The sequence below is a fragment of the Syzygium oleosum genome, unplaced genomic scaffold (assembly GCF_021117445.2).
Source record: "Syzygium oleosum isolate NSW1041296 unplaced genomic scaffold, Sole_v2.1 Sole_v2.12, whole genome shotgun sequence".
Taxonomy (NCBI): domain Eukaryota; kingdom Viridiplantae; phylum Streptophyta; class Magnoliopsida; order Myrtales; family Myrtaceae; genus Syzygium; species Syzygium oleosum.
The window spans coordinates 1,210-115,731 of record NW_026607496.1 but is presented as its reverse complement, the minus strand read 5'-3'; the positions used below and the strand labels follow the sequence as shown (position 1 = coordinate 115,731).

General features: G+C 40.0%; 12 protein-coding genes and 1 pseudogene across 14 annotated transcripts; 6 read left to right on the top strand and 7 right to left on the bottom strand.

Annotated features, from left to right (window-relative positions):
- The first annotated feature begins 17,540 nt into the window (after positions 1-17,540).
- On the top strand, positions 17,541-24,150 carry LOC115661761 (uncharacterized). Its single transcript, XM_056316618.1, has 7 exons — positions 17,541-17,554; positions 18,853-19,225; positions 19,304-20,390; positions 20,589-20,834; positions 20,926-21,087; positions 23,642-23,769; positions 23,944-24,150. Exons 1-7 carry the CDS (start codon positions 17,541-17,543, stop codon positions 24,148-24,150), a joined length of 2,217 nt encoding a protein of 738 aa, XP_056172593.1.
- Positions 24,151-24,934: 784 nt separating this feature from the next.
- Positions 24,935-27,431, bottom strand: LOC115661758 (sm-like protein LSM36B). 2 transcript variants are annotated; one of them, XM_056316738.1, is made up of 4 exons: positions 27,255-27,431; positions 26,772-26,910; positions 25,324-25,437; positions 24,935-25,241 (listed from the first exon to the last, which is right to left on the bottom strand). In XM_056316738.1, the coding sequence occupies exons 2-4, from the start codon at positions 26,887-26,889 to the stop codon at positions 25,195-25,197; spliced, it is 279 nt and encodes a 92-aa protein (XP_056172713.1). In that variant the 5' UTR covers positions 26,890-26,910; positions 27,255-27,431; the 3' UTR covers positions 24,935-25,194. The 2 variants fall into 2 exon arrangements, with proteins under 2 accessions (XP_056172713.1, XP_030439820.1); XM_030583960.2 differs by lacking the exon at positions 27,255-27,431 and having other exon boundaries at positions 24,937-25,241; positions 26,772-27,234.
- Positions 27,432-29,297: 1,866 nt separating this feature from the next.
- On the top strand, positions 29,298-31,804 carry LOC115661762 (BTB/POZ and TAZ domain-containing protein 4-like). Of its 2 annotated transcripts, none has more exons than XM_056316737.1 (3): positions 29,298-29,413; positions 30,416-30,727; positions 31,482-31,804. In XM_056316737.1, the coding sequence occupies exons 2-3, from the start codon at positions 30,477-30,479 to the stop codon at positions 31,609-31,611; spliced, it is 381 nt and encodes a 126-aa protein (XP_056172712.1). In that variant the 5' UTR covers positions 29,298-29,413; positions 30,416-30,476; the 3' UTR covers positions 31,612-31,804. The 2 variants fall into 2 exon arrangements, with proteins under 2 accessions (XP_056172712.1, XP_056172711.1); XM_056316736.1 differs by lacking the exon at positions 29,298-29,413 and adding an exon at positions 29,483-29,594.
- A 12,073-nt stretch (positions 31,805-43,877) lies between these two features.
- On the top strand, positions 43,878-47,569 carry LOC130139490 (uncharacterized). The gene is made up of 5 exons (XM_056316617.1): positions 43,878-44,234; positions 44,274-44,290; positions 44,351-45,897; positions 47,398-47,429; positions 47,516-47,569. Exons 1-5 carry the CDS (start codon positions 43,878-43,880, stop codon positions 47,567-47,569), a joined length of 2,007 nt encoding a protein of 668 aa, XP_056172592.1.
- Positions 47,570-51,159: 3,590 nt separating this feature from the next.
- Positions 51,160-58,697, top strand: LOC130139489 (acyl-coenzyme A thioesterase 2, chloroplastic-like; annotated as a pseudogene).
- Positions 58,698-64,559: 5,862 nt separating this feature from the next.
- LOC130139459 (aspartic proteinase CDR1-like) lies at positions 64,560-65,668 on the bottom strand. The gene is made up of 2 exons (XM_056316450.1): positions 65,624-65,668; positions 64,560-65,432 (listed from the first exon to the last, which is right to left on the bottom strand). Exons 1-2 carry the CDS (start codon positions 65,666-65,668, stop codon positions 64,560-64,562), a joined length of 918 nt encoding a protein of 305 aa, XP_056172425.1.
- A 5,422-nt stretch (positions 65,669-71,090) lies between these two features.
- Positions 71,091-73,469, bottom strand: LOC115689733 (sm-like protein LSM36B). Its single transcript, XM_056316602.1, has 4 exons — positions 73,381-73,469; positions 72,847-72,999; positions 71,464-71,577; positions 71,091-71,379 (listed from the first exon to the last, which is right to left on the bottom strand). Exons 2-4 carry the CDS (start codon positions 72,965-72,967, stop codon positions 71,333-71,335), a joined length of 282 nt encoding a protein of 93 aa, XP_056172577.1. The 5' UTR covers positions 72,968-72,999; positions 73,381-73,469; the 3' UTR covers positions 71,091-71,332.
- A 2,724-nt stretch (positions 73,470-76,193) lies between these two features.
- Positions 76,194-79,843, top strand: LOC115689727 (acyl-coenzyme A thioesterase 2, chloroplastic-like). Its single transcript, XM_056316336.1, has 6 exons — positions 76,194-76,676; positions 77,269-77,446; positions 77,893-78,362; positions 78,565-78,693; positions 79,059-79,586; positions 79,651-79,843. The coding sequence occupies exons 1-5, from the start codon at positions 76,212-76,214 to the stop codon at positions 79,206-79,208; spliced, it is 1,392 nt and encodes a 463-aa protein (XP_056172311.1). The 5' UTR covers positions 76,194-76,211; the 3' UTR covers positions 79,209-79,586; positions 79,651-79,843.
- Positions 79,844-80,835: 992 nt separating this feature from the next.
- Positions 80,836-84,738, bottom strand: LOC115689730 (histidinol-phosphate aminotransferase, chloroplastic-like). Its single transcript, XM_030615875.2, has 10 exons — positions 84,539-84,738; positions 84,207-84,446; positions 83,503-83,586; positions 83,085-83,239; positions 82,899-82,996; positions 82,621-82,729; positions 82,105-82,262; positions 81,850-81,992; positions 81,584-81,724; positions 80,836-81,277 (listed from the first exon to the last, which is right to left on the bottom strand). The coding sequence occupies exons 2-10, from the start codon at positions 84,432-84,434 to the stop codon at positions 81,143-81,145; spliced, it is 1,251 nt and encodes a 416-aa protein (XP_030471735.1). The 5' UTR covers positions 84,435-84,446; positions 84,539-84,738; the 3' UTR covers positions 80,836-81,142.
- A 1,879-nt stretch (positions 84,739-86,617) lies between these two features.
- Positions 86,618-91,569, top strand: LOC115689732 (uncharacterized). The gene is made up of 5 exons (XM_030615877.2): positions 86,618-86,857; positions 88,038-88,139; positions 89,707-89,848; positions 89,926-89,969; positions 90,952-91,569. The coding sequence occupies exons 1-5, from the start codon at positions 86,771-86,773 to the stop codon at positions 91,273-91,275; spliced, it is 699 nt and encodes a 232-aa protein (XP_030471737.1). The 5' UTR covers positions 86,618-86,770; the 3' UTR covers positions 91,276-91,569.
- An 854-nt stretch (positions 91,570-92,423) lies between these two features.
- LOC130139410 (mitogen-activated protein kinase homolog MMK1) lies at positions 92,424-100,754 on the bottom strand. Its single transcript, XM_056316307.1, has 6 exons — positions 100,406-100,754; positions 100,069-100,198; positions 97,982-98,119; positions 96,703-97,035; positions 96,220-96,400; positions 92,424-92,822 (listed from the first exon to the last, which is right to left on the bottom strand). The coding sequence occupies exons 1-6, from the start codon at positions 100,639-100,641 to the stop codon at positions 92,650-92,652; spliced, it is 1,191 nt and encodes a 396-aa protein (XP_056172282.1). The 5' UTR covers positions 100,642-100,754; the 3' UTR covers positions 92,424-92,649.
- A 3,925-nt stretch (positions 100,755-104,679) lies between these two features.
- LOC115689731 (uncharacterized) lies at positions 104,680-109,981 on the bottom strand. Its single transcript, XM_030615876.2, has 8 exons — positions 109,758-109,981; positions 108,506-108,575; positions 108,261-108,420; positions 107,551-107,632; positions 107,074-107,290; positions 106,502-106,566; positions 105,277-105,972; positions 104,680-104,895 (listed from the first exon to the last, which is right to left on the bottom strand). The coding sequence occupies exons 1-7, from the start codon at positions 109,854-109,856 to the stop codon at positions 105,718-105,720; spliced, it is 948 nt and encodes a 315-aa protein (XP_030471736.1). The 5' UTR covers positions 109,857-109,981; the 3' UTR covers positions 104,680-104,895; positions 105,277-105,717.
- Positions 109,982-111,019: 1,038 nt separating this feature from the next.
- On the bottom strand, positions 111,020-114,095 carry LOC115689760 (60S ribosomal protein L5). Its single transcript, XM_030615914.2, has 9 exons — positions 113,965-114,095; positions 113,274-113,343; positions 113,095-113,186; positions 112,731-112,857; positions 112,496-112,575; positions 112,301-112,417; positions 112,041-112,175; positions 111,769-111,938; positions 111,020-111,366 (listed from the first exon to the last, which is right to left on the bottom strand). Exons 1-9 carry the CDS (start codon positions 113,965-113,967, stop codon positions 111,255-111,257), a joined length of 906 nt encoding a protein of 301 aa, XP_030471774.1. The 5' UTR covers positions 113,968-114,095; the 3' UTR covers positions 111,020-111,254.
- Positions 114,096-114,522: the final 427 nt, after the last annotated feature.

Sequence of the window (114,522 nt, the reverse complement as noted above, 5' to 3'; positions counted from 1 at the left end):
AATTAACGAACCTTTCTCCACAGTTATGACTTATTCGATTACAAAATTCTACAGTAATTGGAAGTTCAAAGTATACAAGATAATTATATTAATATTTTTTTGGGTTGTTAAGTTTTTTTTTTAATTTGGGAACAATAGCCACCTAATCTTTTTCTTTGGCCAGAGAATAATATTCACTATTTTAAAAGTTGCAACTGAGTTTTTCATATATTTCTTTTTGTTTGAATATTATCACTTTGATTTGTTTCTTCGAATAAGACAAGAAAATCGACATCTTCTTATGGCTTTTTTTACATGGAAAATGCATTTTTATATATAAAATAGGAAAAGTGTTAACATTTCACCAGTCTCCCATTTTGAAGATGGAAAATGCTTGGCTGAGATTTGACCGTATCGTTTCCAAGCTAAGGACACCGTTAGCTAAGCATTATTCAAAAATCTTTGTATTTATAATTTAAGCAAATAGCTCAATGAGGAAATTTATAAAAAAAAATTTCTTTTTTTCTCTAATTTCCTTTTTTTATTGTCAGAGTCGGTCTATTTCTTGAGACCTAAATTTTGGTGATCCATTTAATTGTTCATTGTATAGAAAATCAGGAACCAACTTCAACCCCTAAACAATATTTTTAGGAGCATTCAGCATATTAATAAATTCATTGCATTTTAATCAGACTGGTGGTAAATGGTTTTGAACTTAAATGGATTGGACTGAGTCACAGGAGATGGCAATTTCATAGGATCACAATGGCCGCATTTCATAAAGCAGGAGGGACCTCATTGAGCTTAATTGAGTCTAATTCAGCCCATTAAAGTTTAATTGATAAAAGGCCGTATGTCATTAGAGCCCTCACTTTATTAAGGCCTAAATTTAGCCCGGCTAATTGGGAATAAATCTAGGTTTTCACTATATAAAGACATGAGGTCTCACAATTCAAGGGGTCGGCAATTCTCTTCGCACGGCCCATAATGATTGCGTCAAGATATCGAAGCGAAGCAAAGTTGTCAGGTCAGACAAGGTAGAGAAAATGATCATAATGGAGATGATAATGGAAATCAGGAGGAAGATGATAGAATAGGGGAAACACAACTGTTTTGATTGATTTTAACTGAATCAATTTCAATCATTGCCAGCTTCTTTCGGTTGTTGCCAAAAGCTTAGCTTCACTCTCCTTTTCATTCTAAGTATCTTGTTTTTATCAACAACTGGATTCATTGAATTTTACTAGACAACCAGTCAACTAATTATTCTTAACGGTGCAATATTAAAGCTTCTTTTATCAGCGAGTTACACAATTAAAATCTTATGATCCTCAAGAAAGTTGCTCAATTCACCATGGTAAAGCTAAACTACCGGAAAGGATCAATTTACCACGGCGTTATATATCATACAGTCGAAAAAAGTTACGTAGTTAAAGTCGAAATTGACAGAATATTTTTGTTTATCCTTGCCACGTCGCCCTGGACTTCACGCGTGCCATTGTTGTGCGGTACACATAAAACAATAAGCTTTAGGTTATTTGTCATTTCCATACTACTATTTCTTATTGAGTTTAAACCGGTAAAGAGAAAATATCTTCAAAAATACTCCTAAATTATGGAACTTATTTTTTTACCACTTATGTAACTTATATTGAAAAGAAAATTATGGCAATAAACTCAAGGACATCTAATAGATATTAATTAAATTAATATGAAAAGTAAAAACAGTGATATCATATCTAATTTATAAGTAGATCATTCATAATTTGCGTAGAGCTTACTTCATTGAATGAATAAATTACACTTAACCCTAAATAAATTTCAAAATTTTATATATTATGATAAAAAAAAATATTAAAAGTGTTTCTAATTTGAAGTATAGCTTATTTGATTAAGTAAGTAATGAATAACGTATAATCACGTTCTTAATGGAAAAAATTTGCCAATATAAAATTAAAAAATGTTAGACAGACATATATTATTTAATTAAAATGTAAAAAATAAATAAAGAATATATTGTTAATATAAAGTTATTTAAAATTTAAAGTATTTCTTATTTAAGTGAATAAATTGTACCTAATAAAGAAATTTACTTAGTTTTAATATAAAATAAAGCTGATAATTTTAAATATTTCGAAAATATATTTTACATTATGGTTTTTAGTTCATTTAGAATAACTTATGTATACTTTAAAGTAAAACTGACAAATTATGGCGTTCCTCAAAATAAAAAATTATGATGATTACATATAAGTAAATCCTGCTACTTTGAAATGGTCGAAGCAAAAAAGGCAACCTGGACTTCTTTGATTACCTACCCAATTGGGTAGATGATATTACTGTGTTTGTACATATCAAGAATCCTCATGGGGTTTATGGATGAGTAATAAGAGCAAATGAGTCCAATCAATATATATAGTTGAAACAAGTGGGGAAAGATTTGTGTTTTTTCTTTTGTGAAATCATCATTTCTAAAGAAGAATATTTCTATTTTGTAGATAAATGAAATTGTATAATTTCAAGTGTGGAATCATTTCCTTGATTTCTTATCAGTTGAAGGACCAAATGCCCAAAAAAAAGTGTTTAAATGTTTTTTGCGTGAGGCCGAACACCTACACGCACCCTTACACTTTAGAAACACTTACACAAATTCTTCAGTGATAGATAATTGTTAATGAATGAAAGTATTTTTCATTGGCTCATTTTCCTAAATAATAAGAACGGACAAAGTTAGAAAAATAGTTTCTAAATCACTAGTTTTCCATAGCCATCCCTAATCTCCAAAACTGTCTCCACTCTCTTCCTTGCCTACTAAACACCGCCATCGTTTGCTGCTAGCGTCATTGCTTCCTATTGCACCGCCATCTTGAAGAGGCTCCTTGCCTCTCAAGGAGGAGGTCACAGGACTTAGGAGAGAGAGAGAGAGAGAGAGAGAGAGAGAGAGAGAGAGGGGGGGGGGGGGGGGTGTGCGGGGTGGCGGGGTGGAGAGATGGGATGAACATAGCAGAGGGTGGTGTGGCGACGCCTGAAGTGGCAACGGATGGTGGCCGTCGGCAACTGTGCCTTGTTGACGGCGGTGCTGTCAGGACAGGGAAGAAGGAGAAGAAGGGAAAAAATAAAAAAACGGAAAATGAAAATAAGAAGAACGCATATTTGTGACATTCCGAATTTCGGCCCATAGTTGGGATTTATAAAACGTGTAATTCGTCAGTGTGCTTATAGTAAAATCTCGCCCGGGAACTGATCACTCTCGGTTATTGTTTTAAAATTGAGATTTCGCTAGAATCGCGCTCGATCGAATTTGGCCGTTATTTAGACCCCGAACTTGGCGATCGATTTTCGGGAGTTTCGAGACGAAATAAATTGGACGGTGTCAATATTATCGTAGCGCCGTTGAGATTGTCGGAATAATGGAAAAGGGGAGTTTTTGACCGGGTGCGAATTTGGACTAGTAGACCTCTCTCGCTATAGTTTGATTTAATTAATTCGGCCTTTGTCCATTTTTATATGCGAGGCTTATTTTGGATCGGTAGATCATTTTCGGTTTTGAATTTGGACCATCGGTTTGCAAATAATATTTGAATGTTCAAATTATTTCTTATTCTATTTCTCTCTCTCTCCTCCCCCTCTGCTGCGCACGATGGCCCCCTCCACGTGTCTCCTCACGCTCATTTGTTTCCTCATACCTTCTCTCTCTCCTCTCTCTTCTTCTCTCTCCTTTCCTTCTCCCTTCTTTCTTCTTCTTCCTCCTTCCTCCCGCATCACGTTACGCTCCTCCTGCTTCGCTCCATCTCCCGCTCGCCGACGCCGACCGCCCGAGCTCGCACAGCCGCCGCACGTCGCCGCCGTCGACAACTAGCTCGACCGCCGCGCCGTCGTCCGCGCGGTCGCCGCCCCAACCGGCTGGTCTCCCCCTCTGTTCCAGATCTCGTTTCCCGACCCTTCCGCGCGCGTGTCTTCCACCGCGCCGCCGTTCGCCGCCGCGCGCCTCACCGCACGTCTAGCCGGTGTTCCCGTCGACCCGGAGCCGCTGTTCGTGCCGCCGATCGTCCGAGCCGACCGTCCCCGTCACTCCTTTCTCTTCTCTCTCTCCCTCCGGCTTGGGCCGATCTGGCCGCTGGCCGGGCGTTGCTCGCCGCCGCGAGCCGCCCGCCAACCGTCGCCGCCTCAGCCGCCGACCGCCACCCCACAACCTCGGCCGACAACCCGACACCATCCCCTCCCCCTCGCTCGGGCCACCGCTCTCCTCCCCTCGTTCTGCCTTCACCGCCCCTGTTGCCGTCGCCGCCGCGTCACCGCCGCCGCTGGTCGCCGCCCCGACCAGCCAGCTAGCCCCGGCCGACCAGCTCGGACCGTGACCAAGCCGCGTGCCCACGCTCGCGCCCGTTGCCCACGCCCGCGCCCGCCGCCGCGCCGTTGCCGCCGCCGCCCGCGCCGTTGCCCGCGCCCGCGCCCGTGGCCGAGCCCGTGACCGAGCCCGTGACCGAGCCTTGTGCCCGTGGCCGAGGGCGTGCCCATGGCCGAGCGCCGTGGCCCGAGCCCCGCGCCCGTCGCGCCCTCGCCCGCGCCAAGTGAGACACTGTTCACTCGGGCCATTTTAGGCCCGAGCCGACTTTTCCCGGGCCAAAATCTAGTAAGTGGCTTCCTAAACCCTACCTAGTATTTTGGGTACTTTATTGACTTGTCTCGGGTTAGAACGGCTAGGGCGTGTTTTAATTTAATTATATTATGTTACAATTGCGCTATTTAAATTGGATTAAATGATATGCTTGACTCGGGTAATGGTGTGTGGCCGACTTGAACGTCGGGTTTGTGGACTGAGGTGGCGAATTGTGAATTGGACTGAGTTGTGAGTATGGGTTGTTTGATGCAATTGGCGTGAAATTGATTTAATTGATTGGCGTGTGCTTGCCTGTCGATTTTAAGCCCGGATTGATCGGAGGGCTACGGACTTGGGACGTGTTGACGGCGGTCCGTGTGAAGGCATGAATGGCCGATGTGCCAAATGGATTCGGGCTTGAGACGTGTTGACGGTGGCCCGTTAAAGGTGTGTTGGACCGGGACGTGTTTACGTCGGTCATTGGAATTTGAGCCCGGATTGATCTGAGGGCTACGGACTTGGGACGTGTTGACGGCGGTCCGTGAAAGGAAAGTGTGGCTTGGGACGTGTTGACGGCGGCCACTGGAATTGATTGAATGGTATGGCTTGGGACGTGTTGACGGCGGCCATTGGAATTGATCGAATTGTGAGGCTTGTGTGCCTGTGAGAATGAATTTGAGGCGCAGTGGCGCGAGTTGTGAGAAAGATGTTCGGACACGCATGTGATTTGAGTGTGATTGAATTGGCTGGTTGAGCGTGTGACCGAATTGGCTGGTTGAGCGTGTGACCCGATTTGGCTGGTTGAGCGTGTGATTTAATTGACCGAGTTGAACGTGTGGTTGCTTGGCTGGGCTGGTTGAATGCGAGTGAGATTGCGTGTGCCGGGTGACCGTGATATGATGATGAACTATTCTTGCATTATCTTGTTTGGACTAATATGCAGGGTTGGCTCGTGATTCGAGGGCAAGGTAAGTATAATGATGTGAACTCTATATGTTATGGGGTAGTTTGCATGTACGACTTGTCTGGGTACGCATTGGCCTACGTGGGGTATAGGGGGTTGCTTATTGAGACTCGTTCTCACGGTTATTATATAACCATTTCAGATCCGCGACCGTGAGTGATGGGAGACGCTGCAAGGGTATCTCGGAGATCGAGGACGGGTCGAGTGTCCCGTATTTTGAGTTTCCCCTTTTGTAGAGGAGTTAAGTTCGCGAACCATTGTCCCTTTTGATGAGTATTGTATGTATTTGCCAAGTGTAGGAATTACAGTTATTATTTTGTGCTATTGTTACCCCTTGTCATTATTAATTGTTCGGGTTGTTTCTATTTGCTTCCGCGCGTGCCTAATCTCTGATGTTTGGGTTGGGTCGGCGACGCGTCCTGGGACGTCGCGTTCAATGATTGACCATCGCGGGATAATCGCGCGCTCGTAGGGTGCGGGGCGTGACATCCCCGTTGATTTGGTATCAGAGCAAGGTCAGCTCGAACCAAGATGGTCGAAGCTTGGAGTGATAAGGAGCGATGACTTTGGGGTAGCTAGTTAGGGAGACTTGTTGGCCATGCGTTACCTAGACTGCTTGGTTGTGATTTCTGAGTGATATTATGCACTAATACGTGAAATGCAGGTGCGACAGGACTTGAGGTTAGTGCACGATCGCTGTTCTTTGTGATTGAGTGGTGTTGTGATTGACTGCCTGCTTAGTGAATTGTTGTGATTCACTGCCTAGGGCTTAGACTGGTATAGTTGGCCTATGTCTTTAATTCCCAAGAGGAATTATAGCAGGTAAGTGAGTGGTGTGAACCCTGTGTGTACGAGTAGCCGAGGTTGAGGTTGAGGTCGTGTAGGTCCGCAAGTTGGAGTTGTGGGGGATTCCAGATGGGACGAGATTTTGAGGGCACTTGAGAAAGTTGGAATTTTAATGCGAAGGCAATTTGAGGAGCGAAATGCTATTGTTGCTACTGATGTTGAGGCCACTATTGTCGTCGTCAATGGAAGTAACGGGAATCGTGGGCATAATGGAAATGTTGGGAATCAAGGTCAAGGGTAAGTTAATGCAGTCAGACAGATGCATCAGTTGGTTGGAATATTTTTTGAAATTTAAACTTGCGAGGTTCGATGGGAAGAGGTGACCTGGATGCTACATGACTTTGGACGGAGGGCTTTGAGGTATTCGGGTGCACTGATGAGGAGAAAGTGACCCTGGCTATATATCAACTCTAAGGAAATGCAAGTGATTGGTAAGAGGACCCCCCGATGTAGGATATTTCAGAGGGCATATTTCCAAGCTGGGGTGTCGTTATTGAGGCCTTCAATGGGAGGTACTTTTAGAGAGCACGTGAGGACAGAAAATGACAAAGTTTCTTCGGCTTCACTAAAATTGAATGTCAGTCGATCAGTACGAGGTAGAGTTGGTAAGGTTATTTAAGTACGCACCAAGGATAGTTAATGATCGTGTGGATAGGACAAGGAGGTTCCGGGATGGACTGAAACCGAACCTCCGCAGTCAGTTGATGTTAATGAACTTAAGGGATTGTAATGAGCTGTATGACAAGACTTAAACGGTTGAAAGGGATATGAATGAGAGGGTTACCGTATAGGGATTGCGGTACACGCCAGCTAGGGACAATAAGAACTTGGGAAGAAGTCTATGACAGAGAATATGAGACTTGTCCCTCCGGTAAGGAAGAACTCTCGAAAGCTGAACTATTGCTCCAACGCCGCATGTAGGAATGGCCATTGCCAAGGTAGAGGTGGAGCATGTTGTGGATGTGGATAGTAAGGTCACCAAGTGAGAAATTGTTGAACCGACAGGTTAGGTCACTAATGCAATCGCAGCGACCGCAGGTAGGACATTAAGCGAGAGCTGCCCCGCAGATTAATCAGAGTCGGCTAAGGACGTAAGGAAAAGTGTATGTTGTGGCTGAGAAGGAAGTGAGTGATGTGCCTTGAAAGTCTAGATGCGTTATGAGATGGTATTAGGTACAATAGGAGATGATTTTGAAGTTATCGCTTGAGTGGTCAGGTAAGACTTATAATCAATTTTATAGTAGATAGGCGCAATCGGCTTAAGGATTTCTAAATTACTGACGATATTCTTGGACGAGTTTGGAAGGATGAGTTATGCTTGGAAATTTCGGATTTTATAAAGAACATGGGCGATTTGTTTTGGGAGACTGTTGGATTGAAATTGGATGGATTGAGCTTGTCTTTGAGGTGTATAAAGATAATTATTTTGTGGTTGACTAGTTGGTTGAGGAACCAAGGCTAAAGGACATAGCCGAGGTGTGTAATCTTCCCGATGTCTTTCCTCGGGGATTGCCGGGATTGTCACCTGATCGAGAAGTGGAAATTGTAATCGAGTTAGCCATTGGGACGGAACCAATCTAGCGAGCACCCTTTTTGGATGTCGCTGTCAGAATTGAAGGAATTGGAGGTTCAAATGCAGGAGTTATTGGATAAAATTTTTATTCGTCCGAGTGTGTCTCCATGGGGAGTGCTAGTGTTGTTCGTGAGGAAAAAGGACTGGTCCTTGAGGTTGTGCATCGACTATAAATAGTTGAATCAGGTGACTATTAAGGATAAACGCCTGTTGCCAAGGGTAAATGACCTGTTCGACTAGTTATAAGGGACATCAATATTTTCTAAGATTGACTTGAGGACTGGTTTCTACCAATTGAGGATCAAGAAGGAGGACGTGCCGAAGTCGGCATTTAGGACGAGGTATGGACGCTATGAGTTTACGGTGATGCCGTTTGGACTGACGAATGCCCCTGCAGCCTTTATGGATTTAATGAATCGGGTATTTAAGGAATTTCTGGATCAGTTTGTAATTGTGTTTATAGATGATATCTTGGTATACTCGAAGAGTCCCGCTAAGCATGAGTTATATTTGGAAAAGAGTTCTACGGGCTTTAAGGGAACACGCACTCTACGCTAAGTTTAATAAGTGCGAATGCTGGCTTCATTGAGTGGCGTCCTTAGGACATGGGATACCCGGGGAAGGAATTGCAGTGGACCCAATGAAGATTGAGGCCATCATGACTTGGCCAAGACCGACAATGGTAATCGAGATTCGGAGCTTCTTGAGTCTGGCAGGCTATTATAGACGTTTCGTGAAAAGGTTTTTAACGTTAGCGACACCGTGGACGCGTTTGCTAAAGAAGGAAACGGAATTTGAATAGGCGGATGAGTGCAAAAGGAGTTTTCAGGAATTAAAACAGAGTTTGGCGACCGCGCCGGTGTTGACGGTCCTGTCAGGTCTAGAAGGATATGAAATCTACTGTGACGCGTCGCTAAAGGGACTACGACGCATTATTTAGAATTAGCCGCGATCATTTCGCCCTTAAGATTTGGAGGCATTACTTGTGAGGGAGGAGAAGTTTCAGGTTTATATGGACCACCAAAGTTGAGGGTATCTGTTTTCCCAAAAAGAACTTAACATGAGACAGCGTCATTGGATGGAACTCCTTAATGACTACGATTGCTATATTTTATATCACCCCGGAAAGGCTAACAGAGTAGCGGATGCACTGAGCCGGAAATAGAGCGTCGCGCATATGATGGTCAAGGAATGGACTCTGTTGGGGGGGAATTCGGGATTCGGAATTTAAGTTTGAGGTGAGTCGGGTCTCAAGTCTACTTGCCGCATTAAGGATTGAGCCGGAAATTCAGACTAAGATCAAGGCCTTACAGTCGACGGACCCAGAGATTCAAAAGATTCTGAGTATGGATATCACAAAAAGGAAACCGGACTTCCAAGCGTCCGAGGACGGAATTCTTAAGTTTCGAGGACGGTTGTGCGTGCCCGATAATTTGGAGCTTAAGGAAGAGATTTTATCGGAAGCTCATAGGAGCAATTATAGCATTCATCCGGGCAGCACGAAGATGTACCAGAACCTTCGACAGCATTATTGGTGGAATGGAATGAAGGTGGATGTAGCCAAGTATGTGGCCAAGTGTTTGACGTGCCAACAAGTGAAGGCACAGCATTGTAAACCTGGTGGGATGTTGCAACCGTTGGAAATCCCAGAATGGAAATGGGAGCATATTACGATGGATTTTGTAACGGGATTGCCAAGAAGCCAGAGGGGACACGACTCTATTTAGGTGATAGTGGGCAGATTGACCAAGTCAGCGCACTTCCTGGTAGTGCGAAAGGATTTTGAGCTAGAAAAATACGCAGATTTATATGTACGGCAGGTAGTCCGATTGCATGGAGTACCGGTATCGATCACTTCGGACCGTGATCCCCGGTTTACTGCGAATTTTTGGAAAAGTCTGCAATTGGCCATGAGGACTAAGTTGCAATTCAGTACGGCCTATCATCCTTAGACGGACGGCCAGTCTGAAAGGACGATTCAGACATTGGAAGACATGCTGCGAGCATGTGTTTTGGATTTTAAAGGTGGTTGGGAGGAACAGCTGCATTTAGTCGAATTCGCCTACAATAACAGCTTTCAGCAGAGTATTGGGATGGCGCCGTTTGAAGCACTTTATGGCAGAGCGTGTAGAACACCGTTGTGTTGGGATGAAGTGGGGGAAAGAAGTATAACGGGTCCAGAGTTGGTTCAACAGTCGGTAGAAACAGTAAAGATTATCCGGGAAAGGCTAAGAACAGCTCAGAGCCGTCAGAAAAGTTACGCAGACCGAAGGCGTAGACCGTTGGAGTTTCGAGTTGGCGACCATGTGTTTCTTAAGGTCTCGCCGATGAGAGGACTATCTCGGTTTGGCAAGAAAGGGAAACTAAGTCCAAGGTATATAGGCCCATTCGAGATTTTGGAAAGGATTGGGATGTTGGCATATCGTCTCGCCTTGCCGCCGAATTTGTCGCAAGTTCATAACGTCTTCCACGTGTCAATGTTAAGAAAGTATGAACCGGACCCGACCCACGTGCTGAACTACGAGGAAATAGACGTGGATGACAGAGTGTCGTATGTGGAAAAGCCAGTTCGGATCGAGGACAGAATGGAGCGAGTGTTGCGGAACAAGACAATTCCGATGGTTAAAGTGATTTGGGAACACCATGGAACCGAAGGTGCTACGTGGGAAAGTGAAGAGTTGATGCGACACCAGTACCCCCATTTGTTTGAATAGTTGGATTGGATTGTAAATTTCGAGGACGAAATTTTTGTAAGGGGGGAAGAGTTGTGACATTCCGAATTTCGGCCCATAGTTGGGATTTATAAAACGTGTAATTCGTCAGTGTGCTTATAGTAAAATCTCGCCCGGGAACTGATCACTCTCGGTTATTGTTTTAAAATTGAGATTTCGCTAGAATCGCGCTCGATCGAATTTGGCCGTTATTTAGACCCCGAACTTGGCAGTCGATTTTCGGGAGTTTCAGGACGAAATAAATTGGACGGTGTCAATATTATCGTAGCCAGCGTTGAGATTGTCAGGAATAATGGAAAAAGGGGAGTTTTTGACCGGGTGCGAATTTGGACTAGTAGACCTCTCTCGCTATAGTTTGATTTAATTAATTCGGCCTTTGTCCATTTTTATATGCGAGGCTTATTTTGGACCGGTAGATCATTTTCGGTTTTGAATTTGGACCATCGGTTTGCAAATAATATTTGAATGTTCAAATTATTTCTTATTCTATTTCTCTCTCTCTCTCTCTCCTCCCCCTCTGCTGCGCACGATGGCCCCCTCCACGTGTCTCCTCACGCTCATTTGTTTCCTCAGACCTTCTCTCTCTCCTCTCTCTTCTTCTCTCTCCTTTCCTTCTCCCTTCTTTCTTCTTCTTCCTCCTTCCTCCCGCATCACGTTCTGCTCCTGCTTCTGCTCCATCTCCCTGCTGCCGACGCCGACCGCCTGAGCTCGCCTGGCCGCCGCACGTCGCCGCCGTCGACAACTAGCTCGACCGCCGTGCCGTCGTCCGCCAGTCGCCGCCCCAATTTTTATGGATCTTGAATCCAAAGTCGATTGATATACTTCTCATCTCATGCAATTGTTGTGATCATAGGTGCAGATTTATGCAGGAATTTCCCCAAGTCCGCGGATGGGTCATCTCTTCGTTTCTTTCTTTTTTCTTTTGGTGGTGCTTTGTCACACTTGCCATAGACAAATCATTCACACCGCCATTAAAATTCATAAACATTATGCTTTTGACATATAGTCTTAGGTTTCACATTTTTTACGGATGACTTATGAGTAACTATAGCTTCCTAATGTAGACATTGGTCATTGTGCCTAGGGGTGTAAAAGAGAACCACAACCCGAATCCAAGCAAAAAATTTCGGCTCTTTTCAAGTCGGTTTCCTTTCTATTCTGGTAGTAAGTAAAACAACTCGGTTTTGACGGTCTGATCCAGGTCTAGTAAGGTTGGGTCATTGTTCTTTTTCTTTTTTTACACTAATTGCTTGATAGCTTACAGCAAGAACTTGTTTCCTTTAACTCTTTAATGTAAGTCTCTGTTATTTATGAAAAAGTACCTACTTCACTTTCTTCAAGAAGTTGTACATTGTGAACTTATATCTGTTAACGACATGTATACTGTATCCATATAAGAGACCTTTAGGGCAATCTAAATGATCTAAAGCCAATTTACTGCCCAGATAATTAGGGGTGAGCATGGTTTCAGGGTAAAATCTGGAACCTGAGAACCTGACCGCTGGGAACCTGTAGGTTCCAGGTTCCAAGGTATGCATGGTAGGTTCCAAGTTCCAAAAATTGGAGAACCCGTTTCGACGGGTAGGTTCTAGGTTCTAGTTAGGTGGAACCTAGAACCTAAACAAGTTTTTGTATTTTTTCTTGATCTATGTCTTCACGTGACCATACAATGTTTCATGGAATTAAATGATGAGTGTATAATCTGGAACCACTAATCACATTAAGGGTATAAAAAAAAGTGGGCCTTAATTACATGTCCCTATATTTTGTGCGGTCCCATTTACTATACTTTTTTTAAATAAAGAAAATATCATTTATTTATTGGATTTTAAAAATCGATTCAGCTAAAAGATATTGCATGTAGATATTGTAAGGACCCGGTTCGACCATGGTGGGAAAAATCAAATTGCACACCGAATAGGGAGAAAGCAATTCTAGGCCATATATGTAAGACTAAAATTAACTCAGAAAAGGCGTCTTTTGACATAACAACAACGCTTAACATTAGAAAGCACTAAACATACTCAGGTGAGTGCACTACTAGGATGAGCAACTTCCTAAGAAAGTACCTACCTATATGACAAAGCCGTAATGCTTGGTATAGGACAAGTCAAAGTGAATAATAACTTAAGTGAATTAATTTAGAATATTCACAAGGCATGTAAAGTCGGAAACTCCACACATTAGTTAGTATTTGTCCTCATTATGAATTAATTATCTCGATGGTTGTTGCTGATTTCGAGTAAATTAACGAGATTTAAAATTTGAGAAAAAGCACAACTGACCGTGACAATTGTGGCTAGCACGTGTCGCCCCCAGGGTTTACTCCCCGGCTGTCGGCCGTGCGGGGGTTCCCTGGGTTACCAAAAAAAAAAAAAAAAAAAAAAGACCGTGACAATGAATGTGTCCCGGGCGATTGGGTTAGAGTCTTTAGTCTTTGTCTATACCATTATTGTATGCTTCGATTTCTTTACAGACACAGTCCTTAAACAATTCATTTTGTCATTATATTCTTGGCTCTATTTTTTTTTGGCCAAAAAATGTAATGTCATCCACCAATCAAAAAGTTGATTTCGTTCAATTAGGAGACGATAGCATGTCACGTTCACACACATTAACAATCTCCTGTTGTCGCTATCTGTTGGCGAAGCACACTTTGTCCGAGAATCCGTCGTTATCCGACAAAGCACATACGATTCAAAGAGGTAGTTGTAGCTTAAACATGTGCTTGACTGCTATGACGAGCTGACACAGCCCTAGAGAAAGCCCAAACTCATCTTTAGTAAACTCCATAGTATTCATCCACACGATCAATCTCGAGCTAAACCGAAGCCAAATCAAGAAGATTTCTATCACAATCTCGCATTGTAATCTAAGTTGTTTGAGTTGTTTTCAGATTTTCTATATTAAAAAAACATGAGACTATTATATATATGCACATTTATCAATGAAACAATATCAATGGGAAAATTTGCAAATACTCTTCTATTATCATTTGTCTTTATGTTATTGGAGCCGTGAAAATGTATCAGGTTTGTAAGTTTACATGGTTTATTGATGATACGAGCATTAGTACCTGTGTCTAGATGTCATTCATCATCACGCAAATCAGAAATGTATAATACATTCAGAGCATGAGGAATGTCATCACTCTGATAATTCTTGTCAAATCTCCCAATCACATTCTCCAGATCTTCGTAATTCCCCCATTTCGTGTTTTGATACGTCTTTCCTATTTATCATTATGTATTTTGAGTTCATGATCACTACATATTTCACAATTAATGTCTTTAAAAAGACAAAGCATCTAAAAAATCTCCCATATCTAATTGACACGTGATTACGAGGACGATGAATAGTTTGGACTTAAACATTAATAATTAAAAATATATATATTGATGGATAATCTAAACAAAAGAAACCGGCTCGATTTACTATATCATTATATGCAAATGATCCCGTATTTATGTCGCTAATAAATAAGGTTTTACCTCTCGTTTTATATGATATATTAAGAGATATTACGATTTGATGAGTTGGAATTCATTTATTTGTAAGGAATCTTCTCAAAGAAAAGAAAAGGAATAAAACAACATATTGCGATACGAATAATGGCCAGGGAATATTTGAAGCAGAAGATAGATGTGACAATTTTTTTACGTAGATGCTGATGCGCACCAAATCCAATCATTTCTCACTTTTCCATCCGCCACAGAAATAAATAAGAAATCAACAATAATTTCAATAAAGATAAAAATAAAATGAAACCATCTCTCTCGGAAAAAATATCAGAAAAGTCCTAAACCTTTTAACATAGTGACAATTCAGCCATTCCGGTTAATTTTGACAGGATTTTGCTGTCGTGAATGCCGATCGGCCTACATGGCATCGTCGATGCTGACGTGGACAATTTTTAATAGTATTTCAATATTTTTTGATTTTTTTAATTATTTTTTCTGATTTTTCTTTCTTTCTTCCTCCCTTCCTCTTAGCCGATGACTGGCCACAGGCGATGGCTGGCCACCGGCTAGGCGAGGCCCATCTTGGCCTGGGTGAGGGTCGGCCTCGCCGGGGCTCGCCCTTGCCCAGGTCAGGGTCAGCCTCACCCATATCTAGCGAGGCTGAACCTCACCAGGGCTTGCCTGCCCTCGACCAGGCCAGGGTCGACCGGGCCTCACCTATGGCAGGCACGGCGGCTTAGTCCGGGCGACGGCGGCCTCGCCCAGGCGAGGTCAGGCGGCCGGTCATGGCCGGTGTCCGGTCACCAGCCAAAGGTAGAAGAAGAAGAAAAAGAAGAAAAAAAATTAGAAAAAATATTTAAAAATAAAAATATATATATTATTTAAAATTGTCTGCGTCAGCGCCGGCGGTGCCATGTAGGCCGATCGGCGTCCATATCAGTAAAATCCGGCTAAAATTAGCCGGAAGGACTAAATTGGCACAAAGACAAAAAGTTTAAAACTCAATTCGTATAAAAAAAGGGTTTATGACTGAATTGGCACCAATGTAATAGATTTATGATTTTTCTTACACTTTTCCTCATCTCTCTCTGCGAATTCTCATTTCATGGTTGTTGCAGCTAGAAATTCAATACAAGTGCGTGAAGAAAAATTTAGTCGGATGAATTTAATGCTAGTCGCATCAGATATAAAAATCCGTCATTAAAATAATTCAGCCCAAAAAAAATGATTTTTTTTAGTGATTTAATTTTAGTTGAGGAAGCTTCCATTTATTTTCAAGGGGTTGCATGTGTCTTGTATGGTTGGATGGAGCCAAATGTCATGAGCAAAAATTGACAGGGCACAACAACCGGTGTCTAAATTAGTAGGCTATAATTACTAAAGTCATTGCTAAGAAGTGTGAAACCTGAGACCATATTAAAATTTAAACCGGCCAAATTCCAAAGCCGTAAGACCAAAAAAAAAAAATTCCAAATCCGAGGTATTCAAAGTTTCATTTTGATGTACATGGGCCGTCTCCACGATCAGGAGAAGTCTTGGTCATTTGTTGTTTCTATGATGTCTCATCTTTAGTCCACAGTGAAAGAAGCGTCGACTGCGCAATTTTGCTGTCTTTGATTGACCAACAAATCTTCAACTAAAAGAGAAATGATCCTGAAAATAGGTAGTGGCTGTCCTTAATAAGCCAAAAATTCATAGGGACAACGACTCACTATCATCGCGAATACAAAAGCCCAAGGAGATTGAGATGTGCCATGTCACAAGTTAATCCCGATAGGCTTTTTAATTCATTCAGCTGAGCAAGACAACAGAACAAGCCCAAATGGAGCTCGAACATTACCTTTGCATTAAGTATCAACCATGTCAAAAGGGTAGATAGGTCTTTAGACATGGACAAGAATAAGTAATCATATAGTATGTTGGGAATCGAGGATTCAATTCATTTGTTGTCCAGCCCTAATCCCATTAAGGGTATAAAAAAAGGGGGGGGGGGGGGGTCTTAATTACATTTACCCACATTTTTGAATGGTCCCATTCAATATACTTTTTTAAAAATAAGAAAATACCATTTGCGTATTGAATTCTAAAAAATGATCGAGCTAAAAGATATTGCGTGTAGATTGGTTTGTATTTGTACTCATTATGAATCAATTATCTCGATGGTGGTTGTTGGTTTCGAGTAAATTAACAAGGTTTGGAATTTGAGAAAAAGCACAACTAGCCAAAACAATGCATGCGTCCCGTGATCCAAGATTCGGGCTTAAAGTCTTTAGTCTTTGTATATACTATTATTTTCTGCTTCCATTTCTTTACAAACACGGTTTGCGTGCACCTCGACTATTCCTCGGGGGAGACTAGCACAGCAACCCACCGCCATGGCCCCCCACTTAAATCACAAATGCTCAACTGGGAGTCGAACCTGGGACCAGTGCGCCTAACCATACAATCCCAAGTACGTCCCAACCAACTGAGCTATCCATAGGCTCTAAATTCATTTTTTCTATCAAAACATGTAATGTAATTCACCAATCAAAAACTTCATTTCGTTCAATTAAGAGGACCGAAAAGTAGGACCCTTTTTTGTAAATATTTCTCTAAGAGCACAAATTATTGAATTGCGAGCCAACTAATTGATTCGATTGCTCACTTTCACTATGAAATCCCGCGTTGAAATTTGACGATGTAATCGCCTTTTCACTTTTCATTATTATCCTCGGGAGACTAATTGGGATTGACAGCTCAAAGAGAGTTAAAAGACTTGAAGAGGACAATATCTTCCATGGACAAAGCTTTCAAAATTCCTCTCATAAGAGATGCAATCAACAACCCCCTTATTGGGTTTATGCTTGTCCGGTCTCTTTTATCTCTTATCAAAATGGAATATGACGTAATAAATGCACATGAGCTGATCCAATTTACAACCAACCTTGTACCTCACATTAATTCAAGCAAAAAGGAGTCATATTTATTGGACCAATACGTTCGGGACACTGTCGTCTCCCACAAAATGAATTATCGTGAACAGTTAAATTCAATCCAACAATAATTAAACCAACTCAAATTATATCTATCTTGAGCTCCATTTCATTTGCAAATAGTTGGTTCATGATTCTTTTATCTTTTCGGCTTTTGTATCGATATTGTCTTCTGATTAATAAGTTAGAAACCATATAAATATATATATTTACGCAATCTATTGTAACCGAAATTATGTAGACAAGAACGATGATATTTAAACTAAGTGAAAACATGGCATTTAGCTCCATTTTAGATTTGTAAAATAAATGGAACATTCGAGAGTTTGTCATACTGAACCTCTCACTTCAGGTCTCTTGAAGGTTTGGCTCCAAATATTTATGCTTTGGCTTGCATTTTAATTGAAAACATGGTATTAGTAAGGTATATGTAGACTCAGAGTATACCTATTTAAGGCATACCTTCTTGTGACAAGTTATTTAAATGTTAAGATGAATTTTTCGGAAGAATTTGGGAGATTTAATACTAAATAGTAATTATTTCTAATTTAAAGTGACTTTCAATAAGATTAAGTTGTCCAAGATAATACTACATTTATTTTTTTGAGGAAAAAAAAAGACTGATAGAGTTTTACACGACTTTTTAAGACTTTTTTTACAAATAGTAAAAAGATAGCATTTAGTTTATTTTGGCTCTATGAAACAAATGAATCATCCGAGATTTGATCGCACTGAGTCTCAAACTTCTAGTCTTTCTCTTTCGGTTTGCTCGCATTAGAAAGAAAATAGTGAACCACTGCATTGTTTTCCTCGTGCAGTTGACTCATTTAATGGCTACATGTTTCAAAAAAAAAAACAAAATGAATATCTTGTGCGATCATCATTTAATTTGCCATATACTAATATCATTAATCGATTTCATGAACAAACCATTTTTCCTACGTTACCTTTCCCATCAAGTCATTGTTTATAGATGAGAAGACGAGTTTAACATCATAGCCTCAATTTTACTACTGATCTCTTCTCAACAATGAATACCATGAACATCGTCAGAAACCGTTGCAACAATGAAGGATAGACTTAGGGTGCGCATGAATACCATTCTGTGCTTGGAAACTATTTCTGAACAGAAATGATTTTTTTTTTATTCTGTGCCGGAAATAATTTCTGAGTATTTGAAGGCATTTGATAAACTGTCCAAAATTTCTATTCCTAGAGTAGAAAAGAATAGAAATGCTTTTTGTAACTATACAAAATTTCTTTTTATTAATAATATTTTAATAATATTTTGAATTGTTTAATTTTTTTTTTCTTTCTACCCATTTTCTTCTTTGGCCATGGCCGGTTGCCGGCGACTGGCCACAGCCTAGGGCTGGCGAGGGCGTCAAGGCCCTCGCCGGCCGCCGGCGGAGGCGAGGGTCCTCCTTGCCGGCGAGGGCGAGGGCTGGACCCTCGTCGCCTGAGCGAGGCGGCTCGCCGTCGGTCATGGCGAGTTCGGCCTCGCCCAGATTGGGTGAGGCCGAGCCTCACCGTGGGTTGGGACGGCGAGGCTAGCCTCGCCAAATCTGGGCGAGGCTTAGCCTCGCCATGGGTCAGGCACCGATTTCTCGATGCATGTAAACCCTCTTGATGGATTGTTGAGAGGATAGTTTTCTTGTAACCGAAGTTTTATCAGTGAGGAGGGACAAAATTCAAATCAAGCAACAAAAAAAAAAAAAACAGGTCATTTAGCTCCATTTCAGTTCTGTGGAACAAATGGAACACCCGAGGTTTCGTCATTCTGAGCCTCTCGCTTCAGGTCTTTCTAGTTCTATTTGCACCCCTTAGAAAGAAAACACCAAACCGTCCCTTCATTTTCTCCTTGTGGTTGGCCTATTTGATGGCTGACTGGGTAGCTGCATTCACGATCGGGCTCATTTCTCACAATCAAGGCAATTCATCCACTCGTTCAACGGAAGTAGACGGAGCACTTCAGGCATTTTGGGCTTCATTCCTCTTGTTACATCTTGGCGGTCCGGACACCATCACTGCCTTCTCTTTGGAGGACAGTTTGCTTTGGCGTCGCCACCTCCTCAATCTCGTCTTCCAAGTTGGTGCTGCCATCTATGTTTTTGTGTAGTTATTTCCCAGCGAATGTTGGTGTTTTTTTCTAGCCGTCATAAAAAATGCTGAGAGGATACTGGTGCTTATTCTCTCAATCCTCCTGAGGCTCAGGGTATCGATGCTATCACCGCACAGATTGGTTGGAGAACTCGATGAAAGATGGGATAGAGGAGATAAATTTTTTGAAGAAGAACTCAATGTTCTAGGAAGTGGATATTCTGATACAGAATCAAAGCTAGCTGAGAGCATTGTAGTGAAGCATGCTTATTACTTTTTTCAAATCTTTAAGATCTTCCTTGGAGATTTTATATTCATGCGTCAAAATCGCAAAATAAGCCATGAATATTTTCACAAAGTTTCTGCGATGGATGGGTTGAGAGTGATATCAGTTGAGCTCAATTTCATTTATGAGGTGCTCCATACAAAAGCATTGGCAATACGTTCCAAGCAGAGCTACCTTTACCGCTTCGTAGCTTTAAGTAACGTTGTGATAGCTTTTGCAATGTTCAATCTCTTGAAGAAGCATCAAATTTCCATACTCGATATGAAAATTACATATATGCTTCTTTTCGGAGGGATTACTCTTGATATGATAGCTCTATTCATGCTCGTTTTCTTAGATTGGACTATTGCCAAAATCAAGTGCTATAGCACAGGATCATCCAAACTAGATTCACTTCTCTGCAATTTGGTAGCTGCCATGGATGACTTGAAAAAGCCTCGATTCGCCACATGTAAGGTAGAGGCTAACGCCGATGTTACTTACACGGTCTTATATACACCATTAATATTTCGAAGGTGGTCAGAATCCATCTTTGCTTGCAATTTTTTCTCCGAGTTCTTGAAGGGGAGTCCAAGAAAGATGTATACGTGCAATCGAGGCTGGGGCATCATCCCTTTTTCTAATATCTGCAGTTTTCCATTCCGCATGACTAAGAAGATCATCTCTTATTTCCATCAAGCTAGTGAGACAATTGCCAAAGCTTGGGGTGCAGGGTTTTGTAACTATTGGGGAATATCAATGATTCCAAATACGAAGTACGTGTCCAAGAATCCCTTTATTAAGAAGCTATGGATCTTTATCTTTAGGGAGGTGAGATGTAAATCTGAGAATGCAGATGATTTGGCAGAGGTGATGGAGATATTTGAGGCTAGAGGTGATCTGTTTCTCTAGTGTATATTGGAGGAGATCAATTGCGACAACCTTTTGCATTACGCCACGGTTAATTACGACTCCAGTATTATAATATGGCATCTTGCTACTGAAATCTGGTACAACAAAGAGAAATGCTCAGCCATAAATGACAAAAGGGAATTCAGCAAGATTCTCTCCAACTGCATGTTTTATCTTTTAGTTAGTCAGCCTAATGTGGTGTCCGCTGTGGTAGGCACTGCCCAATTGATATCAAGGGAGATGTTGTACGAGCTACAAAATTACATCCTTGATGCGTCCAGGGGTGTAGAGGGGCTATGCGAGCAATTGGGCGAGTTTGCTTCCGCCGTAAGGGAGACGTTGCTCCACGAGGGGATCGATTCGGCCCCAGAGATGAAAAGGCCCGAAACAAAGAAGGAAAAGCCCAAAATAGAGGTTGCTCCTCGAGGTAATCAATTTGGCTCGAGAGATGGAAAGTCTCGAGGAAAAGAAGTGGAAGGTGATGAGCGGAGTGTGGGTTGAGATACTTTCATATGCAGCGAGTCATATTAAGGGAGAGGCACATGTGCAGGTGCTGAGCAAAGGTGGAGAGCTTCTTACCTTTGTTTGGCTGTTGATGGCTCATTTCGGTTGTTTCTACAAACCTGGATGGGGCATCTATTATGATAGCAGGTTCTACATGTATCGACCAGCTAATAAGGGTAATCGCTTCCTAGCCTAGATTTGAGAACCAACCCTATGACTCCCAGTTTCAATTTTTTGAAACCGGGAACTAAACCGAGTTGTTTTGGAACCTCCAGTTCTTGAACCAACCAGTTCTGATCTAGTTCCTAGTTCCAATTTTTGTGTTGTCCAAAAAAATGAAATTTTTATAATAAAATAAAAATATTGCACCATTTTAGTGCAAAACATATGTTGGTCAAGTGGTTATATTGTTATTTGTTCATGTTGAAGACCATTATTCAATTCTCCATATTTGTAAACGGTTCTTTTGAAGACCGGTTCAACCTAGGAACTAGTTCCCGAGTAGACCGGCAATTCTTGCCTTGGAACCGGGATTGACCTGCTCTAGGTTCCTACAATCGGCCTTGAACCGGCCGGTTTGGTTGGGTTTTTGGATTGAACCGGATCTGGTGCTCACTCGTACTACCTAGGTAAATCAATAATTTTCCAAATCGCAAGCCTTCATTAGCAAATTTATAATTCGATCCGACACTATCAATTCAATTCATTCATATTTCTTGTACGTTTACATATGAAATGATGTATATTTTTGCTGTATTTTGCCATGGAAAAAATATATTTTTTGATAGCTATAGAATAATCAATACAAGATTTAGTACTTCATGCAATTTTGTTTATGTTTTACGTTACATGCAATCCCCGTGCTGATAAAAATATGGATGGCCTATCAGAATGCAAAGGATATTTACGTTGCATTATCGCCACCAAAAGCTAGTCGAGTCCCCTCCAAGTGATGAGTATCAAAGTCGGCTTTTCGATCATCAGCAACTCTTTTCGCCCTGAAGACCCCCTTTATCCATCTGATCCAACGCTCAGCCACAAGAGGGTATGATTTCCCATCGTAAGCGGGTGGATTCGCCTTTCTAAATTGGGCAAAGGTGCGTTGTTTTTCTTTTCCACTTAATTCCTTCACTTGACGACGTAAATCGATAACTACTTTACAAACTCTAGCTAAATCAATTTGGTGATAGGTTTGTGGGACTTATCCTTTGCTTCTTGTGACTCAGGACCTAAATCATGGTAATCCTCCTCTCCTTGTCGAACCCGCACCTAGAGATATTTGAGTCACATCTCTGGTGTCGGAGGTAATGAATCGCTTACGACTATTGTTTTTACATAGTAAAGCAAGCGTCTTTGAGTTAAGACTCATGATTACCTGGACCCGCAATATGCACTTGAGGACCTAACAAAAGATTAATGTCATAAAAAACTAACACAACCTCACAACATCCGATAAAATATAAATACAAAATCGTCGTAACTTGAGCTCTGATACTAACAAATATCACACCCCACCTCTACAAGTAGAGGGAAAATGACATGGTCATTCATCTACCCGAAGGACGTAGTGTCAAATACGCCATCAACATTAATCTGTTATAAAAAAATATAACCAACTATATGTCTGATAAAACAAGAAGCGGGTTACATATTCAAAGTTCAAAATTTCAATAAAAGGAATTCATACATTTCCAATAGATAACAAACTAAACACAACAGATATCATTTCAAACATATATACAACTATCTCAACAAATATTCAAAATCCAAATCTCAAAAACTCCCCACCGATAAAGCTCTCGTCCTATCTATCCAAGTGGAAGAACCTGAAAAAGAAATGTGATGAATGATATGAGCATAACACTACTTAGTGAGTAGTAATATCTGAACAGTTCAAGTATTCATTATGCATATTTATAAAACAATACCATAAACACATTTATTCGAATCTAGTGGATAATATATGTACAAAATAAAAGCAAAGCTTCATACGTATCAAAAACACTCGTTCAATCAAGAATTAACATCAATGGTCTAGTTTCAAAGGCGTGCATGTTTGTTTGAATTAAAGGAAAAGTAAAAACCCAAGATTTAAAATAGGCATAGGTGCACTAGAAGTCATGAAACTTGTCACGAAAGTGCAATTGAATCCTAAAATTTTTAAAAAGTGCAATCAAATCCCTCCATCCATTGTGGAAAATGATGACGTGTTTTTATTTATTACTTTCTTAATACACGTAATGTCGGTGTGTTACCCACCAAGCTCCACAACAGAAAAAATTAAAAAATAAAAATAGGATAAAACAGATAAAAAAAGAAAAAAAAGGATAAAATAAAAAAATGATAAGAATTAAAAATATAAAAAGCTAATAATTTAAAAAGAAGCCCATCAATAATACTGGATGATAAAGTGGACTGGATTTGCACAATGGTTCTTTCCCTCATCGATTACTGAGGATCAGACTGCTTTGATCATCTTTTGCGCATTTTTCGCTTGCTCTCTAAAATGGTTGGGCTGTCTGTATATTACCATCCTTATATTTTGAATAGAGGACATCATCATCTTCATACCTTTTTCGGCGCTATTGGGTTTGCCTTTCTTGCCGGAATTTCTGTCCCCAGACTCCATCAATTCCATCTCTAAAGTAACAGATGTCCGTTTCCGTCAATTTACACGTTTTTTTGTTGTGGCAGTTCATCCTCTAAAGTAACAGATGTCCGATAACGCAGATGATCAGATAGAGGCGGGGAAGATATTTGAGGCTAGAGGTGCTATATTTCTCGGTAGTATACTGAAGGGGATTGATTGCAGCAATCTTTTGGCGTATGTCACTAAGGCTAATTACCACTCTAGTGTTGTAATGTGACATATTGCTACTGAAATGTGATACAACAGAAAGGAACAGTAAATGAGCCCACAGCAAGAGATGAAAGGGAATTCAGCAAGATCTTCTCTCACTACATATTTTATCTTTTAGTTACTCAGCATAATGTGGTGTCTGCTGTGGCGGGCTTTGTCCAAGTAATATCAGGGAATATATATACTGCTCGAGTTACAGAACTACCTCCGCGTTGGCTGCAATGGTGTGAATGTTGGCTCCAACGATGTGAAGGGGCTATGCATAAGATTGTTTCAGGGCCACGTCAAACCCATCACTTCGAGGACGCTCGCCGAGGGGGTTAATTTGGCCCAAGGGATGGAAGGGCTCAAGGACATGAAGTGGAAGGTGATGAGCTGAGTGTAGGTTGAGATGCTATCGTATGCAGCAATTCAAAATAAGGGAAAAGCACATGTGCAGATACTGAGCAAAGGTGGCAAGCTTTTTCCCTTTGTTTGGCTGTTGATGACTCATTTCGGTTATTTCTACAAATCTGATTTGGGGACGTCTTATGAAGTCTGGGATTAGATATTTCATACGCATCGGCTGTCTTGTTTCCACAAACCTATTTTCCTTGGTTTGTGTATCTATTTGTCTATCTTTGTCACTGATGCTGCTACGTGATGGATTTTCATCCCTCATGGTAAGCCCTGCATGTATACTTTGTACTGCAGTTTATACTGATAATAATATAAAATGAATCTAATAAATTGGGTTTTCTTAAGGGGAAATGGCACAACGTAAATTTACATGGACTACTAATTTTCTCATAGACAGTATGTAAATTAAAAACTATCAAGATTTTGTATTCACATTTAAAGGCGCGGACGTTAAAGCATCCTATTATCAATGAGCAATTTGGACCGACTATTACACCAAGTTATTCTCGTAAAGGGCCAATTAATTAGCTATTCTTCCTATATTTTTTTTTACAAAACAATGAGTAATTGCTTTGTAGGAAATAGATTTGAAATGGAATAGCTATTTATTACAAACCAAAGGTTCACTTTTCATGCAAGGACATACATTTTCAGGTAATGGAATTTCACTCGATTAATTAAATAATCTAGTCTGATTCTCCCTGGTTGCGAGTGCAAAATATGACTTCATATATCGTGAGCTTAGAGTCGCCTTCTTCATAAACAGGACATCATTAAGCCAATTGACAATACACAAACAGAGAGTCAGATAAGTATGATGACATGCTAAATTGGGAAGAGCTAGGGCATTACCGGTGCTCGTCAAGAAATTTACAAACCAATTTCACGAGATGCAGGATTATCAGTAAGAATATGTTCACTTTCCCCCAGTTCTACAGCCACATTAACCCACAATCAAGAATGTACCCATCAAAAGTTATGACCACATAACTCCACAACGCCACATTGCACAGCACAATCAACGCTAAGCCCCATCCACCAGAGTCCGCTTTGAAGTGCTGATGTACAGAACTGCAATAAGTCATACCAATTAGGCACATTCCAAGTCAGCAAAGAAATGATTTAAGAAGCAGGATTCTGAATACATCATTACCATTATTTCCTCGAATAAAGGCATCTCCATACTTGTTCTTCAGCTGCCGATTGATGTATTCTTCCGTCTGTTCCATTGCTATGTTCATATATCCATCCAGGCAGGCCAGAATACCTGCATAAAACTCCAACCCATCAGAACATCTGAGAATACCACACAACTTCAGACAACACAAGATTGTGGTTCTAAACTAATCATAAGCATAGCCTCCATATAGCTTGGGATAAAGAACATGTTTATCAGGACCATTGCAGATCAAATAGTTCATTATCATCCAACTCACCTCTCCTCCAGGTCTCACGCCACAAGAACTAAGATTTGGAAAATTACTAGAAGTTGACACGAAAAGGGTTGGTCATAGGCACATAACCCACAAACATCAGCTTTTTCTCTATTAGGATTTACTACAAATAGTAAATTGAAAAAGTTCAATTGAGAAGCCCACATAAAGGGTATTTACCTACAATCCTCTCATTTTCATGATAAGGCCATCGGAATGGATTTAATAGCTTTCAAGAAACCAAATCTTAATTCCATATAAGTTCACGAATTTATCATCAAACACCCTGCTTCTCCCCTTCTCTTGCTCTGCGCTTATTCTCCTTCCCTCTCTCTCAAAACCCAAAAGAAAATCCATGAAGTTTGAAAGCCAGTTTTGTTTGTATATTCTCATGCCATTGCAGAAGGGTTTTCGGTATCCTGTAATTGAATAGCAGCATGTATGTGCAGGATTCTTGTTTCTACGGTTTTCCAAACAAATATGAATATCAAGTGTGGTCATCATTTGATTTGCCAGATATCCATAACAATAGCTGATTTCATGAACAAAACAGTTTCCTTACGCTAGCTTTCCCATCTAGCCATTGTTGATAGATGAGAAGACGAGTTTAACATCAGAGCCCCAATTTTACTATTGATCTCTTTTTAACAGTGAATACCATGGACATTGTTAGAGAAAGAGACGGTTATTATATTTAAAAGACTAGATGTAGCTTCCTTCCTGACGATGGAAAAGAAAATGCTTAGTGACTTACATCGAGACCACAATGTACATGGCAAGACCAACTTAACTGCCCATTCTTTGCAGCATGATGTAGGGTCACAAATGCCTTTGACAGTTTATGACAAAAGCAATATTCTTCTTCATTTACTTCAGTTTGATAGGTAAGGTTCATTTGGTTTACAATTCCGGTTGACTTAAGATTCTGCTTGAAGTTTGAGGTGAGCAAGTCGCCGCTTCGCTCATACGAGTTGCCAAGAACTCAACCCATAGATCATCCCTGACTAATTAAAGTTTGAGACGAGTAGTTGAAGGCACATAGGATTTAGTACAATCGGTAAATACGAGGACCAAAACAATCTCAAACTCCACACTATCGAGCTAGATTGGGAGAATTTTTTGTTGGAAGAATTCTCCTGACACACAGAGACCATGTTGAGAGAAGTACCTCGGTAATCGACACCAGAATTCAGTTTGACGACGACCGGCCTCCCCCGGATAGATTTCAGGAAATCCGCGGGGGTCTTCGTGGTGGCCGACCCTTTCTCTCCTCCTCCTCCGCTCATCCTCCTAATCCTCAACCGGTGCTTCCGCTATCCGAAACGGGAAGATTGATAATCGTAATTCAACCCAGTGGAAAGGAAACCAAAAATTGCCAACTAATTTACACAAACAAAAAGGCTCACGAGCAGACAAATCTATATTGCAAATCCCTTGTTCACCTCCACCTATAACCCCCGAAACATCAAACCGCAGACGACCCTCCTGTGCTCATCTCCTCCCTCGTTTTACAGCAACTTGAAGATACTTATAGAATGAACGATGCGCTAAAAAAAAATGCAGTGATTCAAGTGAACTTGCAGAGGGGAAACCAACACCAATCCACTAAAAGAACGAAAAGAAACAAACCCAAGACGGAGTGATGACTCACCGCGTGCTACTGCTCAGTACCAACATGATACGTGGAGGAGCAACATCGGAGAATTAGAAGGAAAAAAGGAGAAAAGTAGCGAGAAATTTCGAAGAGTAAGAGCTCAAGCCGAACTCTCTTCACCAGGGTTGCTCGTTCGATGCTCGGTGGAAGGGCGAGCCTTCAGTGCTAGTGCTCAAGCCAAGCATTAGCACTAGAGTGTCAAAATTGTGAATGATGGGGCTTTCAAGGGCTAAGATTTTGAAGGAGTAACTAGAGACATAACACCCACTAAATTATGTTTAGTAATTTCGTAATTTGTCAGAAAAGAAAATGCCTTTAACTGGACTTTGTTTCGCAAAAAAAAAAATTTGAAAAGCGTCTTCCTAAAAGTATTATTTAGAAAAGTTAATCAAGAGAAAGTGCCTTCACTCTCAATTATAACACATGTCAAAATTATTTCATATATAACGAAAGTAATTTTTATTTATTTATTCACTTTTATAAGGGCCACGAACAAATTTTTTTCGCATGAATATTCTCTATGTTTTTTTTATTTGTTGCTCGCTGAATATTCTCAGGAAAAGTGCCAAAAAAGTCTTAAATATTTTGTATTGGTACCAATTTAATCATAAATCTTTTTTTGTGTCAATTTAATCCTAAACCTTTTACATTAGTGTCAATTTAGTCCTAAACCTTTTGCCTTTGTGCCAATTTAGCCCTTATGGCCGGATTTTGCTGACGTGGATGCCAACCAGCTGACGGCTGGTCACCGGCGCTAATGTGGACAATTTTAATAATATTTTTAATATTTTTTTGAATTTTTATTTTATTTTTTATTTTTTTTCATTTCTTTTTTTTTTTCCCCTCCCCTCCCCTCCCCTCCTTCCTCCAGCCGGTCGCCGGACCGGCAACCGACCAGAGGCTAGAGGCCGACGCCGGTGAGGCTCGCCCTCGCGCTGGGCGAGGCCCGACCTCACTAGATCCGCTGAGGTCGTGCCTCGCCCAGTCGCCGGCGAGGCTCGACCTTGCCATGGCTGGGCGAGGCCTAACCTCACCGGATTTGGCGAGGTTGAGCCTCACCAGCAGCTGGGCGACGCCCGACCTTGCCAGGCTCGCCTTCGCCAATGCTGACGAAGGCGAGCCTCGCCGGCGGCTGGGTGAGGCCGCCCTCCCCAGATCCGGCGAGGGCGGCATCGCCAGTGGCCCGCGTGGGCGAGCCTTGCCGGCGCCGGGCTCTGGCCAATCGCCGGAGGGAGGAGAGGGAAAAAAAAAAGAAATAAAAGAAATAAAAATTCAATAAAATATTAAAATATTATTAAAGTTGTCCACGTCAATAAAATCCGACCAATTTGAATTGGCACAAAGACAAAAGGTTTAGGACTGAATTGGCACCAATGCAAAAGGTTTAGGATTAAATTGGCACAAAAAAAAAGGTTTAGAACTAAATTGGCACCAATGCAAAAGGTTTAGAATTGAATTGGCGCAAAAAAAAAGGTTTAGGACTAAATTGGTATAAATGCAAAAGGTTTAGAACTTTTTTAGCACTTTTCCCGAATATTCTCTAAAAAAATGGGTGAGGGTGGGGGCCCATATTTTGGTTTGTGTGCAGCTCGCGGGCCCCACTTTATTCTATATACGTATTGGTGGTATACTGATCCGTATCGATTTCCCCTTCTCTAAGTTTGCTTGAAACTCAATATCGTGGGATGTATCATTCATTCTAAGGGCCCTCTTTGTTTAAGAGTTATAAAAAAAAACAATCAAAGACTATTTTCCAGTCAGAATATGAAATATTATTTAGATTCCAAAAATATATATAATAATATTTTTATTTTTAAAAAGGTTCAGATGTTTCGAATTGGAAAAAGAAGTTAAATGCGTCGAATTGTTATAGAAGATGGGGATGAGGGGATGTTGGTTTTGATCTTTGATGACAAGTTAGGGAACTCATATGGAATTGAGATTTGCTTACTTGAGAGCCATTTAATCCTTCTGGTGAGCTTCGCGCCACCATTTTCCCACTCAATCTATAATTTGCAGAGAAATCCAGAAAGAGAAGCTGGTGTCGGTGGGTGTGCAGTTTGATCCTATATGACCGTACTTTTTCAGGTCGATTTTGTGAACCTTAGGGCTCGTGGCATGAGACCATCACCTGTTCTGTGAAATCCCTGGAGGAGGTGCTGATGCGTTTCGGATATTTCTTTTTCTTATGGGCCAACCTGCGGTGTATGGCATCATTGCACGGAGGGAGGTGATCTATATAGTCTTTTAAAAGACGAAGGCTTTCATGATAGGTTTAAAGAAAACCCAAACAACATGGGAATCATTTTGCATGTCTGATCTACTCATGGCATGATAGTAGGTTAATGAATGCTAGGTGCTTATGGATCATAATGTGCAACTCATGCGAATGTCATTACTACAATTACTTGGAGTTCGAATTGAGGATTATGAACTTGAAATAGTACAATCGTATTCACAGTGACATCTACTACTTGCAGTAAATGTTTTTGTTCTGCAGATAGCATGAGATACATAAGTAGCGGAACTAGTTATAACTTTGCAGATCTTTGGCTACTATGTTATTTGTATTGCAATGGACCTTGGTTCATGACAGATCTTTAGCTCCTGCTGCTGTCTTAGTAGTAAGACCTCCCACATAGATGGGGCAGGTCTCATCGGTTCTAGATCCATTTGAGGTTTCACTACTGATGTCTTCTATGTTATCATTTTCTCCCCTGATTTAGCTTCTCCCATAAAACCACCTTGAAAAATTTTCTCGAGATTGTTCTCAATTTTATGCTTGTGTTTCCTTCTTCAGATGCCTCAGAATTAAGAGATGCTTCAGCTCTATCTGAACTTCTTTTTACAATAGCATCAACATTTTGCTCTTGGCCTCTTCCAAGTCCTTCATAGCAAAGAATCATTGAATGTCTACATTCTTATCTTTTTGGTTACGTTATTCTTCTCATCAATTTCCTCTGGTTGCTATTGAACAAGGTTGTGATTTCACCTTTATCAACACGACAACCAGATTGATTCCTGGGAGATCTATCATTACTCCTCTCTTGCGAAAATAACTATGCATCATTCTCATACTGGTGGATTTGTTACTTTCATGATAAACTTGACTGTCGAGAATTTTTTGCATTGTGGTCCTATGACTACCGTTGTTGCAGAGGAAACAAGAGAGGCTGAGGAAGATGGAAGAGAGACATATACTTGCAACTTTACGAGGCCATGGAAGCCCTCCTTCACATATGCAGAGATGGTTGCCGGACGATTGGACCACACGACAAACTCCTCATAGTATCGCAGCCTGCCTGTGGATTCCCTGCTTGTAAAGGACTTGAGACCTTAGTATGCCATTTTTCGAGTTGCAAGGTCCACGTTCCTGGAGGATGTGTTCACTGCAAGCGCATGTGGCAGCTTCTTGAACTGCACTCTCGGATGTGTACTGAGCCTGATGATTGCAAGGTTCCTCTCTGTAGGTAAGTCAAAGAACTTCTATGTTTGTCACCTCAATTTTAACCTGGAGAAGTCTTAGATGGATGCAGGACGTGTCCAAATGTGACTGCCCATGATGTATGGGTTGTTTTTCATTCACGTAATTTCTCTCTCTCTCTCTCTCTCTCTCTCTCTCTCTCTCTCTCTCTCTCTCTCTCTCTCTCTCTCTCTCTCTCTCTCTCTCTCTCTCTTACTCTACCTTTTTGTTGAGGTGGGAGTTGAATTCCACACTTGAAACTAAACGTCCGCACCCCACCAACACTTGAAACTAACTGACTTTTACTCAGCCTCTTTGTAGAGGTGGGAATCGAACCCCACACTTGAAACTAAACGTCCCACCCCACCTCACCTTACCAAATTCCCTTACCATGGCCCAATGGGTTCATTCACCTAATTAATTAGGTCCTAAATAGCATTGAATATTGAGCAAAACTCGCTTCAGATGATTAAGTGAGAATTGCATTGCTGACTCATAAGTTTGCATTTCAAGTGTCTTGCACGGAAAAAAGTCCAACACTGATTTAAAGAAACTGGTTGATGAGTCAAAACTTTTAAAGGCAAGAGTGTTTTTCTGCCCAAATGATTCTTCAATGATTTAAAATTAAGTGATTATGCGAGATGCATATGGGGGCTGAATCATCTTATTGGGGTGTAGAATTGAAGAGCAGTACCTCCGTTGAACTGATTTGTATTTGTGAAATTGATGGCTCTACATTGCGTCTCTTTTGCTTTTGCCAGGCAATTTAGGGTGAAGATTCGGCACCAAAGCAAGAAAGATGATTTCAAGTGGAAAACGTTGGTCAACAAAGTGATTGCAGCTAAGAATGCATTGGGACCATTCTCCGCTCGGTGCTCTGGTTTATTGTGATACCTTTGTATCTTAAGAAGCCATGCTTGTCCACAAGTTTGATTCATCCCAATTCAAAAAGCATAAAAGTATTGCTGGGAACTTATAGTTTCTTTTTTATACTATATGTCTTTACTGTGACCTGTACATTAGTTAGCTGGATAGTGTAAATACATTACTTAACATTTGACTTTTAGCTTCTTCTTCTTTTTAATCAGGTTGCTTCGCTCCATCAATCACAACGCTTTATCTTTTGCAATTGTATCTTGAGTGCAACTAGTATTAGCAGAATTCTCGCCTAGATTGGGTCCGTAAACCCAATGAGATCAGAGGGATTGGATTTGGATCGGACCCGCATAATCAAAAGCGTTCTCTCAGGCTAGACAAGAAATTTGCTTCCGATTGTGCATAATCTCCATTAGATTTTAATGAGTCACGCTCTGTTAAATCAACTCTAATGGTGAAAAACACAACTCAAAAATTTGAAAGGCATAAATTATTGTCAGCTATGTAGCACCGACACGTTGGCCATTCCAATGTGTCGGTGTCCAACACCGACGGGTCCGACACGCAGTTAAACAGGCGTTGGATTTCCGATACGCGGTCAACGCGCCAAACACACCTCCGACACGCGAATCCGGAATCCTGACACGCGATTCCCACACGCACAGGGTCAATTTTATAAATTTTCAAAAAATTAAGGGTCAAAATATAAATTTATAAAAAAAAAGAGAAAAATAAAGGTGGAAGAAAAAGGGCTAAAACACGCTAGGTTTTTATTTTCTCCGTCTTCTTCACTCGACCGACAACCTCCCCATCTCAAATTCTCTTCTTTCTTCTTTCCGTTGACCACTGGTCCACCGCGAGGCTCTCTCAGTGCCGGTCACCACTCGTTGGTCACCGCTACATCCAGATAGCAAGTACACCTCTCTCGTTTCTGCCAAGTGCCTCGGTCACGGGCTTTGGTTTTTCTATCGTTTGTTTTGATGTCGGATTTGATGGTGTAATGGTAGCTCAATGAGGGAAGAAGTCGTGGTGGGTGGGAAGAAGGAAGAAGTTCCCGGGGGAGAATTGTAGATTTGAATTAAAAATGATAATTTATCATGTATATATAAAAATATATATTTAATATATGTGTCGGAATTCTCTATTTTTTGAGAAAATGACGTGTCACTTGTCGTGTCGTGTGTCGGTGTCGGTGCTACATAGATTATCAGGTATTTATAATAGTCGGTATTGATTAAGAACTTGCCAGCAATCTAAATATACACATTTAAAAAATTATCATCAAATTAATGGAATTTACCAAACTTTTGGATAGTTAATAGAGTTATTTAAATGGTATCTACTAATACATATGTACAATTATCAATGTGACATTAATATCAACCGACCTTTCATACTTTAGAAGTCATAATATATGAGTCGATGAATAACTTATCAGCACAAATCGAAATCAACAAGGTATTGTCCTTACTGTCCTCATGTGAACCTATGAGCATGTCGCGAAACGGTAAACTGTATTATACTAACTTTGCTAGAACATTCACCAACTCTGTTTTAAAGGTGTGCACGTTTGTTCGAATTTAAATAAAACTCAAAAGTACTTTTTTACTTTCCCGTCAAAACTTAAAAGATTACTAAAATTTCGGAAAATTATGAAGAAATAAAGTGCGAGTCTTTAAGCTAACATTTGAGTACTATGAAAGTTTCGAAAGTTTTGGATTTAAAAAAAGTTCGAAGTGCATGAACTGTAAGATTTAAATTAAGCAAAAAAGTAAAAAAAATAAAAGTCATTCCATACTAGCTAGTGATTAATAGAAAGTTATCAGTATAGATTGAGAACTTTTATTAGTTATCCGGGAGAATACACAAATATAAGCATCACTTTACAAAATTGAACAACAAACGATACACAGATTTATAGCATAAATGATGCCACAAACTTTAATTAGCTACTTTAACGAGTGAATCATTTTTAAATATTCAATAAAAATGTACAACCTCTTTTATAACTCGATTTCATATATTTCTAGCATTAATAAAAGAAGAGACACTACCAAATTAGTCCTTGAACTCTTAATCAATGTCCAATGATCTGTAAATTTTAATTTTGGTCAAATTGATATTTGTGTTCTATGAGTCGAATCAATTTGGTTTTTTTATATGATTTTGTTAACAAGGAATTAATCCTTCATAATATTTTATGACTGATCTGATTAAACAACACCAGTCCATTCTTTAGCAAATAATATGGTTTTTGTCAAATAGCATGGATTTCCAGTTTTTCGGCTCAATATACCATTATGAATGCCTGCAAACCACCGTATGTATCTGTATTAATTATATAGAATTGTATAAGACTTCACATCTAGAATGGTGAGCACAATCCTAACATTATTCCAAGTGAGAAACACTAGGATCCGAATATGATTCTATCGTATCTTCACCAAACGTACGTGTACCTATTTAGTCAATTCGTTGGGTATTGCATGATTTTATTAATTCTCGATTTGAATGTTCATATGATATTTTGTAGAACTATCAAAATCTTCGACTATGTTGACCTATCTTGGATTAATGTAAAATCACTAGACATATCAAAGAGAGTAATCCATGTATAGTTATAAATTTGAGCCATATTATTTGTTAGGCTTTTTATGCGCAAAAGAGATGAGGGGAAACTAGCGTGATTACCTCCTTTGACCGTAACTCATAGTTAATTATAAATTCAGTCTCTTAGGTTCTCAGTTTTAAGTTGATTTAAGAGCATTTTATTTTCCTGATATGGGGGATAAACATACTTTTGAAACCTAAATTTTTGCTAGTAGATCTTTATTGCATTGTCCAAAAATTAGGGATCGGATTCGCCGGTAATGGCACAATTCGACCCTTAAATACAAACAATGATTTTACATATCACACTCATGTTTCTAGCTGCATTTCTTCTGCATTTAGAAACTAGAGATATTGTAGTTAGTTAATACATAAGTTTCCATTCACATACGCTATTCATGAATTTAATAAGAATCAGGGATCGAATTCGCATCCCGAAAAAAACAGCGACTTTGCATAATCCTGCATCCATTTTTCTTGCTGTATTTCTTTTGCACTTAGAAACTAGAGGCATTGTAGTCTATAGATGCGTAAGTTTCCCCTCCCATAGAATACTAATGCATTTTATAAGAATTAGGGCTCGAATTTGCCTTGCTCTCGCGACCGTAGTTTAAGGACGAGGTACGGAAGCTTGCCTCGCTCTCATGGGCATTGCAAGCTCGTCACCTCGATCTATCGGTCCATTAGCTCGGCTCTGGTGTGTGTTTGTATAATTCCATCTTTGACGTTAATTATGTGTGTCTTTTTTTTTTCGCATTTTGTTTACTTGTTCTTCATTCTCTTATTATTTGGGTTCGGTTCGCTTTAGGGGCTTCTCGGTTCAGACTTGGGCTTGCTGAACCGTCGCTTGTATGGCATGTTTTATGGCTCTCGAGTGTTCATTTGACGTGTCCCGGGTTGGCTTCCGTCGACCCCGAGGGCCCGTAGGCGTGTCGGGATGTTTGCGTGTTTGTTTGGGGCCGTCTTGTGGGTGAGTAGACGTCCTAAACTTGCTGTCTAGACCGCCTAAGGGGCTGAACGACTAGCTTAGAGCTTCTATCCGGCCTTGCTAAGGGTCTTGAACGGGCTCGAGGCGTCCTCTTTACATGTTTACATCATTTACACGTCATAATCATATATTCGGATCGTATCATAGTTTAATTCCTAGCTTCGTATGTAGTTTATTATTTCTTAACATGCATTTAGTATAGTTTAGACTTTAAAACATGTTTATCGTGGATGGAAATAAAAAATACGAAAAAAATAAATAAAAATGGATGAAAAATCGGAGTGGCATTTGGCTAGGAATGGCATTTCTAGGGCTAAGTTTGACTTATGCTCGGTTGTCTTTCATTTTGTTTAATGCGACACCGTGGTCACCTAGCTTAGAAAATTTACATTCCTTAAACCAGGTTGATTGCATATTTAATTTTATGCATTAGCTGAAAAGATTCTTGTCCCGAGGCTTAATTAGCAAGGAGTTGTTCTATTTTTATTGATATGATTCGGGTTCTACTTACTGTACTATATTTGTGATTATATCATCGTAACTTGTTTGATTATCGCTTTGTTTAATTTTCGTCGTATGAGTTCTCCTTGCATGGTAACTTAGGTTTACGTGTTTTAAAAAATATATAAAATTGAATAAAAATGGCACAAAACGTTTTCCCGGTAGAAAGAGAAAAGGTACTAATCTTGAGCGTCAGACAATTTCTAGTGTAATCAAATCCCTATGTCCGAATCTCTGATTCACAGAAATAAAACGGACTCTCGCATTTTGCTCGGCCTCTAATTGGCCCATAATAGGTTAGTGGTGGCTTCTAAAGAAAAACAAAATGTCATAACTAAAATGAGAAAATCAAGTTGCAATCAAAAGCGAATGATAAGCACAAGTGCCACCCTACAAAAAAGGGTTATTTGCGCCTGCTCGGCAATCTGTCAAACTCCTTTAGGGTTCGCCTCGGAGGGTCGCGATACCTACTTATCCTATGAGGCACACTCATATAACTTGTTAGATAATATCTTATTCATCAATAATATAAGTGTCTTGTTAGATGTGGTATCACCAAACATTTCACTGAACTAATTATGGATATTGAAGTTTGATAGTTTGAAACTCTGATAGCTACATATAGATGTGCAACTAGCATTGAGATAAGACCGAATCGACGATAAAACATCAATCTCACATGAAGCAAAAAGCATCATTCACGCATAAGATATTTTTCTTCTATCATTTAATGCTTGAGATACCTGTAAATAAGTAATAATCAATAAGCAATAATCTTTAACGGAAATTTTCAAGTTTTTTAAACAATAAATCTACATATAAAGAGGGAAAAAGGTAAAAAAGAAAAAGAACAAGAATATTTTGCCCTACATGGACAAAAGGTAAAAGGGTGATGAAAGAGAAGAAAAGGAATATTTTGTACTTTATATAGACAAAGCTTATTGAGCCCATGCAATCTTAACTGACAAATTTTATATTTCTATAAATTTAAATTTTATGACATTAAATCCTGTGTAGTAAAAAAGGAAAGAAAGTAGGGAACAACTTCAAGTCGAAAAAATCAAAAATCGAGAAATAGAAAGAAAGATAAAGTGAGATTCCTGATTTGTGGAAAACCTATCGCCACTTGCTTTTGGTGGGAGATGCCTTCTTGGAGTGTCCCACTTATAGTAAACTCCAATTTGGCTTTGGCTTTGGCTTATATCAATCACCCACATGAAAGGGCAAGTTTTCTTTTTTCCATTTCTGTGGCTAAATTAAACTTTTTGGTGGAATTTTGTCATTGGTTGAATCAAGATCACAATTGAATGAAAGGACATTGTCATTATGTCGCCAAGTACATAATAAAGGATGGGTTTCACAATTAATAACCTAATGGCGTCTTCGGGACACATGACGGAATGTAAACATTTAATTTTACTCACTTGTGGTTCAACCAACTCGAGTTAGATCTATCTTGAGCTCCATTTTGTTGGAGTCCCGTCAAATCAACAAAGGTTTGCAAAACAATTGGTTTGATTAGTCACTTGAACTAAGTGTTTTTTTCAATGTCATCATTTCTTTAATTAGCATTAATGAAATCCGTTGATATGGACACTCATCTCATAAAATTAATGTCAGAAGGAGAAAAATCTTTCAATGAAGTTTCTTACGTGTAGTTATTCACTTGAACTGCAAAAACAAATCGCACGCAAACCATTTCTACACCTACTACCCACTTTGGATAGACATTTTTTTTTCTGTTCAATTACTTCAAACAGAATTTTCATTCACGTAACCCTAACTACTAAGAGCGGCTTTAGAAATAATTCCATTAAGACTCAAAAAAAGACAAGAAGAACAAAGGAAAGGCAATATTGAAATCTCTGCTTTTAACGAGATACGGAGAATTTACTTCATCCTTTCTTTCTTTATTTAACATGATCTCAAATGTAATGTAAGGAAGAAAGTGACATTGCTTAATATTTTTGCATGTTTATTTTCTCATGGCTCTCTTGCAATTTAAGAATTTTTTATGTTAAACATCTGAAATCTGCGAAAACATACTAGAATGTCCTATACATTTTCCATCCTTTTCCGAAGCTCAAAACACCTACTTGATTCCAAATTTTGCAAGGAAAATGGTAAATGATTTTAAGGTACAATCGCATAAGCTATTAATTTAATTATTCAATAAGTTTATTTTTGAATAAAGAGCCAAGAGTTGTGCATCAACTATTGGACACCAACGTAACTCACAAATTCCTGCCAAAATTTTTTAAAAGGAAAAAGCGTGACTCCCGAATCACGTATTCTCGTGCAAGTTAAGAGCATTGCGTGAAAATGGGAAAAGAAAGAACATAAATTGGTCTAAGTTAAAGAGAAAAAAAAAAACGAATTTAAATGGATCTAAGTTAAAGAAAAAAGGTTAAAAAGAGAAAAGAATATGAAGTGGGTCCAAGTTAAAGCAAAAGAGTCAGGCCAAGGATTGTAGCATCACTTTGTTGAAAGGCCAATTTTTGACACTACTAATTAACAAGCCTAATTCCATAAAAAACACTAAACTTTAAGTCTAATCCCAATTTAACCATTGGGGTTCGCCTCAGTGGTCACCCTTCCTACTTGGCAAGAGGGAGATAGGGAGTTTGATTCCCCACCTTCTCAGGTGGGGCTAGGGGTGGGAACATGTAATTTCAGATGTGGGTTTCGACTCTCACGCTCTGTAAGAGGTAGGGTAAATGTCTGAAAATGAGTTGAGAGTTAAAGTATGACAGACAAAAAAGAAGAAGTCTAATCCCAATTCTATCCCATATTTTTTTTTCTTAAAAAAATTTACCAACTTTCACCTTAGTGCAAATTTGCCCCCGTTAACCCTTTGTCCAAAAATCGCCACCAGTTTCTTCAATATTATCAATCTCAGGAGGCTACTGTTGTTTCATACGAAGATGAGAGTATTGATGAAGACGTATGTTTTGATAATGAACCTCTAACTAGCCCTAATATTGATAATTTTGAAGAAACGAGTGGCAATTTTGGACACATGGACAAATTTGGGACTAGAGTAAAATTTGGTGATTTTTTTTAGATAAAAAAAAGTTCGGGGCATATTAGGAATTTGACCTGAAGTTGGAGTTTTTTAGGGAATTAGACCCTCATTTTTATGACGTGAAAAAGACATATGATTGTAAGCGTATTCAGATTGAGTTTAAATGGACCAACTTTTTATCCACAATAAAAGCCATGTGCTTTGCTAATTGACCTTTTCAATCAGTCTAACAGGGTAAGACACGATTAGTTAAATGAGTTGACATGTTACCTGGGCCAATGTGATCTGGTTATATACATTTAGGCACTCTATTACTCGTTTAAATATATTTTTATAAGGTTTTATATCTTAAATGTATCATGTTGTGCGACTTGTTTAATAAAAGTGTCATGTTGGGTGTTTAAAGATACGATGCGATAAATAAACGAGTCGAATATGTATGAGTGATGTAGACAAGCACATATAGAAAAGCATATGCATAAGGGTTAACTACTAAAAAAGTCACAAGCCCATTTTACGGATGCTAATTTAATCATACATTTTTCAATTTGACCAATTTAATCCTAAAACTTTTAACGATTTGTTAGTCATTCCTGCTAATTTTGGCCAGAAATCATTAACGTGGGCATTGGCTATTTTACGTGGCATGGCCGGTGCTGGTTTGGACAATTTTTGCGATTGTTAAAAAAAAATTCTAAATTTTTTACAATTTTTTTTTATTTCTTATCTATTGCCAAGGCCCTGGCCACTTTCACCGGCCATAGTGAAAAAGAAAAGAAAAGAAATATAAAAATAATTCATTTTAAAATTGTAAAAATTGTTCATATTAGCTCTGGTCGTGCCAATTGCCACGTACGATGGTTAGCGTCTAGAGCAATGATTTCTTGTTAAAATTGGCCGAAAAGACTACATTGGCAAATTGTTAAAAGATTTAGGAATAAGTTGGCCAAATTGAAAAGTTTAGATTTGAATTAAAATCCGTGCAATATATTTAGGACATTTTTTTGGTAATTTTCCCAACGTTTATAGGGAAATGATGTTGAATATGGAGAAGGGTTCGAAGTAAATGCTCATGCAAAAGAGATTCACATGTAAATGAAATAAATTTGAAAATAGAGACAGCGATAGAGAAGACACCGAGTGGGCTCAATGCAACCCCAGTAACTTCCCCGGGATAAAGGTTTGCTTGCTCAATGAGAACAGTTGGCTGCTGATTGTTCTACTGGTTTTCCTTTTGGTGGTGGGAAGTTTTGACTGCCAGGTCCATCAATGCCGTGGACAAAATCCACAGTTCGAAGCTGTGTATCTTTCTTTAGGAGAAACTGATGAAATCAAACAATTGATGATGAGATCAATGCATCCCACCCGTTGAATTATGGGGATCTGACATGGGACTCACGTAATTCAACGGTTGAGATTAACTGAGCTCATTTGTGCCCGGTTAATGTAAGTGTCGATCCAACGTGACTCACAAACTCTAGCAAAAAAAAAAATTCAAAAGAAGTAAAAAACGCAAGTCACATATCATGTACAAGTTAAGAATATTTTGGGGGTCCTCGTGAAAAGAAAAAGACGAAAGAAAGGAACATTACTTGGGGTCCAAGTTAAAAAAAAAAAGAGAGTAAGATCTCAAAAACATACCTTGCGTCTCGCCTAATGACTGCTGATGCACTTCTACTTTTCAACCCGACACAAAGCATTTGGCATCATCTATGCATGAGATACTTTTCTTTAGCAATTTAATGTATGAGATACCTTATTTGTGTTAATTTGCGGAATGATTGGTTCACGATTCTTTCACCTTCTTAGCTTTTTCAATAGATACCGTTTGCTAACAAACAAATAAGGAACTATCTCAACATGTATATATATGTTCCCCACTATTCTTCCTATATAACTTGTTGTAACCGATATTATATTAGAGAAGAGCGACAAAATTCAAACTAAGCAGAAAAACAAGGCACTCAATTATACTTGAACAATCGGCTCGATTAGTTACTTGAACTAAAAGTTCAACATCAAGCGTTAATAAAATTTGCCGATATGGATACTGATCTCATAAAATTAATATCAGATGGAGAAAATTTTGCAAGTAAGTTCCATACATGTAGTTATTCGCTTGATCTACATGTAGTACTCACTTTGGATAATCATTTTTTCCGGTTTGTTTTCTATAAAAATAATTCTCATATACACGTAACCTTAGCTACTAATAGAGATTTTAGAATTATTTTCACAGAGACTTAAAAAACGACAAGAAGAACATAGAAATCTCTGCTTTTAACAGGTATGGAGGAGAACAAAGAAATCTCAAATGAAGGTTTGAGGAAGAAAATGACAGGACTTAATATTTTTTGCGAGTTTATACTCTTATGGCCCCGGAAATTTAAGATTTTTTAGTACGAGACATTTGAAATCTACGAAAGCATACTATAATGTACTACACAATTTTTTTTCGAAGCTTAAAACACTTGCTTGATTTCAAATTTTTGCAAGGAAAATGGTGAATCCTTTTGAGTACGATCAAATAAGCTATTAATTTTAAGTATTCTATAAGTTTATTTCTCTACTGTGGGTAGAATAATGGACAAATGTGAAGGAACTCACCAACAGACATCCAATCAACCAATTTTGAATGGAGAGACCAGAGCAGTGCATCAAGTATAGGACACCAACACGACCCCCAAAATCTGCCAAAATCTTTTAAGGATTGTAGCAGCAGCGCTTTGTCGGACGGTCACTTCTTGACAAAAATTGCCTTGGTTGGGCGCAGACTTGCCTTTATGTATCATCCCTTCTCCTCGCTAGAGCTTAGGGTTTACGAGGGCTGGGGAGGTTTGTGGCCATAGAGTTTAAGAAAATTAAAAAGATTAAGAAAATTAAATTTATCCGTGAAGAGCATGCTATATATATAAAGTAGTGTGAGTTAAAAAATTAGACAAACCAATAAATAATGCTTGTTGGTTTTTTTTACTTATAACTTGTACTTATAGTTAAATAAAAGACATAGACTTGAATGAAAAAAAATTAGAAATAGAAATTTTTTTGGTTGTACCAAATACATTTATGTTCTTTTTCTATTTCAGGAATAGAAATTTTGTGCAGTTACCGAACGCTTTCTTTTGTTCAAAAACTCATCCAGGAAATATAAATAAAAAAAATTATTTCTGAAAAAAAATTATTCCCAGAAACAGAAATATTACTAAACGTGCCCTTACTTATCAATAATATCAAATGTCTTGTTATTTGTGGTATCGCCAAACATTTCACTAAGCTCATCATATATACCAAAATTTCATAGTTTGAAACACAGTAAGTTACATATGGATTTGCAAGTTGAATGGAGATAGAACCAATGCAAAGATAAACATCAAACCGACACAAAGTATTTGGCATTATCTATGCATGGGATACTTTTCTTCTGTCATTTAATGCATGAGATACATTGCTTGCGTTCATTTGTGAAATGATTTTTTCACTATTTTTTTACCTTATTAGCTTTTTAAATAGATACCGTTTGCTGACAAACAAATAAGGAACTATCATAACATGTATATATGTTTCCCACTATTCATCCTATATATCTTGTTGTAACTGATGTTATATTAGAGAGGAGCGACAAAATTCAAACTAAACAATAACATGGCGATCAATTTTGGTTATGTGGAACAGATAGAACATTTGAGGCTTCCTTGTACTAAGCCTCTCGTAGAAGATCTTTCTGAAGCTTTGGCTTTAAAACATTTATGCTTTGGCTCGCGTCTTAATTAGAATTGTGGTATTAAGAGGTTATACATGGACTCAAAATTAACTATTTAAGATAGACATTCTCGTAACTAGTTTTAAATGTTAAGATGAACTTTTTTAAGAAAGGATTTGAGATGTTTAGTATTTGATTTTGCCGCTATAAATAAGATTAAGCTGTCCCTTCAGAATATACCTTTTGATTTTTTTCTTAAAATATACGATGGAGTTTACACGGCTTCAAATGTCCGTCTGCGTACATGTTTAAAAGTCAAGCTTCGGTCAACAAAAAATAACATGCAAATATCTTCTTCGGGTTAATTTAAAAAAAAAGCACCAACTTTAGGTCGAGGGACAATTTTGGCCCGAACTTTTTTTTGTTCCATAAAAAAACATCAACTTTAGGTCGTGGGACAATTATGGCATGAACTTTTTTTTATCCCGTAAAAAAGCACCAACTTTAGGTCGAGGGACAATTTTGGCCCGAACTTTTTTTTATCTCGTAAAAAAGCACCAACTTTCACTTAAATCCCAAATCTGGCCCTTATTGACTTAAACCATTGATTTTCCAACTTGACTATTTCACCTTAGCAATAAATCCACGTGACTTGTTGACTGCATTTAAAGCATTATTCATTGTCTTATTCTCTGAACCACAGCTTGAAGAATAACGGTGAAACTATTCGTCTCCTTCACTTCACCGGCAAGTCAAAAATATCTTCAGATTGAATCTTTCTAGCCAAACTTCATCGTTTTGTCGTAATATGAAGCTATAGACCACCGCCCGTCGACAGACGCCATGGAAGAGATTCGCCAGGTTCACCACCATAACTTTTTTTCTCAAACAAGGGTAACTTCAGACAGAAAGTCAATGGGGGGCCAAATTTGGGATTTATATGAAAGTTTGTGCTTTTTTACGAGACAAAAAAGAATTCGGGCCAGAATTGTCCCTCGACCTAAAGTTGATGCTTTTGTATGGGACAAAAAAAAGTTCGGGCCAGAATTGTCCCTCGACCTAAAGTTGGTGCTTTTTTATGAAACAAAAAAGTTTGGACCAGAATTGTCCCTCGATCTAAAGGTGGTGCTTTTTTTTTTGAAATTAACTCTATCTTCTTCTCATGACGATAGGAGTATGTTCATATTGTCCAATCTAAGGGAAGGGAAAAAGAAAACGACAAGCGCTACACGAAAGAAAAAGAAAAAAGAAAATCTTAATAAAGTGTCACTTACTCACACCACTCACCGAAGCACAGGCAGAACAAGGCCAGTGCTCTCTGCACGTGCTGCTTCATCCCCCGTAGTCCCCGTATATAGTCCCGAGCATCGAACCTCCCCAACATCACCCACCCCCCACCGCCTAACCATTTGTCTTTATATTAGAGAGGAGCCATACCCTTCAAACTAAGTGAAAACATGGCATTGAGCTTCATTAAGGATTTATGGAACAAATGGAACATCCGAGGTTTCATGATACTGAGCCTCTCACTTCATATCTTTTTGCATCTATTTGCACCCCTCAGAAGGAAAACAAAGAATTCGCGCCTCACCTTCCTCTTGTGGTTGGCCAATTTGATGGGTGACTGGATAGTTGTGCTCACGGTCAGGCTCATCTCTTCCGACGGAGGCCATCCGTTCGCTCATGTAACTAAAGTAGACAACGCACTTCAGGTATTTTGGACCTCATTTCTCTGGTTACATCTTGGCACTCCTGGCACCATCATTATCCTCACTTTGAATGATTCACGTTGGGGACAAAACTTGCTCAGTCTTGTCAATCAAGCCGGTACCACCATCTATATCTTTGTGAAGACATTTCCGAGCGACAAGTCGCTGCTGATCCCAACACTATTGGTGTTTTTTGCCGGGGTCATAAAAATCGCTGAGAGGGTACTGGCACTTTATCTCTCAAGTCTCCAAAGGCTCAGGAAATCGATACTCTTACGGCACAAGAATTCTAATTCCAAAGAAAACAAGTCAGTTCTTAAAACGCTAAAAGATGAATTTTCTGATGACGAGCTTCCTGAGAGCATTGTGGTGAAGCATGCTCACTGCTTCTTTCAAATCTTTAAGGTCTTCCTTCCAGATCTCATGTTCTCATCTCAACATCGCAATGATAGCCGCGATTATTTCCACAAAGTTTCTGCAGTCAATGCATTAAGGGTGATATCGGTTGAACTTCAATTCTTTTACGAGTTGCTCCACACCAAAGTATTGGTAACACGTTCCAAGTGGAGCTACTTTTTCCGCTTCATAGCCTTCACTAACGTTGTGATGGCTTTCGTCCTTTTCAGTCGCTTGAAGAAGCATCGGTTTCCCGTACTCGATGTGGAAATTACTTATTGCCTTCTTATCGGGGGGATTGCTATTGATGTCATAGCTCTGTTCGAGCTCGTTTTCTCCGATTGGACTGTCGTTGAAATCATGTGTCACAACATAAGATCATCTAAACTAGGTTCATTACTTCACAAGTTGGTATCCGCCACGGATGGCCTGAGGAGGCCCCGATTCATCACATGTGAAGTAGATCCTAATGCCAATGTGCCTTACGAGGTCTTAAATACACCGCTTGTGTTTCGGAGATGGTCCGAATCTATCTTTGCTTGCAACCTTTTATCCGAGAGTTTGAAGTATAGTCTAAGAAAGAAGTATAATCGCAATCGGCATCGGGACACCTTTTATCCGAGAGCTTCAAGGAAGCCCTTTATTAAGGAACTATGGATTTTCATCTTTGGGGAGGTGAAACGTAAATCCGAATTCGCGAATGATCCGGCAAAAGTGAGGAAGATATTTAACGCTAGAGGTGATTTATTTCTCAAGAGTACACCGGGGGATTTCGATTGCAGAAATCTTTTAAAATATGTCACCAATACTTATTACAATGACAATATTATAGCGTGGCATATTGCTACTGAAATCTGGTACCACAAAGAGAAAGTCACCCCAAAAAATGACGAAAGGAAATTCAGCAAGATCCTTTCCGATTACATGTTGTATCTTTTACTGAAGCAGCCAAATTTAGTGTCCGCTGTGGCAGTGGCAGGCATTGCCCAAATGAAATCAGTGGAGATATTCAGCGAGCTTCGGAGACTCCAAAATTTGATCAAAAAGAGAACGGATATGAATGAGCTATGCGACAAATTGTTTAAGGTTCCTATCGAACAACCGCATGAGGGTGATTCCCGCCGTTGGAGATCCCCGCTCAAGGGAGGGTTACGTTTGGCCCGAGAGATGGAAAGGCTCCGGGAAAGGAAGTGGGAGGTGATGAGCGGAGTGTGGGTTGAGATGCTGTCATATGCAGCGAGTCATATTAAGGGAGAGGCGCACGTGCAGGTGCTGAGCAGAGGTGGAGAGCTTCTTGCCTTTGTTTGGCTGTTGATGGCTCATTTCGGCTGTCTCCACAAAACTGGATGGGGCATGTATTATGAGCCCTGGGGTGAGTAATTTCATCCACATCACCTGTCTTACTTACCATCCTCACGTCATTTCTACTGGTGTTTTTATGAATAGAATATACGTGTTTCTGTATCTTCATGACTTATGCTGAGAATTGATGTGTTTTCGTTCCTCGTAGTTAGGCTTGCCTGTGTCCACCTGTACTAACAGTAAATAATCGGTTTCATACTGATAATTCTATAAATAAATAAAAAAGAATATATTGAACCGGGCTTCTTAAGGAAAATGACAGATTGTAAATTTACACAAGGGATAGTAATTTTTCATAGAAGGGCTGTTTATTCAGGAATATTGAATTTCGTTCTAATATCTAAAGACTCAAATGTGTAAGAGCATCCTCCATCGTCAAGCAATTTAGACCTCAAAAATTCCCGTGCCGGCCCCATCCTAAAGTTTGGGATATTTTGGGATTGAGCGTTAGTCTTCTTCGGGTAGAACAGATTGAATTGAAACTAACTCTGCATGAGCTGTAGTAATGCCTCTTGGGTTCAGTTCCTGAAATTGGACAGATGGTTTAACGGTGTGTTGATATCATAGTGATGTCCTCATTCAAACTTAATATGGATATAAAAGGGATAAGACCATTTTCTGTCTCGCAGGTTATTCTAGCATATGTTCACTAATTGGCTGAGACACTGTGGTAGTATCTTTGTGAATATTTTGAGAATAGCAAATAGAAATGTAGAAAAGAAGAACGTATGAGGCGTGTAGACACCATCCTCAAGGATAAGTCCTTTCACAAAGTGCAGAAGGTGTGTTGCAGCTATCCTCCAGAACATAAATAGCGTGCGCCTCACTAATTGGTAATGATTAGGTCATGCATCTTTTATTGTCCTACAAAAAAGTTTTCAATAATAAAAATCCTCTTGGCTCTATTCTATAGTACCGCAACAAGAGCTTTTATCCAATTCAGTGACCAAGTTGTAAACACTTTCAGAGTTTAGTAAGCTTTTTGAAAATTCTTAAAGTTCATGGACCTAATTGAATGCAATAGGCAGGTTTTTTTTGTTTAACAATGTAATTGCCAGGTTGAATGCTCATAGTTTGTCTCGTTGTTTTGAATTGGAGTTCTTCACATCCCTTTGACCGCAATATATGCTTAAACATGGCTTGCGCAGTGTAATTATCTTTCTTGATGTTTTGAATTCTTTCCTTGTATAAAGGCTTATATCACTGCTTTCTGGCACATGTAAATGACTTAGAAAGCCTTGTGCTTAACTGAATAATATTGGTCTTTCCTCCTGAAGTATTTCTTCTATGAGATTAAGAATATGGATGACTCGGGTCCATGTAAATGCTTGTATCATCTAGAATGGCATTACTCCATACTACAGGAGCTAGACTTGATATTACTTACTTTCGGGCCTTTAGGGTCCTATTACTCAAGAGTTAAATAATATTGCATGTTGCATCCATAAAAAGTTTTGATTATTCAGTGGATAATTCACTCATCTGAATTCTGTCTGTTTTTTTTTGGCAGCTGATTCAGGATCTGATGGCAATGATGCTATGGTGATTTGATGGACTCTTACTTTGTCTCTGCCTGAATATATTTCATAGGGTAGACAAACTTATTATGCTATTTTGTTCTGTTGCAGAATGGAGGTGAAGATGATTCAGAATCTGATGGCGATGATGCTATGGTGATTTGATGGACTCTTACTTTGTCTCTGCCTATATTTCATAGGGTAGACAAACTTATTATGCTATTTGTTCTGTTGCAGAATGGAGGTGAAGATGATGAAATCATTGTTGGTGAAGATGATGAAATCATTGATGTTGAAGATGATGAAAATCATTGATGATGGAGGAATGCTCTGTGAGTTCAATAGAACTTGGTTCTATTATAATATTGGCTCTTACTTTGTCTCTCTGTGTGTGGAGCCGTGGATTTTTGTGTTTGTCAGTTCTTTTAGTAACTTTATTGCAACTTAAGGAGCAGGTCTTGTTGTGTTCTGCAGACCCTGCGCTGCATTTGGGGGATTCTATCTATCTTATGGGGCTGAGAAGAAGTCTCCAAGCAACATCAAGGAAATCCACTGTAAATAATCCTTGTGCTGCTCTTAATATTGGCTCAGCTGATTGTCCAAGATATATGCCCACGTACAAAGTGAATTTAGATGTTGATCCAATGTCTTGTCGCAAAATCCCATTGTAGGAGGAAATTTATGTGTTTTTTATTAGTTGTTTGATTGAATTAGAACACTTGTTCCATCAAGTTGCTTAATTTATTTAACTAGATTGTGTTGTTCTCGTGAGAAACTTATGGTATGCTGGAGTCCTTGCTTTGTGTTTGTGCATTAACAGTTTTAAGGGCACCTAATAATTTCCTCATAGCGCATTTTCGTTGTCAATTCTCATATCGTGTTCTATTCTTAGTATGGACACAACGAGGATGGTAATGTTACTTTAGAGGGGCAATGATTCTTGACAATGTCAGTTGTTTTTGAGTTTGACACCCAAAAAAAAAAAACACACACACACAACCCGATCCCGACCCGACCCGACCCGTCTCTTGAGGTATATGCTGAATAGGGTCTCGGGATGGGTCAAGCGTGACCTTGTAGGTTTTGGGTCGAGTATCATGAAAGCCCGACCCATTGACACCCTAGACGAACTAAACTGCCATTGTCATTCTCGTAAAGAAGCCAATTAACTAGCTATTCCTCCTAAAATTTTGTACCGAATAATTGCTTTGGAAGAAATACATTTGAAATGAAATAGCTATTTCTTACATACAAAGGACCTATATTTTCATGCGAGATCATAAATTTTTAGTTGGTGTAATTTTACTCGATTGGTCTCCGACTCTTCTTGGTTGAGAGCGCAAAATATGACTTCGTATATTATGACAGACATGATTTCAATTATACCCATGAGCTTTTGCAATAGAGTCAATTATACAGACATAGATAGATGGCATCCAAAGTTGATGCTTAAACGCAATTCGCCTTCTTCATAAGCAGGACACCATTAAGCCAATTCGCTAAACAAAAACAGAGAGCCAGATACATATGATGACAAATAGAAAAATCTATGGCATTCCAAGTCATCGTCAAGCAATTCACAGACCGATTTCATGAAATGCAATATTATGTAAGAATCACAAATCAGCTCTCTAATTTGGGATATGTTCACTTATCCAGAATGCTACATTACATAGCACTATCAACACCTAAGCCCCATCTGCCAGAGTCCGCTTCGAAGTGCTGATGTACATAACTGCAATAAGTCATACCAGTTAGGAACGGTCCAAGCCAGCAAAGATATGACATAAAAATCAGAAATTCTGAATACATCATGACCATTATTTCCTCAAATAAAAGCATCGCCATACTTGTTTGTCAGCTTCCCATTGACATACTCGTCTGTGTGTACCATTGCTATGTTCATATATCCATCCAGGCAGGCTAGAATATCTGCAAAAAACTCCAACCCATCAGAACATATAAAAATAACACACAAATTCAGACAGCACAAGCACTAAGGCTTACAAATTTACCAGAAGGAGACAAGAAAAAGCTCGGTCAATGGCGCGCAGGCACCGGCTTTTTCTCTGTTAGGATTTACTGCAAATTGTACATCGAGGAAGTGCAATTGAGAAAATGATGGCACGAAGCCCATATAAAGGGTAGGGTTAATACCACGAAAAATTTTAAACTGGTATATTTGTGACAATTTTACCTCGAACTATTTTTTTGACCACAAAAAACCCCAAACTGGTACGTCTGTGACAAATTTACCTCGAACTATTTTTTTGACCATAAAAAACCTCAAACTGGTACACATGTGACAATTTTATCCTGAACTAATTTTTTAATATTATTTTTTATTTTTCGAATTTTTTTAATTAATTTTTTTTATTTTTTCTTTACTTTTTTTTTCCTTCATCTTCAACCTCTAGCCGATCGCCGGTCCGGCGACCGGCCAGAGACGGAAGCTGGCAAGGTCGGCCCGCGGCGTTGGCAAGGGTCCGGCCTCGCCGGCGTTAGGCGAGGTCGGCCTCGCCAGATCTGGCAAGGCTTGACCTCACCGTTGTAGGGCGAGGCCGACCTCGCCGGCGTTGGGCGAGGTCGGCCTCGCCCTACAACGGCGAGGTCGACCTTGCCCAACGCCGGCGAGGTCAAGCCTCACCAACGGCCGGCGGGGCCAACCTCGCCGGCTTCCGCCTCTGGCCGATTACCGGACCGGCGACCAGCCAGAGGTTGAAGATGAAGCAAAAAAAAAAGTAAAGAAAAAATAAAAAATAATATTAAAAAATTAGTTCGGGGTAAAATTATCACATGTATACCAGTTTGGAGTTTTTGGTGGTAAAAAAAATAGTTCGGGGTAAATTTGTCACAGGTGTACCAGTTTGGAGTTTTTTGTGATCAAAAAAATAGTTTGAGGTAAAATTATCACAAATATACTAGTTTAGGGTTTTTCGTGGTATTAACCCTAAAGGGTATTTACCTATAATCCTCTTATTTTTCGTGATAAGGCTATCGGAATATATCGAATGGCTTTCAAGCAACAGAATCTTAATTTCATATGGCTTCACTAATTTATCATCAAAGATCATGAAGTTTGAAATTCTTTTTGAAGTTTGAGGTGAGCAAATGGGCTGCCGAGATCTCAACCCATAGATCATCCCCGACTAATTAAAGTTTGAGACAAGTAGTTAACCGCACATAGGATTCAGTAAAATACTAAAAAATGAGGATGGGAAATATTCGGAAACTCAGCATTATCGAGCTAAATCGAAATTTTGTTGAAGATTTCTCCTAACACAGAGAGACCATGTTGAGAGAAGTACCTCGACAATCGACACCAGAATTCAGCTTGACGACAACCGGTCTCCTGCAAATAGATTTCAGGAAATCCGCAGGGATTTTCATGGTGGCCGAGCCTCTCTCCTCCTCCTCTCATCCTCCTAATCCTCATCCAGTGCTTCCTCTACCTAAAATAGGAAGATCGATAATCGTAATTCAATCAAGCGGAAAAGAAACCAAAAATTGCCAACTAATTTACACACAGAAAAGGCTCATGAACTAACAAAATTGATTGCAAAACTTAGAATGAACGATGCACTAAAGAGTCCAGCTATCCGGGTGAACTTACAGAGGGGACACCAATATGGATCCACTGAAAGAACCAAAAGATTAGAGGTGACATCCTCTATGACAAATTAGGTGGTCAATCTATCATCCTGCATTTCTGAAATTTGTTCTCTTACACTTGATTTAAGTTATTTCTTGGAATAATGGATGGTGATCCTTTAGGTGAAGAAAATCAAAGAATGGACAGTGATAATGATGAAGAGGAATTAAAGATTCATGTCCAATTATGTAGATTTTCAACGGTTTTCTTTTTCTAGTTTGATTTTGAGAATGTTAAAAAGTTCACTTTAATTGCTATTTTCCTTTCTTATTTCTTTAATTTCCCTTTTCAACCTTTTGTTTTCCTCAGTAATGATTATTAATACGAACATTATCATTACGACATGCATTCAATCTCTATATATAGCTTTTCTTAATTTAACGTCGCACAAGCTGGTTTGTTTAAGAGAATTAAGAAAACAAAATTTATTGATCTTTTTTTACTATAAGTTATATATGATTAATCAAAATATTTCTTAAATAATAATTTTTACTTCTTTGTCAATCGTAATCTCCGTACATCATATTGATAGTCAAACGTCCCTCAAACCGTCTCCTCTCAAAGCTTCCTCCTTTCGAGCCGTGGACTCGCATCGCCCGATTCTCCACCACCACGAACGACAGAGCCTCCGCTTCGACGGCGAATGCGATTCCGGTGGCCTCCACCGCTGCTCCGCCCTACGAGAGTTCTCCGCCCATCGATGCCGGATCGTCGATTCGGAAGCCGATCAGCTTGTGGCCCGGCGTGTACTTCTCCCCTGTCACCAATGCCTCGTGGTAAGCAAGATCCATGATATTCGAGGCGGTCTGCGATGCCGGTGCGAGCAAGAGTGCTGCGTCTCCGGAGAGCGAATTGGTTCCGAGGAGTCCGTCTCGGAGAAGGACGAGCACTTTCTACAAGTTCTCTAGTGATCATGTGCTTAGAGGGCAGTATAGGAATCCTAGGAATGAGAACAGGATGGGGAAGTTGGTGGACTACATGCTATGAGGTGAATAATCTGAGCTTTGAACAACTATTGGTTGGTGACAAAAAAAAAATTTCTCGTTCTGAACGTGGTGCTATTTATACTCTGCGATATTTTTCCAGCTTAAGTTTCTCGGTTTGAATGGTGGTTCGATGGTTGAACTGTGGTTTTAAGACAATTTCGAACGTTTTCCGCGGAAGATGCATTGCCTGTGATGTCATTGACAATACTGATGCCGAAGCGCGATAGAAAATTTGACTGAACAAGAAAATTCGACAGAAGAACAATTCGTCCTCCAAATATGATTATCAAATCAAAAATATCCAAGTCTGATAAAACGAAACCCTAAAACAAGTTTATATATCCTCAAACCTAACCCTACTAGGATTAGTAAACATCAAAACGTAAAATTACGAAACTGCCCTTTACTAAATTAACCCATAAAAAATACTAAAAAAATAGAAAAACCCATCTAAACGACCCCGAATCGCGAAAATCCATCGTTACTTGTAGCCTTTGGCTACAAGTATTGATCAGCACGCCGTTTCGCTTCAGCCGACCAAATTTGAGCTCAATCCGACATCGTTGACTTCAAACCCGCCGGTTCGTCCAGTCGCATAACGGGTCCGCCGGTCTCCTAAGTGCATCATCCTCCCCTGCTAGAGAAAGATTCGCCCTCGAATCTGCTTCGTCTTCATTGTTGTCAATCTCTTCAGGGTCTTCTTCCTCTTCAGTGTAGTAAGGTGACAAATCTGCTACATTAAAAGTTCTAGAAACATTGTGCTCACCCGGCAACCCAGGTGGCAACTCTTCCGGTACGACATCAGCAAACTCCTCAAGCAAGGGCAGAATTTGGGTAGGAATTTCGGGACTGTCAGAATTCCGCTCCATCACTACAATGGCAAAAAGCCCAGGCGCGTTCACTGCCTCTTCTTGAAATTCTGACATTGACAGTAGATTATTCTTCACTTCCTTTCTCAAATCCGAAGGACCTAGGGTAACGGTTCGGCCATCCTTCTTGAATGCGTAGGTATTTCTGAAACCATCATGCTGTGTCTTTCTGTCAAACTGCCACGGCCTTCCCAATAAAATATGGCAAGCATCCATTGGGACTACATCACACCACACCTCATCGATGTAATTTTTTTCAATTGAAAATTGCACAAGACACCTTTTGCTCACCTTCACCTCGTTCCCTTTTCTAAACCACGACAGCTTGTATGGTTGATGATGATATTCTGTTTTCAACCCCAACTTTTCCACCATAGTTGTGGACACCACATTCTCGCAACTCCCACCATCTATTATCATGTTGCATACTTTTCCTCTACTAGTGCACTTAGTATGAAAAATATTATGTCTAAGCCACGAATCATCATCCGCTACAGCAACATTTAATATTCTTCTAACGACTGGGGACTCACCAGAATCAGCATAGATAATCTCTTCCTGTTCCGCATCCGCATCCGCATCCTCTTCTTCGCCTTCAGATTCATCATAAACTGGACCTTCATCAAAGACTGGATTATCAACAAGTGTCACAATCTGTCGGTTCGGACAATCAGCAGCAAAATGCCCAAATCCCTGACACTTGAAACACTGCTTGGCTGCAGTTCGTCCCCTGCTAGTTCCAGCACTATTCTGCCCCTCGTTGGATGCAGGTTTAGAACTCACATCTTTAACTGTGATCGGTGTCGAATTTACTGCAGATGTTCTCGCTTTTCCTTGGGATTCTTTATTTGACCACTTGGAACTGCTGCCTGACCACTTAAAATTACTGCTCTTTCTTTTAAACTGCCCCTCCACCTTAAGGGCTAGTCTGCACACATCCTCATATGTCCAATACTGCTGCAATTGGACAACATCAGAGATCTCATATCGCAGCCCTGCCAGATATCGTGCAATCGTCTACTCGTCTTCCTCTGCCACATCACAACGCATCCGCAAGCGATCAAATTCTTCTGTGAATTCCTCAACTGCTTTATCATCTTGCTTGACGTTATGATATTCGATAAATGCCTCTTGCCTATAATGGGTAGTCAAAAAAAATTTCTGTAATAACTTTTTCATCTTCTCCCAGCGATCTACCTTCGGCTTGCCCTCTCTAGCGCGTTGCTTTTTTTACGTGTTCCCACCAAATCGAAGCATGTTTTCGCAGCCTGATAGCCACTAACTTCACTTTTTGCCCCTCAGTTAGGTCTTTGAGATCAAAAATCCGTTCTACCGTATGCAACCAATCAATAAACTCATCAGGATGAGCCTTACCATTAAATTCGGGAATCTCGATCTTCATTCCGAAATTTTGAGAAGAGCGCTGATTTCCAGGTCGTACTCCTCGATTCCGCCCCTGGTTCATAATCCCAAAAGGGTTTACGTCCTCCTCTTCATCATCGGATGGATCCTCAGATTCTGCTTCTTCTTTGGATTGAACGCCCAACCTCGCCTCCGCAAGTTGTCGCTCCAAATCCTGGATTCGTCTTCTCTGTTCTTCAATTTCTACGTCTCGCAGATCTCTTAGACGCGGTTGGTCGTCTGCTTCAGGAACGCCTCCACGCCCCCGGCCACCACGAGCCCGCCGCCCACGACCGCGATTCTGTTCATCCATTGATTCAAGCAACCTGTGCTCTGATACCAATTGATGCCGAAGCGCGATAGAAAATTTGACTGAACAAAAAAATTCGACAGAAGAACAATTCGTCCTCCAAATATGATTATCAAATCAAAAATATCCAAGTCTGATAAAACGAAACCCTAAAACAAGTTTATATATCCTCAAACCTAACCCTACTAGGATTAGTAAACATCAAAACGTAAAATTACGAAACTGCCCTTTACTAAATTAACCCATAAAAAATACTAAAAAAATAGAAAAACCCATCTAAACGACCCCGAATCGCGAAAATCCATCGTTATTTGTAGCCAAAGGCTACAAGTATTGATCAGCACGCCGTTTCGCTTCAGCCGACCAAATTTGAGCTCAATCCAACATCGTTGACTTCAAACCCGCCGGTTCGTCCAGTCGCATAACGGGTCCGCCGGTCTCCTAGGTGCATCAAATACTAGAGTAATGCAGTTAAGTGGTGCTTTGACAAATTCCTGATATAAAACTGACTGATGCTGGTGCTCAGTCGGTGGGTAATCAGCTCTAGTATTCTGCTATTCTTAGTTTGAATGTCAAGTCTTTGTGTGAATAATCTAGAATTGGTCTTCTGGTATTAGAGAGAAGTTCATTTCTCAAACAAAAAAATTGAACATGCTTCTACTTTTCTGCAAGCAGTACCTTGTCTCGAAGATATGTATATGTGCATATCTAAATACTCATCAATCTTTGTCCATATCAAGTTCTTCAAATAGAGGCTTAATGCCTAAGTCCTCTAGTGATTAGCGGTAGTTCATATAGTGTGGGAATTCATTATTAGAATTGCGCACAACAGAATATCCCATTGTATTTAGCCTCTTTACTTTTGGAACAGCATTGCTCCAGTGACGATGGCACCACGAGGCCTCTATTACTAGTCACTGCTTCTGTAGACAGGATGGTTCTCAAGAGGCTAATCCATATTGACGCTGACTTGAAAATAGCGGGAGCTGTTACATGGTTTGGGCGCTCGTCAATGGAGATCCAACTGGAAGTAACTCAGTCCACAGAAGGTATTATATGAAACAGCGCTTCCAGTTTATGATAGTATGCTACTTTCTCCCCTCAAGTTGTTGACATTGCTTTGTTCGCTTATTGGACAAGAATATACATTTCCATCTGCTGCCGCTAAGCAGTTGCAGGAGTCCTGTTACTCCAGATCCCGAAGGATGGTATCACTTTGGTGGCCGTGCCTTAAATATTTGTTTATTCTTTGCAAACCATATTTACTCTTGCATCTTTTCTTTACTCTACTCCTAAAAACTATGGATAAGTTGCTAACTTGCTGGCATCCAGCATTCTCTTGTTAACAATAAAAAAGCAACCCATCCAAACTATGGAGAAGCTTGCTAATCAACATCCTCTTGCCAAGAAGTATTGGTACAATACTCAGATGTGAGATCTTCATAAAGTTATCCTTTCCACGATATACTCTCATTACTGATCCATTCTGCGGTTTACCGTAAACTGGTAATTTCCTGCAGAAACCCGGTATTCATCAGATTCAGTTGCACTTACCGCCAAGTTCACATTTTGGCTTGTATTCTAATACTGGGAAATCAGCTCCAATTAACCCCCTCTCACCAGAGACAGAGAGAGAAAATTACTTTGGCAAGAGGCAGAAAAGACAAATAAAATGAGGAAAAAGAAGAGAGAAGAACGTAACAGAGATACTAAGGTGGAGGACTTGTCCAGGTTCCAGGCTTTACTTGCCGAAGGTTGTGTCTTCTGTGATATGCCAGCTCTGACGGACAGAGATAGCATTCTGATAGGAGACACTCGTTTTGGGAACTCATTAGTATGCCAGCCACAAGGAATATCAATGGGAGGATATTTGGAGGATTTTTAATGCGAAGGGCTTTTGAATTGGCCTTTTCAACCACATATGCCTTTGCTGGTGTGGTACCGCGGTTCATTGAAGTTGATCATGTTGATTTCGTGAGACCTGTAAGTACTCATCCTACGCAAGATGTATTTCTATGTCTAGGTGCTGCTGTTGCATGACTTAGCTGCTGAGTGTGGATCTGTGACAATAATTACATGATATATCAGTTGTTACAGTCTTCTATAAGCACGGATTGTCGTACTTGAGCCTACACTGTTGCAGTTTGATCTATATGTGTATAATTATGGATCTGTTAAGTGGAATCATAACATGAAGGATATTATTTTTGGGATGTAGGTGGACGTTGGTAATTTTCTCCGCCTCAAATGCTGTATCCTGTACACGTACCTTGACATTCCAGCTGAACCCCCGATAAATGTCGAATTTGTGGCCCATGTGATGCAACCTGAGCTCAGGTCAAGCGAGGTACTAGTGGCCCATGCGTGTTACATTTTCCTTTAGCAAATTTCAATACATTCCGCTACTCTGATCAGAAGTCAAAGGATGCGGTGGTTAGGGGCTTTATCTATTTACTCCCCCCTTCTTTTGGGCCCAAACTATCAACCATCCCTTAACATAATGATCGTGCATAATAATATTCAAACAGAGAAACAAGAATGAACTGGTCACCTAGTTGGGGGGAAAAGTGTCAAAAAAGTCCTAAACCTTTTGCATTTGTGCCAATTTAGTCCCAAACCTTTTTTTGGTGCCAATTCAGTCCTAAACCTTTTGCATTGATGCCAATTTAGTACAAAACCATTTTTTGGTATCAATTCAGTCCTAAACATTTTGTATTTGTGCCAATTCAGTCATAAACCTTTTTGTCTTTATGTCAATTCAGTCCTTCCGATCAATTTTGGCCGGATTTTGCTGACATGGATGCCGACGGCCGATCACCAGCGCTGACGTGGACAACTTTTAATAATATTTTAATATTTTTTTGAATTTTTTTTCTCCTCCCCTCACTCCTTCCTCTAGCCGGTTGCCGGATCTAGTGAGGTCCAGCCTCGCCCAGCCATGGCGAGACTCGCCTTCACCGTCGCTGGCGAGGGCGAGCCTCGCCAGTGGCCGGCGAGGTCCTCGTCGGCCATTGGCCAATCGCTGGTCCGGCAACCAGCTAGAGGAAGGAGGGAGGGGAGGAGAAAAAAAAATTCAAAAAATATTAAAATATTATTAAAAGTTGTCCACGTCAGCACCGGTGATCGGCCGCCGGCGTCCATGTCAGCAAAATCCGGCCAAAATTGGCCGAAAGGATTGAATTGACACAAAGACAAAAAGGTTTAGGACTGAATTGGCACCGATACAAAATGCTTAATATTGAATTGACACCAAAAAAAGGTTAAGGACTAAATTGGCACAAATCCAAAAGGTTTAGGACTTTTTTAGCACTTTTCCTCCTAGTTGGGGGCACTGAAGTCTGCCCATTCGAGAATGAACTAATATTTTGTCAGACTTGGCTTCAGATCACCATGTCTTAGATACTCCTAATAAATTTCTATCATTTCATCTATCATCCTAACAGGTGTCAAACAAATTCTTACTTCACATTCACTGTACGTCCTGAGGCCGTGAATGATGGATTGAGGATTCAGTAATTTGTCTAATCCACGGAAGAAGAGGCGTGGCATGTCCTTGAACGTATGGATGCTGAGAGCTGCTAGACTTCATCCTGAATGCACTTCTCCGGTGATTGAATCGAAAGTCCATTACTCGCAGGTTCAATGATAATTAGCGGGGGACTGAAATTGATACTCAAAAAGCATGAAGTGGACAACATTGCCAAGCAAAAGAGGAACTCGGGGACATCAGTTTAGTTGGGAACTTGACAGATACCTAACCCACTAAACGTGTATCGACATTGCAAAGTCCAATTATTTACCACTTCTGAGAAAGTCTCACTGCCCGAAGAGATAAACCAACGATTAGCAAGAAGTTATGCAGGGGCACCCCGTATTGCTGAATAGAGTGCCTACTCTGCATAGATTAGGCATACAGGCATTTCAACCCATTTTAGTGGAAGGACGTGCTATTTGTAAAGATGCCAAGTAAAATGATGTTGAGAAATAAGAGCTCCTGTCCATTCACAAGGACATGGGACTAAACATGTCACTGATTCTAATATATGGATAGTAGCAGGAAAGTTGTGAACTTCCACATCTGCTGGCAATAACCTTGTACTATGTTCTGCGTCGATATGTGCGTGTTTCTTTGTTTTGTGACGGAGTTGTTTTGCTTGTCTTAATGCTAGGTCAAGGAACTACACGCTCTTGTGTCGAGAACTATGGGAGTTCTTCTGAGAAGGCTTCTTCACGGTGGAATTCTTTTGAGATATTTGCTTCGAAGCAATTGGTAAGTCAACATCCTTCATAAGATAATCCATCCACGTTTCGGATTCAAACCGGTGCGATAATCTGGGGTCGGAATTTGGTAGTTCATTGCTACCTGGTCCGGTCACATTTATTAGCCGTCTTATTAGATGATTCTCTGCACTGTTCGTATCGGATATCTACAAAGGGCGAGGCAATTGTAGCGGGACTGCTTATGCTTATCATATTTCTATCCCTGAATGATTGGAAATTAGGACGGAGTATTCTTGCAATCATTTGCAAGAGTTTTTTTTGGTCGAAACCGTTTATTAGTTTTGGCATTTGCTTTCTTAGGTCTTCAAATCCCTCATAAACAAGCTCCTGACATGATCAATTGCAAAATAACACTAAATGTACTAAAAATCGTATACAGAATAATTGATTTGGAGAGATGTGACATAATTTTATTGGATACTAAATATGACCCGGTAGTTATAATGTCCACATGCAATCGGTCCTATTATTTAACATGTCAATTTGTAAAAGAATTAATCATACTTCGCATTGTTCATTATGCGATTAAAACCGGGACAAGAATTACAATCATAGAAATATATTTTAAGGCGATTCTCCCATCCCTTTCTCCCTCCACAAACATAAATGCACACACGTGCACCTCCACGTTTGAACCATATATTTCTTTCCAAATGATATTACTGATCTCGATTGATCTGCTGCATTAGAACAAGCACTTAATCACTCGATAAATTTCCTGAAGGTTTTCTTATAAGATTATAGGACATTGATTTCACCTGCACGATTCCAATCACCTCGGAGAAAAACACGATCAAAGCCACATTGACATAAATCATTAGTATTTTTGGTGGATCCAACACAAGGCAGCACGATTTGAATCCTTCTTCGAAATTCAGGCGAAGTTCCTAATATGTTAGAACAATAATCGAGAACGCTTTGTAGGATGCGGTGGCCAATGGAATGTTGCGAAAAATATAATATCAAATAAAAAGTTTAGTCTTATATTTTGCCTTACACAAAAAAGCAATGAATGAATAATAGAGAGACCGTCGTCGCCAGCCTTGGGCGGCACCATTGATGGAAGAGAGGAGAGAGGGAGTACGAGAGTGGGGTCGCTTTGCAAGCCTCACCGATGGCTGGGCGCTCGTCCAGCCAAGCAAAGAGCGCATGAGGTGCAGGCGGTGATGGACGAGCATAGAAATTTCCAAAGTATAGTGACTAAGTAGGCTAGAGATGGAGAAACTGAAATTAATACCTCTTACTCGTCCAGAAAGTGAGTGAGCGGGGAACACTCGAGCACAGAAAGTGAGGTAATTACACTTACTCTGACAAGATGAGAGGTAACGCTCAGGCAAAACAACTATACAACTCTGGGCGAGGCTATTGACTTTATCTTCTCATTTCTCTTCGGTATATATTAATCTTTTTCCCAAGCCACGCTCTATAGATTATGACCTTTGCTTTCTCAGGTCTTCAAATCACTTGTAAACAAGCTCTCAACATAATTGATTGCAAAATGGTGAAATTATTAAAAAAGTCATAAACTTATTATAATTGCGTCAATTCAGTTATAAATATTTCAATTTGACAAATTTAGTCCTAAACCTTTTGACAAATTGTCAATTTAGCCAATCAGGCCAATTTTGGGCAGAAAATCGCCGACGTGGATGCCGGCCGGCTGACTTATGTGTGGGCAACGGGCATTGACTTGCATAATTTTTTTTTAATATAATTTGTAGTTTTCGTTTCTTTGCAGTTAAGAATTGCCAATAAAGTGGCTGGGGCTGTTTCATATTTTCATTTTGCTGCAGCCATACCCGTTTATCACTGTGATATCAAGTCGTCGGATATACTTTTGGACAAAGAATGTAGAGCCAAAGTGGCGGAGCTTGCACGTAATTGCACGTGAAGTTGCACGTGAGAGGGGGTGTTGAAGTATTGTCCCATATTGCTTAACAATGGAGTCCTAAATGCTCTTTATATTCATTAGTCATCGAATATACTTTTGGACAAAAAATATCGAGTCAAAGTGGCAGATTTTGGAGCTTCCAAGTCAATTACCAAACTCACTTGACTGCAATGGTAGGCGGAACCCTATATATAGCTTCGGAGTGGTCCTTGTCGAACTACTAACCGGAGAAAAGCAATTTCCAAGGGCTGCTTGTGGGCCGCTTGTTTGATGTTCTTGATAAGGAGGTATTAGAGTGTCCCTCAAAACGGTGATCACCGTCTATGAAACCCTCGCTCTTTTTACTTGTTTTTTTTTTCTTGAAGCTTCACCTTAATCTCAAGATAAGTCTTGGAAATCATAATCCTAATCTAAGTCCAAATTAGACATTTAGATGGAAAAACCCCTTTAAACCTTAATCAATAACCCTTCTAGAAAATGTGCACGGTCCATGCACGGAATGTGCACGGAAGTTTCACGTATTTCATCTTTCAATGGAGGAGAACCGCTTGTTTGATGTTCTTGATAAGAAGGTATTAGAGTGTAGCTCGAAAGGGTGATCAATGTCTATGGTTTCAATAGTTTACAAGAGCCTCGCTTTTTTTTACTTTTCTCTTTTTCTTGTCTGTCTATTCATTGTGGGCGACGAGGCGAGTTTCAGGGTCAAGATCAAGGTGTTGAAGATTTGAACAAGTGTTCATTGTAAATGTCTGAAGCAAAGCCAGAGGAGCCCTCTGCGAAAATAGAAAGGAGAGGATCGGTTAAAAATGGAAAGGGAGAGTCCAAAACTAGGCACACTCTCTGCTTAGTCAATCGCTTCTTCTTTGAGCCATTTCCATACTGAGAAGAGTTATCGATCAGATGGCGCAAACGGCAAAAACTAAGCCGCATCAAGATCAAGGGGTTGAAAAAGATTGGGCGAGTGCTGCTCATTTATGTCGAACAAGGTTGTTCTTCGCGTAAGGTTCTCGTTCATGTCAAATATGGTGTGGCATTCCTCAGTCCCACGGCCAAAAGTGGAAACTCGATCCACCATCAGGAACAACAAGCTCAACAACATCACAATTTCGGGTACGACATTGCTCAAGGGAAGATGTTTGAAAGAATTGAATGTAAACAGCTTACTGATCGACTTATGTGTCAAGTCAGTGTTACTATTATCTGAACAGTGGTCTTCACTTTGTTAGCACGATCGCTAGTATCATACTTCAAATTCAGTAAGCTTCTACCTCGGAAACTGAGGACAAGCAGGACACTCACTTAATAGGCAGCCTAAAGATCCAAACTCTACATTGTTAGGAGAAAAAAGCCAGCAAAAACTCTTTCGTGTAAAGCGTTAGTGGCCATACCTGTATCCATAAATTCCTCCACATGATATTTGTAGTAAGAGGTTCTCTGCAATTGAGAAAATCACCCAGTCAGGGCATAGTCAAAGAGTAAGGATAAACAACAGGTTCAAGCAAGTGAATAAATTGCGATACAGATCCAAAGAAACAGGGAATTTGAGTTGACCATAAAAACATGATCTCCAAGCTTGTGACCAAAATTATATTGCACCCAATAAAAGCCAGTTACTCTCATCTCCTACTGACTGGAGGCCTATGCAAAAGGTGGTCAGTTGGAGGCTCGGTAGACAGTGCTAATGCTCCAAGGGTGTCCATGATAAGATTAAGGCTCGGTAGACAGTGCTAATGCTCCAAGGGTGTCCATGATAAGATTAACCCGGAGAAGCTGCAAGCAAAGAGAAAAGTTCAGAACTAAAGAAAGCAAATATCATGCGGAGGTCTGAACCAAAGAGAGAGGGAGAGAGACCGAGAGAGAGAGTACCTGCACTGCATTCAGTGGAACATCACACGAGGAAACAGCAGCAACAACGTTTATAATAAGAGCTGCAACATTAACTGTAAGCTGAAACTGGATAAATTTCTGAATATTTGCATACAGTGATCTTCCCCCCGTGACAACCTACGTTCCACAGGTAATTTGAAGTCTGTCAACCACCACTGCACTTTCTAAGGATTAATCAACCCCAGATTCAAAATCATAACCCCCGATAATCGAAATCATTAAGTTGACACGTGGGATCGAATATTCAACTACGCATTAAGTAAGAAAAAAAGATTTGCCAAGACCCAATTCCATTGCAGTTTTACAAATCAGAAAAATTTCCATATGTGCAGGTGAAATTTTAGCATTGTGGAGTACTTGTTTAAGGAACCTAGACTAGGTACCCAAGTCAAGTAAAGATGCACAAGACCAATGTATATCCAGTCAAATTAGTACACATCTTTCCAGAAAGAAAACTCTCCATGTAACTTATGTACTCAAGCTCCAATATAACTAACTGCCATCGGTTGACACCTCTTTTCAAGAAAGTTCAATTACACGACAACACTGTCATGAACATGCTAAATTCCTCTTTTAATTAAATTCAGGCAGAATACCACAATAGACCATCGTCGATTACCAACCATAACAACAGAAGCAAAATTGTCATCCAAAATTATAATTGTCCGAAGTGGGAGTTGCAAGGAGGCGGTGGCAAAGCACGAGGTTCTGCTGCTGAGAGAAGAGAGAGACGAGTCGGTTTTGAGTCAACTCGGGAAAGAGAAACAATTTCGGATAGTGTTTTGACTTTTTTAGATTTAGGAATTTACCTTCCTAATTTTATATGGGAACATTTTTGTTGATCGAAAAGTATTTTCGGATGACTAGTCATTTTCGGCGAAAAGTCAGGAAAATTAATTTTCGGAAAACACTTTTACTCAAACAAACACACCTGAAATGTTAATTCAAGTATCTCAAGGCCAAAGAGGATCATAATCAGAAGTCAGTTCCCCACCAAGCATGACCAAGTTATTGTTTGCACCAGCAACACCATATCACGTTAAAAAAACAGAGAATGGTTTAGCGCTAAAATAATAATAAAAAAAAACAAACAACACCATGACAAACAACTAGCTTAGAAAGCGCAATCAACCGTCACACATTTCACTATTTCACTATTCTCTGTCCCCATCTGTTGTACCCTTACATGTTTCTCTTTTGAAGATGCAGATACATTCCTCAACCAGTGAGTCAATCAATGAATCAATGAATTCCGTTCATAAATCTAAGTCTTATTTTCCTCACTACCAAACCATGTTTTACATACAAACACAGAATCTCATCAAATCTCATCACGATCATATCAACTACAAATGCTTCTCAACCAAATCCAAAGCATACAAGCGTTAACGCCATCAGGATGGATCCAATTTTGTTCAGATGTTTCCCGGCCAAGTTCATCAATATTCAAATTCAAGCTCGTCTCATATAAACTGTGGACTAAGCAATTACCAAATTTGCTTCTAACGAGGACAAACAGAAATCGACTACAGCTTATGTAATAGAAATAAACTGTGGAGTGAGCAATTACCAGATTTGCTTCTAACGAGGACAAACAGAAATCGACTACAGCTTATGTAATAGAAATAGACAAATGAAGCCAGCGAAGACACTAAACTCAATCAAATCTAGACTCGGACGTTCATTGATGCAACTCAGGGATTTTATAAAGTCTCTCGGTTAAACATAAATCTGAACTCAAATATCTTCTTTGGAGAAATGGCTCTCAAAGTAACTCCTTGCACAAAAAAGTCATTCCTATCCCCGTTCTTATTTTTACTCAAGAAAATATCAAATACATCGATACCGTATCGCTAGAATATTTTTAATCGTATGTGATCATACAAGTGATTGGAGAGCACTGCACTCAATCCTTTGGAAGAAAATCTTGCCCTGTTTGATGTCATACCCTATATTATAGGACTGTTGTGCCAGCACTCCAATAATGGATAAACCGTTCATATCAGGTGATGATTTAATGATGGCCATGCACAAGACATCCGCCGTTAACTGGAAAAACATGCTGTTGGTGTCTAAGCCGAGTTGCGCGCCGCCCGAGAATTGCAAGGTGACGACCGGAAATCCCGTCAAATCTCTCTCCACGTACCCTGCGTAGCAAAAGAACTCGGGATTACTCACCCTCTCCAGCTTTCCTGCCATCAAACTCTCAACCTCATTTTGCAGTGGAACGTACACCTCTTCCTTCAGGGGCGCGAGCGTGGTTCCCGAGTCTATAATCACTCCTCCTTGATCCATAAGCCCTCTTTTGAATACCAAGGGGTCGATCTGTAGCTTCTTCTCTCCGACGCTAATACCTTGGACGTCCAAATAGTATAAACCCCTGTAAGTCTCCAAAGTCGTAGAATCACCTTCCATGATCGCCCCGTTCCCCAAGCTGAGTTCATTGTATTGATACTGCGGGTCGTTTATGTTGCCGATGCAGTAAGAAAATTTGGAGCCTAATTGTTTAACCAGATTTGGCAAATTACCATCACCAACGCCTAGTCCTAATAACCCGCTTTCTTGCCCTTCCGTAGCGTCTTTATTTACGTGGCCGCATCCGAACACCTCAATTTGCACCTTTACCGTGCCCTCATCGGATGTCTCAAAGGTCACTTGTTCGGAGGCGAGGTTACCGGCTGAGGTGGATTTGTCAAAATACGACCTCTCGTAAATGCAATACTCATTATTAGGATCGCACTTGTCACCAGACTGTACACAAGCTTGGGAACCGCAACGAATATTGGAGTATGTCGATGATTTGGCGGGATCGAAAAGAGGAGAAGATTGTTTGAAGCAAGTAATGCAGGGCAGGCACTGAAACCAAAAGAGGTCACTTCCCGTGTCGATTTGCACGAGTTGTGGCACCGGCGGCGTTCCAATGGATATATTGGCAAGGAAACCGTGTAGGCCAATGGCAGGGATGAGACCGACGCGAACGTCGTCATCATTTGGAGTAGCAAATTATTTTGCTCAAGGAGCGGATGCGGGCGAGCGAACCATTAATGGCACGTTCAGCTCGCTCGAAGATGGTGGCCTTCGGATTGTAATATGGAGATTGAATAGAATCATGGTGGATGAGCTTGATGGCTAATCCCCGAGGTTTAATTGGGGTGGTCTTGGACGAAGCGACATTACCTGGGTACGACGAAATGATAATGCCGAGTAAAAGGAAAAAGAAATATGATGATGTCATTGTAGTAGCCATCAGCATAATATAATTTTCTTCGAATGAGTTTTGATATCCTTCTCTTATATAACTATACTTCTTGGTGGTGCAATTATTAATGCATGGATTTTGCTTGTGGGGAAATTTTGGATATGGCCACATTAATTGCAGATATATACACCTGGATTTACTTTCTCGGTTGCACAAATATAATATTATCTCCCTAAATAAGCAATGAAAAATCTTGGGTGCAGCTGGCCTGACCGTCCACTGCAGAACGACTGGCGGTCAAAGGACACCCACAAATTTTTTTTTAAGGAAATTGGTTTCAATTCTTGACTCAATGTTTTTTTTTTTTTTTGGATTTCTACATTTCCTTATTGCAAGCTCAGATTAAGAAACAAAATCATGAGAAGGCCCATAGAATCGATTTTCTTGAATATGAAGAAAGAAAAAATGTTCAGTGTGTCTTAAATTTTGGGCTCGGGCCAACGTTAGGACTTGAGAGCAGTATAAATATTATTATTTTTCAAGTTATTAGGTTAAGAAGTTGAGACAAAAAGAGTCTTTAATTTTTTAGCCACTTTTTGTAATCCTCGAATTTCTATAGTAGATTTTGTTTTTCCTCTCCCTGTGATTTTTTCCGCAAAGGTTTTCCCCGTAAATCTATGCGTTCTTTATTCTTATCAGTTTTAATTTCGTTATAATTTCACAATAGTCATAACAAAAAATTAATGAGATACCAAAATATAAATAATTACAAGTAGAAAATATTGTCACTTATGAAAAAGAAATCGTTAATGTCATTATATAGATTTATTAAATTTAAAAGATGAAAAAACACTTGAAACAGCTAATAACGAAATATTTGCGTAATGAAATGATTCTCATTCCTTTCAACGACAATGAATACCTCTTACTTTCTTGCAAACAAGGAAGCAGAAATTAACGAACCTTTCTCCACGCTTATGACTTATTCGATTACAAAATTCTACAAGAATTGGAAGTTCAAAGTATACAAGATAATTATATTAATATTTTTTTGGGTTGTTAAGTTTTTTTTTTAATTTGGGAACAATAGCCACCTAATCTTTTTCTTTGGCCAGAGAATAATATTCACTATTTTAAAAGTTGCAACTGAGTTTTTCATATATTTCTTTTTGTTTGAATATTATCACTTTGATTTGTTTCTTCGAATAAGACAAGAAAATCGACATCTTCTTATGGCTTTTTTTACATGGAAAATGCATTTTTATATATAAAATAGGAAAAGTGTTAACATTTCACCAGTCTCCCATTTTGAAGATGGAAAATGCTTGGCTGAGATTTGACCGTATCGTTTCCAAGCTAAGGACACCGTTAGCTAAGCATTATTCAAAAATCTTTGTATTTATAATTTAAGCAAATAGCTCAATGAGGAAATTTATAAAAAAAAATTTCTTTTTTTCTCTAATTTCCTTTTTTTATTGTCAGAGTCGGTCTATTTCTTGAGACCTAAATTTTGGCGATCCATTTAATTGTTCATTGTATAGAAAATCAGGAACCAACTTCAACCCCTAAACAATATTTTTAGGAGCATTCAGCATATTAATAAATTCATTGCATTTTAATCAGACTGGTGGTAAATGGTTTTGAACTTAAATGGATTGGACTGAGTCACAGGAGATGGCAATTTCATAGGATCACAATGGCCGCATTTCATAAAGCAGGAGGGACCTCATTGAGCTTAATTGAGTCTAATTCAGCCCATTAAAGTTTAATTGATAAAAGCCCTAATGTCATTAGAGCCCTCACTTTATCAAGGCCTAAATTAAGCCTGGCTAATTGAGAATAAATCTAGGTTTTCACTATATAAAGACATGAGGTCTCACAATTCAAGGGGTCGGCAATTCTCTTTGCACGGCCCATAATGATTGCGTCAAGATATCGAAGCGAAGCAAAGTTGTCAGGTCAGACAAGGTAGAGAAAATGATCATAATGGAGATGATAATGGAAATCAGGAGGAAGATGTTAGAATAGGGGAAACACAACTGTTTTGATTGATTTTAACTGAATCAATTTCAATCATTGCCAGCTTCTTTCGGTTGTTGCCAAAAGCTTAGCTTCACTCTCCTTTTCATTCTAAGTATCTTGTTTTTATCAACAACTGGATTCATTGAATTTTACTAGACAACCAGTCAACTAATTATTCTTAACGGTGCAATATTATAGCTTCTTTTATCAGCGAGTTACACAATTAAAATCTTATGATCCTCAAGAAAGTTGCTCAATTCACCATGGTAAAGCTAAACTACCGGAAAGGATCAATTTACCACGGCGTTATATATCATACAGTCGAAAAAAGTTACGTAGTTAAAGTCGAAATTGACAGAATATTTTTGTTTATCCTTGCCACGTCGCCCTGGACTTCACGCGTGCCATTGTTGTGCGGTACACATAAAACAATAAGCTTTAGGTTATTTGTCATTTCCATACTACTATTTCTTATTGAGTTTAAACCGGTAAAGAGAAAATATCTTCAAAAATACTCCTAAATTATGGAACTTATTTTTTTACCACTTATGTAACTTATATTGAAAAGAAAATTATGGCAATAAACTCAAGGACATCTAATAGATATTAATTAAATTAATATGAAAAGTAAAAACAGTGATATCATATCTAATTTATAAGTAGATCATTCATAATTTGCGTAGAGCTTACTTCATTGAATGAATAAATTACACTTAACCCTAAATAAATTTCAAAATTTTATATATTATGATAAAAAAAATATTAAAAGTGTTTCTAATTTGAAGTATAGCTTATTTGATTAAGTAAGTAATGAATAACGTATAATCACGTTCTTAATGGAAAAAATTTGCCAATATAAAATTAAAAAATGTTAGACAGACATATATTATTTAATTAAAATGTAAAAAATAAATAAAGAATATATTGTTAATATAAAGTTATTTAAAATTTAAAGTATTTCTTATTTAAGTGAATAAATTGTACCTAATAAAGAAATTTACTTAGTTTTAATATAAAATAAAGCTGATAATTTTAAATATTTCGAAAATATATTTTACATTATGGTTTTTAGTTCATTTAGAATAACTTATGTATAATTTAAAGTAAAACTGACAAATTATAGCGTTCCTCAAAATAAAAAATTATGATGATTACATATAAGTAAATCCTGCTACTTTGAAATGGTTGAAGCAAAAAAGGCAACCTGGACTTCTTTGATCACCTACCCAATTGGGTAGATGATATTACTGTGTTTATACATATCAAGAATCCTCATGGGGTTTATGGATGAGCAATAAGAGCAAATTAGTCCAATCAATATATATAGTTGAAACAAGTGGGGAAAGATTTGTGTTTTCTCTTTTGTGAGATCATCATTTCTAAAGAAGAATATTTCTATTTTGTAGATAAATGAAATTGCATAATTTCAAGTGTGGAATCATTTCCTTGATTTCTTATCAATTGAAGGATCAAATGCCCAAAAAAAAGTGTTTAAATGTTTTTTGCGTGAGGCCAAACACCTACACACACCCTTACACTTTAGAAAAACTTACACAAATTCTTCAGTGATAGATAATTGTTAATGAATGAAAATATTTTTCATTGGCTCATTTTTCTAAATAATAAGAACGGACAAAGTTAGAAAAATATTTTCTAAATTGCTAGTTTTCCATAGCCATCCCTAATCTCCAGAACTCTCTCCGCTCTCTTCCTTCCTACTAAAAACTGCCGTCGTTCGCTGCTAGCGTCATTGCTTCCTATTGCACCGCCATCCTGAAGAGGCTTCCCGCCCTCTTGTCCGCGGAATGTGAATTGCTCTTAGCCTCTCAAGGAGGAGGTCACAGGACTTAGGTGACCTCAAATCACAACAGAGAGAGAGAGAGAGAAGGGAGGGAGAGAAGGGATGAACATAGCAGAGGCCCTGATGGGTGGTGTGGCGACGCCTGAAGTGGCAACGGATGGTGGCCGTCGGCAACTGTGCTTTGTTCACGGTGCTGTCAGGACAGGGAAGAAGGAGAAGAAGGGAGAAAAGGGAACTAAAGAGAAAAACGGAAAACAAAAATAAGAAGAATGCATATTAACCACTCAAATTTTAATATGCTAATGTGTTTTTCTCTCAAATGAATTTTTTAAGATGTAAATTCAGCTTAAGTAGAATCTCAATCCTCACTTCTTTTGAGTAAGATTTGAAAAAGGGTTCAATCTTCTAAATTACACTTTTCCTTTTTCTTTTTCTCACAAGATAAGTTAGATACTATCCGAGTACCTTCCCATACAGGCCTATACTTGAGATAGTGCCGGAGAACTTTGCTGAGCATGTGAGAAGCCGATGAGGGGAAGGTTTGTTTTCAAGCGACACGTCAAATTATGACAGTTAATTCAGACTTAGAAATGGGACGTCCTTATTGTAAGAAGCACACAATAACTTCAACATGACACAAGAAAACCAAATCAGATGATCGAGACAGACCCAGGAATTTCTGAATCCGCCATTGGCAACTAACATTTTGATACCACTAGTCTGAGCTAATCATTTGGCACTATGACCTTCGAATAAAGCCTTCACTAATTTACAATGAGCTTCATCCGATTCATTCAATCAATTACCGCGAGGGTATAAATTTGGCCCATAAGATGGAAAGCCTCAGGGAAATGAAGGGGAAGGTGATAAGCAGAGCGTGGATTGAGACGCTATCACATGCAGCGAGTCATATTAGGGGAGAAGCACAAATGTAGATATTGAGCAAAAGTGAAGAGCTTCTAGCTTTTATTTGGCTGTTGACGACACATTTTGATTGTTTCTACAAATCTCAATGAGACATGTATTATGAATACTGAGATGACATATTTCATACGGGTCAACTGTCTTACTTACCATCCTCACAGCATTTTTTACCGGTGTTCATTTGAAAAGGATTCACTAGTTTTTTTTTTTGGTAAGGAAGGATTCACTAGTTTGTGTATCTCCATAACTAAGAATTGATGGATTTTCATTCTTCATAGTAAAATATGACTTGGTATTTCCTAACGGACGTGATATCAATTATCCCCAGGAACTTTTGCAATACAGTCAATTATACAGACATTGATAGATGGCATCTAAGGTTGATGCTTAAGTGCAATTCGCCGCCTTCATAAACTGGACAGCATGAAAGCCAATTGGCAATACACAAACAGACAGCCAGGTATACACGGCGACATGCTAAAATAGAAAGAGCTGGGGCGCTCAGAGTCCTCGTCAAGCAATTCACAAACCGATTTCATGAGATGCAGCATTATCAGTGAGAATCACAAATCAGCTCTAAAATTGGAATATGTTCACTATCCCACAATTCTGGAGCCGGATGATCCCGCAACCAAAAATGTACCCATCAAAAGTTATGACTACATAACTCCAACATGCTACATTACATAGCACAATCAACCAACGCTAAGCCCCATCTGCCAGAGTCCGCTTTGAAGTGCTGATGTACAGAACTGCAATAAGTCGTTACCAGTTAGTAACGGTCCAAGTCAACAAGGATATGACTCAAACATCAGAAATTTTGAATACATTATTACCATTATTTCCTCGAATAAAAGCATCTCCATACTTGTTTTTGAGCTGCCCATTGACGTACTCTTCCGTCTGTTCCATTGCTATGTTCATATATCCATCCAGGCAGGCTAGAATACCTGCATATAACTCCAACCCATCAGAACATATAAGAATACCACACAACTTCAGACAGCACAAGATTGCGGTAGCCTGCATATAGCATGGGAAGGAGAACATGTTTGTCAAAAACATCGCACATCCATTAATTTAGTATCACCCAACTCACCTCTCCTCAAGGTCTCACGCCACAAGCACTAAGGTTTACAAATTTACTAGCAGTTGACAAGAAAATGCTTGGTCATAGGCACATGACACCAGCTCTTTTTTCTCTATGAGGATTTACTACAGATTGTAAATCGAGAAAGTTCAATTGAGAAAATGATGGCACAAAGCCCACATAAAGGGTATTACCTATGATATCCACTCATTTTCATGATAAGGCCCTTGGAATGGATCAAATGGCTTTCAAGCGACCAAATCTCACTAATTATCATCAAAGACCCCGCTACCCCCCTTCTCTTTCTCTGCACTTGTTCTCCCTCCCTCTCTCTCAACACCCAAAGAAAAAACCATGAAGTTTGAAAGCCAGGTTTTTTTTATACATTCTCGTGTCATCAAAGAAAGGTTCTTTTGCATTTTGTAATTGAATAGCAGCATGTATATGCAAGATCCTTGTTTTTACAGTTTTCAAATAAAAATCAAGATATTGTGCAACCATCATTTTACCAGCTAAATATCTATAATACTAACTGATTTCATGAACAAAACTTCCCATCTAGTCATTGTTGATTGATGACAAGACGAGCTTAACATCAGAGCCCCAATTTTACTACAAATCTCTTTTCAACATTGAATACCATGGACATTGATAGAAAAAGAGACGGTTATTATATTTCAAAGAGATATTCCCTCCTGACGAAAGAAAAGAATAGTCTTAATGACTTACATAGAGACCACACTGTACATAGCCAGACCAACTTAACTGCCCGTGATGCAGGGTCACAAATGACTCTGAAGTTTCTGACAAAAGCAATATTCTTCTTCATTTAATTCAGTTTGATAGGTATGGTTCATTTGGTTCATAATTCCAGTTGACTTAAAATTCTGTTTGAAGTTTGAGGTCAGTGAGTGGCCGCTTCACTCGTATGAGTTGCCAAGAACTCAATCCACCGATCATCCCCTACTAATTAAAGTTTGAGACAAGTAGTCAATAGCACATAGGATTCAGTACAATCGGTAACAAACAAGGATGAAAATAATCGGAAACGCAGCATTATCTAGCTACAGCGAGAAAATTTTTGCTGAAGAACTCTCCCAACACAAAGAGACAACGTTGAGAGAAGTACCTCGGTAATCAACTCCAGAATTCAGTTTGACCACGACCGGTCTCCCGCGGATAGATTTCAGGAAATCCGCGGGGGTCTTCGTGGTGGCCGACCCTTTCTCTCCGCCTCCGCCTCCGCTCATCCTCCTAATCCTCAGCCGACGCTTCCTCTACCCTGAAACAGGAACACCCACAATCGGGATTCAATCAACGGGAAAGAAACAAAATTGCCAACTAATTTAGGCCCCAAAAAAGATGGAAGGGCTCGTGAACAAACAGATTCACGGCAAATCCCATGTTCGCCTCCCCCTATAAAACCCCCCAAATACCGAAACGCAGACGACCCTCTCGTGCGCTCATCTCGACCCTCGTTTTGCAGCAACTTGCAAAGAAGCTTAGAATGAAAGATGCGCTTAGCAAATGCAGCGATTCAAAGCGAATTCACGGAAGGGAAACCAATACCAAACCCCTAAAAGAACCAAACGAAACAAACCCTGAACGGAAAGGAAAGAGGGAGCGCGAAATTTCGAAGAGCGAGAGCGAGAGCCGAGCTCACTTCGCTAGAAGGTCGCTCGTTCGATGCTGGGTCGAAAGGCAGAGCGCGCGTTTCAGAGGAATTGAGAAGAGGAAGAAAAAGAGCTACAAGCCCTAGCTCGTGCTTTTATTCTGCATCAGCACCGAGTGTCAAAATTGTGAAATGATGGGCTTTTGAGGGGTAGAATTGGAAGGAGAGACTACAGGTAAAACCCACAAACTCATACGAAAGCCTGGGATGGCAGTGATTATTTGTTACGAAAAAAATAAATAATTTGAAAAGTATCTCCTTACATTTTATTGCTTAGAAAAATTAATCAGTATAAGGTATTCTCACGTAACAATATGTACTTAGATATTTCATTAGTAACGAAAATACGTTTTGTTCTTTTATTTTTATAAGTAATATGAACAATCATTTGTGGACAAAAACTTTATAGATTATGATTTTTTGCCCCTCACGTCGAGACATGGGAGGCAAGTATGTGGGGCCTACATTTCGATTTTCGAAAGTTCCAAATATTACAAATTTAGAAAGAAAAATTAAAGTGCGCTTAGTCACCGAAGAAAAAGGGATGAGAAGAATGTAGTTATAGCGTTTCAATATTTCGGAAATTACAGGTAGAGGAGATGAAGAAGGGATTCGCCGAATTTGTTTGCCTACGAGTTTTTCTCAAGTAAATTTTGAGTCGGTAATTGTGTCGTAAGAACGACGATGCTGCTATTCAACCACGATGGATGTTTGTTGTGGTCTTTGATGACAAATTAGTGTACTTACATGGAATCAAGATTTTGCCTGCTTGTGAACCATTGAATCTAATTCCAATAGGTCTATCATAAAAAAAAAATGAGAGGATTATATTTATAGGTGATGATGCCCTTCATGACAAATTCAGTTGCTATTTTTTTCCTTCCTTCTTAAATTTTTTTTGCTTGACTGTCTTCCACATCCAATGAAAATTATTGGTACAAAAATTATTATTATTAGGACATGCATTCCATCTCTCTACATAGTTTTGAGGGAAATTATCAAATAAGGACCCAAAGTGGGTGCCTTTTTTTAAAAGAGGACCTCAAGTGGACAAAATATCAATTAAGGACCCAAATGCCCAAACTAGTATCAAATAAGGACCTGAACTCGTCGGCCGGCCAAATGTTCACCGGCCGGCGAACGGTCGACATTTCCGGCACCGGAATAGGGGCAATTTTGTCCAAAATTTCTTTTCTTTTCTTTTCCTTTTCTTTTCTTCTTTCCCGGTTGCCGATCCGGCGACCAGCGACCGGGCCAGAGCTGAGGCCAGCGAGAGCTCGAGCTCGCCGGCCATCTGGGCGAGCTCGCCGGCCATCTGGGCGAGCTCGGCCCAGGCCATGCAGGCGAGCTCGAGCTCGCCGGCCATGGCGAGCCGCCGGCGAGCTCCGCCCAGATACCGGGCGAGCTCGAGCTCGCCGGGCCATGGCGAGCTCCGCCCGTATCCGGGCGAGCTCGAGGAGGCCGGCCTCGCCCGAATCGCGTAGTCGAGGGCCTTGGCGGGGCCATCGCCGGAGGCGATGGTGTCGCGCGCGAGCTTCAGGAGGAAGGGCCCGAGATCCGGGTTGTCGAGGGCCGCATCGGGCGGGGCGGGGCTGGCGGTGGAGCCCAGATCTGGGTTGTCGACTACGCGATCCGGGCGAGGCCGGCCTCCTCGAGCTCGCCCAGATCTGGGCGGAGCTCGAGCTCGCCTCATCCGGGCGTAGCTCGCCGCCGAGGTCGCCTGTGATGGCCGGCGAGCTCGAGCTTGAGCCGGCCTCAGCTCAGCTGCCACCGGACCGGCGACCGGAAAGAAGAAAAGAAAAGGAAAAGAAAAGAAAAAAATTTTGGACAAAATTGCCCCTATTCCGGTAAAAAGCGGCTGTCGCACGCCGCAAGAACATTTGGCCGCCCCAGCGAGCTCAGTCCTTATTTGATACTAGTTTAGGCATTTGGGTCTTTAATTGATACTTTGTCCACTTGGGGTCCTCTTTTGAAAAAAGGCATCCACTTTGGGTCCTTATTTGACAATTTCCCTAGTTTTGATGATAGAGTTGATACTACGAAAAAACTCAAACTGGTATATATATAACAAATTTATTCCAAACTAATTTTTAACCATTAAAAATCTCAAACGAGTACATATATGACAAATTTGACTCGTGTACTAGATTGCACAGGTGTACCAATTTGTAATTTTTCGTGGTATTAATCCAATTTAACGGAAACTAAATGAGGGTAAATTTGTCACAATTGTATCAATTTAGGGTTGTTGGTGGTAAAAAAAATTAATTTGAGGTAAATTTGTTATAAATGTACAAATTTGAGATTTTCGATGGTCAAAAAATCAGTTTGGGAAAAATTTGTCACATGCATACCAGTTTGGGGTTTTTCGTAATATTAACCATTTTTAATAATGACTTATTTATGGCACAAGCACTATGTTTTGTTTTGTTTTGTTTTGTTTTTGGTCAAAAGCACTATGTTTTGTTTAAGAAAAAAGAAATAAAGGTTTTTAATTTTTTTAGAGCTAATTCCAAAAAAAAACACCAACTTTGCTTTGAATAATAATTCTGATCCGAACTTTTTTTGTCTCAATAAAAAACACTAACTTTTACTTGAGTCCTAAATGTGGCCCTCATAATGCGAAATTATGTTTTTTTTTTGGAATTATGTTTTTTTTGCCTCTAATTCATATAATTTATCATTTTATTTTGTTAAACAATAATTTTTTACTGTATTTGTCAATCGCGGCGTCCGTAGATCATATTGAAAGTCCAACGTCCCTAAAAAATCCACCTTCCTTCGTCCCCGATAACTCCCGCAGCTCCACGACGACGACGACGATGACGCCCCTCCGCAGAACGCTCTCCAAGCTCCCTCTTCTCCAGCCATGCGCTCGCGTCGTCCGATTCTCCGCCGCGGCGGACGGCGAGGCCCCCGCTCCGGCGGCCACCGCGGTCCCGGCGGAGGCCTCCTCCGAGAGCTCCCCGCCCATCGACGCCGGATCGTCGATTCGGAAGCCGATCAGCCTGTGGCCCGGCATGTACTTCTCCCCCGTCACCAACGCCCTGTGGGAAGCGAGATCCAAGATGTTCGAGGAGGCCGGCGACGCCGGCGCGAGCGGGAAGGCCGCGTCGCCGGAGAGCGAGTTGGTTCCGAGAAGCCCGTCCAGGAGCAGGACGAGCATTTTCTACAAGTTCTCGGGCGATTATGTGCTCAGGGAGCAGTATAGGAATCCTTGGAATAAGATCAGGATGGGGAAGCTGGTGGAAGATCTCGATGCCCTCGCTGGGACTATATGCTATAAGGTAGATAAACTGAGCTTTGAACGACTATCGGATGGCGATGCGTTCTTTTCCTCTCTCTGAATGCGGTGCCGTTTATACTCTGCGATGTTTTTCGTGCTAAAGCTTCTCGGTGCATATCCTATGGGCTTTTTTCTGCAGAAGATGAATTGCATACGATGTCGTTGACACTACTAGAGTTAGGTAATACAGTTTGCGGTGCTTTGATAAATTCCCGATATAGAACTGATAGATACTGGTGCTTAGTTGGTGGGTAATCAGTTCTAGTATTCTGCTATTAGTAGTCTGAATGTCAAGTCCTTGTTTGAATAATCTAGAACTGGCCATCTGGTATTACAGAGGAGTTCATTTCTTGGACGAAAAGATCGAACAACATGCTACTTATTTGCCATAAGCAGTAACTTGTCTCTATCATTTGTGTAAGAGCATGTCTAAATTCTCATCGATCTTTGTCCATATCAGGTTCTGCAATCGGAGGCTTAGTGCTTAAGTTCTCTAGTGATTATTCGTAGTTCATACAGTGTGGAATTCATCATTAGAATCATGCGTAACAGAACATCCCCCCATTGTATTTAGCCTTTTTCTTTTGGACCAGCATTGCTCCAGCGACGATGGCACCACAAGGCCTCTATTACTAGTCACTGCTTCTGTAGACAGGATGGTTCTCAAGAGGCCAATCCGTATTGACACTGACTTGCAAATAGCGGGAGCTGTTACATGGGTTGGGCGCTCGTCGATGGAGATCCAACTGGAAGTAACTCAGTCCACAGAAGGTATTATGTGAAACATGGCTTATTGGACGAGAACATACATTTCCATCGGCTGCCACTAAGCAGTTGCAGGAGTGCGTTACTCCTGATCCCAAAGGATGGTGTCACTTTGATGGCCGTGCCTTAAGTAAATGTTTATTCTTCGCAAGCATACTTGCTCTTGCATGATTTCGCTACTCTACTTGTAAAAACTATGGTGAAATTTGCTAATTTGCTATCCATCCACCATTCCCTTATTACCAAAAAATAAATAAATAAAACAGTAAACCTGTCCATGCTATGGAGAAGCTTGCTAATCAACATCCTCTTATGCTGGTTTGTCAAGGTTTCTGACATGTTGGTCAATCACAATATTCAGATATCAGATCTTCATAAAGTTATCCTTTCCATGATATAATCTTATGACTGATCCGTTCTGCTGTTTACCTTAAACTGGCAATTCCATGCAGAAACCCGGGATTCCTCAGATTCAGTTGCACTTACCGCCAATTTCACATTTGTGGCTTGTGATTCTAGAACTAGGAAATCAACTCCAGTTAACCCTATCTCACCAGAGACAGAGAGAGAAAAATTACTTTGGCAAGAGGCAGAAAATAGGAATAAAATGAGGAAAAATAAGAGAGAAGAACGTAACAGAGATGCTAAGGTAGAGGACTTGTCCAGGCTCCAGGCTTTACTTGCCGAAGGTCGTGTCTTCTGTGATATGCCAGCTTTGGCAGACAGAGATAGCATTCTGATAAGAGATACTTGTTTTGAGAACTCGCTAATATGCCAGCCACAGCAAAGGAATATCCATGGGAGAATATTCGGAGGATTTTTAATGCGAAGGGCTTTTGAATTGGCCTTTTCAACCACATATGCCTTTGCTGGTGTGGCCCCCCGTTTCGTTGAAGTTGACCATGTTGATTTCTTGAGACCGGTAAGTACTCATCCTGTGCATGATGTATTTGTATGTGTAGGTGATGCTGTTGCATGACTTAGCTGCTGAGTGTGGAGCCATGGCAATCAGCAGGGATGGTCACACTTGTGCCTTCACTCTTGCCGTCTGATGTATATAAGTAAAATTATGGATCTGTTAAGTGGAAGATCCTAATATGAAGGATATTATCTTTGGGATGTAGGTGGATGTTGGTAATTTTCTCCGCCTCAAATGCTGTGTTCTGTATACGGAGCTTGACAATCCAGCTGAACCCCTGATAAATGTCGAAGTTGTGGCCCATGTGATGCAACCTGAGCTCAGATCAAGCGAGGTACTTGTGGCCCATGCGTGTTACATTTTCTTTTAGCAAATTTTGATATTGTTTCGCTACTCTGGTCAGAAGCCAAAGAATGCTGTGGTTAGGGGATTTATCTATTTACTCTCCCCTTCATGTCGGCACAAACTATTTACCATCTCTTAACATGATGATCATGCATAAGAAAATTCAAACAGAGAATTAACGAGAATGAGCAGGGTCACCTAGTTGGGGGACACTGAAGTCTGTCTTTAATCCGAGCTAGTTAACGAACTGAACCTTTGTGAAGTTACCATATCTTATGTCAGACTTGGCTTCACATCACCACGTCCTAGATTCTCCTAATAAATTTGTTATTATTTCATCTATCATCCTAGCAGGTGTCAAACAAATTCTACTTTACATTCACTGTACGTCCTGAGGCCTTGAATGATGGATTGAGGATTCGGAAAGTTGTCCCATCCACGGAAGAAGAGGCGCGGCGTGTCCTTGAGCGTATGGATGCTGAGAGCTGTCATACTTCATCCTGAATGCACTTCTCCGGTGAATGAAGCAAACGTCTACGATTACTCGCAGGTTAATTGATGGGGGACTGAAATTGATACTCAAAAAGCATAAAGTGGACAACAGTTCCAAGCAAAAGAGGAACTAGGGGACATCAGTCTACTTAGGAACTTAACAGATGCCTATCCCACCAAACATGTATTGGCATTGCAAAGTTCAGTTCTTTGCTACTTCTGAGAAAGTCTCACTGCACGAATGAGATGAACCACTGGTTAGAAGATGCCAAGTAAAATGATGTTGAGAAATCAGAGCCCCTGCCCATTCACGAGGACAAGGGACTAAACATGTCGTTGATTCTAATTGATGGATAGTGACACGAAAGTTGTGAACTTCCACATCTGCTGGTAATAACCTTGTACTATGTTCAGCGTCGATGTGTGAGCGTTCTTTGCTTTGTCCTAATGCTAGGTCAAGCGCCTTCACACTTGCTATTGTGTCGAGAGCTAAGAGAGTTCTTATGATAAGGATTCTTCATGGTGGAATTCTGTTGAGAAATTTGCTTGAAAAACATGCTTGGAAGCAATTGGTAAGCCGACATCCTTCATAAGATAATCCATCCGCGTTTTGGATTTAAACTGGTGCGATAATCTGGGGTCGGAAATTGGGAGATCATTGCTACCAGATCTAGTCACTTCTCTATTAGCCATCTTATTAAAGACAATTCTCTGTACCATTTCAATTTATCAGATATCATCCAAGGGCGAGACAATGGAAGTGGGACTGCTTCTGCTTACCATATTATTATCTCTGAATGATTGAAAATGGAAGAAGGTTAGAACAGAACATTCTTGCAAGTATTTGCAAGATTATTTTGTTGAACACCAGCTCACCCGCCCTTCATTTTTATTTCTCCCAGACGAAGTTTCCAATAATAATTTTCTGATCTGCTCAATCTTACCAATTTCCTCTTAAAATTTATTTAGTTACCTCTAACAATCAAATCCAAACCAAACTATGATTTTGGGATCTATACCAATGAGAGACCTTGCGCAAAGGCCATGAAAGGAACTAAAAAAGAGTTACGGTGTGCAAAGTCTCAAGATTATCGGAACTTCGCATAGTTGGTCATCTAGCTGATTCTGCCGGGACAGTTACTGTTGAGAGTTCCATAAACATCTAGCAATACACATACTTTTGCTCGGTTTAATTGGCATTCATGAGAACATTTACATCTGTAATAAAAAGATGCTTAACCCAGACTATATGAACTTTTCATGCTTTATTTAGCACTAAATGACCACTCATCACACCATGGTTCCAACAGTACAGGGTCACAGACACGGGATAATGACGATAAACTCACTGCAAGCTAATTTGTACGCCCAACACTATATGTAGAATAAAGTACACTTAACCCCAAATGTAGAAAAAATACTAACTCAAGCCCAGTACTACCGATGACCAAAAAAAAAAACAGTCCAGTACTACCGACCAAAAAAAAAAGGTCCAGCACAAATGTCTCAACAAAACTGTTTATGACTGTTGTACTTCAGATATCTGCACCATAACGCAACAATAGATTCATACATTGTGTTATCGAGTAAGGAGAGGATCTTTATTGATGCCAATGCTCATGTCATTAAATGGCACGGATCTGTAAAAGTCTTATCGATTTGTTATAGAGATGAAAGATGGGGCTATCAGTAACTGCTACACAGTGAAATCTCACTGGAATAAATTGAACAGCCGCATCCAGAATAGTTAACCTAAACAAAATACACGTCCACGGCCTCAGGTATGCTTACACGTCCCTCAGCAACTAGAACAAGGATTTTGTACTCAACCTGTCTAAGAAAATTCTACATGAGCAAGGCAAATGTTTTTAGCAGTAGAGAATGTGAGGGAGATCTATTTCCTGTTCCACCTCGTTCTTCAGAAAGAGCCGTGGAATCACAGAGATTCATTGTGAGAGGCGACTAAGACCGTCCATTAAAGCATCTGTGTGCTCAGGCATCCCAACCGATACACGGACATAGCCCTTCAACTCTTTGTTGTTGTAGTGACGGATCATGACACCCATTTTGGCAAGGTCCTCCTGCATCATTTTGTAGAAGCATTACTTTGCGGAAAATAAAGGAAGAGAAAAAAAATTCCAAGGATTCAAGGAATTCAGTGAACATGTCATCAAAAGAAATCATGTATTCCTTGCAACACGTAAATCTTAATGGCCATAATACCATATGACAGGATAATAGAGGAACTCAACAAAGATAACATCAAAGAAGAATCTTTGAATGTCCTTTTTACGGGTGAATCCTTGAATGTCTGTATAAAATTCTCAATGCATATGATGTGTAAACAAATCTTGACAACAACAAAGAGTAAGTGAGTCCTAACATACCTTCAGCTTTTTAGCATCCATTCCAGATGTGACCTCGCAAAGAATGAAATTAGAATGGCTAGGATATGGATTGAGAAATGGAACTCCCATCAGCAGTTTAAAAAGTCTCTCTCTTTCTCGTACCAGAGCGTCTCTAACATCCTGGTAATAATCAACAAACAGTTCAAAGATTGGGCTTCGAGAATTAAGAACATTAATGCTTTGCTTTCGGATTACTAAAGGTGGAATTCTGTGGAGAATGTCATCGATAGTTAACTAAGAATTACCTCCAGATAAGTTGGATTCTGCAATGCTGCACATGCAGCAACTTCAGCAGCAACAGATACATTATAAGGTTGCTTCGCTCTCCACAAATACTCAATAAGGCTCAAAGGAAATGCTCCGTAACCCACTCTAAGTCCAGCTAAACCTACATTGGCATAAATTTGCCGACATCCATGAATTTAAAGGTTCCTCAAAGAAATTGAAATAGAACCAGCATAATCTGTCAATCTCCAGACACTGCGAGACTGTATACTTACCAGCTCTTTTGCTAAATGTCCGGAGAACAATCAAGTTCTCATACTTCTTCACCCATTTCATCCGAGACTCAATCCCCGAAAACTCAATGTATGCTTCATCCAACACAACCAGCACTGGGAGTTTCAGGATTTGAATGAGATCTTCATCACCAATAATACTGCAGTATTAGTGCACTGAGTCAAGTATTGGCAGATAGCTCTGTCATTACAGTACCAACAACTACTATTACACTACCAGATTAGCAGATCCAGATTACATTAAATAAAGAAAGTCACAACTATAAAAGTGTTTATCATCTTTATAGTGTGAATTGCACAAAAGCACAACGCAAGATGCTATGGAGATTAACAAAAGTGACCTTTATTTTGAGTTTTAAGGTGATAATAAGTAGAAAAACCAACAATCGACTCACTCATATAGACGTTGAATTCAGATATCTTAACGATTCAAAGTCAAGTGTAATACAGAACATAAAAAAAATATTTAAAGCAAGAGTACTCAGAATTGAGAGATACCTCCCATCTGGATTATTAGGAGAAGTTAAAAATATGCATTTAGGGTTCTCCTTTTCGACAGCATCAGCAATGAGTTCCACATTTAAGCTGAAGTCTGACTTCCTAGGAACTGGAGAAGAAGATTGAAAAGAAAAATGATGAGCTCAAAGTTGCAGTATGTTTCTGTTGTTAAGTTGAATAATACATAACTAAACAAAAGATAAAAGCAGAGTCAATATCAAATACACCTATTAAGATGTCACTCAGAACAGAAAAAGAACTCATCTGCAATTGATTACCTTTGACAACATGTGCCCCATTAACTGCAGCATCAAACTCATACATTGTAAATGTTGGAGGACAGTCTACAATCTTATCACCAGGATCCAGAACACATCTGCATGACATATTTACAAGTTGATGAGGACATGGGCAATACTAATGGCAAGACAACTTTAAGGGCCAAAAGCAATGCTTTGTCTAACCGCATTATTAAATCAATAAGTTCATCTGCTCCACATCCTGCAAGAATGTAATCAGCTTCAAGTCCAGAATCCACAGCAAGAGCAGCACGAAGCCGACGGCTCTCAGGATCAGGGTATATATATGGGAATTTCATTGACCCTAGAGCTTCAAAAACCTGCAAATTTGGATATTTTAACAGACAAGACAAAAAAAAATTTAATAACTGATGGCCTATTCAAACGAGTCAAGCTTTACTACTACTACCACTACTACTACTACTCCTACTACTACTACTATTACTATTGTTTTTGTTGTTGTTGTTTTGGATAAGTAATTGACCAAAGCTATAACAAAGAACAAGATTCACTTATTCGTAATTATCAAGAAAAAGGAACAGTATTAAGTTATTTTGCACAGTCAATCATTTACATAACTTACCTCTGGAGGAGGGCCATATGGGTTTTCATTTGCATCTAATTTGATAATGTCCTCTGGTTTTCTTCCAAGACGAGTAGACAAAACCTGTCGTAGATATACAATGGCAACATCAAAATAGAACTCATGTCAATGTCCAGTTTGTGTATTAACAATTGCAAATGAAGTGTCATGCTTCATATTTCAATGAAAATAGGAGAACCAAATGACCCCGTAGCATAAACAGAACGATGCCCCGTGGAGCAGGAGTTTGAAGGCGTATCATGGTTGGGAGGACTTCCACGATCAGTTGACATTCATTCAGACAGGAAAATGGGAAGAGAATTACTTTTGGCTCGATTCTTGGTGCATAAACGAGACCCTAAAGAATCAATTCCCTAACTTAGTCTATATTGCTACGAGGAACCAAGAGGCTGCAATAGCAGATTGTAATAACGATTGAAGTTTCTCGGGCAAGCCCAAGATTGGGAACTAGAAAGCCTCGGCGCCTAGATAAATCAGTGCTAACATTTGCGCATAAACGCAACTTGGGTAACTTACAAGAAACTCCAAAATTATAACGCAGAAACACTCCCCCGCCTTAAGCATCAACAGTGACATTTAAAGCATAATAGCCACAATGTATCAAGCACAGAGAGCATCAAGAAAAGCTCACACCTTTAGCAAAAGTAACACTAGTAATCAAAAGGATCAGCTTCAGCACTAACCTCAAAAGGCAAAATGGGCTGGTAAGGAGACAGTTTCCTCAGATGAGGCCGAATGAACGAGGCACCCGTCAATTGCTGGTTGGCCTCGCTCAAGTGCTGGACGTCCACGGCGGAGGCCATGGCGACGACCCTCCTCTGAATTCTCTCGAACGGGCAAATGGGTCGCCGGGCGCCGTTCAATTTAGCGGAGCAAAGAGCGGAGAAGCCGCTTATTTCGGTCACACCCATCAAAAAACCAACCTGCACCGCATCCAAATGCAACGATCGAGGCGTGAATAATTCGCGAAAGCGGGCAAGAAAGAGAGAGTCTTCGTGCGCGCCGGCGCACTTACGGGGCAAGAAGTCTGGTTATCCTGTCCGAGCAGGACGCGGCAAATGCAAACCCTAGGACAACCGCGAGTGCAATAGCGCCGCTCAGGTGTATGTAAAAATGTCCGAGAGAGAGAGAGAGGGGGGGAATTGGTCGTTCCCGGACCAAAGTATGCCGGACAGCGATATAGGATTTTAAAAAAAACGAAAGAGAAGACAGAGCTGAGGTTGTGGAGGCTGATTAGCGACACATGTGTTTTAGGTATCGAATCTTTTGATATTTTTGTCCACGTTTTGATGGACTTTTTTATTTTATATTCTCTATAGCTCGGGCATATCTATCTCGCTGTAATTAAAATTGATTCTAAGTCATACCTGCCATGGAAAATAAAATAAAAAAAAGGGTACGAAGCAGGGCCGTTGTTGCAAAAAAAAAGGGTCTAGGATGAACATTAACTCGAATAAAATGCCAAAATGACCGACTTCGCGTAAATTAAGGATCCGAGCTTGCATCGGCCTCTCACATGTCGCTTTTCAGGGAAATTTTTTATTCTTTTTTTCTGTTCATCTTTTTCTTTTTTTCGTTTTCTTTTTCCTTCTGCACCTGTGTCAGCTGTTCGATCTCGCTCGACATCATGAAGTTGCCGGAGAGAAGATGCAGTGCAAGGGCCTTCGCGAGATATTTGCTGAGCGATGAGAGTTGAAAGAGAGGAGGAGGAATTCAAAATGGTCTTCCCTTTCTTGGTCGATATTATAGACAAAAGAAGTTCCAATCTTTGACTCGGGAGAAAGAGAAAATGTCTGTTTTTTGACTTTGAGACTGCACGTTTGTGGGGAGGAGTAGGGCTTTGATCGAATAACATTTTCCGCTTTTGCGGCATGACATGAGATTTTCAGATACCCAAACCATTCAGTATGTTTGCGAGTCAAAGTGTTGATTCGATCCTTTTCAGAAGACTGACATTTTGAGCAAAAGGACAGATCTAAAGCTGGTATGGAGGCTCGCCAACGACTTCATGACATCTAGCAAGTCGAGCTGTCGGAAGAGGCTCGGCATCGATGCAGGATGAAAAAAACAAGAAAGAAGAATGAACGGAGAAAAGAAGGAAGAGAAAGAGAAGAAAATGGGTAGGTGAAAATGTAACGACTTGGTTCGACGAGAACAGAGGATGGTCGCCGGGGCAAGAGAACCTAAACAAGAAACCACTCCTAACAGATTTTTAGGATAGAGAAGGGGGCACGAATGTACTGAACTATGCACCGAACATGAGAAGAGCAATTCTGAGAGGCGCTTTTTGACATAACGGCAATACTTAACTTTGGAACTCCAAAATTAAGCGCGCTCAGGTGGGAACGCACTCTAAAGATGAGTGACCACCTGAGAAAGTGGTTGCTTATATGCCAAAAGACAAAACTGTGAGCCTCGATATGAGATAGGCTAAAGCAAATAATACCTTCTTGAATTTAATTAACAGATGCCACAGAAAAATGCCCATGATCATTGCATGCGAGAAGCACATATGAACTCAATTCCATATTTGAGAAAATGGCCTCACTTCATGTCCATACTTGAAATTTTCTCTAATTGCCGTGTAAAATGTCACGATGCCCAAGTGATCGGGAGCCACAAAAGAAACCTTGATTACCATGACTTACGATGAGAGAATCGTCTCCCAAGAATCCATAATCTAATCATCGGTAGCGATCAAAAGTATATTTATTGATAAGCACACCAAAACTGCTTGTCACATATGAATTTTTTTCACGAAACAAAGAGAACCTAATAGTTAAGAGTGACCACCGGTTCCAGTTCCATTTGGTAACCAAATTAAATCGATATTGTACCGACTGGTTCAAGGCCAATCCTAGAGAGAACCGATTCGATTCCCGGTTCCGAGGCTCGGAACTGCCTGTTTGATCTAAAAACCTGACCGGTTTCCGATTTTAGGTCGGAACCGATCCACCGGGAAACCGACCGTACGCTTGGGCATCCACAATATACTTTCTTCCTGGGCTCAAAAGCCTTTTTCTAAGAGAGGCCCCTTAAAGCCTTTTGTATCTCGCGGGTTGCGATTGCTCTTCAGGTCTCTCTCTCTCGATCCAGCAGCGTCCAAATCAAAATCGACTCGGTCCTTGGAATCCCCGTTCTAATGAAGACCTAGAAAATCCTGACCCCTTCACATCCACACAAGCTTCGCGTTTGCCTGGAAATCGAGCTCTCTCCGAACCAGACCCTGCCTCGATTTCGTCCGGAGATGGGGAAGAACCAGGCGTACAAGGCCATGCAGAGAGCCAGGGTGGGCTCGAGCTCAGCTGCTCCTGAACTGATTGAGGATGGCATGGTTCGTACCCTTCCATACTATTCATTGCTCCCCTCTTCTTCAATTCGAAATCCCTTTTCTCGTGCTGGTCTACTTCGTCTTAATTTGTATAAAAGTTCGTCCTTTGGTTGACTTGGTTGGTTCTGCTGGATTGGGGGGTGGCGTTTTGTTGTGCATGCCCAGGGAAGTTTGTTGAATGATTGGCTTGCGGTCTTTTCCTTCAACTTGTGGGGCGGTCGATGTGGTTGCTATCTTGAAATGGCGACTTAATTAATCGGGGGAAGTTTCTTGGTCGTTTACTTTAGCAGCTGAGGATTTCCGAGTTCTCGTTTTTGGGTTTCTTGATGGGTGAACTGGGTTAGTGTCACCCTGGGACTCTTCAAATGTAATTGTTTGTTTGAAAATCTGCAGTCATTGGTGCCTCTTTGCACTTAATCTTTTCAAAATTGATCTCGATCATACACCCCCTTCCCAGAAATGTTACATCTGGCGTATTTCGTTTATAGACTGATTCAGTTTAATGTTTTCATATGATGGGCATTGTTTTTTAGTGGGTATGATCAGTATGCGATAGCATAGGTTAAAATTTCATTCTTAGCATTACTTATAAAACTATGGGGACTTCTGAAATTGTTGTTTCCATGGTTCTTTTTTGTCCAGAAGTGCGGCATCATATTTATTAGAGGAATAGAATGACAGTGAAATTAGTTATGCGAGAGTAATTCAGGAATTGGGTAAGCAGAGCATATCTCCCTGTCTTCAGAGCCCTGAGGAGCAGAACTATCTGGTGAATGCAAGAGATACTCACTTCCTTGGGCATCATATATGCACTAGAACTAAATATCGGTCATTTATGTTTTTGTATTGCCAAATACAGATTGTCTTGGCCTGTGTGGTAATCTTCTCTTAAGCCTTGGTCATTCTTATTAGAATCCTGAGGATGGTGTTGTAACCATGGTCAAGGGTTAAATTAATTTTCTTTTACCAAGCAACATCTATTGTGCCTTTGATGCATCCACTTGTCTTATTTGGTACTTTATGCTCTGGAAAATATAGCGGTGGTTTATAATCATAAGCCGAAGATTTCTCATCGGTTGAATAATTATGACTGCAAGATTTGGCTTCTTTGTCAGTGCTTTTTGTTTTCTTTTTTCTTGGAAGACTATGCTTCCTGGACAGTCATTGATGAGGACAGTCGCAGGTGGATGGTTCTTTTCATTCACCAGAGTGGCATGCTGCTCGTTTGGCAAGCCTTAATACCTCTCATACAATCACCTGGGAAGAATTCAAACAGAAGCAGAAGGTAATTTGTTGAAACTAATTATTCCTCCGGAACTAAATCCTTATTCTCGTTTGTCAATATTGGCTTATTCTTGCTATTTTATCACACTGAATTATCTCTTTTTTCCTTTTTGCATGCATGAATAGAATGGCAAGTTTTTTTGGTGATGGATACCTGTATTGGAGATACTCTCAAGAATATAACCAATAGCTGGTGAATGATCGTTTAATCTTGTCCAAGAACTTATAAAAAGACTAAATATATAGACAGAACTCTTTCTGGTATTACCAAGATATCTTGCTCCTTTTCATTTCTTTTCCCATATTCTTGTATTTTCCCTGTAATATGGAGGCATCACGTGCTGCCTATTTTCTTGACGGCGTTTTGAACAAATCTGTTTCAGTTTCGTTAGTCCATAGTCTGATTATTTAGAGAATATTTATATTGGTTAAATGATAGTCATGTAATCGAAAATTATCAACACCTCCTCTTTGCTTAGTAGAACTTTATTCAGCTATCTACAGTCTTTTGTTAATTGAAATTTCCTAGGTAGGATTCTCATGAATGAAGGATTTTACGCATAAAAAGTGACATAGTCATGACTGTGACTGTTTACTCTATCACATGCAGTTGAAGTTTCTGTTCAAGAAAGTTGTTTCTTTTGCATGGCAATCTTTGCATTACATTAACCAATACAAGTTATTTGTGTTGGCTTCTTCTTGGTTTCCAAATTTCTTTAACGGTCCTTTTCTTGCACGTTCAACTTTCTTTTGCCGTGTTCCTTGTGCTGGTTCTTTCGTGTCATTTTGCATTTGGATTGTTACTGGTGATTGACTGACCTTGTGGTGTCATGCAAACCGACTGTCTGGTGGGTCAAATTTTAGTGTGTTTTGCACCAGTTCCCTCTAGCTTGGTGTAAGCAATTCCAGCATCAGCTGAATAAACTTTGTGCCATTTCATTGAGTTCAAATATGAATCAGGCTGATGGCTTGAATTTTAGCTTCAAAGTAGTTGCTTGGGAGAAATTTAAATGCCAATATGATGAAAATGGACTGAAAGTTTGATTTCCTTTGGGATCAAAATAGTTGTTTATAAAGCAATCACATGGTCGCATTATTGTATCTTTGATTTTGGCTGCATCGAACATCTGGTATTAGGCCTTATATTCCATACCAGTTCCATGCACACAAATTTCTTATCTACTATTAGCTCTGAATTATGACGTGGGCATCTAAAGGCCCTCACCTTTTTAAGTGCACGGTCTCCTTAGTACACCATATGCGTAAGTTCTTATGTGGAGTAACTCTCATAGTCACTAAGATAGGGTAACAAACTGTTAAGACTAATTGTTTAAACTAATAAAGAGTGTTATCCTAATGGGACCTTGTTCTTGAGTTTTAAATTTGGAGCAGACATGCATTGTGTTATTTTGATCCGGGCAAGCTGTGTGCTTAAACCTGTACTTGGACTCTTAATTCATACATTGGTGTACTTGATCAAATCTTGGGTCTAAATCTCTTTGTTTGGGTGAACTCTGCAAAATTCAAATGCTCGAATTAAATTTGTCACTAATTATATATTTTACTAGGAAGAAGAGATCAAGAAGGGGGAAATGGAAAAGGACAAAGATAAGATGATGAGAGAGTACAGAGCGCAGCTAGACGCTGAAAGGGCACACAAGCTTGCGCATGGAAGAAACCACTCTAGTAGTAAATCTAAGCGGAAAAAGGGTATGTAACAACCATTGGGGCCTTGCAAGTTCTATGCACTTTTTAGTTCCTATATCAAATCGGAAATGTCTTTGCAGATCGCAAGGAGAAAGATGAAAGGAAACGCAGTGGCAAGAGAAAGGTGCCTACGTTTTTCTTAATGTAGTTAATACTTGTTCTGTTTCTTGTGCACGTGAATGCTCTTTACACTCTCTGAGTGGAATTGGTCCTTTCTCGTAAAGTTCACCTCTCATTTTTTGTAGTCCACCATGTAAAAGATCAATAAAAGCTCATGAAATGCTCTGCTTTTAGGCTCTTTCTTTTTTGTGGAAGACGTATTTTTTTACAATGCACTTATGCATGAGTCTAGATTGTATCCATGATTGGATGCTATAGTGTTTAAGACTTTATGTTTGTCTAGAAAAATCCTGGGAAGTGCCTTGGTTTTTTTAAATGGGATGTCTAGATGTGCTTACTATTGCTGTCAATAGCTATGCTAACTATTGCTTAGGTCTTGGATGGGAATTTGTTCTTTCTAATATAAGATGGAGACCTAACGCTTGAGAAGTGAGTTATTTTGTTTCTCTCTCTCTCTCTCTCTCTCGAGCGTGCACACGCAAGCATGCACACACAAAAAGAATTGCTCATTCTTCTTTCTTATTCTCCTTCTCAAGCGGTTTTTCCACTATTGGAACAGAGGCCATTTCTTTTACTTGGCTGAGTTCTGACGTCTGTGGACCTAGCTTGGCTCCCATTTCTGATTCATGTTAAAGTGCGTTGCTAACATATAAGGAGTGATGAAACATCAGAAAGTACAATGTAAAGGATTCACCTTGTGACGACTGAATTTGTTCAACGGTATGTTTGGACCCTTCAAAATCAAAAGCCAGCCCTTTCCCCTTTCTAGAGAAAGCAAGGATTCTTCTTCTTACCTCGGATGATGGAGGAAGAACGACTGGTTCTTTCTTCTTCCCACATTTCCAGGTTTCGTTTGCTTTCGGGAGTGAGTTTCCTTTGTCAAACTGAAGTTGAGAACTAGGTCACCTTCAGGGGAAGATGTATATCTAGTTCCGCGTACCTAATTTTTTCCAAGATCCTGAATTCTATTGTTGATTCTTTTGCAGAGGTCAAGGAAGAGATCTTCAGATTCTAGCTCCTCGGGCTCTTCTGATTATTCAAGTGATGAAGAAGAAGAGAGGGAATCCAAAAGATCGAGGTCCAGGTCTAAAAGAAATAAAAAGGAGAAGAAGCACCGGTCTAGCTCCACAAGCTCATCTTCTGATTATTCAAGTGATGAAGAAGAAGAGAGGGAATCTAAAAGATCGAGGTCCAGGTCAAAAAGAAATAGAAAGGAGAAGAAGCACCGGTCAAGAAAACGGAGTGGCAGCGACGATGAAGAAACCGGTCCTGTGCCACTCTCCAGATTTTTCGATAATGTGAAGAGTTAGCAGTTTTACTGCGTGGCCTGCATGCTTTGTACTTGTAAAGATTATCCTCCTAAAACAGGAGAGGAGTTGATGACTCGATTGTTTTCACTTTTATATTTGTTAATCCTGATTTTATCAGCCATCGATATCCCATTTGCGCCTCAAGTTCTACTTCGAGCCTTTCTTTAATGTGATGTAAGAATGGTTGTAGCTTTTATATTTGAGTTAGAATAACATGGCTGCAGAGCTTTGCAGAGCTAAATGAGCAGTGCTTGTATGAATTGTGAACAGCTTTTTAATGCGTGTGGATTTGTACATGTGAGAGCTAGTGTATAAGTTTAGTCTCTCTGTTGAATTGCTTGCACAGAACTGCATTTTCAGTGACTTCTAACAAAACGAAGAACCTGATGGATCGTACCGATTGTTGGCTGCAACAAGATAGTCCAACCTTGCGCTGCGGACTCTCTTTTGATAGTCTCGACACAGCAAAGAACCCTTTTCCAAGTTTTGTTGACGTATCTGTATTATTGTTCTGCTCCTCTCCTCCCTTCTAGTTAAAGAAAGGCTGTGATGCGTGCCTTATGCACCGGTCATCTTAAAACGAGATTTTATCAGGCTCAGTTGCATCAGATATTCCAAAGGACTTTATCAGGAATGTCCTCCATAGTCCATATACCCTATTTGGTTTGTACCAAAAGATAACAAAGGAACGCATGGCATGCACTATCCACAGAACCATAATACAGCAGAATTGTGTTTCGAAACCACATGTCAAAAGTAGAAGAGCAACCTTAAAAGTTGCTGTTACAATCGTTCCACGCCACATTAACTGTCCTGTCAACACCACAGAATGGAATTCGAATCATCAACCGTGTCCCCAACGAAGGAAATGTCGGAGAGTGGAGCTTCTAAGAATATTCAGACCTCATTCTACCCTTTGAATGCAAAATGAAAGACGGTGATGGCTAAAAAAAATTCAAGAGATGATTAGTGTCAGTAATATCAAACATCATCATTAGGCCTTGTGCTGATATCCCCTATTACTCTGATGATTATTCCACGTATAATAGGCTTTTATAACCCAATCATATCCTGGCGGTGCCATCAATACAGAGAGAGAGAGAGAGAGAGAGAGAGAGAGAGAGAGAGAGAGAGGGATGCAAGGATACTCAGCAGATGTTGGCTCAATTAACAGGTGGAGCAATGAAGAAAAACAGTTAATACAGGCAGTCTTTGAAAGTTCTTATGGTTGTCGAAGTCATGAAAAGAATTCAATAGTAGAGCCATCCAACAATAAGATAGAAAATATGTACACGAAGAAATAAATCATTGCCACGTAAAAACACGGGCATCACACTCGAGAAAAGCCACCACATACTAACAGCATGACTTCCATTACTGTAGATACTCGGGATTAAAAGCGAGCGCTTCCCTATAAATTAACTCCCTCATCTGTTCCTCCGTGAGTGCATGCTGCTCAAAGTCGAAGTTGAATGGATTCGTGCACGTCGGCTCATCACTGATGTCATGCAGCGAGTTTAGGTAGGGATGAGCCAATGCTTCTTCAACTGTACCAAAGAAACTAAGTGTTAAGAGATTCATAAATCTCATTGAAACAGGAATGTCTACTGTCACGAGACAAGCACAAACAACTAAGCAAATTTATGGTAAGACATAGGAAGGAAATTTACGAGATCCCTTTGTCCTATCACCTGAAGCAATCTATAATCTACAATGGCCCTGTTTAAAAAAGCAGCCAAAAATCACATTACCTTGGCTAATGACAAAAGCATTCATGCCATAATCAGTGAATGAGCCAAACATATATGCAGGACTATTACCTAATCGGGCCTAATTACATTCATGAGATACCTGTTTCGGCTTCGTGAAACTCACTCATGCATAATTTTCTATGCTCTCAGAAAGGCTGTGAATCATGACTCACACTTAAAGGCATATATAAATGCTCATCGCATCTCCCACGTGTTAGGACAAACCAAGTGGCTTTTTAATTTGAGCATACAACCAGGCCAATCACCAAATACCAAGCACTTTATTTGCAGACATACTTGGGGAAACTCGTACCAATAATCACTGTATGAACAAAAGTCCAAACATCAGGTAACTTCTCTTTTTTTCTTTTTCGGTGGTTCAAGCATGGTCTTCTGATCAGAAAAGAACCTCCAACACAGCTCGATGGTGGTATTAACCAAGTTCAAAAGCTTGCCTCATAGCAGAACAATGTACAGCAGATGGTCCACAAAATTGGCTTCTCCTTTACTGAGGAAACATACATCAACCATGACAAAACCTTGCAAGAAACTCTTTTTATACCCCACTGACTAAAGTAGAGCTTAACTTTCGAACTCCAATCTCCATCCAAGGTAGGAAAGGGACAAAAGGAAAACGAAAAAATGGATCACCGACGTAGTTTCAGCATGAGCTGCCTTCAGCTCAGTCTCTAAATCAATACAGAATCTTCCGGACTCAACAAATTTCCCAGTATAGGACGACAGACCTTATAAATTTATGATAATAGGATCTAAGTCATCATCATATTCCTTCTATCTTTTTTGATAAATAGAGCTTGCTGTCGGAAGGAGTACAATCCAAGCTCACAGGAAGTGTACCGAAGGACTCAGAAAAAGAAAACAAACTTTGTGGGATTCAGACATTAAGCTTCAAAAAAGCTAAACCAAGAAAACTTAAATGAAAGTTCAGTCCTTAACAGGTCTATGAAATGTAGCTCAATCAGTGATTCTCATTCCTTCTACCGCACACATGTTCCACATGATGTATTAATTGCAGAACTTTTCCAAACAATCTCTTCCAGCCAGTCAATGAGTTCTTGCCTTTCACTGCCAGTCCAAAACAGACACAGACCAGCTCTAGAGGCATTACGAGATTCATTATCTGTTCACTAGAGATTTCGGCCATGTATGTCTGCAAATGGTGGCTAGCATTTTATGCTTTTGATGAGACTAAGATGGGTGAAGGTGGCACATTCATGGAGACAGACTCCTGGCTCCCGCAGTTCTGACGTCACTGTCTTAAGATGGATCAAGCTTGTACCAATAATCTAGAGAAGCATAGGAAGTTAAAGCAATTAAAATTCAAATTTCTACTTTGAATTTTTTGTGGCAGCACAAATTGTGCTTTATTTTGGAAAGATCAAGTGAATACTATGCTTCCGCGCTCCTATTTCAAAATGAAAGCGGATGACTAAAGTTGTGTATTGAATGCAGTATTTCTCTACCTCTTCTAGCGGATTATGCACATATTATGTGCGACATGACATTCACTCAGGCATACGAATTAACTTATGCATTCTGTAGTGTTTTATTCGGTAGTGACTATCACCAAATGACTAGTTTAAGTTTCATTATAAGGCCCCATTTGCCATCTGTATACTAGTCATCCAAATCATGTGTCATTACATTGGCTCCTAGCAGCCGGATATGTATCTGTCATGTCAAACAAGTTAGGGTATAAATACCAATTCTTTGCAGAGACTAGATTAAGGGGATGTACATGAAAATTTATATAGCATGAAATTCACTACAGTGATGTCTACATTTATGTTATTTTGGCATGTCCAACCTCAATTGAGATTGTAGATTACTTACTAAGTTGATAGACTGCTTACACTGCTGTGACACTGACGCATTCACGGTATTTCGAACTTTGAGTGCAATCCATATCAACAAGATTGGTATCAGACTGTACAATAGAAGCTTGATGTTCTATATTCACCTTTTTTTTTTTTGGGGAAAAACTTTGGTGTTGCTCTACCTTTTTTTTTTTTTTTTTTCTTTAATCATTGTCAAGTTCTACGAAAATTGATCTTCAAATGTAAGAGGACAAAAGTGTTAACATTTTTTGTGGGGTTAATTTTGAACTAAGAATTATGGCTCTTTGCAATTCACGTCCCTGATCCTGGTCCTAGGTTCCATGTCTGACATATAGCCCTTAACATTCTGCACTTTTGGCAGAATAGAAAATATAAACAGTACTGATTGTTTATCGGGTTTCATGTGTTCAAAATAGGAGTATGAGCACAGCCACAAGTCACCTCTCCAATCATACCCCGGGACTTGGCAAAGGCCAACTCCATGGATTCTTGTACATGACCCCATTAGACTGTAAAAGCTGCAGTTTCCATATTTAGATGACAATTAAATATGAATGCAGATGTGGTTGTCTCACTTTACGTCTTTTTTGGATGAAAATCTCTCTCAAGCATTCAACTAGTTAGAAGATAAATGAAATAAAGTAGCCTGCTTGAACCTCCATTCCGAACCCCGTTTCTCTACTCATCATTTATTGTTCATTGCCTGAGTTCAGGAACTAAATAGGGACAGTCTGGTTCGGCAACTTGGCAAATCACACACCAAGCACAAGGGGCAGAAGCATTGACATCCTTCAGAAGTTTACTTCTTCTGAAATGATAGGACCCCTAAGTAATTGTCACTGAGAAAAACAGATAAACATAAGTAAAATAACTTCATAGCACCCTACAAAAGATGAAAAGTTATAGGTAATAACTTATGACTCATCTTTTAGCCAATGAAGAGTTTCTCAACTATAATCAGATCATCATCACATGCTCACATAACAGGCCACTAATTTTTGCATATATCCTAGCACCCTTAGCATAACCTGATCCACTGAGATAGACAGAAGATTATTACAGCCTAAAAGTATTACCAACTTCACAACCAATAAATACCATTTTAGAATATACACAGAAAAAGAAGCAAGCAGATGCAGGTATGGAAGAACATACACAGTCCAAACAAGGAATTGAGTAAATCCCTAGTGCAAATATCCACATCTTCAATATCAATGACAGTTACATCAGCAAGCGACCCAGTTAGTTTACACGAGACTCATGGTAGATTAGGAAAGCAATTAAAGTCCATGCAGAAATGGCTTACAGGAAAGTATCAGAGAACATATTCGCACCTGTGATCCTCAGCCTGGGATCGAACGTTAGCATCTTCTCAACGAGATCAATTGCAAGCGGGTGGACATGAGGAAACTTTTCAGTGAAGGATTGCCGACGGTACAGAGGAAGCTGTCTGATATACCTCTTAGCATTTTCATTTAAGAACCCCAACTCTGCCTCTGATGGGGTGCCAATCAGCTGCAAGGTCACACAATCATAACTACTAGATGTCACAGCATAACCTCTACAGAGCTCAATCAAATCCATCTCCACTGAAGACACATTAATAGTAAATGGTGCAACAAGAAAGAGTGTAAATTAGAGAATGCCTATCTAGAACCATCTTAGGTGGCAGTATTTTTGGTTTAGATTAGCAAATACAAGAAGAAAAAGAGCTCCTAAGGGCGAAATTTGTGAGGAAAAAAAATGCAAGAAAGTGACATGGAAAGAAAGTCTCCAAAGAGAACTGCTCAACAACTGACCAACTTCTTAAATGTTACCTCCATCAACAAACGTAGCTGTTGAACATGGTCTCTGCCAGGAAACAAGGGTTTCCGATCCATTAGTTCCATAAAAATACAGCCTACAGACCATACGTCTATTGCCGCCGTATAGTCCGAAGAATTTAACAATAGCTCTGGCGCACGGTACCATCTCGTGACAACATATTCTGTCATAAAATCAGTTTCAGAAGTGACACGAGCTAGTCCAAAATCACATATTTTCAAGTCACAATTTGCATTTAGGAGAAGATTGCTGGGCTTCAAGTCTCTATGCAGAACATTTGCAGAATGAATGTATTTTAACCCTCGCAAGATCTGATACAGAAAATACTGCAAAAGACACAAATGGATAGTCATCAACCACAACGCAAGTGATTTGAATATAAATTATATGAGCAGTATACAGCTAAATGATCAGCACCATACAGGCATTCAATTTCTAGTGTTTGTAGCAAAAAGGGAGTGTTTATGACAATAACCTTCATGCATCTCCTCTCCAAGCAAGAAATCAATGATACTGCCATCAATGCCATATAGACAAAATGGGAAAACCAGTCTCATATCATCATCAAGCTCCCATAAATAAGCAAACCTAGGAGATGGCACCATTCTTTTGCTATTCTTCATCACCGCAACAGTTCCAGATTATTTCTGGCCTAATGGATTCCGTAGAAGATCCTTAAATTTTATCTATAAATAATGATCTACATGTCCTCATTTGCGACTTAACTATCAAATAATCATTTTGATAAGAATAATAAAGTCTTGGTTCATATGCCTCCAAGAGAAGCCTCCAATTTATAGCCTGTAGATCTAATATCTTTTAATTGATGAAATTATATAATTGCCGTAGAAGGCCGCTTGCAATATTTTATCCCAGGATTGGCTGAATGAAATTCCGGCTGACATTACATATATGGAATGACTAATTCTAGTTCATATGTACTCCCAGCATCATTTAGTGCCCCCATTATTTCCTGTGTCAATGCAAGAAAAAAAAATTAATTGCAATAAACTTTAGAAAATTTGGCAGCTAAAGAATGTATGATATCTTTGCAATCTTGGCTTTTCATTAGAATACAGATTTTCTTTGAAAGTTCCCAATAACCTAATTTTTTTGGCTAATTCCCAATAGTCTAATTAAGAACCAGCATATAACAAGAAAGCAGTGGATGACAACTCCCACTAGCATAATTAAGAAACAGATACTGACAAGAAAGCAGTATCCCATCTAGAAGGAAGTGCCAGTATCGTACGATAAATGGCTAAATGAAACCTGACAATGCTCCTCAGACAGTGCTTGGTTGGAACGAATAATTTGATGCAGATCAGTGTCCATTAGCTCATATGCAATATAAACATCATTGAACACCTCTCTCTGTGGCGGCGGAATTATATCCCTGATTGCCACAACCTGCATTAACATAACAGAATCTCACATGAGCATATAAGAATTATAATAACCGAAAAGCAAGTTCTGTTAAAACAGCCATGCAATACCAGTTCTGTATTAATTAAAGGGCTTGCTTTGTATCCAGCATGATAGCCAAGCCCTAGATAAATATAGTCTCGATTAAAGACCGCATGCATGTGGAATCCCACCAATCATAGTTCAAAATTTGTTCTTTATACCAACAAGAACCACTTTCATACCATTACAAATTGCATCCAATCATGATAAATCCACCTATAACATCTCTAAGAATGATGAGTACCAGTACCCTTCTATATCAGTATATTAGAAATTAAACTTTTGAAATTTTTTGCCTCCAACATAAGAATAGTTGTCAATGATACCCAAATAATCATTCTATCATTTATTTCGATTGAAACAGGATCTTACTCCATTTTATGATATTTTTTGTTGCATTTCGTTCGAAACATATGCAGGAGGAAATGTGAATTATCTAGTAAAAGAAAATGGAGGAGGAAAAAGAGGTCTTTTTTTCTTGCATTTAGGAAGAAGAAAAAGAAAGGAGAGAGAGAGAGAGAGAGAGAGAGAGAGAGAGAGAGAGAGATTGGAGGAAAAATTCTGATCATATGTGTTAAAAAAAACAACATTACCCTTCTAGAAATGATTAAGAACTGTAAAACAAAGTCTAATGAGTAACTTTATCCACTTTCTTTGTGTTTTCCACGCACTTTTAGAGTTAAAGTTTCCCTCCACATTCATCCCAATTTTCGTCTACTTTCGATCCTCTCCATTTTCTTTCTTCTTTCAAATAAAGGAAAACAACTTCCCCTCTTTATCTTTTCTTTCCTCCCTTATTCCCTCTTGATAACATTGCCTATATCATAATCTACACAGAGAAAGAGAAATTAAATGACATACACATTTCCCATACTCACAATAAAAGTTGTAAGTGAATCATCTAAAATGTCAGTCTCATCAATCCTTCCAACTTTCGTGTAGAAGATTAATACAATGTTCAAGTCCAAATTAATAACCAGGTCATTGAAGATGTTTGTCTGGTTCCATAATTTCTTGCCATGTAAATGCATTTATGCTTTTCTTTTACTTCCTTTTCAATTTGCTTATACTTTCTGACAATGAAAAGCTATAATTCGACAAAAAGACACCAAATCAACATTTACTCAGCTCAAACTATACAGATTAAAAAAATTCAACAAAAAGCAATTTCCATTGAAACCACCACAAAACAAAACCATTGGCTTGAGGACTTCTTATTTTTCACCTAAAAAAGGTTTATGATGTGGGGGCAATTAGACGTAACAAACAAGACATTTGCCAGCCATACTCGATAGTCGAACGTGTTAAGTTTTGACTACTGAAACAGATAGCAAACATCTTTGCCACAAGATACTTTCAGAGATCTCCCCCCGTTTCCTATCAACAACACTTAAAGGCATATGAACTTAAAAGCTCAAAGAAGAGACGTTCAACTCTGTAAGTAGGCACAGCAGCAATAAGAACTTCTATATCAATATGAGTAATGGCAATACACTGACTGGTGTTTCAGTATGTTCTCCGGCTCATTAACAACTGGTGCAGAGAAGAAATGGTACCACAGAACAACATGGAGACTAGATTCTCTTAAGCAATTGATACCCCTTCTAGCGAAGTAGAAGATTCAAGCGTCATTTAGGTACTGTCCCTTGACAGCTCTACTAATTGCTGCACTATTTCTTGATTTGTTGTCAACAACAGGAAATGCTAATTCACCTGTATTGCACATTTGTTATATTTAGAACTGAGACAGAGAGCAATGTAAATGGACACAATATCAATGGCATCACTGGCCCAAAAGCCAACCATTAAAGCAACGACACTACAAACAACCCAGAAAGCCATTCTCAATCATGTAACGAACAAAAAATGCACGCGTGCGATTCACTACTGACGTTTTCGTGGTCCATGTGCCGGAGGAGCTTGATCTCGCGGAGAGTCCTCTTCGCGTCAATCTTGTTATCGAAAGCATTAGCGATCTTCTTTATGGCGACGTGCTCGCTCGTATCCGAATTCAAAGCCGAACTGAAACCGAGAGATGGGGAAAGAAACAAAAAAGAGCACACCCGAATCAAAACAAAATAATTACACGTCACCGATGATAAAACTAGCTAGCAGAAGCAGCTATTTCGAGCCGGATGCATCGGCAGCCAGCTCAACGAGCAGTCAATCGAAGAGAGAAGGGCCAGCGAAAACTAGTCGGGGCGGGACGGGAGGAGAAGCTCCACCTACCAGACGATGCCGTAGGCGCCCTTGCCGATGGGCATGATGGGGGGCCTGTACTTGGCGGTGACCTCGAAGATGTTGCCGAAGATGTTGTACTGGATGAAGCGGCCGCCGTGGCTGAGCGTGGCGGGGATGTTCTCGATCCCCTGCGGCTGCTGCTGCTGCTGCGGGGGAGGTGGCGCCGGCGCCGCCGCCTCCGACATGTCGGTATCCGCCGGCTGAGGAGCACCGCCGCCGTCCATGGGTGGGTGGGTGGTGGTGAGGGGGTTAGAGAGAGAAAGCCCTAAGATTTGGGGGTTGCGATTCCGTTACAGTGGAGGAGAGAGAGAGAGAGAGAGAGATGGCAGATTGATCTGGGGGAATTCGGTTAGTTGGGGGGGAGGAGAGAGAGAGCGAGTGATGGCTTCTTTTCGGGTTTATTCCACGGTCAACCGATCCGACTCAGTGACTCGCGGGCTGACTCGGTCTCGCGCTGTGCGACTGCTGCTGCTGCAAAAGAATTGCGAAAAGATTAAACGAGGGGGGGGAGAGGTGCTTTCGAGTGGTCGTTTTCGTCCTCGGTTGTTTTTTTTGTTTTTTCTTTCGTTGCTGCGGTGGTGGTGGTGGTGGTGCTGCTACTGTAGTAGTACTTTCTGCGCTGTGTGTGATTCCGCCACTTGTTTCTCCACCGTTTTCTTTCCCCTCTCTTTTGATTAAACAAGTGGTGTTCATCCAAAAGATGCTTATTTAAGGATCCGGGGCGGCGGAGGATCTCTCGCGCCGAAGCGACGTAGTTTTATCCGTTCATCTCGCCGGAATGTTCTCCTAGGGAGCACGGGCCCGTCATCGCCGCCGCCTCCTCCTCCCACGATTGTCTCTCGATGAAGAAGAATTTGGTCGGGGAAGAATGAGTTTATCCATTTTCACGTCGCACTTAAAACAGCTGGCCCCGATAGAAATCAAAGTTTATGGGGGTGGTTTGTAACTTTGTAAAGTTGGAGGGCTAGCTTCGTAACAGTGCCAAATTTTCAAGAGAGCGATATGTGGTTTTTTCGAAAGTCATCGTGATTGATTTATGATATGTCCAATTGTGACTTCTTCGAAACTCATTTGTTTTCAAAAACTGTTCTTGTTACTTATAGCTTTTTGCTTATATATTCAATTTACTCATAATTAACGCTCAATTTATAGTTATGAATCTAATTTACAGTAAGAAAGAGATAAATCAGGGGTTGGGTCGACAATTTCGAACCTCGTCAATTACAAAAGAAAGAGATTACATATGTATAGGCGGCACGGTAATTATTTTTAGATCTCGTGCCTTTCTATCAATGAGGAGCATGAACCAGACTCCAACGATAAACACTTATCCGAGAGATTGACACGGAGAACGTCATTGAGTGTGACCCTGCCCAGGCTCTAACAGCTCCTTGAGGATGCAGTTTATGACACATTATCATGCCCCTAACTTGGCAAAAACCAAGAGACGAAGACCCAGAAGGATTATGCGAAACGAACACCACAATGCCAAATGGAGCTACAAAACACAATATAAAAGCTTTATATCTCTGCAGGTTCTTCCCCCACACGGCAGTGCAGTTCTGAAGAACAGTTGCCGATCAATATCAAGTCACAATCTCATTAAACATCACAGTAAGTAACTTTTTCGAAGCACTAAGTCTGCACTTGGGAGTCAGCTTCAAGGGACCATGCATTATTTGTCTTTTGAAGTGAATGCTGGATGGTAGAGACAACAACAACAAAGGATGACCTCACCTTTCCAGGCTTTCCCATCAATTTCACTTCACCTCCAAGCTTCTCGTATTTGGACCCCGACGTACCGGACGAAATGGATATGACATACCCCACCCAAAAGCTTATATAAAGTGAAGGTCCTACATGTAGATGAAGTGAATTCATAACCCAATGGAAAATAACAAAAGATCATCTCAGACTGAATAAGGTACAGACCATTACATCCTTCAGTAAATAGCTTATATTGCCGACGGCAAACTATAGCTACGCGTGAGCTATTATAATTTGAAGGAACTCAGAGTAACATAGAGCTTTAAATTTGTCAGATATAATAAGTGCATGCACCACAAACTCTGATTTATGGGTTCCAGTGATTGGGGTGAAAGATTTACTGCACTAAAAATGCTTGTTCATGTATTTGAAAGTAAATGACCAAACCACATAGATTCATGCACCCTATCTAAGCTTAAAAAGATTTCTAGGTTAGCACCCAGAAAATAAATTCATGCACTTCGTATTCCGGAAAAGAATCTCATTATCATCTTACCGGGCATTGCGCGCAAGGCTCGAGCCTCAACTGTCACGATATTAGGATTCGTCACCCCCATCGGAATTCTGCTAGCTGCACATCGCTCCAATTCTTCAGCGCCGTGAGCCAAAATAAACTCTGCTTCTGCAACGTCCTCCACAACTTTCAAGCCTAATCCCTAAAACGAGAATTCAGGGTTTAAGCTTTACCGCATGTTTATAAAAGAGTCCAATGTCGAGCGATGCACTCGTAGTATGGGCCTTCTTGAATTATGGTTGAATAAACAAAAAACCCCAGGGCCATGAATCTTATACCAAGTATAGAATTTTCTCATTTTTATTTCTTGTGACTGAACAAATGAGAAGAAGAGCTGCACTTACGAAATTCTTTGTATTGCCAGGGTAGGCAAAGGATGCTGAAGCAACCGTGTCTCTAAACCTCTGGAGATATGGCAAACATAGTAAGTTCCACATTCCAAAAACTCGGAACCGGTTCTAATAGGGTAGGTTTGGAACCTTACTTACCCTAAAACCGATCACCCCTAGGCCCAAGAGAAGCAAAACAAGCATCATATCTCCTATTTCAAGAATACAATGTCCTATGAGTTTGAGAACAGAGGAGTAGGCTTCCAGAGAAAAGTGATATACAATGCCATGGACCGTTAGGACGTTAATGTACGTATGGCGAGAGAGATGTGAAGGCCATCCCAAATAACTCCTTTTAGTCTACTTTGTGATAAAACTAATTTAATTTAAATATGATTTTCTGGATCTTCGTCCAATATGACTAGAAGAAACGAATCATAGTCATTCGTGGGTGACTAGTTATGTATGTGGAAAGACAATTCATGTAAATGGTGCAAATTTTTCTCAGACATCGATTTTATCTCAATGAACTGAAAGAAGATAACAGAAGTTATATCTCGTCGACCATGAATCAAACTTGAACTCGGGGCAAAGGTTTCTAGACCTTGCGAATGTGAACGAGTTAAATATCTGCCGATCATGGCGCCACGGGCTTGGAGCTCAAAACACCGAGGAGGGGCGGATTAGGTAGCATTGCCCGCGAGCCGGAAGGGGAGAGATGCGGCGCAGCTGATGAGTTTGAGGGCTGGTCTAGCTGGAGATAGAGAAAAGAAGTGTATTTTCATCGGTTCAAAGCCCCTAGATCCATGGCCGCACCAACCGCCACTGCAACACCCGCCGCAGGCATACTCATGGTCCTCATGCAAGACTGCCATCAAGGCCATGGTGAGCTTCGCCGGCCATCGCGGCACTGTTCTTTTCGACAGTTCAAAGGCGGGCAATGCAGAGAGGGCAAGGACTCGAGAAAAACGGCTCATGGGTGGCAAGAGGTTTCACATTAATGCCTCCCGGCAGACTTTATGCGATTCAAAGGGAATATCCAGGGAGTGACCGTGGATGAGGAAGCTTCGAAATGGGGAGAGGACAGGGAGGTTCCAAGGGAAGAGCTTAATGAAACAGTCCAAGAGACGACGGAGCGGGAGATATGAGCGAGAAGAGAGACAAATACGGGAATTTCGACAGGCACATTCAGCAAGTGCCCTTACTTAAGAGGGAAGCTATCCTTGTCTTGTGATGATGTCGATCAACAAGAAAGGCATACAAAGGTCTCCGCAGGATGAGTAGAGACAGGAAAAGTTCCCGATTCAAGGCTCTGAACTAGTCGATTCTACTCGGGAAAGGTTCTAGGTGGAACCGAAAACCAATCCAGTCTTGAACCGGATAACAAAGTTCGTTGTTTCTCTTTTTAGACTCTCGAGGAATCCTCAAGCAAAATTTTATTGAAATCAATATATTCGGTTATAACTTATCTTCGTGTGGATATTTGCGAACGTGAAAGTTGGAAAGTTTTGAAAGGTAATTTGAGTCTTGCTGTAGTAGTTTTCTGACATGGATGATTGAGTGCACAACTTTACGTTCCACCGGTGATAATGCTTTATGGAAATTCAAGCATTTTTTAAGCTTGTCGAATTGCATTTTCTCTTTATATATGCCATGCATTTCTTTCAGAAAATGGAGGTAAATTGATGATGTTCAGTGAGTCTGCTCCTTTTCTGCTGCAATATCTGCAAAGTAATGCAAAAACGAGGAAGAAAGACCCAACGAACAACCTTTTATCCAGATCACGACTTTTAAAAAGGCCTCGTATAAGGGCTAAGAGAAGACGTTAATTTGTACATCATTTATTGGAATAATTGGCGCTTTAAAACCTGCATGCAAATTGCTCTAAGTCAAAACTACCCGTATGATTAAAGACTCGGACTTAAACAGATATATGAGACATGAAGGATGTTTCATGGACCTGTAAATAGCCAGATCTTTACGCTCATGTCCTAGATTGTTAAAAAAAATGCATTTACACATTTATTTTTTAGGATGCACATGCATCGGGTCTGCCGGTCCGCTGGTTTCTTATTAAACTAGCAATAGATATTTCATAGCAGTACATTCTGTTGTCTTTATGACATGCGAAATGCAATGGCAATGAAGTCCCAAGTTCTCCCTAAACATATCTTCTTGCAGTCTATGCTATATTAATATCACCATTACCATCTGAGCTTGTTTGGATGTCAGGGCGAGGGGAGTCTCACCTTTTGAGCTCTTCAAGAAGTTCTGTCTTGGGTGAGAAATGGCCCAACGGGGCAACCAGTGACAGCCCTTGCATCCGCATGATGGTGCGTCATGTAGCTGCTACTGTTATTACTGATGTTGTTCATAAAGTCCAGCAGAATAATTTCCAATAACAGTTTTATTTGGAATAGACTGGGAATGAATTCGCTATCAAGTGAACCAAACAAGTAGTAAGAACCCAAGTCTGTCATTTGACGCAACAATCATGTTGATCGGACACTGGATGGCAAAAAGATACAATCCATTGTTCAAAAGTAGTCTCCTGGAAACTTAAGAGTCATTCTCCTCTCATTCCCTTACAAATACTTTCTAATAGTTGTGCCCTCTGAAAGTGAAAAATTTTCTATAAAAATTATCTACTCAAAATAATTATACCATGAATATACTCACCGGAATGTACTCTACCAGGTAAATGAAGGCAACACGTATGATGGACAAGAACTATATTTGGACGCTAAAGCCGCCACACGAGATGTATCTGCAACTTCTGCAAAACTGTCAAGTCCAAGTTCAGAGGCGTGTATTCCACACGTGATGAAGGCTGATTGGATTCCAACTGCATTCGCACCCTTAATGTCGTGGTGGAGAGAATCTCCTACTGCTATAGAATCAGAAGCATCTGCGTCAGCCATCTTCATAGCTGCTTCATAGATAATCTGGTTCAACAGGAATGCGACATTCTACAACGTTAGCGATCATGATAAAGTAAACAATGAAAACAAAGAAAAATTTATCCTAGAGATTGACACAGAGAACATCATTGAGTGTGACCCTAACCATGGTTAGTTCCTAAAATCTAACAGTTCCTTGAGGATACAGTTTATGACACATTATTACGCTTCTTAATTGGCAAAACCAAAGGAAGACACGGAAGAATTATGTGAAATGAACACCCCTATGCCAAATGGATCTATAAAACACAATAAAAGCTATATCTCTGCAGGTTCTTCCCCCACTCGGGAATGCAGTTCTGTAACACAGCTGCCGAATGGTATCAAGTCGTAATCTCATTAACGTCACATGTAGCTCACATCTGTGAACATGCATACATGCATGCACCCAAACTACAGCTTTTTTGAAGCACTAAGTCTGCACTTAGGAGTCCACTTCAAATGATCATACATTATTTGTCCTTTAAAGTGAATAAAGGATGCTAGTGACAACAACACCAAAAGACAATCTCACCTTCCCAGGCTTCCCCATCCATTTGACTTCACCTCCAAGCTTCTCATATTTGGATGCCAACGTACCTAACAAAATAAATATTAGTTACCCCACCTAAATGCTTATATAATGAAAGTCCTACATGCAGAAGAAGTGGATCCATAACTAATGGAAAACAATAAACGATCATCTCACACTGAATAAGGTACAGACCATTACATCCTTCAGTTAATAGCTTAATTTGCTGACAGCAAACTATAGCTACATGTGAGCTATTATAATTGGAAGGAACTCAATAACATAGAGCACTCAATTCCCAAGTTAAGTATCATAAAAAGTCAATAAGTCTTTTAAATGCTCAGATATAAGTGCATGCACCACCAACTCTGATTTATGGGTTCCAGTCATTGGGGCGAAAGATTCACTGCGCTAAAAATGCTTGTTCATGTATTTGAAAGTAAGTGACCGAACCACATAGATTCAAGCACCATATCTAAGCTTAAAAAGACAACTTCAAGGATAGCACCCAGAAAACGAATCCACATACGTCAAAGAGTTTCATATGCCGGAAAAGAATTTCATTATCATCTTACCGGGCATTACGCGCAAGGATCTAGCCTCAACTGTCACAAAATCAGGATTGGCTACCACCATAGGAATTCTTTTAGCTGCACATTGCTCCAATATTTTCTCAAGATCCTCTAATTTCATAGGTCGTACTGAACCTGAAGCCTGACCCAAAGCTTCGGTGCCGTGAGCCAAAATAAACTCTGCTTCTGCAACGTTCTCCACAACTTTCAAGCCTAAGCCCTAAAACAAGAAATCATGTTTAAACTTACCACATGTTTAGAAAAATGTCCAATGTCCAGTGACGCACTCATAGTATGGGCTTTTTCGAATTATGGTTAAATAAACAATAATTCCTCGGGCCTCGAATCTTATTTAAGTACAGAATTTTCTCATTTTTTATTTATTGTGAACGAAACATATAAGAAGAAGAGCTGCACTCATGAAATTCTCTGTATTGCTTGGGGTGTGCAAAGGATGCTGAAGCAACCATGTTTCTAAACCTCCAGAGATATCGCGCCCCGGTCACTCCAGGTCATATGAATGCATGATGTCCCAAGGGCAGCAAACCAAGCATCATCTCTCCTATTTCAGGAAACAATTTCCTATGAGTTTGAGAACAGGAGTAAGCTTTCAAAGAAAAGTACTATACAATACCATGGACAAATAGGACATTAATGTTCGTACAGAGAGAGAGAGAGAGAGAGTGAGTGAGTGATGGTGATCCCAACGAAGTCCTCTTAGTCAATTTGAGATAAAACTAATTGAATTTACAAAGATTTTGCAGAACTTCATCGATTATGACTAGAAGAAACAAATCGTAGTCATTCGTAGATGACTAGTTATTTATGTGAAAGATAAGTCAGATAAATGGTACAAATATTTCTCAGACATTGATTTTATCTCATGAATTGAAAAAAGAGAACAGAAGTAATTAAAACATCTAGAAATTACAATCAACAGAGAAAACTGCAGGCTAAAGTAATCCACTTTTTACCATCCAAATAGTCGTTATGACAAAGTTCAGTATTAATGTGCTCAAGACATATGTTTCGGAACATTTAGCAATAATGTTGGAGGTCTATTGTCAAGATTAGAAACTTATCTATCAGATTCCATATATATGCAAAACTTAAATTCTGAAAATGATAATATTCCACTAGTCATACAATTGGAGTCCACAAATATAAAGTAATAGAAGAGGATAACAGACCTCTTCAAGTACTGATACGTGAGTTCTCCGCTGGTGATGGTTCCCACAAAGAGAGAAGGATCAAATCCAAGGTGCTTCATCTTTTCCATGGTTGTCGATGCACGCCTAGAGGAATTACTTATGATCACCATCTTCGCACCACTACATGCTAGTTTTTCCACTGTCAGCCAAATAAAAGTTTTTAACAACTGCTATCAGCTGACTAATGGCATATCGCTATACCAAACAAGAAGATGAAAACATACAAGTTGAAATTGCTCCAGGATAGGGCTGTTTGCCATCATGAAGGACACCAAATTGATCCAAGAACCACGCCTAAGGAGATCATTGCAAAAGCCAATGAGACTTTCATATGCAAGAGTAGTGACCCAAATCAATTGCGAGGACCTCAATATTCATCAGTATGCAAGAGTCGGGTAATCAAATGAAATGCAAGAGAAAAGCATGCGACAGATAACTCATAAATGGTTTGGTTGACTTCAACTTGCCGATCCTTTTCAAAAGTAATTCCATCGATGAATTAATACTTAATTGTTTGCATGAGATTTGCTGCTTAACTTGGAAAAGTTTTGCTTTCATCTAGGATGTACCGGCATACAAAAAAGACTCTAACGACAATCCCGGACGCATAAAGAGGGTGCTTGAAACTTGAGGCACTTAGAAACCATCATCCCGCAAGCTAAGATCTAGTCATAAATTCGGACTCACACAAGGGACAATCAGTGCGACATAAATTTCTCCACTTTCAGTTTCACAGAAACATCAAAAGTCGAAGCAGTGCTCAAGTGGCCTAAGCCCCACCCCCTTTAAAGGAATGAGATGACTATATGAGTCAGGATACAATTTCTAAGGTTGTTAGCAGCCAAGAAAAGCTGATGATGGTGCTGCTGACACGGCAATTGCGGCCGAGCAGGTCGGACCTAACGCATGTGTACTAAGCTAAAAAGGAACCGAAGATTGCGTGCGGATGGGAATATCAATTAACGAGCTTGTTACGAGCTCATGATTGAGCCCTTCTTGTTTTCCAACATTCGGAGAGCAAGAACGGGTTGAGTTGAGAGAGGATAACACACCCTTCAGATTACATTACAACAACATTTCCCCTCCCTCCCTCCTTTCAATTTCCATCTTTGCTCTGCTTTATCAACAGTTCCATCGCCAATTCTTGACAAACGCATGCTGGCGAGTCAAATTCGCCACAGATGATCACACATATGACAATGATGCTTCTACCAGTTCTGACCCAAAAGCAAATTGAATAGCATTCGGCCATATCTTTTGTTCCCTCGTCATCTCATGAGAAGTGCAAGTGCAATGCAGTTGTCGCCGAACTCAACCAATCCAAACAGCACAAGAAGAGACGCAATGCACGACGATTTCTCGGAAAAACAAGAAGACCCAGAACATAATCAGTCCAAAAGAAAGAAATTTTTGCAAATGCTGTACCGAGAGCATCGTCTGCTTCGGCATTTTGTGGTGGGTGGGGGGGGGTACTACCTTGAAGCGACGCGATTCCGCGAGATGCCGAATCCCGCTCAAGCTCTGCAACGACTGAACGTCGCTCGACGATGGAGGCATCGAGCATCGACCCAGCATCTCTCTTCTTCTCCGAGGAAGATGGAAATGAATCGCGAGCGCCGCGCTGGGACTGACGAGGAACCAACCTTCAGCTTCCAAACTGCTGACGAAAGACTGGACCGGACGGTGGGTGCTTCGTGTGTTTAATAACATTGGTCCTTTTAGTGCTCGTTGTTCGAATTCGATCTCCTAAACATTAATTTAATCAAGTTTAATAATTAGAATATACGATGGTAAATACAAAAAATAAAAAAAAAAGAGTTTTGCAATGCCCCTTTTTTTTTTAAGGATAACGACACAAATTATTCCTAAACTTTTAATTTAATCAATATGATTCCCCGAATTTTAAGTTAAATACGCATGATATGATTATGAACTGCCAATTTGTTCAAAGTGATTATAACATTGAACATTTTCATATAGTTTAGGAATTATATTGAGCATGTACCAAAAGTCTAAAAATCACATTACACATTGAGCTGAAGTTCATGAACTATATTGAATAAATTAAAAGTTCATGAATCACATTGCACATTAGACCAAATTTCAAAAACCATTTGTCCCATTTTCCCCTCGTTCTATTAATGTGAATAGCTTTTCTCTCGTGCAACATGTGCATATATTGATAGCAATTAGTGCGAATTGTTTCTTACGTTACTAATAGATCCAATAAATAATCCTTCACGAAAACAAGAAAAGGAAATGGAAAGCATAATTGTGCAACGATATAAGTTAAGAGGTTTAATTTCAAGTTTAAATCGTGTTGGGTCACATGCCGCTGCCCCTGAACCAAGGTCATATAGTACTGATTTCCAGACCCCGTTACACATCGAAGCACCATGACACTGAACTCTTTTACGGCCGTTTAAATTATGATAGACAAGGTAGTACCCAACTCAATGAAAATTCAATGCCACATTGACAATAAATAAGACCATACGAGACCTCTCACTTAATCCATACATTCATCTATTTCTGGAACTAGTCAGCATGTTTTATATTCTTACGTTGCACATCGCGAGACGACATCACCAATTTATTTTGCATACATTAAATTGAGTTATATACATGCACATTGATGAAAGTTCTAAGAACCAAAACAATGTTATAGCACTACCCCGTCCAGATTTATGTAACTGTAAAAGCACAGGGTACTCAGAGAAATTGCCCGTCGGCCATAGTGATGGCAACAACAAACTCTGCTAATCGCACATTAACATTAGAGTCGAAACAAGAAATAAGGTCCATACCAAGCTAACTTCTCAAATAAGAGATGGTATTATGTTTCGGAAACATCCCAACCTGCAAATGGTAACGGTAAACAAAAAGAGAACAGGGAGCAAAACCCTAAAAGGCTGATTGACTAGGGGCAAAAATAAGTCTCTCTCAAAGCGTCAGGTCCATTATGGAACACATTCACTCGTCGTCTTCATCCTCGTCGTCCACTCCAGCAGCTGAATTCAGGGCATTAAGTCGTTCGATCAACTTGGCCTTCCTTTCCTCGTATGTCAACTTCCTCAAATTGAATCTGGCAAGAAAAGATGACCAGCCTGTCAGTACACGGATCCATTCGGAGTATACATATATCTAACTGAGAACTTCTATATCAAGACAAATGAACAAGCATATGCCAACGATTGCAAACGCCTCTCTCACGGAAACCAAAACAAACCATCAAGGCAACTCCATTATATTAACACAATAAACAAAACACAGCAAGAAATTATTTCTATATACAGAGTGAGAAAAAGCATCCTTGCAAGGCAAAAAAGTCCTTAATTAAGTGAAAAAGATATATTAATTATAAAAATCCTCGAGATTTTAAAAACTAGCAAACTATAGGCACAAGAAAAGAATAAATCAGCACAACGCCCACAACATTATGCAAAGCAGCACAGTTATTTTTTTGTCAGCATATATATACCCCGACCTCTTATGTTCCTTAGGTGGTTCCTTCTTAGTTTTCTTTATAGTAGGATCAGCACGAATAGCAGCATGAACTTTCTTGTACAACCCTTCAAGGTCATCCGCCTCAAGTCCTCTCTTGATGTACTCACTGAAGTGAGATTGATACTTCTCAGGTTCATCTTCCATCAATGTCTGCATAAACATGGAAACATACCAGAGAAATTCGGCTCGCCTTCAGAACAGGGAGGAGAATGAAGGGATAGAACATCAGAATCGCACAAAAGCACAAGTTACCCTCATGTAAGCAGCAACATGCCCACCATAGATGTACTTGCGGTGAACATCTGCATCGAGCTGCTTGCTGTCCTTTGAGAAACCAGCAAATCTCTTTTCACTGTGTGGAATATCCAAACCACCATCCAATGCTCCCTGAAGAAAAAAGAAGATGTGCGTGAATATTTCCAGACATACAATCTGGTGCATATAGAATAACGCTTTTCTGTCGACATACTACGTTCACAAGAAGCCACAGGTTCGGGAAACAATTATCATACCTTAAGCGCACCAAAAACACGGTTTCCAGTTGTCGTTCTCACAAGACCAACATCAAGAAGAGCTCGGAATGGCCTCCTGGTCTCAGCAGGCTCAACGGAGAAATCCTCTCCAGTTGCCTGAGAATGACAAAATGGAACTTACTTAAGTCAAAATGGTTCATCAAGAAAATGGTTAATCATGTGTAATAGATATACCTCAACATTGCCTTCATATTCTTGGTCCATTTCAAGCATTTTCAAAACCCGGCGAGCCAAGAGGAGTCCAGTGCAATATGCTAATCCATTAAAAAGATGGAAAGATTCAGCCAAAGAGGCCAGAATATGTATATACCGATAAAAGAGCCAAACAAGCTTATGTTCCAGTAGGGAATGAGTATGGTTGTATCAGATAAAGGAAGAGAGAGCAGAACTAAAACAAACAAGGACATACCAGCTGCATAGTTCGTCAGACCAACTTCAAGCCCATAGCAAGGCAGCTCACAGGAATATGCTGCAGCCAGTACAAGATCTCCAGCAATGCTAGCAGATATTATTTGCGCAACAATAAACTTATTGGACTATAAAAAGGTTAAGGTTCCAAATCCTCTATGTATGAGACACAAAAAAAAACACAACATTCTATTCCTTTAACTGAAAACTTTTCATGGATTCTTCAGTACACCAAAAACTTTTCATATCAGAGGCACATCCCAATTAGAAAATGCATGTCTTTGAGGTCTCTGGTTGACTTTATAACCACTATATTTCCTACAATAAACCCACCAATGAAAAGCGACAACCGCGTTATAGGATACAGAGCGCACCACAAAGCGATACTTGGGAGTGTTGTACTTGTTTTTGTCTTGATTAATCAGGCGAATTCTAGCCCTGTAGTCGGTCTTCCCATCTGCAAAGACACAGGGAGAACATTTCAATAACAGCGGAATTATGCTAATCACACGCAACTTCCACAGCCAAAGACTTGATCCTATACCTCTCCTTCTCTTGTACTTGACTTGGTACCTCTTAAAGTAAGCCTTGCTCTTCTGAGCCTTGACAAATACCTGATACACAGTGCAGGGGTACGTATCATCAGTTACGGAAAGAACCGGAAACAGAACATTCGATGAAACAATGAGAACCAAACACGGTAAACGACTTCACGTAGATCCCAATAAGGTTTCAAAAAAAACTCATCACCGCGAATTTCACTCGAAAAAACCCATCTTTAAAGCTAGCTACGCCCCTCCGATCGAACAAAGCTCGTCAAATGCCGTCCCCAGATCAGATTGCACCAAGAGAAGACGCCAATCCCACGAAACACACGCCAAATCGAACGAATCAATCGCGAATCCATCAAAAGCCGCTGCCACAAGAGCAAGAACAAAAACAACCATTCTACGCCGAGGTAAGAAGAGACGGCAACGAGCAAGCGACCCAAAGGAAACCGCCTTCACAACAACGAAACAGTCATCTACAGCCGGCCACTACATCGGATCCTCCGCACTCCCGAAAAGGGCCATACTCAACCTTAAAACCAACCAATCCCAGGTACGCTCGAAACCACTCCATCAGCTTTTTCGGAGGGAACCGAAGCAACCACAGCTTCACGAAACAGAAAACCCACAAGAAGCAGAGCAAATCTTACACGGTTTTCTGAGAATCAAAGGGTTCTTCGAACTCACCATTGTCGCGGCAGGCTTGGAGCTCTGGAAGAGAGAGAGAGAGAAGGAGCGAGGAGGAGACGACGGCCGACTGATGTAGAGGAAGGGAGAGTTTATAAAGCAGCTCCAATCGGAAACCCTAGGAAGATCTCTTATGCAATCAGATGGACGGCTGAGATTGGTTCGGCAGCAGCTAGGGCTTTGTCGCTGGTGAAATGGAAGGCATACGGTGAGGCCATTATGTTAACTTGGCTAAGTTCCTGCAAATTTCATCGACATTACATCTTTCTATGACATATTATACTATACTATATTACATATAATAACATATTGAGACTTTTCAGCCCTCAAAATTTCATTGGGCAAAAATTTCATTCTTGCCCAATGCTTGACATCCACAAATTACAATGACATTTTATGACAAAATGGACAAAATCATGTTGTACAATTGTAATTTAAGCAGTCGATGTAATTTACCGGTTGATCCCCTAAATATTTCAGATCTCAAACTTGGACTTAAAAATGCTTCATCTTATTTTATTACTATTTAAATTTGTTATCCAAACTAATTGAAACCTT

What these genes read in the sequence shown, in the direction of transcription:
- LOC115661761 (XM_056316618.1), top strand. An exon ending in ATCTCGTCTTCCAAGTTGGT is followed by an intron (nt 19,226 to 19,303) that starts GCTGCCATCTAT and finishes AAAAATGCTGAG; the next exon opens with AGGATACTGGTGCTTATTCT. An exon ending in CTAATTACCACTCTAGTGTT is followed by an intron (nt 23,770 to 23,943) that starts GTAATGTGACAT and finishes AAGTAATATCAG; the next exon opens with GGAATATATATACTGCTCGA.
- LOC115661758 (XM_056316738.1), bottom strand. Translation starts at nt 26,889, where the DNA reads ATGAGCGGAGGAGGAGGAGAGAAAGGGTCGGCCACCACGAAGACCCCC. An exon ending in TTCTGGTGTCGATTACCGAG is followed by an intron (nt 25,438 to 26,771) that starts GTACTTCTCTCA and finishes AGTTTTATGCAG; the next exon opens with GTATTCTGGCCTGCCTGGAT. An exon ending in CTTTATTCGAGGAAATAATG is followed by an intron (nt 25,242 to 25,323) that starts GTAATGATGTAT and finishes GACTTATTGCAG; the next exon opens with TTCTGTACATCAGCACTTCA.
- LOC115661762 (XM_056316737.1), top strand. Translation starts at nt 30,477, where the DNA reads ATGGAAGCCCTCCTTCACATATGCAGAGATGGTTGCCGGACGATTGGA. An exon ending in TGCAAGGTTCCTCTCTGTAG is followed by an intron (nt 30,728 to 31,481) that starts GTAAGTCAAAGA and finishes TGCTTTTGCCAG; the next exon opens with GCAATTTAGGGTGAAGATTC.
- LOC130139490 (XM_056316617.1), top strand. Translation starts at nt 43,878, where the DNA reads ATGGCATTGAGCTTCATTAAGGATTTATGGAACAAATGGAACATCCGA. An exon ending in CATGTATTATGAGCCCTGGG is followed by an intron (nt 45,898 to 47,397) that starts GTGAGTAATTTC and finishes TTTTTTTGGCAG; the next exon opens with CTGATTCAGGATCTGATGGC. An exon ending in CTGATGGCAATGATGCTATG is followed by an intron (nt 47,430 to 47,515) that starts GTGATTTGATGG and finishes GTTCTGTTGCAG; the next exon opens with AATGGAGGTGAAGATGATTC.
- LOC130139459 (XM_056316450.1), bottom strand. Translation starts at nt 65,668, where the DNA reads ATGACGACGTTCGCGTCGGTCTCATCCCTGCCATTGGCCTACACG. An exon ending in CCCTGCCATTGGCCTACACG is followed by an intron (nt 65,433 to 65,623) that starts GTTTCCTTGCCA and finishes GCTTGTGTACAG; the next exon opens with TCTGGTGACAAGTGCGATCC.
- LOC115689733 (XM_056316602.1), bottom strand. Translation starts at nt 72,967, where the DNA reads ATGAGCGGAGGCGGAGGCGGAGAGAAAGGGTCGGCCACCACGAAGACC. An exon ending in TTCTGGAGTTGATTACCGAG is followed by an intron (nt 71,578 to 72,846) that starts GTACTTCTCTCA and finishes AGTTATATGCAG; the next exon opens with GTATTCTAGCCTGCCTGGAT. An exon ending in TTTTATTCGAGGAAATAATG is followed by an intron (nt 71,380 to 71,463) that starts GTAATAATGTAT and finishes GACTTATTGCAG; the next exon opens with TTCTGTACATCAGCACTTCA.
- LOC115689727 (XM_056316336.1), top strand. Translation starts at nt 76,212, where the DNA reads ATGACGCCCCTCCGCAGAACGCTCTCCAAGCTCCCTCTTCTCCAGCCA. An exon ending in AGTAACTCAGTCCACAGAAG is followed by an intron (nt 77,447 to 77,892) that starts GTATTATGTGAA and finishes AATTCCATGCAG; the next exon opens with AAACCCGGGATTCCTCAGAT. An exon ending in ATGTTGATTTCTTGAGACCG is followed by an intron (nt 78,363 to 78,564) that starts GTAAGTACTCAT and finishes TTTGGGATGTAG; the next exon opens with GTGGATGTTGGTAATTTTCT.
- LOC115689730 (XM_030615875.2), bottom strand. Translation starts at nt 84,434, where the DNA reads ATGGGTGTGACCGAAATAAGCGGCTTCTCCGCTCTTTGCTCCGCTAAA. An exon ending in CATATGGCCCTCCTCCAGAG is followed by an intron (nt 83,240 to 83,502) that starts GTAAGTTATGTA and finishes CCAAATTTGCAG; the next exon opens with GTTTTTGAAGCTCTAGGGTC. An exon ending in TGGATGCTAAAAAGCTGAAG is followed by an intron (nt 81,278 to 81,583) that starts GTATGTTAGGAC and finishes AAAATGATGCAG; the next exon opens with GAGGACCTTGCCAAAATGGG.
- LOC115689732 (XM_030615877.2), top strand. Translation starts at nt 86,771, where the DNA reads ATGGGGAAGAACCAGGCGTACAAGGCCATGCAGAGAGCCAGGGTGGGC. An exon ending in AATTCAAACAGAAGCAGAAG is followed by an intron (nt 88,140 to 89,706) that starts GTAATTTGTTGA and finishes ATATTTTACTAG; the next exon opens with GAAGAAGAGATCAAGAAGGG. An exon ending in TAAATCTAAGCGGAAAAAGG is followed by an intron (nt 89,849 to 89,925) that starts GTATGTAACAAC and finishes ATGTCTTTGCAG; the next exon opens with ATCGCAAGGAGAAAGATGAA.
- LOC130139410 (XM_056316307.1), bottom strand. Translation starts at nt 100,641, where the DNA reads ATGGACGGCGGCGGTGCTCCTCAGCCGGCGGATACCGACATGTCGGAG. An exon ending in AGCTACGTTTGTTGATGGAG is followed by an intron (nt 96,401 to 96,702) that starts GTAACATTTAAG and finishes GTGACCTTGCAG; the next exon opens with CTGATTGGCACCCCATCAGA. An exon ending in TCCCAGGCTGAGGATCACAG is followed by an intron (nt 92,823 to 96,219) that starts GTGCGAATATGT and finishes TCTTTGGTACAG; the next exon opens with TTGAAGAAGCATTGGCTCAT.
- LOC115689731 (XM_030615876.2), bottom strand. Translation starts at nt 109,856, where the DNA reads ATGCTGGGTCGATGCTCGATGCCTCCATCGTCGAGCGACGTTCAGTCG. An exon ending in CGGAATCGCGTCGCTTCAAG is followed by an intron (nt 108,576 to 109,757) that starts GTAGTACCCCCC and finishes TGATCTCCTTAG; the next exon opens with GCGTGGTTCTTGGATCAATT. An exon ending in ACGTATCAGTACTTGAAGAG is followed by an intron (nt 107,633 to 108,260) that starts GTCTGTTATCCT and finishes TTCCTGAAATAG; the next exon opens with GAGAGATGATGCTTGGTTTG.
- LOC115689760 (XM_030615914.2), bottom strand. An exon ending in ATCGCTTTGTGGTGCGCTCT is followed by an intron (nt 112,858 to 113,094) that starts GTATCCTATAAC and finishes ACCTTTTTATAG; the next exon opens with TCCAATAAGTTTATTGTTGC. An exon ending in TCTGACGAACTATGCAGCTG is followed by an intron (nt 112,576 to 112,730) that starts GTATGTCCTTGT and finishes TTAATGGATTAG; the next exon opens with CATATTGCACTGGACTCCTC.